At 36.3% G+C, this 144,179-nt stretch overlaps 9 protein-coding genes across 13 annotated transcripts in view; 1 reads left to right on the top strand and 8 right to left on the bottom strand.

Moving 5' to 3' along the window:
- Positions 1–6,780, bottom strand: part of LOC113117788 (adhesion G-protein coupled receptor G2-like) — a 12,817-nt gene extending 6,037 nt beyond the window's left edge. The window contains exons 1-11 of the mRNA XM_026286708.1: positions 6,718–6,780; positions 6,442–6,540; positions 6,204–6,347; positions 5,827–5,868; positions 4,653–4,727; positions 4,282–4,441; positions 4,053–4,215; positions 3,843–3,983; positions 578–691; positions 468–504; positions 251–354 (exon numbers count right to left, since the gene is read on the bottom strand). Coding sequence (XP_026142493.1) covers positions 251–354; positions 468–504; positions 578–691; positions 3,843–3,983; positions 4,053–4,215; positions 4,282–4,441; positions 4,653–4,727; positions 5,827–5,868; positions 6,204–6,347; positions 6,442–6,472 — 1,011 coding nt within the window. The 5' untranslated portion in view covers positions 6,473–6,540; positions 6,718–6,780. The remainder of the gene's footprint in view (positions 1–250; positions 355–467; positions 505–577; positions 692–3,842; positions 3,984–4,052; positions 4,216–4,281; positions 4,442–4,652; positions 4,728–5,826; positions 5,869–6,203; positions 6,348–6,441; positions 6,541–6,717) is intronic.
- A 4,000-nt stretch (positions 6,781–10,780) lies between these two features.
- On the bottom strand, positions 10,781–21,894 carry LOC113117785 (adhesion G-protein coupled receptor G2-like). The gene is made up of 17 exons (XM_026286705.1): positions 21,697–21,894; positions 19,471–19,551; positions 19,285–19,362; positions 19,063–19,197; positions 18,202–18,279; positions 17,993–18,118; positions 16,476–16,581; positions 16,243–16,402; positions 16,008–16,148; positions 15,518–15,631; positions 15,398–15,434; positions 15,223–15,320; positions 14,870–14,991; positions 14,516–14,781; positions 13,022–13,112; positions 11,186–11,469; positions 10,781–10,949 (listed from the first exon to the last, which is right to left on the bottom strand). The coding sequence occupies exons 1-17, from the start codon at positions 21,758–21,760 to the stop codon at positions 10,813–10,815; spliced, it is 2,118 nt and encodes a 705-aa protein (XP_026142490.1). The 5' UTR covers positions 21,761–21,894; the 3' UTR covers positions 10,781–10,812.
- A 12,056-nt stretch (positions 21,895–33,950) lies between these two features.
- Positions 33,951–43,923, bottom strand: LOC113117782 (adhesion G-protein coupled receptor G1-like). Its single transcript, XM_026286701.1, has 17 exons — positions 43,804–43,923; positions 43,540–43,617; positions 43,359–43,427; positions 43,123–43,260; positions 42,903–42,956; positions 41,795–41,869; positions 39,834–40,131; positions 39,582–39,750; positions 39,370–39,504; positions 39,153–39,266; positions 39,027–39,066; positions 38,842–38,945; positions 37,862–37,992; positions 37,330–37,595; positions 37,051–37,141; positions 36,695–36,963; positions 33,951–35,905 (listed from the first exon to the last, which is right to left on the bottom strand). The coding sequence occupies exons 1-17, from the start codon at positions 43,865–43,867 to the stop codon at positions 35,805–35,807; spliced, it is 2,196 nt and encodes a 731-aa protein (XP_026142486.1). The 5' UTR covers positions 43,868–43,923; the 3' UTR covers positions 33,951–35,804.
- An 11,018-nt stretch (positions 43,924–54,941) lies between these two features.
- LOC113117783 (adhesion G protein-coupled receptor G3-like) lies at positions 54,942–66,014 on the bottom strand. The gene is made up of 17 exons (XM_026286702.1): positions 65,896–66,014; positions 65,634–65,711; positions 65,453–65,521; positions 65,215–65,352; positions 65,000–65,053; positions 62,348–62,422; positions 60,573–60,870; positions 60,321–60,489; positions 60,109–60,243; positions 59,891–60,004; positions 59,765–59,804; positions 59,580–59,683; positions 58,600–58,730; positions 58,068–58,333; positions 57,789–57,879; positions 57,433–57,701; positions 54,942–56,640 (listed from the first exon to the last, which is right to left on the bottom strand). The coding sequence occupies exons 1-17, from the start codon at positions 65,957–65,959 to the stop codon at positions 56,540–56,542; spliced, it is 2,196 nt and encodes a 731-aa protein (XP_026142487.1). The 5' UTR covers positions 65,960–66,014; the 3' UTR covers positions 54,942–56,539.
- A 12,660-nt stretch (positions 66,015–78,674) lies between these two features.
- Positions 78,675–81,616, bottom strand: LOC113116914 (adhesion G-protein coupled receptor G2-like). Its single transcript, XM_026285213.1, has 6 exons — positions 81,608–81,616; positions 81,106–81,236; positions 80,624–80,889; positions 79,404–79,494; positions 79,042–79,325; positions 78,675–78,901 (listed from the first exon to the last, which is right to left on the bottom strand). Exons 1-6 carry the CDS (start codon positions 81,614–81,616, stop codon positions 78,810–78,812), a joined length of 873 nt encoding a protein of 290 aa, XP_026140998.1. The 3' UTR covers positions 78,675–78,809.
- Positions 81,617–84,146: 2,530 nt separating this feature from the next.
- On the bottom strand, positions 84,147–86,709 carry LOC113116913 (mucin-2-like). Its single transcript, XM_026285212.1, has 2 exons — positions 84,668–86,709; positions 84,147–84,380 (listed from the first exon to the last, which is right to left on the bottom strand). The coding sequence occupies exons 1-2, from the start codon at positions 86,693–86,695 to the stop codon at positions 84,147–84,149; spliced, it is 2,262 nt and encodes a 753-aa protein (XP_026140997.1). The 5' UTR covers positions 86,696–86,709.
- A 3,293-nt stretch (positions 86,710–90,002) lies between these two features.
- LOC113117777 (adhesion G-protein coupled receptor G1-like) lies at positions 90,003–99,613 on the bottom strand. Its single transcript, XM_026286694.1, has 17 exons — positions 99,421–99,613; positions 99,256–99,333; positions 99,068–99,154; positions 98,464–98,607; positions 97,948–98,097; positions 97,533–97,607; positions 96,460–97,225; positions 96,214–96,382; positions 96,004–96,135; positions 95,766–95,876; positions 95,654–95,690; positions 95,458–95,555; positions 94,175–94,290; positions 93,667–93,932; positions 91,580–91,670; positions 91,213–91,496; positions 90,003–91,080 (listed from the first exon to the last, which is right to left on the bottom strand). Exons 1-17 carry the CDS (start codon positions 99,482–99,484, stop codon positions 90,944–90,946), a joined length of 2,805 nt encoding a protein of 934 aa, XP_026142479.1. The 5' UTR covers positions 99,485–99,613; the 3' UTR covers positions 90,003–90,943.
- A 1,774-nt stretch (positions 99,614–101,387) lies between these two features.
- LOC113117780 (zonadhesin-like) lies at positions 101,388–106,223 on the bottom strand. Of its 2 annotated transcripts, none has more exons than XM_026286699.1 (7): positions 106,030–106,223; positions 105,028–105,521; positions 104,474–104,645; positions 102,602–104,371; positions 102,221–102,288; positions 102,029–102,072; positions 101,388–101,567 (listed from the first exon to the last, which is right to left on the bottom strand). In XM_026286699.1, exons 2-7 carry the CDS (start codon positions 105,226–105,228, stop codon positions 101,522–101,524), a joined length of 2,301 nt encoding a protein of 766 aa, XP_026142484.1. In that variant the 5' UTR covers positions 105,229–105,521; positions 106,030–106,223; the 3' UTR covers positions 101,388–101,521. The 2 variants fall into 2 exon arrangements, with proteins under 2 accessions (XP_026142484.1, XP_026142485.1); XM_026286700.1 differs by having other exon boundaries at positions 102,608–104,371; positions 106,030–106,222.
- Positions 106,224–135,011: 28,788 nt separating this feature from the next.
- The window catches only part of LOC113117824 (bcl-2-modifying factor), a 56,546-nt gene continuing 47,378 nt past the window's right edge, over positions 135,012–144,179 (top strand). The window contains exons 1-3 of one of the 4 annotated variants that reach the window (XM_026286754.1): positions 135,012–135,229; positions 138,630–138,805; positions 140,770–140,933. In XM_026286754.1, coding sequence (XP_026142539.1) covers positions 138,646–138,805; positions 140,770–140,933 — 324 coding nt within the window. In that variant the 5' untranslated portion in view covers positions 135,012–135,229; positions 138,630–138,645. The remainder of the gene's footprint in view (positions 135,230–138,629; positions 138,806–140,769; positions 140,934–144,179) is intronic. The other 3 variants (XM_026286756.1, XM_026286757.1, XM_026286755.1) reach the window with 3 other exon arrangements.

Here is a 144,179-nt window from a genome sequence, read left to right as displayed (position 1 = left end):
TAATTTGATCCCAGGTGTGTCTCATTCCTCCCCAATTATTCTGCCTTTAAAAGCCCTAGTCTAATCAGTCCTTGTTTGTCAGGTCTACCAGTGTACGTATGTATCTTGTATTTCTCTTGTTCCCTATGTTGGATTCACCCCTGTGTTTGATTAAGAAAGACTCTTGCGATTTATCCATGGTTCCGTGTTCCTTTCGGCAACATAACGTGTTAACATTGTTTTACTGGTGACTTGCTATCAGGGTTCTCACCATCAGCACTGCAAAGAACGTCAGATGTGAGCAGGAGCACTTAATGGTATTTGATTCTTTGATTATTTCTGTCTTACAGCCGGATGTCGTCCAATTAAGCTCTCCTTCAAAAAAAAAAAAAAAAAAAAAGGACAGTGATGAATAATACAAATTAGTTATATAAAATAAATTGGGTTTGTCTATAGGAACTTATCAGTACAGTCATAAATTAATTTACCTTTGCCATCCCAAGAAACGCAGGATGCATTACTGCCCTGTAAGAACATTATTTTTTAATTTTTCTTTCACTGTGTAATGTAATATATTTTGCAACAAATCCTTTATTACCTGATCACTTTGTGTAAAGAACATGTCAATAGTATCTGTAAGGTTGGAGATTTTGGCCTTCATCGTTATTCCATAAACCTCATTGTTCAAAATGGTGTAGTTTTGAGTTTCATTCTAAATCAAGAAACATATATGAATTGCAAAATCATTAATCAGATACAATTACAGATACAATAGATTGTGAAACATTTGTCAAAATAACAGTTGACCAAAAATGTCTTGTATGCTATTATGTTTTCACTAGAACATGTTCAAATCAAATTAATAATAAAACAATAATAACTAACAATTTGTACATTAATTTATTTTTAAAAGTTTGCTTTGTGTTCCACAAAATATAATGATGGCGGAATTTTATTTTTTGGGTGAACTATACTGCAAATGTTATTTAAAATGTTTAAAGTAGGGATGTCATGATACCAAAAATCTAATATTGGATGCAGTATCCACTAAAAGTACTCAATAACAAGTCGATAAAAAATAACAATAATACTTAAACATTAACTCCTTTATTTAAAATGACAAAAACATAACATTAGTGGCCGTTGGCTTTAGGAAATTTTGCTTCAGACTCTATTTAACAGACTAATTATGTAATTACAGTATTTATAGTCCTATTAAATTGTACATTAGGTATGTGGCGGTATAACATTTTCACAATAGTTGTTGAAGCTTTTGTTACAGTATTTGGTTTTATCACAAAATATAATTTAGTAAGTGAAAAAAGTATAAAAGTCCCCCTAACATGGTAAATGACTTTATGAAATTTATTTTACTAAAGAAAGAGTATTAAAAAACATACACAAAACTATAATGTAAACAAGTGTTTTAAGATTAGAGTGCAAAAGATAGGTAACACAGAAAGAACAATAGGTAACACTTTGGCCACATTTGTTAAAATAAATTAAAGTGGGTTACAAATGTGAAATATCTAAAAAATTAACATGAACTTAAATTAATAAATGTAGTCATTGTTATTCCATGTTAACTACTAATGTAGTTAACTAATGTTAATGAAACCTGTTAAGTGTTACCGAAGAACAATAACGAATCAGTAGATAGGCTATGTTTTTGGTTAGATTAAAAGAAAAATAAATGTTAAAGTTTGAAAATAAATAGCTCATTAAATCTTTAAGTATTAATGATTTGGTGCTATGGTGAAGACTAAAGCAAATATAAATATCTAAATAACTGAAATGCATGAAATCACAGGCAAATCGGTGCTCTTTTACGCAAGTGAAAGTGACATACAGCCAAGTATGGTGACCCATACTCAGAATTCGTGCTCTGCATTTAAGCCATCCAAAGTGCACACACACAGCAGTGAACCCACACACACTGTGAACACACACCCAGAGCAGTGGGCAGCCATTTATGCTGCGGCGCCCGGGGAGCAGCTGGGGGTTCAGTGCCTTGCTCAAGGGCATCTCAGTCTTGTTATTGCCAGCTCGAGACTCAAACCCACAACCCTAGGGTTAGGATTCAATCTCTCTAACCACTAGGCCACGACATGCTAAATATCTGGACCTGTCGGTGATTCTGATGCTGGCCAAAATAGTGAAAAGAACTACGTTTCAACTACGTTGAAAATCATGCAGTCTTGAAGAGAACACAGAAGAGCATGGTGTTATGGTGATGCGGTAGAGACACACTGAAACAAATTGTTGAATAAAGTCGCTATTTTTATTTTCTTTGCGTACAAAAAGGATCCTTGTCACTTCATAATGTTATGGTTAAACCACTGATGGCAGATGGACTAGTCTGATGATGTCTTTCATACTTACCTTGACAGTGTAATTTACTTGGCAGTCAATGGGATGATTCACAATTATATGATTCATATGTGTTTTATATGCAGCTCATGGTAGTTTTATAACAGTAAAGGATGTTTATGACAATAAGCAGTATGGCATTATTAAACATAGCCTACAAAGAGTGCATGTCTACCTTTTATGGAATAAAAATCAACTATAGATCACAATCAGAAGTTATTACAAACACTCAATGATGGTTTAAAGTGGGCTTTAAGGAAATACATTTATAATAACATTTTCAAATGTGGCTTGATGCTAAGTGTACTTCCATTTATATTTTAAGATGTTTTTTTGTAAGCATTATATAGCTTTTAGGGGTGGGATGGTACACAAAGTCATGGTTTGGTACCTACCTTGGTTTGGGGGTCACGGTGCAATATGATTTCGGTGCAACAAGAAAAAAATATTTTGAATAGACAGTAGTCTAGATGTAAAAATACTAAATATTATTACATTGTTATGTATATATATATATATATATATATATATATATATATATATATATATATATATAAACAAGGGAAAAAAAACACATAAAGTAACGTAACGACACATAACGTGGCCTTTATACGCTGAGATTCAGTAAGTTTTGTGTCACGCTTAATTTCTTCACAAAAAGGAAACCGAAATGGCAGAAAGAAACATCCTATTTGTTTTCTTTATTTTACAAAAGCACAAGGTTTTGTTTTCATTATGAGTGTACACAAATAAAAGAAAACCTTTATACAGGGATGTATTATTAATAAGACAACAACTGTTTAAAGTATATTCTGCTGGTATAAGGAAACAGTTTATAAGGAACATTGTGCCGGTGCACACACACACACACACACACACACACACACACACACAAAACACATCAGTTTCAGCAATGACAGCGCAGTTGGTACTTTATCAAAATAAAATACAGTGAACCAAACCCCGCCCGCCTCTGTGTCACCTTTGGAACGCAACTGAAGTACAACAAAGCCTATAATTTACATAATAAATAATAGGTAGGACATCTGACGAATGAGATAGGTAGGATACTCAAGCACAAAATGCATTTCGCAAACAGTAGAGTGCGCAAGAAAAAGTATATGTTACTCATTTGTCAGTCTATGATAGACGCGTTTAGAATCAGCACATGGTCACTGTCTAGTGGGCTTTGTTTTTCTGTTCGCTGTTATTTTGCTGGCGTGCGGTTATTAAACAGTATTACACTGCTGCAGGTGCCCCCTTCTGGATTTGGGGGTGAATTGCCTGTATTCGTTGTAAGGCCTCATGCACTGAACCGAGATTTGGTATGAATACATGTATCGTTCCATCCCTAATAAAGTGAAAAGTGGAGTGACATACAGCCAAGTATGGTGACCCATACTCAGAATTCGTGCTCTGCATTTAAGCCATCCAAAGTGCACACACACAGAGCAGTGAACACACAAAGATATAATTTTTAGCTTGAGTTGTACCTTATTTCTCATATCATAGAATTGCAGAATTCCAAGAAAGGCGCTTCCATTGTTTTCCTGTCGTGATTTATTAAAAGCCTCACTGGAAATCTTTACAGACCAGGAAAAACCTGCCTTCAGGTAACTTTCACAATCAACATCCTGTGAAAAAGAAGAATTAGCATGATAAATAAAGATTCATATCATGGTTTAATGTTTCTGAAGTCTTACGTTTATAATGTCCTCATCTGAAGAGTAGCATATGTCTTTGGTTTCTGTATTTTTGGCTTGCACATGAAGAAGACCAATAACATCCCCCATGACAATCCCTGCTTTGCTTGTCTTGTTTGTTTCAATCTCTTCAATCTTAGACTCCATTTTATTCATATAGTCTCTGCAAAAATGATTTAATTACTTTGTGTAATAGTCCATTCAAAGTCACAGATAATCACACACTTACGATGCTTCTGAGGGATCAATATATCCATCATAATCTTGAACAGAGATATTGTAAATGTCATCATGTGGTTGTGGAGTGACAGTGAGAGCACTGGTTGAACAGTTCACACACATCCATTCACTTTTGATGAAACGCAGAACGTAACTGCTTCTTTTGCTTTCTTCAACACAGAAATAAATTAGATTAAAGTGATGTTGCTTATTTATAAATCTACAAACAGAATTATAAACACATTGCATCACAGGTCACAAATTTATTTATTTTAAATTATTAGTTATTTATTAATGGTATACAACACAGACTAATAATTAGAGAAATGCTGTGTTGTGATGTGAATTTAACTGAAACAACTACTGAAAAGATAGACTTACCTTTGCAGATATTATCATCATATGTAGCCCCTCTACATTGCTTTCCAGGGTCAACAGAGGGGATTTCCAAACAACCTGAAGAGACCATGACACATAATTGAACATAAATATTCAATGTCTGATTTGAAATAAAGATTTCTGCATCTGTGCATAGAACAGCATGGAAGGTAATAAAGGACCAACAGGAATAAAACATTAAAGAGTTAAAACCTATTGTGAGATACCAATGTTTAATACAATTTACAATACCTGTCTGACCACAGATTGGTAATTTTTCAGAATATTTGTTTAAGTAGTTCCAGTCAGAGTAAAGCTAGCTGTGCTCCAGTTAAAATGTTCCTAGTGCTATTGACACATTTTTGTCTGAGATACTGTATTGATCTGAGAGCCATTTTCCCTGATACTATTTCAGCAATTGTCATGTGTTTTATATAAGATGTTTAGAATCAAAACTAGTGATTTACAAATTTATCACTATTGCAAATATAAAAATGGACATGTGGACGGGTGCGTGAAATTCGCCCAGAAGGGAATCATACCACCAACATTAACTTTAGGCTTTTATTGTAATAAACATACTTTGATGAAAGTGGTGTTGACTGAAATTTCATTGTTCGGTACAATTTATTCTTGTTCGTCTGAAAATCGAAAGAGAGGATAGATTTTTTTTCTATTGTCAGACAAATGTTCGTTGTTGTCCAACATTCGTTGCATCCCTATTATGTAATAGTTTTGTTGGCAAAACTGAGCAAAAACAGGCAATATCATGTAAAAATAAGCAATACTAATGAAATCAATATTACATGTTTGGGCAAAAACATCACTTGTGTGATATTGCTTAACTATATCTTATGATATAAATATGAGATAAAAGGGGAGTTTTTTTGCCCTAATATCCTGAATTTTATGAGTATATAACTGATTATATATAATCTTTAATCTATGTAATGCAGTGAGTTTTTGATCTGCATCATGTTTGTCACCAATCTATATATGTTCGTAGGTTGTTTTGTATAGGTTGTTTGGCTAGAAATGGTGCTGTACAGACCAATCAATGTTTTACATCCAAGTACCATGAGAGCTATAGAGAGCAGATGCCTCTGAATGCTTTCAAAACTCCTAAAAAACATAAAAAACACAAGATAAAACCAGGGAATTAAAAAGAATCTCTTACTTCCACCGTTTCCATTGCCCCGCTGATTCTGGCAAGTCAGAGCTGATGAAGGGAAGAGACAAAATTATTATAACACTCAAAAAATCTAATATAAAATAATTTTTTGTTGTATCATGATCTGCTTTTCCAAACTCAGGAACTTACTTACAAACACTGTGCAAATATATAATATATACTTTCATGCTTTAGGGTCTTTAAAAATCAAACAAACAAAAGTTTATGAAAAGTTTTTTATGTGTGTGTGTGTTGTGTGTGTGTGTGTGTGTGTGTGTTGTGTGTGTGTGTGTGTGTGTGTGTGTGTGTGTGATAAAAAAACCCCGGCAACAATACTTAATCTTTCAACACTAACACTGGGTCTGCTTTAGCAAAACACACACCTTTTGGATTCAAGGATTCTAATCGCTGACAATTATTTTCTTTTAGCAGAAATGACTGATCTATGTCTTTGACCATCTCTTTCAATCTGACTTCTTTTTTCTGCTCTTGAACTGTTAGTCTGAAACTGTATGTTTTGCATTGTCCTGAAAGCAGAGAAAACATTTTACATTAGATGATAATTTTTAAAGAGCTTTGAACACAATAAAGGGTTATAAGTTAAATATAAGCAGGTTTTACCTTGAGAAGAGAGGTTTAGTTTGACATCCATTATGTACAAATTATCTATGTTCGGTTTAGGGTTACGGTTATAATGTGATTGACACGTCAGTGCTATGACTGAAAGAAAAACAGAAATTAACTCGTTGAGTTTATCATTCATCACTTTCAGATAATAAGTGCTTTCAGATAATACATCTGCAGTATTCACACATGCACAGAAAACATTTCCACTCTGAAACTGCTGTTATATTTCACAGGTTATTACAAAGAAATTTTAAACGTAAAAAAAGTTACCTGGAAACGCTGGGTTCGAGAAACAATGATTGGTCACATCGATGCTGATTTTCAGTTTTTCTGAGCAGGCTGCACAAACACAACATTATTAGACTTTTATATAATGATGTAGGACATGATTTAACACTTTATATTACTTACAATCAATCTTTATCAAATTATTTTATCTTACAATTAAATTTTTCTAATGTTCACCTAACAGCATATTCTATAGCATATATTTCTCTTTGTTTATAAATGTATTTTTGAAGCAACATACTTATCTGGCACATTGAACAACAGACGAACATCAGCCACAGAAAATTCTGCTTTGGTTGAGACATAATTCCCAGAGACAGTGGCCTGATAGAGACACGTGTTTAAGTTTTCTTCAGATGGAGCTAATAAATCTTAAATAATCTTCTTACTGCATTCTTCAGATATAGTGCACAGTCCAAGAGTTGAGAGAGCTTGATGTGTCTTCAGATGAAGCTGTTTGATTATAAACCACAGCTCAGAGCCACTGGACACTGAGATACAGTTCATCTGAAAACATGCAAATCATGTTTATAAGGGCGTTAACTGAGAATTTCAGTATCTAGTTACAGTCAGATCTAGTTCATCAAGTAATCTTTGTTCACAGATAACAAAATAAATAAATATTAATAATATAAATTTTAAGATGCTATTTAAAAAGTAAATTATTGGATGTCTAATATGATGTAGATGCAGAAAATATCATGTGTCTTAAAACAATCAGTTTGTGTCCCTTACTGTAAAGCACTCCAGTTTCACGTTCATGTGGGTGGATATGAGTAAGCTTATCAAATAATCATGCAAATGTCTGAATCCACAGGTGTGGTACATTACTGTAATCCTGAAGATGTAAATATGTCTTCTAAATAAGATTGTGTTGTTTGAGTCTCTCTGACACGCACACAATCTCACATGGATGATTATAACACCCAACAAATCAAACAGCAGTAATACTAGATCATACCAGACATATACAGTTTAATTTGAATAAAATCCTTCTTCAAGTTTTTAGTAACAATCAACAGATATGTGTCATTTGTTTTGAGAGATTTCAATAAAAATGAGCCTTTTAGGGTCATAAAATAGGCTATATAAAATTATTTTAATCTGAAACCTTGTTTAATCCAAGGCCCCCTTCCTCTCACAATCTATAAATACTTAGCAAAAATGTCACTGCAGATATTCTTTATGGCTTAAAAATCACTTCTTAGAAGTACGTAAACATAATTATACAGCAACTTTAACAAATAAGTGCAAATAAATCTACTGTAGCAAACAAGACCACAGGGAGAGACGCCAAATGACTGCATACACTGATCAATGCAGAATAACTAAACACACCAAAATACAAATAAAAAATAAACCATTCTGAATGTGTGGAAACTCAGTTTGTCATCACTGAATAGCAAATAAGCGAATTTGAAGCATTTGATGCACAGGTGTATATAACTGATCCTCAGAAATTTCTCCAAAACACATTTCTACAGTGAGCATATGTTATTAAAACACTTGCTGATTTAACATTGGCACTGTACTTGTGACAATATTACAAAATAAAGAAAAAAAAAATTCTAATTTGTATGAACAGTTGTGTTATATATGATAGTGGAATATAATAGAGTGAGATCCAGGGATGTACTAGGATGGAGGTGGTAACAAATAAATATAAGGATATTGCATTGAATTGCAGAAGTGGGGAACATTAAACTGTTCACGAGGTAGATTGCCTGGGGAAGAAACTGTTCTCGTGCCTGACTGTCCTGGTATGGGCGGCTCTGAAGCGCCGGCCAGATGGCAAAAGTTCAATCAATCAATCAATCACCTTTATTTATATAGCGTTTTAAACAAAATAAATTGCGTCAAACAACTGAACAACATTCATTAGGAAAACAGTGTCTCAATAATGCAAAATGACAGTTAAAGGCAGTTCATCATTGAATTCAGTGATGTCATCTCTGTTCAGTTAAATAGTGTCTGTGCATTTATTTGCAATCAAGTCAATGATATATCGCTGTAGATGAAGTGACCCCAACTAAGCAAGCCAGAGGCAACAGCGACAAGGAACCGAAACTCCATCGGTGACAGAATGGAGAAAAAAAAAAAGATGGACTAACTTGGATGTGAGGGATTGGATCTGATCGGCTAGTTTTTTAAAAGCTGAGCTCATGTTTGCTTGTGGAGGAATGTAAACACAAAGAATGAATGCGTAAAACTCCCACGGCGAATAGAACAGACTAAACATTACTTTTAAAAAAGTATGCAAGAAAAACTACTCAATTACAGTAACGCGAGTAAATGTAATTTCTTTACTTTCCACCTCTGCGTATAAGCACAAGTTGGTAAACCCCTCATTTTCTGTAAAAATATTCTTACGCACACATCTATGCATACACACTGTTGATAAATGATGGCACAGGTGCCTGTTCTTTGATGTCACTTATTACATCCGAGATGAAATGTCCCATCCACGTTGATATCATCATGCTAATCAGGATCTGGCTAATTCAGTTCTTCAAACGCACCTGTTGTTGATGATTAGTTTGGCTGGATTGAGTTATCTGAGATAATTGTGTGTACATGGGTGCAATGCAGTGATTGGCTGGCAACAAGACAGCAACATAATGACATATAATTAAAAAAGTCACCTGACGAAAAACTTGACAAACTTCTGGACTTTTATTAGGAAACAGCCAAGCAAACCAAAATACATAAACAGATAAACAACAACAACAACAACAACAAAAACATTAATGAACTTTGTCAAGCCACTCCTGTCATTACTCAAATTAATTCACGACTCTACATTATCTGTATAGCTTGTGTGTAAGACTCTAATTAAATTATCAAATCATTATTTTATGTCTAATAAATTTTCAGTTAATAAAACTGGCTGTGTCTATTAAAAACTACTCAACATTATTATATTATCTTTAAATACATTTTTAAATGAATATTATTTGAAATTATTGCCCCTGGATCAGTAGGATAATCTTGTTATAAAGTAGCGTTCGTAGAGGACAAACTTTAAGTATTAATTCTGCTTAAAAATATACAATCTAATCTAATGTTTACATTAAATAAACCAAACAGGTTTAAGCTAACATACTTGACAGTAACTCCGGGATAGGCTTTAAAGAACCAACCAATTCAAGATCATGCCAAATCGTCAACAATCAAATCTGGTTAACTGAGTTAGCGACGTATGAAAAACAGGCACTAAGTGCCTTCCTCACCTCCAAACCAAAAAATCTGATATAGTATGTGGAGAGGACCACCCTGCCATCAAAAAAATATCCATCAATGATGTTCTCTCTAAACAGAGCCTGAGATGACATCATTCCTCTGGTAGAAAGAGCATGAGCACTCCTAGAGTCAAAGCTGACAAAGCTGCACGCCTCATAGGCAGCAGAGATACCATCAGTCACCTAATGAGACATCCTCTACTTTGTGACAACCCCCTTTCGGCCACCAAAAAAAACAATCAGCTGATTAGATTCATGCCATACAGTGAAAATAAGCCTTCAGCTGTCTCCATGGGCAGAGCATGTGAGGATGTGCATCTTTCTCAAACTCAAACCTAGGAGGGGAAAAAGCCTCTAACAGCAACTTGTGAGAACAAAATTATGTCAAAGCTACTTTAGGACTATACTTCGGACTATACTTCGGACTACGCTGTAAAAAAAGCTCCAGGCCAGGAGCAAAGTCCAAACAAGAAGGACTGACAGAGAGTGGCTGCAGGCTTCCTATCCACTTCAGAGAGTCTTGAGAGTGGCCTGAGCACACCGAAGTATATTTAGTAATAGAAGAAACATTTTGAAGATGCTAATGAAAAAGTAATTTCCTTAGTGGATGATTTTGATAGAGAAAATGTCATGTTTTCTACATAAGATTGTGTTGTTTGAGTTGCTCTGACACACATGGATGATTATTACACTCACTAAATCTAACAACGGTCATATGAGATCAAATCAGAGATTTGAAAGCACAGTTTAATCCTTCTAAAAGTTAATAATAAAAAATATAAAAATATACATTTTTTGAGTGATTTTACTAAAACTTTAGTCTTCAGTCTTAATCATGCTAGTTATAAATATTTTCCACAGCGTTAATGCTGGATTGAGTGATGGTTGTGTTGGAGTCAGTGTTTTCTGGATCATCAGAGAACTGACCCGCGACATCATTGTGAATGTGGTAGTAATACAGGAAGAGGAAGAAACCTAAAATAAAAATCAGAGACACTTATTTCATATTATTCAAATACATTTCAGATATGATTGGAGTCATTTTTGTAATATTTAAACAGTGAACTGTGACCAGAAATAGTCAAACTCCAATATCCCCTTATAATAAATTAAATTAAATTCATAAAAAAAAATATAAAACTAATTTGCTTTAGGTAAAATAGAAGCATTCTACTAAACCAAATGAAGTGATGCAAGTAATAGTTTCTCACCCTGAAACGAGTTCAGCACAGTGAATATGTAATATGAGGGAATGAGCATCGGTCCATAACTGAAGAACGCCACAGACCACGTCAGACCGAAGAGCAGGAACAAACTCAACACCATCATCAGATGCTTTCTGAACATCTTTCTCTTGTCTTCAGTCGATCTTATGATTCTGGACTGAATGATCTTAGTGACGATCATGATGAAGATTCCTGCCGTGAAGACGAAAACTAAAGCATAGTAGCCGATGTTCACTATGTAGTGAATGTAATGATCATTAATCCAGCACCTGTAATTAAAGAGAATGAAATACAGGTGTATCTCAATACATTAGAATGTAGTGGAAAAGTTTATTTATTTCAGTAATTCAACCCAAATTGTGAAACTCGTGTATTAAATAATTTCAGTGCGCACATTTTGGCTTACATTTAACAGAAACCCACCAATTCATTATCTCAACAAATGAGAATATGGTGACATGCCAATCAGCTAATCAACTCTCAACAAATTAGAATACAACATAAGACCAATAAAAATAAATTTTTTTGTGAATTGTTGGCCTTCTGTAAAGTATGTTCTCAACTCAGCGTGGCGTGGAGGTGATCAGTTTGTGGCACTGCTGAGGTGGTCTGGAAGCCCAGGTTTCTTTGACAGTGGCCTTCAGCTCATCTACATTGTTTGGTCTCTTGTTTCTCATCTTTCTCTTGACAATAGCCCTTAGACTCTCTCTGGGGTTCAGGTCTGGTGAGATTGCTGGCCAGTCAAGCACACCAACACCATGGTCATTTATCCAACTTTTGGTGCTTTTGGCAGTGTGGGCAGGTGCCAAATCCCGCTGTAAAATGAAATCAGCATCTTCAAAAAGCTGGTCAGTAGAAGGAAGCATGAAGCACTCCAAAATTTCTTGGTAAACGGGTGCAGTGACTTTGGTTTTCAAAAAACACAATGGACCAAATCATCACAGACTGTGGGAACTTAACACTGGTCTTCAAGCAACTTGTGCTATGAGCTTCTCCAGCCTTCCTCCAGACTCTAGGACCTTGGTTTCCAAATGAAACACGAAACTTGCTCTCATCTGAAAAGAGGACTTTGGACCACTGGGGAACAGTCCAGATCTTCTTCTCCTTGGCACAGGTAAGACGCCTCTGACGTTGTCTGTGGTTCAGTAAATTCCTCGACATGTCTGTGTGTGGTGGCTCTTGATGACTTGACTTCAGCTACAGTCTATTCCTTGTGAAGTTCACTCAAATTCTTGAAATGATTTTGCTTGACAATCCTCATAAGGCTGTGGTTCTCTCGGTTGGTTGTGCATCTTTTTATTCCACACTTTTTCCTTCCGCTCAACTTTCTGTTAACATGCTTGGATACAGCACTCTGTGAACATCCAGCTTCTTTGGCAATGAATGTGTGTGTCTTACCCTCCTTGTGAAGGGTGTCAATGATTGTCTTCTGGACAACTGTCAGATCAGCAGTCTTCCCCATGATTGTGTAGCCTAGTGAACCAAACTGAGAGACCATTCTGAAGACTCAGGAGATCTTTGCAGGTGTTTTGAGTTGATTAGCTGATTGGCATGTTACCATATTCTAATTTGGTGAGATAGCGAATTGGGGTTTTTTTGTTAAATGTGAGCCAAAATAATCACAATTAAAAGAACCAAAGACTTAAACTGCTTCAGTCTGTGTATTGAATTTATTTAATACACAAGTTTCACAATTTGAGTTGAATTACTGAAATTAACTTATCCACAACATTCTAATTTATTTAGATGCACCTGTATAATTAAGAATACAATCAGTAGACATTCATAAATGTACACATTTGTGACAACAGAACAGCTTACATTCGTGTGATTTTTCCAGATGTTGTGTTTAGGATCACTCCTTTATATCCTCCTACAGAAACGATAACTGTGACTACTGGAGCCGGACACACTGAAAACACAAAGACAATGGTTATATTAAAAACAAACAAACAAACAAACGTAAAACTATTTTAAAAAGTTACTAAAAAAGTAGTTTTACGACTAATATTATGTATATAAAAATACTAAATATTGCCCAAAGAATTACTAACATTTTTAATTAAAATTAAAAAAAAAAAAAACTAATTTAATTGATTTGATTTAAAATAAAAATAAAAGGTAGTAGTATCTAGATGATAATAAAATAAGTGTTTAGATGCTCTTAAAGAAACAGTTCAAGAAAAGGACAAAGACACCATAACCCCAAACAAACTTTCAAAAACAGCTTTAGTTAAAACCAAGCTGAAAAAATTATTTGGGGCCCGTTCTTCATATTTCGCTTATTACATCCGAGATGAAATTTCACATCCAAGATGATATCATCGCTCTAATCAGGATCTGTCTAATTCGGTTCTTCGAAAGCACCTGTTGTTGGTGATTACTATGGCTGGATTGAGTGCCATAGTACTATGGCTTCTCTGAGATAATGTGGTTGGGTTGGTTTAAAAGGGGTTATGTATGAATGTATTGAAACTGCGATCAGCAGCGCAGTGATTGGTTAGTGGCAAAATGGCAACATAATAACATCATATAATTTAAAAAGACACCTGATGAAAAACTAGACAAATTTAGACAAAATTACATAAATGTTACAATAGATAAATGACGAGTGCACTGTTATTACTTTTTTTTTAATGATTTCTAATTATTTAGATTTGCGATTTATAATATTTGCAGTCTTTAAATTTTTATTTCAATGTAGTAATTAGCTATTCATTTAATTTTATATTTGCACAGAGTTATTACATGAAAGCATTAATGAAAGTTTCTTAAGGGTCAAAATCATGCTATCTGCATCTCCTGCGCTCCATCAGTCCACTCCCATTAAAGCCTTCATCGCTCAAATTAATGCACGACTCTACATTATCTGAATTGCATGTGTGTAAGACTCTAATACAAATAAGAAGTAATAATTTTAAGATGAATAAATCAGTGGATATAGGAATAGTAGGAATAGAGGACATACTAGAGAGAGATGCAAACACAAGATTAACATAACTACAACAGCACAAGAAAGTTTGATGGTTTATGTAAAAGTCTTGGTAACATAAGTAGACCCCAGAGAAAATGATAAAATAATAGAAAAAATGCATTTCATGATCCCTTTAAACTTAAAAATGGCATGTCATGCCAAAAAGGTTGCAGACATCTGGATGAGATGGTTTAAAACAATTGTATTTTAGTTTACTTCCATACAGAATGGTATCTTATTTACCCTTAAAGGATGTATACAAGTATCTAAATGGTGCTTATGACCTTTTAAAAGAGTACTCCCCTGCTTTCATACCATTTTGTTCTGAGAGTATAACTCACCCCAGCCCAACACGGTGATCTTCCTCATGTAGTTTGTGATGGAGACGTTCTGTCTGATGAGCCATAAGTACATATGAAGAGCTTGAATGAAGAACCAGGTGAATGAGGCCAGCATGGAGTAATGCAGGAGCAGCGCTATGAAGACACACACAGCGTTGTCTCCTGTGTTAGCGACGCTCTCGTTTGACAAAAACGAGATATTTAGTAGACACAAAGCTACAAACATGTTCATCAGGATCTTCGTGGCCTGATTTGACTTGGCTTTCCTATTGAAACATTAAAAAACGAACTTAACTGATAAGCTAATACTCAAATAACAGCACTTACTATATGATATACTTTAGGATACTCTACCGTAACAGGAAATGCATGAATAAAGCAATAGACAGAAAAAATATGGAGATGCCACAGCCGGCAGAAGTGATATAAGTCAGTGATTCCAGATCCTTTGCTGTGATCTTTGCATCTGACTGAGACTGATGGATGTGAGAAAACACAACAAAACACACAGATCAGCAGAATAAAAGAAAAAAAGAAAACCATTTTTTCTTTGTTAGACAGCTCAGAATTTGCTTGTTTTGTCATATTTTACAAGTTCACTAGCATGTAGACATGGACTAAAATACTCTACTATTGATTTAATGGCATCATTAAATAAAACATGAATTCTGAAAGAGTAATTTCTTCTTCTCTGAGAAGCTTCTCACCATCAGCACTGCAAAGAACGTCAGATGTGAGCAGGAACACTTTATGGTGTTGTTGTTGATTTCTGTCTCACAGCCGAATGTCGTCCAATTAAGCTCTCCTTCAAAAGAAAAGATAAAATTATATCTTATAGTTTTCTTTAAAGGAACTGATCAGTACAGTAATAAATGAATGTACCTTTGCCATCCCAAGAAACACAGGATGCTTTACTGCCCTGTAAGAACACAGTTGATTTTTTTTTCTTCACATTATCTGTTCATTATACCAAAATAAGTTTTTCAACAAAACCATTATTACCTTATCATTACGTCCAAAGAGCATTTCAATATTGTTGGTAAGGTTGGAGATATTGGCCCTCATTGTTATTCCATAAACCTCATCATTCAAAACGCTTAGATTTTTAGTTTGTTTCTTAAATGAAAAAAAAAAAAAAGAATATAGCAATCAAAATCAAATTTAGCAATAAATGAAGAAGGCTGATCAAGAAACACTGACTAAAAGAACAGTTCATCCAAAATTGTCTCATGCTGCTTTCTTTTTCACAAAAGGAGAATATTGGAAGAGTCTTCAGCTCATTTTAAACTAAAAGCAATAGTAACAAAGATTATCATAACACCATATGAATACTAACAGATAAAAGAAATAACTTCATTTCAAACATCTGCTTATTGAATAATATTGAATATAACACAATATAATGATGACAGAATAGTTTGGGTAAACATTTCCTTAAACATTCCTTAAAATGCTCAAACAGGATTTTTACACTTTTATTGTACCTTAGTACCTTATTTCTCATATTTTTGAACTGTAGAACAGCAACAAACGCACATCCATTGTTTTCCTGTCGTGATTTATTCACAGCTTCCTTGGGAATCTTTACAGCCCATGAAAAGTTTGTATTTGGGATGCTTTGACAGTCAACAACCTGTGAAAAGAAATTTTTCATTTTCAATTTTTCATTTACATTGATTAATAAAGAATTCTAACTTGGACATGCTGTAATGTTTTTCAGTCCTTACGTTTATCATGTTCTGATTTGATGAGTAGCATGTGTCTTCGGTTGTTGTGTTCTCATCGTGTATTTGGAGAAGACCAATAGCCTTCCCGTTGATAATTTGTTTGCTTATATGTTTTTTATCCATCTCTTCCATCTTAGATTCCATTTTTCCCAAGTAGTTTCTTTAAAATTAATTGAATCACTTGGTATTCTCTAATAGAGTTACTGGAAAGTCACTAGTAATTGAACACTTACGATGCTTCTGGGGCTTCGACAACTTCATCAATATTGCTCTTATCATATGTCACACACATCCAGTCAATGTTATTTAAATGCAGAATGCATTTCCTTGATGCTGCTTCTACAACAAACAGAAATAAACAAGGAATGGATTTCATTTCTTTGTGCAATGATTTAATTAATCTCAAATGATTAAAGTAGCTTTACAACCTTCTATGCACACAAGTACACTCTTAACATCAGTCAGTCAAGTATTAAAATATGATATTAAAGTGAAAGTGACATGACATACTGTACAGCAAAGAATGGTAACCTATACTCAGAATTTGTGCTCAGCATCTTGGCTAAATTCACCCATCGGCCTCCGACCATCATTGTCTCCTAACAATCCCCATATCTGCTGATTGGCTTCATCACTCTGTCTCCTCTCCACCAGTAAGCTGGTGTGTGGTGGGCTTTCTGGTGCACTATGGCTGCCGTCGCATCATCCAGGTGGATGCTGCACACTGGTGGTGGATGAGGAGATACCCCCTGACTATCACTGCTTGATCCAGTGGAGGAGATTACTCATCTTAGATTTATTTTGTTATTGTTAAGTAACTTGTACACATTTTATATTGCATTGCATCAAGCTGTCTCACATTGCCAGCATGTATTTTAATGTTTTATAAAATACACTGAACAAAATTATAAATGAGACACTTTTGTTTTTGCCCGCATTTTTCATGAGCTGAATTAAAAAAACTAAGACTGTTTGTATGTACACAAAAGTCCTATTTCTCTCAAATATTGTTCACAAATCTGTCTAAATCTGTGTTTGTGAGCAATTCTCCTTTGCCGAGATAATTCATCCACCTCACAGGTGTGGCATATCAAGATGCTGATTAGACAGCATGATTATTGCACAGGTGTGCCTTAGGCTGGACACAATAAAAGGAGACTCAAAAATAAACACAGCACAATGCCACAGATGTCGTGTTGCTGTTCTAAGTTCCCATTAAAGATTCCTAAATGTGTCTACTTTCGGAAGACCAAATAAAGTTTTTTATTTTATTTTATTTAAACAAAAAAAAAATTAAGATTTATTTTTGGCTTATTCTTTCCCCTTTATTATGATAGGACAGTTTTAGATCTGACAGTAAGCTAAGTGGCAAATTTGGCTCAGAATGCATTTTGAAATTCACACAGCATTTTGCTACAAATACCTTGTGGTAGCATACCCCTAAGTCAAAATGCATTGAAGAAAAATGGCATTGAAATAATAATTTTGTGAATTATTATAAAATAAATATAATAATATACTTATAATGCGTTAAAATATGATTTAATTTACATATTAAAACTATTCTAAGAAATGGCAAATGCAAATTATATAATTGCATTTGAATTTGAATTTTGCACTAAACGTTGCACATATGTTTAGGGAAATGAACATTTAAATAAAGAAATGCAATGCCATATGCTTCCATACTATATACTATAACACTGTGTATACTGTAACACTGTGTCTAATTTAGGATGACATGCACCACCTTCTTCCAGCAGACAATCACCGTTCCGTAAAAACATGAGTTCTATGCCTTTAATATCCTCATTCATTCCGATTTCACAATTCTCCATCTGTTTTGTTATGGTAAAACTGTATGATCTACATTGTCCTGAAACCACATAAAACATTTACATTTGTTAAAAAGCTTTTAGCTCAACAATGGTTTATAAATAAAATATGCACAGGTTTTACCTCGAGAAGAGATGTTTAGTGTGAAATTCATCATGTGACATTTTTCTAGATCATATGATAGACATGTTTGTGTTTTAGCTGTAAGAAAACAGAAATGAACATAATGAGTTTGTCAGTCATCACAATTGCTTTCTGATGCTAAATATTCAGTATTCACACAGTCATGTTAGCAGTATATTTCACATCTATCTGAAACTGTTGAATTATTTTGGTTCCAGAAACATTTATCTGTAAAACTGACCTTGATTTGAATCAGATTTTCTGAGCATGTTTTATGAACTTTATGAACAGGCAAAATGGTGACAACAATATATTATTTTTATATGGATCTGGGGGCGACTTCTTGTACAAAAACTCGCTCCTGTTTATTCAAAGCCCCAAACAATTCTGCTTGTTTTATTCTACTCAACGAGACCTTTCAAATTATATTTTTGACTTATTAGAGTAAATGGCACAAAAAAACATATTTTGTAAATTATGAATTATAAATATATTGTTTTGCTACTTTATCAGCAAATAACTTGGAACCACTTTGGAGTTAATCAAAACTTTGACTCAGTCAGTGTTACTAGTGAAACTAGCTAGTTAATTTCCACAACAGTTTACGGTACTATGGTAGTGGTTAATCAGTTACGACGTTGTACGGTAAACACACCCCCGATCAGTTTTTCAACAGATTTGCTGAAACATCCAAAGATGTTTGTTGCTCCGTTTGATTCTTTTGGACAGTTCAGTCATGCACTGAATTGTTTATAGAGGTTTCTAATACCATGAATGGACATTTTACAATACAGGACAGAAAAGAAGGAAGGGATAGGCTATACACTAAAACTGTGTCTAATTTAGGATGACATGCACCACCTTCTTCCGGGGCTGATGGCAGACAATCATCATTACGTAAAAACCTGAGTTGAATGTCTTTAATCTCCTCATTCATTCTGATTTCATAATTCTCCTTCTGTTTTGCTATGGTGAAATTGTATGATCTACATCGTCCTGAAACCACATAAAACATTTACATTTGTTGAAAAAAGAGCTTTGAACTCAACAATGGTTTATAAATAAAATATACACAGGTTTTACCTCGAGAAGAGATGTTTAGAGTGACATTCATTGTGTGACATCTTTCTAGATCATATGATAGAGGTGTCTGAATTATATCTGGAAGAAAAACAGAAATTAACTTGAGTTTGTCAGTCATCTCAAGTGCTTTCAGATGATGAATATGCAGTATTCACACAGTCATGTTAGCAGTATATTCACATCTACCTGAATACGGTGAGCTACTTTGGTTCCAGAAACACTGATCTGTCAAATTGACCTTGATTTGGATCAGATTTTCTGAGCAGGCTGCACAAAAAAGACGTGTTTAATGTTATCATGTAACAATATATGACATGATATTAAAATGTATCTAGAATATATTGATAATATTTCTTTAAATTTCTAGTAATATTACTTCCTGTCTCAGACTCCTAAACGTAACGTCATACATAAATTGTTCTGATGTCACTAATTCATAAGATTTGTGCATAATCAATATTAGATGTCAAAATGTAGATGCCCACATACATATACTTATTATTTTATTACTTTATTTATACCATTATTTTTTATCACATTTGTTTTTTAACGTTCACCAAACATCTTAATTGGTATGCACTCACTCACATCAACAACACATCCTTCCACACTGGTATGGTGTTTTTCCCTCATCATTTAGACAGGCACGTATAACTCCACTACTTAAGAAACCCAACCTCAACCCATCTCTTTTAGAGAACTACAGACCAGTTTCCCTTCTTCCTTTCATTGCAAAAACACTCGAAGGAGCTCTGTTCAAACAAGTCTCTAGATTTCTCACACACAACAACCTCCTTGACAGCAACCAATCTGGCTTAAGAAGTGGACATTCAGCTGAGACGGCCTTGCTCTCAGTTGTTGAAGCTCTAAGACTGGCAAGAGCAGAATCCAAATCTTCAGTACTTGATCTGCTTGATCTGTCCACTGCTTTTGACACGGTTAATCACCAGATCCTCCTATCAACGCTACTGGCAAAAGGCATCTCAGGAACAACACTTCAATGGTTTGAGACTTACCTATCAGATAGGTCCTTCAAAGTATCTTGGAGAGGTGAGGTTTCCAAGTCACAACATCTAACTACTGGGGTGCCTCAGGGCTCAGTTCTTGGACCACTTCTCTTCTCTGTCTACAAGGCATCATTAGGTTCTGTCATTCAGAAACATGGCTTTTCATACCACTGCTATGCTGATGACACTCAACTATATCTCTCATTCCATCCTGATGATCTGACGGTAGCTGCTCGCATCTCAGCTTCAGTTCTTCCTTCACCTTTAACTCAACCTTGCCAAGACAGAACTGCTTGTGATTCCAGCAAACCCATCATTTCATCATAATTTCAGCATCAAGTTAGGCACAACAACCATAACTCCTTCAAAAACAGCTAAAAGCCTTGGAGTTATGATTGATGATCAGCTGACTTTCTCAGACCACATTGCTAAAACTGTCCGATCCTGCAGATTTGCTTTATTCAACATCAAGAAGATCAAGCCCTTTCTTTCGGAACGTGCTGCACAACTCCTTGTTCAAGCTCTTGTTCTGTCCAGGCTGGACTATTGCAATGCTCTCTTGGCAGGTCTTCCTGCCAATTCTATCAAACCTTTACAATTAATCCAAAACGCGGCAGCAAGATTGAATTTTAATGAGCCAAAAAAAAAAAAAAAAAAATACACGTCACACCTCTGTTTATCAATTTTCACTGGCTTCCAATAGCTGCTCGCATAAAATTCAAATACAAAACTATCTGCACCCATTTACCTAAATTCGTTACTTCAGACTTATGTGCCTCTAGAAGCTTGCGTTCTGCAAGTGAACGTTGCTTCATTGTTCATCCCAAAGAAGCACAAAGTCACTTTTACGGACTTTTAAATTAAATGTTCCCTCCTGGTGGAATGAACTCCCCAACTCAATCCGAGCAGCTGAGTCCTTAGCCATCTTCAAGAATCGGCTTAAAACACATCTCTTCCATCTTTATTTGACCCTCTAACTTTAACACTCACTATTCTAATCCTATTCTTTAAAAAAATCTAACTACCTTTCTAATCTTTTTGTATTCTATTTTCTTTTCAATTATTATGCAATTGTATGTGTGTGTGTGAAGACCTTTAACACTAGCTTGCTCTTTTTTTATTCTGTTTTCTTTTTATTTATTATATTGTTTAAAAGCCCATACTACGTGTACTGTGTTAATCTAACTGAGACTTGTTATAGCACTTATATATAAGTATATAAGTATATAAACATTGCTCTTTTTGTTGTTTTTGATTGCTTCCACTGTCCTCATTTGTATGTCGCTTTGGATAAAAGCGTCTGCTAAAAGAAATTATAAATGTAAATGTATGCACTTGTATTTAAGTTATTTTAAGCTTATGCATTTAAATGAAGTTAATAAATGAATTGTTTGAAGCAACATACTTATCTGGCACGCAGCACAACAGATGATCATCAGCCACAGCAAATTCTGCTTTTGTCCAGACATAATTCCCAGAGACAGAAGCCTGATAGAGACACACGTTTGTTTTAAATATAAATAATTAATCTTCGTCTTATTTCACTCTTGAGATTAAGTCAAAAGTACAGGAGTTGAGAGAGTTTGATGTGTCCACATATGAAGCTGTTTGATGATGAGCCACAGCTCAGCTGGACACTGACATACAGTTCATCTGAAAACATGCAAATCATGTTCATAAGGGCTTTATCTGTGAATCTCAGTAACTGGCTACATTCATACTCCACAGAGAACTATATGTAGCAAATATTTATATTTAATAAAGTAGATATTAAATTCCATTGAGAACATAAGCTTTAGTAGCTACTCAACAATATTTAGATTAATTTTCAATAATTACATTCATATTTCCATACTGAAAAGGCATTTTTGAACATGTTTGAACATGTTTCATAGAAACACACATACACACACACATACACGCGCTGATTTTGACAGTATATGTTTGTTGTGTTTCCTGTAACCAAATACATTTCCCATCCGTGTGTGGATTTTAAGCTGCTTTATGAAAGGACCATGCAAATGTGAACAACACTTTCATCACATCACATGAGTCGCTCTGACACGCACATGACCACACATGGATGATTGTAATTCTTAATAAATCTATCAACAGTAATATTAGATCATATCAGAGATTTAAAATCACTATTCAGTTCTACTAAAAAAAAAAACAAAAAAAAAAAAACAGACTGTTACAGTTACAATCAACACAATATATTTCCTCCTTTTTTAGTAAAATTGACCCTTTTGGGTCATAACTTCATGTTCATGCATCATTTTAAACAGGTCTGACTGTAATGAGTCCATGCCATCACCATCTCCTAGACTCCATTCCCCAAACTCCATACACCTGTACACTCATTTACTCATTACACTCACCCTCAGCTGTTCCCCATTGACACAGAATATATATTCTCTCTCACTCACCTCTATGTCTGGCTGAATTCATTGTTAAATGTTTTGGATACATGCACAGTGTTGCTGTTTAATCTATCCTGTTCCTGAACCTATTTTATTTTGCCTTGTTGTCCTTTTTGTTCATTAAAGATACGTTTAACCTGCAGTTGGACCCAGACCTTTCCTGCGGTGCTCTCTTACCAGACCGTGTCTTTTTCATAAGTGACTTTTATCTTTGTGTTGTTTTTGAGCTTCATTTTTGTTAGAATACATAGTTTCCCCTTAAACAATGACTGTACAGATCAATTAAAGAAATCAGTCTGAGACAAAGAAAGCCTTCTGTCTTAATTATGCTAGTTATAAATATTTTCCACAGTATTAATGCAGGATAAAATGGTTCTGGTGAAGTTGGTGCTTTCTGGATCATCAGGGAAGTTGCGTGAAATGTCATGGTAGTAAAACAAGAAGCGAGGAGGATGAGCGTCGGTCCATAACTGAAGAATGTCACAGACCACGTCAGACCGAAGAGCAGGAACAAACTTAACACCATCATCAGATGCTTTCTGAACGTCTTTCTCTTGTCTTCAGTCGATCTTATGATACTGGACTGAATAATCTTAATGACGATCATGATGAAGATTCCTGTCGTGAAGATGAAAACTAAAGTATAGTAGCCGATGTTCACTATGTAGTGAATGTAATGATTTGTAATCAAGCACCTGTTATTAGAAAAGAATGAAATATAATTAAGAAGACAATCATGGACATAACACATTTTTTAACAGTAGAACATTCGTGTGATTTTTGTTTTCCAGACACTTCCAGGTCACTGCTTTATATCCTGTAATAGAAACAATAAGTACAACTAAAAACATTTATGAAATTGGAAATGAATACTTTTTAACTGATATATATCGATATAAAATATAAATTAAATGTATTAATATTTTGTATTTATTGATATATTTTATATTATTATTCATTTAAATGATTTCAGGAACATTTCTCATTTTCATTTAGTTTAACTTGATGTACTAAAATTATGAAAATTAGTATACACCATTTAATAAAAAATAAAAAGGTAATTGTGAAGTCAAAATTGTACGGTGCCCCGCACATGACATGCAAGAAAAAATTTATAAATTGTGTGCACTATTTACTAATAGGTGCAAGGGAACGAATTAGTAAACTGTGCGCACTATTTAGTCCATAATTTTTTCCTGAATGTCATGTGTGGGGATGCGTAGAATTGTGAGATGTATATAAAAAAAGAAGTCAGTGATTTCATATTGCACAATTCTTACTATATTTATTGAACCTGTGTGTTTATATCACATAAGTTTGAGAAAAAAAAATCAGAATTGCAAAATGTAAACTGACAATTGTAAGAAAAAAATTGAGAACACACACACACACACACACACACACACATACCCATATATATTTTTTTCCACCCTTCCTCCAGACTCTAGGACCTTGGTTTCCAAATGAAATGCAAAACTTGCTCTCATCTGAAAAGATGACTTTGGACCACTGGGGAACAGTCCAGTTATTCTCCTTAGCTCAGGTAAGACGCCTCTGATGTTGTCTGTGGTTCAGGAGTGTCTTAACGAGAGTAATATGACAGCTGTAGCCAAATTTCTTGACACCTCTGTATGCCTTGAGCCCAGCCTCAGTCCACTCCTTGTGAAGTTCATTCAAATTCTTGAATCGATTTTGCCTGACAATCCTCATAAGGCTACGGTTCTCTCGGTTGGTTGTGCACCTTTTCCACACTTTTTCCTTCCACTCAACTCTCTGTTAACATGCTTGGATACAGCACTCTGTGAACAGTCAGCTTCTTTGGCAATGAATGTTTGTGTCTTACCCTCCTTGTGAAGAGTGTCAATCATTGTCTTCTGGACAACCGTCAGATCAGCAGTCTTCCCCATGATTGTGTAGCATAGTGAACCAAACTGAGACACCATTTTGAAGGCTCAGGAAACTTTTGCAGGTGTTTTGAGTTGATTAGCTGATTGGCATGTCACCATATTCTAATTTGTTGAGATGGCGAATTGGTGGGTTTTTGTTAAAGGGGGGGGTGAAATGCTATTTCATGCATACTGAGTTTTTTACACTGTTAAAGAGTTGGATTCCCATGCTAAACATGGACAAAGTTTCAAAAATTAAGTTGTACGTTTGAAGGAGTATTTTTGTTCAAAAAATACTCCTTCCAGATTGTCACAAGTTTCGGAAAGTTTTTTCGAGTATGGCTCTGTGTGACGTTAGATGGAGCAGAATTTCCTTATATGGGTCCTGAGGCACTTCTGCTGGAAGAGTGCGCTCCCGTATAGCAGAGCACTGAGAGCACAACAGACTTCACTGATCAGAGCCAGAGCGTCGCCAAATGTCACAAAAGGAGTGTGTTTTTGGTTGCCAGGGCAAGACAACCCTGCACAGATTACCAAAAAAAACAGCATTAAGGGACCAGTGGATGGAGTTTATTTTTACAGAGCATCAACGGAGTTGTGCAAGTGTTTTTGTTTGTTCCCTGCATTTCGAAGATGCTTGTTTTACAAACAAGGCCCAGTTTGACGCCGGATTTGCACATCGTTTATTTCTTAAGGATGATGCAATCCCAACAAAAAAGGGTCACGATCGTGTGTTGGAACTGCAGCCGGTGAGTAAAACTGCTTCAAATATCTCTGTGTTGTTAACTTAGCTATCGGCGCGTAAGCACATCAAGTAAACATGTGATGTTGTCATCAAACTGCACTTTCCACATGTACAGCTTAAAAAAAAAAAAAGACGACATAAAGTGGAACTTAGTCATTTTCCAAAACCGCTAAGCAAATATATACAGTTTCAGTACATACCACATAGAGACGTCGTTGCTGATGCTGCTCTTGTTCAGTTTCAGCCTCTGGATCTGATTCTGGATCATAAATATACTCTGAATCTGACTGTTAGCCATTGTTTGTTTTGGTTGGTTTTCCCTCACGGTAATGTCACAGCTTCCACATGCTCTCAACGCAAAAGCCTACTGGCGCTCCTGATTCTTTAGCTCCGCCCACACGTCACGCCTCCAGCCGGTCATGTTTTTCCGGGAAAAATCGGTACAGACTATCTTTCTCTTATGAATATAATAAAACTAAATACTTTTTGGAGTTATGAAGGATGCAGTACTACTCTATAGGTACTCAAGATTAACAGGATATTGAGTGAAAACGATCATTTCACCCCCCCTTTAAATGTGAGCCAAAATCATCACAATTAAAAGAACCAAAGACTTAAACTGCTTTAGTTTGTGTGCACTGAATTTATTTAATACGCAAGTTTAACAATTTAAGTTGAATTACTGAAATAAATGAACTTTTCCATGATATTCTAATTTATTGAGATGCACCTGTATAATTTTAAAATATATTATATAGTACCACAATTACATACATAAAAATATAAACCAAACCGGACTGAGCACAGAGCCCTGTGGGATCCCAGTTTTTAGTGTGGTGGTGCTGAAGATGCTGTTCCTGATCCAGATTTAATGAGGTCTCTTTGTCAAGAAGTCCAGGAGGGAGCTATTCAGGCCTATTAGGCTCAGCATTCCTATCAGTTGCTGTGGTGAGCTGAAGTCTGAACAGCATTCAAAGATATGTATCCTTATTGTCCAGATAAATGAGAGCCAGATGGAGTGTGTGGGAAATTATGTCTTCTGTGGAGCGGTTTGGACAATACACAAACTCCAGCGGGTCCAATGAGGGTGGCAGTATGGTCTTGATGTACCTCATAACAAACTGTTCAAAGCACTTTATGATGGTAGATGTAAGTACGAGGATAGTCATTGAGGCAGGACAAGGAAGACTTCTTTGGCATGGTGGTGGCCTTAACCATCAACCATCCTTCATATAGCAGCTCTTAGTTGGTCCTTCATGAACAAATTTGGGCAAAAACTTCTCAGGTGTGATCCCATTTTTTATTTTTTATTTTTTTATAAGTGTCATATCACTATCTTTGATAAAATAAAAACAATCAATTTATGCTTTTTTGTGACTTTTTGTGCTTGTTTATTAACTTTTAAAAGGACCATTCTTTTTATGAATATTTGTATGTTATATTTAGTATTTATTTTACTTACATTATTCCAGTAAGTTCAAGAGAGCCAAAACCTAAAAAGTTTCTGTTTTGGTGACATCTGGTGACATCTGGTGACATACAATGCCATAAAAATATTAAAATATTAAACATATTAGCTATTTTAAATGACTTACCTTGACACAATCATTTTTTTATAATATTTTTTCATAAAAACACCTGTCGATAATATCACCATCGTTGTCTTTTATTCTGTACATATGTGGGTTCTGAGGTATACAGACAGCTATAGTGAAAAACTCTTCTGTGTTATTCTGTTCATACCCCTTAGAAAACACATTTCACTTTTTCACTTTTTTTTATCTAACCTTAGACACTATAAAATTACGGCTGTTGAAAATCATTCAGAAGTTTACGGTTAAAACATTCAACCTTCGAAGATCAGCATAGATTTTAATAGTTAAATTTCGCAACCTCCAATTCTTCAGTGGGCGCACCCAAGTGTACTTACTGAAAATGTCTGAAAACATATATACTGTACATTCATTTTCATTTTCTTTACACTAAGCAGACATGTCAACAAGATCTGCTTGAAACTGTACATCTTTTCCAAACACTACCAAACTATTACGCTTGCGGTTCTGTGTAATGCATACGCATCCTGAACAGCTTACCAATCCACCACTTCTTGGTAAGCGTTTTATTATGTTATTCATGCCGGCGCTAATGATGTTCGACTTCGCCAGTCGGAGATCACTAAAAATAACTTTAAAGAGGTGTGTGAACTTGCAAGCACGATGTCAGACACTGTAATATGCTCTGGTCCCCTCCCTGCTTACCGTGGTGATGAGATGCATAGCAGATTGTCATCACTCAATGGCTGGATGTCTAAGTGGTGCCCACAGAATAACATAGGTTTCATAGACAATTGGACGAGCTTTTGGGGCAGACCTGACCTGTTTAAAAGAGATGGTCTTCATCCCTCCTGGGGTGGCGCCACTCTTCTGTCTAGAAATATGGCAAATAGTCTTAGTGTTTATACTTGACTAACTGGGGCCCAGGTCAGGAAGCAGACAGACTGGCTAAACCGACCGTCTGCTAGCTGCCTCCCGTCACAGAGGTCAGTTAATTCTCAGCACATAGAGACTCTTTCACCTAGATATCACACTATAGAGACTGTGTCTGTTCCCCGAACTAGAAAATACAAAAAACGTCCAAACCAAGTTAAGGTTAACAATTTAATTGAGGTTCAACAAATAAAAAACAAATGCAATATGGATAAACAAATGATAAAGATTGGCTTATTGAATATCAGATCCATTTCTACGAAAACACTTTTTGTAAATAATATGATAACTGATCATAATATAGATGTGCTCTGTTTGACAGAAACTTGGCTAAAACCTGATGATTACATTATTTTAAATGAGTCCACCCCCCAAGATTATTGTTATAAACACGAGCCGCGTCTAAAAGGCAAAGGGGGAGGAGTTGCTTCAATTTATAATAACGTTTTCAGGATTTCTCAGAGGGCAGGCTTCAAGTATAACTCGTTTGAAGTAATGGTGCTTCATATAACATTATCCAGAGAAACCAATGTTAATGATAAATCCCCTGTTATGTTTGTACTGGCTACTGTATACAGGCCACCAGGGCACCATACAGACTTTATTAAAGAGTTTGGTGATTTTACATCCGAGTTAGTTCTGGCTGCAGATAAAGTCTTAATAGTTGGTGATTTTAATATCCATGTCGATAATGAAAAAGATGCATTGGGATCAGCATTTATAGACATTCTGAACTCTATTGGTGTTAGACAACACGTTTCAGGACCTACTCATTGTCGAAATCATACTCTAGATTTAATACTGTCACATGGAATTGATGTTGATAGTGTTGAAATTATGCAGCCAAGTGATGATATCTCAGATCATTATTTAGTTCTGTGTAAACTTCATATAGCCAAAATTGTAAATTCTACTTCTTGTTACAAGTATCGAAGAACCATCACTTCTACCACAAAAGACTGCTTTTTAAGTTATCTTCCTGATGTATCCGAATTCCTTAGCATATCCAAAACCTCAGAACAACTTGATGATGTAACAGAAACTATGGACTCTCTCTTTTCTAGCACTTTAAATACAGTTGCTCCTTTACGCTTAAGAAAGGTTAAGGAAAACAGTTTGACACCATGGTATAATGAGCATACTCGCACCCTAAAGAGAGCAGCCCGAAAAATGGAGCGCAGCAGGAGGAAAACAAAACTAGAGGTATTTCGTATTGCTTGGCGGGAAAGTAGCATATCCTACAGAAAAGCATTAAAAACTGCTAGATCTGATTACTTTTCTTCTCTTTTAGAAGAAAACAAACATAACCCCAGGTATTTATTCAATACAGTGGCTAAATTAACGAAAAATAAAGCCTCAACAAGTGTTGACATTTCCCAACACCACAGCAGTAATGACTTTATGAACTACTTTACTTCTAAAATCGATACTATTAGAGATAAAATTGCAACCATTCAGCCGTCAGCTACAGTTTCGCATCAGACAGTACACTATAGACCCCCTGAGGAACAGTTCCACTCATTCTCTACTATAGGAGAGGAAGAATTGTATAAACTTGTTAAATCATCTAAACTTACAACATGTATGTTAGACCCTATACCATCTAAGCTCTTAAAAGAGGTGCTTCCAGAAGTCATAGGTCCTCTTCTGACTATTATTAATTCCTCATTGTCATTAGGATATGTCCCCAAAACCTTCAAACTGGCTGTTATTAAGCCTCTCATAAAAAAGCCACAACTTGACCCCAGAGAACTAGTTAATTATAGACCAATCTCGAATCTCCCTTTTCTGTCCAAGATACTAGAAAAGGTGGTATCCTCACAATTATATTCCTTCTTAGAGAAAAATGGTATATGTGAGGATTTCCAGTCAGGATTTAGACCGTATCATAGTACTGAAACTGCTCTCCTTAGAGTTACAAATGATCTGCTCTTATCATCTGATCGTGGGTGTATCTCTCTATTAGTGTTATTGGATCTTAGTGCTGCGTTTGACACAATTGACCACAACATTCTTTTGCATAGACTTGAACACTTTGTTGGCATCAGTGGAAGTGCATTAGCATGGTTTAAATCGTACTTATATGACCGCCATCAGTTCGTAGCAGTGAATGAAGATGTATCATATCGATCACAAGTGCAGTATGGAGTACCTCAAGGCTCAGTTCTAGGGCCGCTACTCTTCACGCTTTATATGTTACCCTTGGGAGATATCATCAGGAAACATGGTGTTAGCTTTCACTGTTATGCTGATGATACGCAGCTCTATATTTCCTCGCAGCCCGGTGAAACACACCAATTTGAAAAACTAATGGAATGCATAGTCGATATAAAAAATTGGATGACGATTTCATAGGGCGATTTTCATAGGGATGTTAATCATAGGGCCTAAAAACTCTACTTGTAATAACCTAGAACACTGTCTAAGACTTGATGGTTGCTCTGTCAATTCTTCGTCATCAGTTAGGAACCTAGGTGTGCTACTTGATCGCAATCTTTCCTTAGAAAGCCACGTTTCTAGCATTTGTAAAACTGCATTTTTCCATCTCAAAAATATATCTAAATTACGGCCTATGCTCTCAATGTCAAATGCAGAAATGTTAATCCATGCATTTATGACTTCAAGGTTAGACTATTGTAATGCTTTATTGGGTGGTTGTTCTGCACGCTTGGTAAACAAACTACAGCTAGTCCAAAATGCAGCAGCAAGAGTTCTTACTAGAACCAGGAAGTATGACCATATTAGCCCGGTCCTGTCCACACTGCACTGGCTCCCTATCAAACATCGTATAGATTTTAAAATATTGCTTATTACTTATAAAGCCCTGAATGGTTTAGCACCTCAGTATTTGAATGAGCTCCTTTTACATTATACTCCTCTACGTCCGCTACGTTCTCAAAACTCAGGCAATTTGATAATACCTAGAATATCAAAATCAACTGCGGGCGGCAGATCCTTTTCCTATTTGGCGCCTAAACTCTGGAATAACCTACCTAACATTGTTCGGGAGGCAGACACACTCTTGCAGTTTAAATCTAGATTAAAGACCCATCTCTTTAACCTGGCATACACATAACATACTAATATGCTTTTAATATCCAAATCCGTTAAAGGATTTTTAGGCTGCATTAATTAGGTAAACTGGAACCGGAACACTTCACATAACACCGTACTTTCTACATCATTAGAAGAATGGCATCTACGCTAATATTTGTCTGTTTCTCTCTTGTTCCGAGGTCACCGTGGCCGCCAGATCCAGTCTGTGTCCAGATCAGAGGGTCACTGCAGTCACCCGGATCCAGTACGTATCCAGACCAGATGGTGGATCAGCACCTAGAAAGGACCTCTACTGCCCTGAAAGACAGCGGAGACCAGGACAACTAGAGCCCAGATACAGATCCCCTGTAAAGACCTTGTCTCAGAGGAGCACCAGGACAAGACCACAGGAAACAGATGATTCTTCTGCACAATCTGACTTTGCTGCAGTCTGGAATTGAACTACTGGTTTCGTCTGGTCAGAGGAGAACTGGCCCCCCAACTGAGCCTGGTTTCTCCCAAGGTTTTTTTCTCCATTCTGTCACCGATGGAGTTTCGGTTCCTTGCCGCTGTCGCCTCTGGCTTGCTTAGTTGGGGTCACTTCATCTACAGCGATATCATTGACTTGATTGCAAATTAAAACGGACACTATTTAAACTGAACAGAGATGACATAACTGAATTCAATGATGAACTGCCTTTAACTATCATTTTGCATTATTGAGACACTGTTTTCCAAATGAATGTTGTTCAGTGCTTTGGCGCAATGTATTTTGTTTAAAGCACTATATAAATAAAGGTGATTGATTGATTGATTGACTTCTTTATACTTCAGAGTTACACCATATTCCTGTAACAGACCACATTTTAAGCAGTCTTTAGCACCAAAAGACCCAGGGATTGATGGGTTGTAGTACAATTTTCAGCATCACACACACGTCAGTTAGATATGTACAAAGACATAAAATGTTACCTATTTTAAGACTTTCTTCACATTAAGGCATGAGTTCAAGAATGTTTTTAACAATCATACAGGAATTAAACCCGTTTGCGTACTCATTCGCCACATCCCTCACAAAGATCATTAGATTTTTTAATTTCATTAAATGAAGTTTTATTAACAAGATTTGGGAGGATCGCGTCAAATACTTAGCCTAATCAACACAGGTGGACCATAATCAAGTAATCAATCCCATAGTATAAATATTGCTGACTTACCTCTATTCATTGACGGTTTATCAGCATCCCTCCTCCCCCCCATCTCCTCACTTCAAGTTCACTTTATAATAGACAGGGAAGGGGGGGTACTCTAGGTTCGGGCCATTCCCAAGCTCGGAACCCTTCCCCGGACAACACGCCAAATACGCATACCATACCTCAGCTAATTAAATGTAAGCGTGAACTTGTGAAACGTTTATTCAAAGGTGGGTAGAGTACCCAAAAAATTTACCCAAGTATATGTAGCTCGTTACTACCCACCTCTGCATTCATTATCCACATAACATTCACTCTCATCATCAATAATCCTATATGGAATAAATACATTATTTCCCCCTTAATTCGAAGGAAAAAAAAACTATTTTCTTAAAGGGTTAGTACAACAATACAGACCACAGTTCAGCAGACTTGTGTGCAATATATTTTCTTTTTTTGGGGGGTGAATTGGAGTTTACAACTGAAGGTGATTTTCATTGAAGCAGGATTAGTAATATGTGCTGAAAAGAGATGCTTCCAAGACTCTGAAACCTCTTGAGGGATGTCATGGAAGATAGACAGAGGCTTAAGAGGCTCAACAAAACTGCAGCTGGCCAGAAAATGATTATCCAGTTTTGACTTGGCCTGATTTTGGACCGTTTTTGTTTTGCCATTCTAACCTGAACTTATTAGTGGCAGTCGTGGCCTAGTGGTTAGAGAGTTTGACTCCTAACCCTAGGGTTGTGGGTTCGAATCTCGTGTCGGCAATACCATGACTTAGGTGCCCTTGAGCAAGGCATTGAACCCCCAACTGCTCCCTGGGCGCCACAGCATAAATGATGCCCACTGCTCCGGGTGTGTGCTCATGGTGTGTGTGTGTTCACTGCTCTGTGTGTGTGCACTTTGGATGGGTTAAATGCAGAGCACGAATTCTGAGTATGGGTCACCATACTTGGCTGAATGTCACGTCACACAGTGCGCCACCATGTCCAATAACTCATTATAGGACAAGGAAGTGCATTCCACTTGTCAGCTCTGAAAGAGAGATACACAAATCGCCCACAAGCTTCTCAGAGTCCGAGATCACTGTTAAAAACACTTCATCATCATCTGGGCCGCAGCCAAAAGAGTTTGAATTATGAGCTTCTGGAGTGTGACAGATCGTTATCAGTATAAACCACCGTACTCACAAAGTGCTCTTTCATTACACGCACACAGTCCGGGGAGAAAGAAGGGGAAAACCCTGTTTGTTCACTCTCCATAAGCTTGATTTTGTCATGATTGCTCCAAGCGCCCAGTCCATGCAGTCCATCTACAGCCACAGAGCTAGAGCAACCGGTGTCAGATCAACGGCCTTCTTTCTTCAGAAAAAAAGTGAGCCTGGAGTACAAAACGTTCAAATTCAACCATCAGAGTAGTGACAATAACAGAGGCCGTTAAACATTACCTGAGCACTTGAAAATGCTAATGAAAATCAACTTTCATAAGTGGAAATCCAACATGATTTAGATACAGAAAATGTTGTGTTTTTTAACACTTTGTTTGTGTGTTTGTGCACCTTTCTGTTAATTGACATTTAATATCTATTTCATAACCTAATGAATATGTCAAAGTGTGACTAAAGTGAATAAATGATTTTGGAGTCAGTCCATCATGATTAATAAAATTACATTTTATTTGCTCCATAAGAATCATCTGAGAAATACTGTAAAATATTACCGAGCTGCTTTATGAAATGACCATGCAAACATCTGAATCCATGGGTGTGTCAACATTACTGTCATCCTGTATTGTTTGAGTCTCTCTGACACACACATGATCACACATGGATGATTCTAATGGAACAGTTAAAAAAAAATAAATAAATAGACAGTTACAGTAAGGCAAGGGCAAGGGCAAGACAATTTATTTCTGAAGCACGATTAAAAACAAAAAGTTGACCAATGTGCTATACAGAATCTAAAAACATAAATAAGCAAACAACATATACACAAAAAACAAAAACGAAAACAAAAAACATTTCACAAATAACAACATTTCACTGAATAGCATTTTGCAAAAATGACACCAGTGTGAAGGCAGGTCTTATCTGTGAAGGCAAACTATTACAAAGCCTTGGGGCCACTACTGCAAAAGCACGGTCCCCACACTGTTTGCATCTCAACCTAGGAATAATCAAAAGTTTCTGGTCAGAAGACCTAAGAGATCTTGATGGAGTGTACGGTTGCAAGAGATCTGAAATATAAGATGGAGCAAGGCCATTTAAAGATTTAAAAACGAACAGCAAGATTTTAAAATAAATTCTGTAATGGACTGGCAACCAATGCAAAGATGATAAAATGTGAGTGATATGGTCCAGTTTCCGAGAACCAGTTAACAATCTTTCAGTGGCATTTTGGACAATCTGTAGTTGTGAAAGATTGGACTGACTAATCCCTACATACAGTCCAAACGGGAAGACACAAAAGCACGCATCACTCTTTCAAAATCACAAAAGGATAAAAATTGTTTAATCTTTCCCAGTGTTCTTAGTTGAAAAAACCCAGATCGAACAACACCATTGATCTGCTTGTCAAATCTCAAGGCATCATCATAAATTACACCTAAATTTCTTACCATGGATTTACCATAGATAGATAAAGAGCCTAGCTCCATATTAGTAGACCCAGATAGATGCATTGGAGGGTGCAAAAACAATAATTTTGGTTTTACTTTCATTTAAGTGCAGAAAATTCACAGCCAACCATGTTATCAATTTCTTTAAGCATGCAAGGAAATGTTCTAAAAGTTGCCTTTCTTCTTTACAGGTACATAGATCTGCATATCATCAGCGTAGCAGTGAAATGATATACCATGTTTACTAAAGATAGATCCAATTGGCAACATATACAATAAAAACAAAGGGGGTCCCAAAATGGATCCTTGTGGGATCCCACATGTAAGAGAGGCCGATGATGATGAAAATTTGCCCAGTGTAACCTAAAAGTTCCTATTTGTTAGATAGGACATAAACCAGTTTAAAACAGTACCTAGAATCCCTACCACCTGTTCAAGTTGAGCAATAAGAATTTCATGGTCTATGGTGTCGAAAGCTGCACTAAGGTCAATTAACACCAAAAGTGCAGTATCACCAGAGTCCACTACTATCAAAACATCATTGAGAACTTTCAAAGTGCAGACTCTGTACTATGATGCTCCCTAAACCCTGATTGGAAAACTTCAAATAATTAATGCTTATTCAAAAAAGACTGCAATTGAATAAGGACAGATTTCTCCAGCACCTTTGATAGAAAATGCAGTTTTGAAATAGGCCTGTAATTTGCATAATCCGTAAGATCCAATTTAGTATTTTTAATTAATGGTTGCACTACAGCATGCTTGAAAGATGCAAGAACAGTCCCTGATACAAGGGAGCTATTTAATATTGATAAAATGCTTGGCCCAAATACATTGAATGCTTGTTTGATTAGTCTTGATGGAACAACATCAAGAGGGGAATCCGATGGCTTCAACTGATCAACTATTCTAGCCAAGGTAGAAAACTGAAGAAGTTTGAACTGATAAAACACAGTAAGGCAACAAGAAGGAGCAGAGGGATCACCAGCTACAGGAGGAATTTTCCCCTGTACAAACAATGCCTGTAGAGATCAGTTAAAGAAACCAGTCTAAGAAAGTCTGAGACAAAGAAAGTCTTCTGTCGTAAGTATGATAGATATTAATATTTTCTGCAGTATTAATGCTAAATTAAGTGATGTTTCTAGTGGAGCTGGTGCTTTCTGGATGATTGGAGAAATGACCCTCAGCATCATTGCGGATGTGGTAGTAATACACGAAGAGGAAAATCCCTGAAAAAAAAACAACAACAACAAAAATATCAGAGAACCTTATTTCAACTAATTTAGATACATTTCAGATATAATATAATTGCATGACTTAAACTGTGACAAACATTTGGTCAAATTAATTGTCTGCATCCTTTTAAAATCCATTACAATCAATAAAATAATTGAATTAAAAAGATTTAATAATATTTTATAAAAAAAATAAAGTATACAAAAAATATATAGAACAATAAATTATGATAATTTAAAATAATATTTGTTTTATTTAAAATAATAATTAATTGATTAAAGGTACAGGTTGTAGGAGCTGCCACTAGAGGGCGCACTATCAAAACAATAACAATCACGTGGTTTGATGACGCTAAGGAAGAGCGTGGAATGATGGGATTTGTTGTCTTCTTCCCAACTGCTGACGGCCATCAATCAGACAGAAAGATAAATCATGGATTTAACGCGAGATTTGCGCGATTACATACAAAGTCAATGCAAAGAAACGATTAGACTATGGATCAGACGGGTCCTCGCAATGCCCCACGTTTGGCATGTATGCCCCATAATACTAATCTTGTTGATCGTTATAATAGTATACATTTTCTTTAATGATTTACATGATTTACAAGTAATTGAAAACATTAGAGATATTATTAATCAAAATATATAACACTAGTGGTTTTTGGATATTTTACTGCAAACATCTTACAAATTGTACCTTTAATTCAAATAATATAATTAAATCTATACAGGAGAAATAGAAGTATTCTAAAACAAGTTTTTTATTTATTTTTTTCTCACCCTGAAACAAGTTCAGCACAGTGAATATGTAATATAAGGTAATGAGCATCGGTCCATAACTGAAAAACGGCAAAGACCACGTCAGACCGAAGAGCAGGAACAAACTCAACACCATCATCAGCTGCTTTCTGACCGTCTTTCTCTTGTCTTTAGTCGCTTTTATTTTTCTGGTCTGAACAACCGCGATGATGATCATGATGAAGATGAAAACTAAAGCATAGAAGCTGATGTTCACTATATAGTGAATATAAAAATTGGAAATCCAGCACCTGTAATTATACATAATGAAACATTACGAGGAAGACAATCATTAGACGTTCATAACTTTATGCATTTGTGACAGCAGAACAACTTACATTCGTGTGATTTTCTCAGATGTTGTGTTTAGGATCACTGCTTTATATCCTCCTACAGAAACAATAACTGTGACTACTGGAGCCGGACACACTGAAAACACATAGATATATATTGTTTGTCACTGAAAAATTCTTGTTTCAGGTAGTTGCAAAAAAAAAAATCTATTTCAATATTTTTATTTAGATTAATTTCTAGTTTTATACCTAAAAAGAACATTTTGAAAGAGTACTGCCCCAGTGACAGCTTTTGTACCATTTTGTTCTGAGAGTGTAACTCACCCCAGCCCAACACGGTGATCTTCCTCATGTAGTTTGTGATGGAGACGTTCTGTCTGATGAGCCATAAGTACATATGAAGAGCTTGAATGAAGAACCAGGTGAATGAGGCCAGCATGGAGTAATGCAGGAGCAGCGCTATGAAGACACACGCAGCGTTGTCTCCTGTGTTAGCGACGCTCTCGTTTGACAAAAATGAGACGTTCAGTAGAAACAAAGCCACAAACATGTTCATCAGGATCTCCATGGCCTGATTTGACTTGGCTTTCCTATTAAAACAAAAAAATAACTTTTCTTGTAACATGAACTTTCATTATTTAGAGCTTTGAGCTTATCACTTGTAGCATGTTTTACATCAAAATACTGTTTCTTTAAAATTTCAAGTTTAATTCAATGGTAACTTGCTGTTTCTTTGTAATTATTTGTGAAATTTACATTTTTCATTTTTTGAGTAAAAATTGTTTCTTGGTGTAGTAGTAGTGATTATCGATTACTAAATAGCACAAACTATATAATATACTTTAAGTTACTCTACCGTAGCACGAAATGAATAAATAAAGCATCAGCCAGAAAAAGTATGGAGATTCCACAGCCGATAGAAGAGATGAAAGTCAGTGATTCCTGATGCGGTGCTTTGTCTTTTCCATCTGACTGAGGGTAAGGTTTCTGATAAAAGACAATGATATACACAGATCAGCAAGAGGTTTTAAAACCATTTGTTGATTGTAAGCAATCTTAGCGAGTTTTCAATGCATGCATTTGTCTTTTTTGTCATCTTTTACATGTTTATAAGCATCTAGACATGGACCAAAAGATTGATTTAATTAGAGTTGTGTATTGGTAAGAATCTGGCGATACGATAGGTATCAAGGATTGCGATACGGTATTTAGCGATTATATTGCGATACTGTAAGCAAGGCGATATATTATAAATTTCTTATTTTAGGAGAATGGCATGATTTTTGGAATGCTGCCATTAAGAACACACCACCATATGCAAACCTTAGCAATAAATAAATAATAAAAACCAAAACACAGTGGTATCTGCATTTGCAGTAATCATTCCCTGTAACATTTAATTTTATTGAACCACTTTTTGTGCAATACGAGTAAAGGGAGGAAAATAGTGCTTGCAGGATCCTTTATTCAAATTTATATGTGTTTTATAAAATGAACATATATCTTTTTTAGACCCTGCTTTGAAGGTTCACAGTTTACAACTGTAACATACAATGTCATAACATTTTGATCTGAACAAAATAATTAGATCTGTTTAATTTCAATAAAAATGAATTGCTTGCAGGATTCCTAAAGAAAACAAAATCATTTTAAAACAATAAAAGAAATGAAGATGTTGAATGTCCCCCCACATGAGAGAGAGTTTTTGAGAATCTACACAATTTCGGCAAACAAAATATCACAATGCGATACCTGTATACATGTGTATAGACCCCTAGATATAATGGGATCTTTAAATGAAACATGAATGATGAAAGTGTAAGTTCTTCTTCTCACCATCAGCACTGAAAAGAACGTCAGGTGTGAGCAGGAGCACTTTATGGTGTTGTTGTCAAATGTTTCTGTCTCACAGCCGAATGTTGTCCAATTAAGCTCTCCTTCTAAGAAAAGAGAAGTAATTATAATGATATAAATTAAACTGGGTTTGTCGAAAGCAACTGATCAGTCCTACATGAATTTACCTTTTTCATCCCAAGAAACGCAGGACGCATTACTGCCAACCTGTAAGAACACGCTTGATTTTTTATTTTATTTTCACATTGTCTGGAAATTATAACAAAGTAAGTGTTCAACAAAACCTTCATTACCGTGTTAGGTTTTTTAATGAATATGTCAATATTGTTGGTAAGGTTGGAGATTTTGGCCCCCATCGTTATTCCATAACTATCATTGTTTAAAACAATGGTAGGTTCAGTTTCATTCTAAACGAAAACCATATAATAATACAGCAGTCAAGCATAAATATTTGTGAACACAACAGATCAAGAAACGTGTTCAGAAGTAGAATTTTTGAAGATTGCAAACCTTGTTTGCCATGTTCATGAACCGTAGAACTCCTACAAATGCACTTCCATTGTTTTCCAGTCTTGATCTATTAAAGGCTTCACTGGGGATCTTTACACACCAGGGGAATTCTGTCTTCTGGTTGCTCTCAACAAGCTGTGAAAAGAACAAATGGCTTAATAAATGTAAATTCCTCCCAAGAGGGACATGTTTTAATGCTTCTCAGGCTTTACATTTATTGTGTTCTGATGTGTAGAGTAGCATATGTCCATGTCTTTGGTTTCTGTGCCCATGGGTTGTCTTAGAAGAACACCAATAACATCCCCAATGACAATCGCCGCATTGGTTTTATTGACTTGTTCCATCTTCTCCACCAGTGACTTAATTTTTTCCAAGTTTTGTCTGTAAAATGGATTGAATCACTTGGTGTTCTGTAATAAAGGTAAAGTTTAAGACTTGAAAACCACTGGTAACTGCATACTTACGAAGCCTTTGTAGGATCAGTATATCCAACCTTGCCGCTTTGATTGACTGCTTGTTGGTTTGTAAGATTGTAAGTTATCTCAGGTGGTTTGACAGTGAAAATTGGTTTGTCAATTGTCGTATGTGATGTGAAACTCGTAGTTGGATCTGGAGTTGTCATATGTGATGTGAAACTGGTAGTTAGATTGTAAGATATAGTGTTTGACGATGGACTAATGGTGGTTGATCTTCCATCATCGCAGGTCACACAAATCCATTCACTCTCATTTAAATGCAGAATGTATCTGTTTCCTTCTTTCCCTTCAATAGAAAAAGTAAATAATGAGCAAAATTTCTTGTAATTAATAACTGAACAATTATGAACAAAGATTAAAGTGCTTTAATGTATGTATGTTGGTTAACACTGTTCAAATATTTATTATTGACAGTCCAGTCATGTTGATTTTGTCATGCTTTCAATAACTGTTCATTTAAAGCACTAAACAGTTTCAACTTATCGTGAATGAATTAGTCAGAATGCTGTTCAAAGCAACAACATAATAGGGGCAATTAACAAATACATGTAAATGTGCCCCTATTATGGATTTGTGAAAATTACCTTTCATGAAGTGTGTAACACAGCTCTAAGTGAATGAAAACATCCTGTAAAATGTTAAATCTTAAAGTGCACCGTATATAATGTTATTACCTCTCAAAAGAAAGAGTTGACTCGGAGTCATTGAAACCAGTCGTTTCATGTTGACGTCAACATGAAACTTTAGCATAGTGCCGCACACTTGTTGTTCTTTTCGCGTTGGTTTGAAATGAAAATGCAAATTAATTCTTTTCCACTAGGTGCCGCTTTTGAAGCAGAAAAATTGCGGTTTCTCCCAGTAACGCTGTACACAGAGCAACACTGTGCTCACAAACGCTGCTTTATCAGGCATTACAGGCATAATGAAATGGAAATGAAATCGACCAATCACCACAGATTAGCAAAGGAGGGGATTGGAAAAATGAATCATTGAGCAAATAGTTTGGGTGTAGTTGAACAAGTAAGGTAAAAAATAAATGCATATTATAAGACCATGAATGTTTTTGACCTTGCATGCATGTCAAGCTGTTGTTGGGGATTCTCAAAAAATAAAATTTGAACCCTTCATTACCCATAATAGGGGCCTAATATTGTCACAATTCACTAGTAGGGAACAAGGAGCCACAATAATCACTATAATCTTTAATAATCCATAGAAACAGGGGACTGTGAGGACATTCAACAAGTATATCTGACAAATACAAACCAAAATGATTAAAAGCTTTTAAACACAGGGTGATTGGGAAGACACAGGTGTGAGAAATTACTAATTACCGTATTTTTCAGACTATAAGTCGCACCTGAGTATAAGTCGCGTCAGTCCAAAAATAGGTCATGATGAGGAAAAAAACATGTATAAATCGCACTGGACTATAAGTCGCATTTATTTAGAACCAAGAACCAAAAGAAAACATTACCATCTCCAGCCACGAGAGGGCGCTCTATGTGTTCAGTGTAGACTACAGGAGACCTGAGCAGCATAGAGCGGCTGTATACTGTAATGTTTTCTATTGGTTAATGTCTCTTACTTCATTTCTCTTGGTTCATGTCAAATTAATTTTGATAAATAAGTCGCACCTGACTATAAGTCGCAGGACCAGCCAAACTATGAAAAAAAGTGCGACTTACAGTCCGGAAAATACGGTAAAAGGGAACACGGCACACATGGGGAGGAAACACAACGAATGAGTCTAGGGGCTTGACAAATATTGCCCAATGTAGTGATTTTTCACTAAAGAAAAAAAAAACTGATTTTCAGTTCACTTTAAAATTTATGTTACTAAATGTATTTTGATTCTGAAATCAAACCTTGATGGGTGTAAAACAGGTAACTGAAAGAACTACTGAAAAGCAGTTTATAAATCTAGACGTAGTTTATAACAGACTTACCGCTGCATATATCATTGTTATATAGGGCGTTTGCACATTTCTCTTCAGGGTCAACAGGTTCAATATTCTGACATCCTCAAGAGATCAAAACACAAAATTCAACATAATTATGAAATCATGCATAAAAAAAGTTGTCCACTGAATAGTAATCAACTTTAAATCAACTGCTTCATAGACATGTATATATATATATATATATATATATATATATATATATATATATATATATATATTTATTATTTTTTAACAAAAATTTACACATGCCAAAGGGTTATGAGAATGCTTGTTTTTATTTTTGCTTGTTTTAAGCGTCTTGCTTGTTTAAAGTTTAAATTCTGAAGTAATGACTACGTTTGCATGTGCACCAATAATGTGATTATTCTTTATAAAAAAAAAGAAAAGAAAGAAAGTTAGGCTCAATGTTCTGTTGATCCGAAAAAGTTAACTTTTTGTAAAAATTAAGGCTCTTCCACGCCTTCCTAAAATGCCTTCTTTAGACACGCCCCCACATGTTTACATCAAGATGTGGGAAGATTCCAAATCTTCATGCAAAGAAAGAAGGCGTAACTTTATTGTTGCTGCCAACGCCACCGCCATGTTGTGAATACACTTTGTGTTTCATTGCAAAAGCGAAAATCCAAAAGAGGACACGACTAATAAGCAGTGGTTAAATTGTATTTACAACCCAAATATTCAAATGTGTATTTGTTTTTATGGAGAACTGTTTCCTGATCCTAAGAGAGAAGACTACAATATCTGCTGTTCTGACTCAAAGTCTGTAAGTACGTTTTCATATTTAAAGAATTTAACACTGACGCGAGTTTTGAGCAATGTAGAGTAGCGCTTGTTGTTTGACATTTTTCCGATCACAAATGCAGATATGGTTTTTCATGTTTATGTGGCGTGATGCAATGCAACACATAAAATCATAGTGTGAGTCATTATAATCCATAATTATGTCCACACTGGATGCAAGGAGAAAATTGTTAGCCTGAATAAAAGTCACTTTGGATAAAAGCGTCTACTAAATGCATATAATTAATTTAATTTTAATTTAATATATGTTATATTCTAAGTGTTACCAAACAGGGGATACATCTTATCTTACCAATTCTGGAGCTGATGCTCAATATACCATCCTGTGCCTGGCAAGCCTTAATTACTGTAAAAGAGAAGAGATGAAACAAGATTCACGTTCTTGAGATCTCTTTACAGAGTTTACAGGACAATTCATATTCAGACGCCAATTAAACAACTGTGCTGTGACTGTAGGGGATGTCCGGCAAACAACACACACACACACACACACACAAACACACAATATGCACCTGATGAATTCTGGACTGAAACCTGATAATTAGATCCATTTGGTAATATCCACAGTTTTATGCCTTGAATCATCTCATTCATTCTGATTTCATAATCCTTATCCTGTCTTATGCTGAGATTGTATGATCTGCATTCTCCTGAAACCACAGAGAACATGTACATTTTTAAAAAAAATACCTTTTAAAGAGCTTTGGATTCAAGAATGGTTTATGAATCAAATATAAGCCGCTTTTACCAAGAGTAGAGATATTTAGTTGAACAGTTCCTGTTCGTTTATCAGCTGTCAGACATGTGCATTTTATATCTGAAAGAAAATCAGAAATGAACTCAGTGAGTTTGTCAGTCATCTCAAGTGTGCTCAGATGATAAATATGTAATATTCACACAGTCATGTTAGCAGTATATTTCACATCTACCTGGAATTGTTGAGTTACTTTGGTTCCAGAAACACTGATCTGATGAATTGACTTGGATTATCAGTTCATCTGAGCAGGCTGCACAAACACAACATTATTCAACTATTAGGTAATAATGTATAACATGGTATAACACTCTATTAAATGTCAAAATCGATATTCCGACATTTACTTTCACACACATACTTATAATGTGCACCAAACAACATATTCATTGGCACATAATTATTTTTTAGCTATAAGTGAATTTTTAAAGCTACATACTTATCTGGCGTAAAACACAAGAGATGATCATCAGCCACAGCAAATTCTGCTTTTGTCCAGACATAATTCCCAAAGTGTTTATTTGATTAGATTTTTTTCTCAGAGTTTAGAGAGTTTGATGTGTCCACATATGAATCTGTTTGATTATGAACCTCAGCTAAGAGCCGCTGGACACTGACATTCAGTTAATCTGAAAACATGCAAATCATGTTTTTGTGGCATGTAACACAATTTCAGTATATGGTAATGTTCAGGTAACAAAATAAGTTTCACATCCGTGTTTGTGGATTTTAGTGGGATTCTTTATAAAATGACCATGCAAATGTCAGAATCCAAAGGCTTGTCGACATTCATCCTAATTTAAAGATGTATTTCCTATTTATTTTTTTAATAAGGTTCAGTGATGTTTGAGACACTTCTGTATCTGACACACGCATGATCACAAATGGATGATTATAATGCTAAACAAATCGAACAATAGCAATATCAGATCATATCAAATTTAAAAGCACAATTCTATCCTTCTACAAGTTTTAGTAATGATCAACAGATCCCACATAGCAAACGGACTTGGCCAAACAATATAAGGGACGATTATTGATGGGAGGAGTGTGATCCAGATCAGTCCAGTGATATGTGGCCCAAATCAGGCTAAGATCTGGCAGCATATTATGTGACCCATGATAAACAAGATAAATACAATATTGCATGATAATGGTTAAATGATCACATACATTTTAATGATAATGTAGTATTGTTAAAATGTAGTCTTTGACAACATTTGGCAAGTCAAAACAGAATGAAACATTATCATTTAAAATTTAAGCAAATCATTCAAGTGCATTAAACAAAATGTTATTATTATTGGTCCAAATAATCTTAGCATCCTTACATGAAAACAAAGAGAGAGAAAGTTTTTAACTGTTATCATGTAATCATGCACAAGCATTAAATAAAATGGTCATGAAAGTATTTTATTTGTTTTTAAATCATGTATCCATGTAAGGTTTGGTGTGAGGAACAGATCCAAACCCCATACATTGGCGATATGTATCTCCTTCCTCTGGAGCTATAGTAACTATTTAAAAATGTGCCGGTAAGAAGTTTTACAACAAGTTTTACGGCAGTGATATCAAACGCTCATTGGCTCTCATCGGTTTTATCAGAGATTGCGACATGCCATGTTTCCGGTGATGCATGTTTTGAATGAAAAACGTGTGCTTTGACGGAGTGGATCGGGAAGGTAATTTCAGCGTTTAACAATTTAAATTATGACCTGCTCCTCGTACTGTTATTATATTCTGCCAGAGTGGACTGCATCGTCATTTGGATTACTGTGGTACTGCTCTTTGACACATCTGTAATACATTCTTATGATTAAGTTACATGTGTTTATCTGTTATGTTTCTCTTATATACTGTATACTTTATACACTCACTCTTTATTGGTTGATTTGTTCTTTCTAAAAATAAATAGAAAAACCAATGCAATACGTTTTTTTTATAGCACACTTGCATGTGTGGGTTTTAAGTTTTAGTTTAATGTACTTTATTGGCATAGTTTGTGTCTACATTAGAGCATGTCACAAAATTAATAATTGCGATCATAGTAATATACAAGGTAATAATATGAAATATTAAAATTCCCAGATAGCAATATAGTGTTGGCCCAGATCCGGCCCACATCTGGCCCGCGTGAAATCCATTCTGGCCGGATCTGGGCTGACACTGCTTGCTGTCTGGGTTGGGTCTGGGCTATATAAGGCTCAGGTGTGGCTAAGATTTGGGGATTCTGGTTTACTTAAGGCTGAGGATTGGCAACAATAATAAAACCTGTTTTGGCCCAGATCAGGGCCAGCTAAGGCTGATTAACTGGCTGAGATTCGGGCCGGTTATGGCCCATGTGTGGCCCGAGTCTTTAATCCAGTTCTGGGCCACTTCCGGGCCGTCATTCTTTGTGGTACTTGGGCAGAGGGAAAAGTCATCATCTAAATAAAAATTATGCAAATAACTTAATCATATCTGGTATGTATTCAAATTAGTTTTTCTTACCTTTCTGGACATGGACAGTAGACCGTACACACAGCTTCAATGGAGGCACTGAGAGCTCTCAGACTAAATCTAAAATATCTTAAACTGTGTTCCAGTTAGGAACCAGTGAGTTATTAGCTATGAGGGTGAGTTATTAATAACATAATTTAGATTTTTGGCTGAACTAACCCTTTAAGGTTTGAGCTTATTGTTTGCAAACTACAATTGATTAACTCATTAAAAACAAAGCAGTTGATATGCTGTGTTGTTTTTGTTGTTTAGTAGCAGTAACATGCAGTTATTAGCCATGTCCACTGTTTTTTTTCTTGTTGGTTTTCATGAGACCCCCTGTGAAATTACCAGGTCTCCCCATTGCCCCCCCAATAAAAATTTTCCGGAGCCGCCACTGCCTACTCAGCATTCATTCTTTCACACATCTTTCTTGCGCTGATCACAACACATCACATTTACCATGCAAAGCGGGGCGCGAGCCCTGCCGGAGCCCACGTAAGGTGATATAAATTAAGCCCGAACCCATCGGGTCCCGTCGGGTTCAGGCAAAGATCTTCAGCTCTAGCTCGATAACATTACCTAAAACATGTAATGCAATGGATTACATTTCTAACTACAATTTTTTTTAATTTTATCTGGAATCAGTAACGGACTACAGTTTGTAAGTAATCTACCCAGCACTGAAAGTAAAATAATTCTGCCTCATTTTGTAAGAAGCCACATCAAATCACAAAAGGTTATTTAAATTATATAAGTGAGTTTAAAAATATGTTGTTAAATGTATATTCTGTTGGACAACAGGTTTCTAAATGCTGCTTATTACACTGCTATCAGCGAGAAGAGAAAGCACAGCTGGTACCAGTGCATCAATACTCCAAACAAGAGTCAGAAATATCTATATTTTTGACAACACTAACTCATGTGCAATATATTTTCTTTTGAAACTTTAAATTTGGCTAGATGATTTGAAACAGTTTTAGTTTCTTGATTTACTGTTTGTTGTCTTCCTAGTGGGGAAATGGGGAAGTCATGGATGCAGTAATGCAGGAGCAGCGCTATGAAGACACACGCAGCGTTGTCTCCTGTGTTAGCGACGCTCTCGTTTGACAAAAATGAGACGTTCAGTGGAAACAAAGCCACAAACATGTTCATCAGGATCTTCGTGGCCTGATTTGACTTGGCTTTCCTATTAAAACACAAAAATAACTGTTCTTAAAACCTAGGCAACCTTTTAAAGTAAACAAACCTAATACGTGAAATGATCTCTCCAGTGATGTGTGGTTTGTTCGGAGGACAATATTTGTCTGAGATACAACTATTTGAAAATCTGGAATCTGAGGGAGCAAAAAAACCCGAAATATTGAGAAAATAATCTTTAAAGTTGTCCAAATGAAGTTCTTAAAAATGCATAGTACTAATCAAAAAATAAGTTATGATATATTTATGGTAGTAAATGTACAACATTATGTTCATGGAACATGATATTTACTTAATATGCTAATTATTTTGGCATAAAATAAAAATAATAATTTCAACCAATGCAATGTAGTGTTGTCTATTGCTACAAATACACCTGTGCTACTGATGTCTGTTTTTGTGCTTCAGGGTCACATATTTGAAGATACTCTACTGAAACAGGAAATGCATAAATAAAGGGATGGACAGAAAAAAACATGGAGATGCCGCAGCTGATAGAAGTGATACAAGTCAATGATTGCAGATGCAGCACTGTTTTATTTGCATCTGACTGAAACTGAGGGATCTGGGAAAACAAAAGGAAACACAGATCAGCAGGAGTTTTAAAAACATTTGCTGTTTTTTTTTTTTTTTTTTTTTTTTTTAGCAAGAATCAGATCTTGTAAGTGTTCTACTTTTCTTCTACTTTTTAAGCACTCACTAACGTATAGACATGGACAAAAATACCAATATTGATTTAACAGAGTTTTTCAAATGAAATCTAAATTATGAATGATGCCCATCAGCACTGCAAAGAACGTCAGATGCACTTTATGGTGTTCGATTGTTTCTGTCTCTCATATGAACGTCGTCCAATTAAGTTTTCTTCAAAGAAAAGATCAAATTTAAATTTTAATTAATTAGTAAGAATTGTCTGGATGCACCCAGGGTCCATGGTGTCCGGGCGCCGGAGTGAAGAACATCTGGGATGATCACGTCCTGGGCCTGTGCAGAGAAACAAACAGAGTAGAAGTTGTGAGACTGTTAGCATACTAGTATACTTACCCCAACTTGTGAGCATCAGCCCGGAAGGTTTCCAGCATGGCTCTCCGCTCTCCCAGCTTGGCCTGCCTCACCTCCAGGTCACGAATCTGCTTCTCCAAGGCCTCCAGCTCGAGCAGCTTGAACGTGTCCTCACCTGCAATCAAAGGTAGACATAAATCCGACATTAAAGCAAGTGACAGTGAGTAAAGCAATGGCAATGGGTTTGACTAGAGTATTAGCAATGCAAGCGGGATTAGCGGCAACCACGCTGGCGATGCTAACAGGCTATAAGCTAAATAGCGAACTTGGGAAATCAACTCTGATTGTTTTTGTTGTAGAATACGATAGAGGATTTATTCACATGTTATAGAAACAAAAATTATGGTGTATCAAATAGACTTTTACGATAAAAAATAGTTGATAAAAAAATAACGTGATGGAGCTCAATCTCAAAACACACGGCAGCAACAAACAGTCCCAATAATATACTAAAACAGGTTTTTTTTACAGTCTCAATAATATTTTACTGATGAATGCTTGTCTGAAGTACCATGTAACGATATGAATTCTGTATATTATCAGGTTAATTTTGCCTGATAATATTTCATCAGTCATAACATGTTTCTGTCAGTAATTTAGATTTAAAACTAAACTTCATGAATGAATCACTATTGATCAGGGGTGTGTTTCCCAAAAGCATCATTAGCCAACTATGGTCACAAATTCCGTTGTTACCAACATAGTTCAACAATTCGGTGTTCCCTGAAACCACAGTTCAAATGAACATTTGCAATCAGTGTCACAAACTTGCATGGTTGGAACTAGAGTTGTTCCGATTCCGATACTAGTATCGGAAATATCTCCGATACCACAACAAATTCTGGCATCGGCATCGGCGAGTACATGAACCCATATACCGATCCGATACCATTTTCTTAAAAAAGACCTAGTTATGACCGCAAGCTTTGCCTAACCGCTGCACGGTTCTTCTTCGCTGCTCAAAATGCATTGAAAACACAGGAAGTTGTGCTGTGTTGCCACAAGCAACCCCTGTTTAGAGCAGCGAAGAAGAAATGAAAACGCGTTAGCAGCCCTTATCTATATATGACTGGATCACTCATCACATTCTAAACTGCCAAAAGACAGTGAAGCCGCTACTATATTATAGATCAGTGGTTAGCAGTATGTCTCTGTAGTACCGGTAGTTACAGACTCTCGAGTATATTCAGTACCGGCAACTGCGTTCAGTCGCTTCCGTGTAAGTCAAAACGCAGGGCTCCAGACAGTAGCCGAATATATACTAGTGTCTGTGAATATTAAACTGCAAAATACTATTTAAATATTACTCCCGCAAAATCTACATCTCTGTGGGTGACTGGCACAGATGCGCGAGAGCTCGCTGTTTTGTAGTCTCTGCTGTGTGTCATGAGGACACGAACGCATAAACCGTCACTTCATGAGAATTTACCGTTTCATTTGAGAATACTGTCATATCATAAACACAGACACTCAAAGATCTTCATGGCAGCCCATTAAAATAAATGTTTGGTTTACATGAGTAAATTGACAATATATAAAGCTACTGTTGTAGCCTACAGTAATAATAATACATCTCTATAATAATTATGCCTAGATGGTTGCTTGTTTTTTACTTGTTTTTTTACTTGTTAGAGATTATCTGATTAATAGATCTTTTTTTATATTCCTAGACTTATTTGTTGCAGTTTTTTTATACAGTTATATTGTAAAACTTAAATACCTTTTTTAGTTTGCGGTGTTAGATTTTTGGCTGCATTTGAAGTTCTTTTTTGCATAAGAAAATAAATAATACTGTCAAATTCATGTTAGATAATAAAAATACTGTAATAAATACAGTAGTTCACCATGTATTTGTTCATGTTTTATTGAGGGATCTGTCTGAAGCACACCATAAAAAAATTCTAGCAATTTACACAGGGCTAGTAGTATATACAGCTGTATATACAGATACACACCCAGGTATCGGATCAGTACTCGGTATCGGCCGATACCCTGAGCCCAGGTATCGGAATCGGTATCGGGAAGAGAAAAAGGGTATCGGAACATCTCTAGTTGGAACTACAGTTCCCAACATTTGGTGTTAATAAGACATATGGACTAAACCCTCATCCTCTCCTCACAATAGTGTAACAAAATTCTTCCCTTTATTCGACAATTCTATGATCAGATCAAAATGACCAAGGGAAGGATGTAGTTTTTTACACCCACTTAAAGTACAATGACTGTACAGATCAGTTTAAGAATCAGTCTAAGAAAGTCTGAGACAAAGAAAGTTTTCTTCTGTCTTAATTATGCTAGTTATAAATATTTTCCACAGCATTAATGCTGGATGAAATGGTTGTGGTTGAGTTGGTGCTTTCTGGATCATCAGAGAAATTTTGCATGGTAGTAAAACAGGAAGAGGAAAAACCCTGAAAAAAAAAGATAAATTCAAATAAATGTATAAATATAATAAGTTATTTGCATATTTGTAAAATTATAACAAATATGTGCGTGTGTGTGTGTGTGTTTGTGTGTGTTTTGGAAAAAAGACAAACACTTAATATAAAAAAAATACCAAAACTAATTAAACAAATAAAAGTATTGATTAAATTATACAATTATTATTAAATTATTAACTTAAACATTAAAAAAATAAACATATTTAAGAAAATTAATAAATTGAAAACAAAATATTAATAAAAACAACTAAAAATAACAGTCACAGGGAAAAATACATTTTTTTAGTGTTGGAACACTTTTAAAATAAAATGCTCTAGAAAAAATAAATAAATAAAATAAAATCATGACCTTATATAAAATACCTTTTTTATTTATTTAAATTGTCCATAAAGAAGCACTATAATAGGTGTTTTGGTGCTCTAACTTCCCTCAGCCCAACGTTGTTCAGGACGCAGACAAACTCTTGGAGTTTAAGAACTCTTTAACCTGGTCCAAATTGTGGATCAGCACCTAAAGATGACCTCTACAGCCCCAGCTCATCACTTAGACAGCCATTGGGACAAGACCATGATTATTTTAGGTTTGAATGGAGTGCCATCTGCTGTTCAGATCTAAGCTCAGATTTGATTGGAAAGAGAATCATGATGCATTCGGAAAATCTCAGAATCCATGCAGAATCATTCCTTCATTTGTGATGCATTTACTTATTTCCCCAGCCCTATATATACATGGCTTCCTTGGGAATCTTTACAGCCCATGAAACGTTTGTAATTGGGATACTTGAACAGTTAACAACCTGTGCAAAGAAATTTTACATTGACTACTGAAGCATCCTAGCCTAGATGGATGTGTTGTAATCCAGTGTGGGGAGTTACACATTACAAGTCACATAATCAGATTACTTTTTTTACACAATTAACTAGTGAAGTAATGTGTAAGATCCATAACCTGAATTTGTGTTTATTTTGTTTCAGTTTATTGAGCAAGAACATCCAATAAATGAAAACCTAAATCAATTATTTGCCCAAGAACAAGTAGAATTGTATTATTGCTACTACATAATGCATTACTTCTAAATTTACGAATAAATGAAATAAATGAGAACTGTTAAGAGCAAAAAGAAGAAAGAGAAGAAAAGCACCTAAACATTTGAAATATAGTTAGTAATCAATGGCTGCATACAAGATGAAATCTATTAAAGATTTTAACAAACTTAACGTCTTAAGTTTTAGATTTTATCATAAGTTATAAACTTTGAATTATATATTATCATTTCAATTCAAGTTTATTTGTATAGCGGTTTTTACAATACAAATCGTTACAACTTTACAGAAAATTAATTGTTGAATAAAGCTGTTCCCATAAGACCTTTGTTCATCTTCGGAATCCCAAACAAACATATTTTTGATGAAATCCGAGAGCTTTCTGACCCTAAATATAGAGCAACATACACACCACTTATGTGCATCTCTGTCTATATCAGACATCGAAATTTAGATGCCCACATTTATATACATATGCAAATACAGGTATTTTAAAATCATTTTTTTATTTTTTTATATTTATTTTTGTTTTGTTTTAGTGCTTACATTGCCTGATAGAGACACAAGTGTTGAATTTACTTTTCTTCAGACAGAGATAATAGATCCTTTTCTTTTTTTTACATTCTTGAGATTAAATCCACAGTCTAAAAATTGAGACAGTTTGATGCTTTCACATGTGAAGTCGTTTAATTATGAGCCGCAGTTCAGAGCAATGACATGAAAATGATATACAGTTAATTTGAAAACATGCAAACAATGTTTGTATAAGGTACTGTAGGCTCAGACTGAGTGGGATCCATGTGTGGTTTATTTGGAAACAACAAGCTCAATGAACAAACAGACGTGGGTTAAATAAAAATAATATTTATATTTCATTAAAAAAAAAAAACTGATAAAAATTATCTCCGAAGTACAAGTTAAACTCGAGGACGCAAGCGTTTGCCGCTGCGAAAGCCCGACGCGCACGCTTCTGAAATGTAGGTGAGTGAATGTGTGTATCAGCCAAGAAAAAATCGAAACCTCCAGTTTTGTGAGCTAAAGAGTTGTGTGCATATGTTTAGTTCATTCTGTACACTATCTATTAGCCTATAAAACAGAAATTATACGCAGCTGTTGCATTGTGTACTACCTTTTTCACCTTTTTGCAGAAGGTAAAAAAAAAAAACCTCTGAAAACATGCTTGCACGTTTTTATTTTAATGTAATTTCATAGTTTAAAAAAAATTGTTTACATGCATCTTAAGGATCCCTAATTGTGAATGTGAGGTGGGGGCGGCACGATCGTGCTCTGCCTAGAGCGGCATTTGAGCTTGCGCCGGCCCTGTACATAGTTTAGATATGTTTTGAAGATTTTTCTGTTTGATGTAGAATCACACCCTTGTTTCCATAATAATGTTTCTCATCATACCCCAGAATGTTTGGGGCAGTGTTAATAACAAATGCAGCATCCTCCTCAATAAATGTGTACCAGGAAGTCAAGTCAAATCAAGTCACCTTTATTTATAAAGTAACAAAGCAACTGAACAACAGTTATTAGGAAAACAGTGTGTCAATAATGCAAAATGATAGTTAAAGCCAGTTCATCACTGAATTCAATGATGTCATCATCCAGCTCATGTTCAGTTTAAAAGTATCTTTGCAATCATTTCCAATCAAATCAACAATATCACTGTAAATGAAGTGACCCCAACTAAGCAAGCCAAGGATCATTTGATTTTTTAATTTCATTTTACATTTATTATCCACATAACATTCACTCTCATCATAGATAATCCTATGCAATAAATGCATTATTTCCCCTTTAATTCGTTGTTTAAATATGAGTTTTGCCAGACAGGTTGTGTTGCAGAGTTTTGCCAATTCTTCCACTATGGACATCTCATCTCTGAGCTCACACAGAACACCACTGACAACAACCTGAATCCTTTGCAGGTGTGGTGTTAAACCGAACAGTTTCAAGGTTTAGACCAAAATGAGTTTAAGATCAGGTTTAGACACTTTATGCAACAGTTGTTCAAAACATCCCAGAAAATAGTATGCAGGTGCCTCATAGAGACAGGAACGCCATTTAGCTTGTTTATGAAAGCATTTGCAAACTTTTAGCAAATTCTGTTGTATTGCATGAGTTGCTTTCAAGACTCTGAAACCTCTTGAGGGATGTCATGGAATATAGACAGAGGCTTAAGAGGCTCAACAAAACTGCAGCTGGCCAGAAAATGGTCATCCAGTTTTGACTGGGTCTGATTTTGGACTGTTTTAGCTTTCCCATTATAACCTGAACTTATCCACAGCTCCCCACCACATCCAATAACTCATTTTAGGACAAGGAAGTGCATTCCACTTGTCAGCTCTGAAAGAGAGAGCAACACAAATCGCCCACAAGCTTCTCAGAGTCCGAGATCACTGTAAAAAGCACTTCATCATCATCTGGGCCGCAGCCAAAAGAGTTTGAATTACGAACTCCTGGAGTGTGACAGATCGTTATCAGTATAAACCACCGTACTCACAAAGTGCTCTTTCATTACACGCACACAGTCCGGGGAGAGAGAAGGGGAAAACCCTGTTTGTTCGCTCTCCATAAGCTTCATTTTGTCATGATTGCTCCAAGCGCCCAGTCCATGCAGTCCATCTGCAGCCACAGAGCTAGAGCAACAGGTGTCAGATCAATGGCCTTCTTTCTTCAGGAAGAAAGTGAGCCTGGAGTACAAAACTTTCAAATGCAAACCATCATAGTAGCGACAAAAAGACAGGCTGTTAAGTGTGACCTGAGGATTCAGGAGTTTATTTAGTAATAGCAGAAACATTTTGAAAATGCTAATGAAAAAGCAACTTTCATAAGTTGATATCCAACATGATTTAGATACAGAAAATTTCATGATTTTTTATGCTTTGTTGGTGTGTTTGTGCATCTTTTCTATGACATTTAGTTTGATAGTCTTTTTCATAACCTAATGAATTTGTATAAGTGTGACACAAGTGAATAAATGATTTTGGAGTCAGTCCATCATGATTAATAAAATTAAATATTAGTTGCTTCATTAGAATCATCTGAGAAATACTGTGAAATATTACTGACTCATAAGCACCATACTGTTGACAGATTCACTGATTCTGACCAGGTGTTTGTTTGTTTGTTTGTTTGTTGTGTTTCCAGTCACCAAATACAATGATTTTTTGTGAGCTGCTTTATGAATTGACCATGCAAACATCTGAATCCAAGTTGACCAATGTGCTGTACAGATTCTAAAAACATAAATAAGCAAACAACATACACACACACACACACACACAAACATTTCACAAATAACAACATTTCACTGAATAGCATTTTGCAAAAAAGACTGGGAGAAAAAATGAGATTTTAAAAGAGACTTAAATGACATCTCAACCTAGGAACAATCAAAAGTTTCTGGTCAGAAGACCTAAGAGATCTTGATGGAGTGATCTGAAATATAAGATGGAGCAAGGCCATTTAAAGATTTAAAAACAAACAGCAAGATTTTAAAATCAGTTCTATAATGGAAAGGCAACCAATGCAAAGATGATAAAATGTGAGTGATATGGTCCAGTTTCCGCGAACCAGTTAACAACCTTTCAGTGGCATTTTGGACAATCTGTAGTTGTGAAAGATTGGACTGACTAATCCCTACATACAGTCCAAACGGGAAGACACAAAAGCATGCATCACTCTTTCAAAATCACAAAAGGATAAAAACATTGTAATCTTTGCCAGTGTTCTTAGTTGAAAAAACCCAGATCGAACAACACCATTGATCTGCTTGTCAAATCTCAAGGCATCATCAAAAATTAAACATAAATTTCTTACCATGGATTTACCATAGATAGATAAAGGGCCAAAATCAATATTAGTAGACCCAGATGCATTGGAGAGTGCAAAAACAATAATTTCGGTTTTACTTTCATTTAAGTGCAGAAAGTTCACAGCCAACCATGTTATCAATTTCTTTAAGCATGCAAGGAAATGTTCTTAAAAGTTGCCTTTCTTCTTTACAGGTACATAGATCTGCATATCATCAGCGTAGCAGTGAAATGATATACCATGTTTACTAAAGATAGATCCAATTAGCAGCATATAAAATAAAAACAAAGGGGGTCCCAAAATGGATCCTTGTGGGATCCCACATGTAAGATAGGCCGATGATGATGAAAATTTGCCCAGTGTAACCTAAAAGTTCCTATTTGTTAGATAGGACATAAACCAGTTTAAAACAGTACCTACAATCCCTACCACCTGTTCAAGTTGAGCAATAAGAATTTCATGGTCTATGGTGTCGAAAGCTGCACTAAGGTCAATTAACACCAAAAGTGCAGTATCACCAGAGTCCACTACTGTCAGAACATCATTGAGAACTTTCAAAGTGCAGACTCTGTACCATGACGCTCCCTAAACCCTGATTGGAAAACTTCAAATAATGAATGCTTATTCAAAAAAGACTGCAATTAAATAAGGACAGATTTCTCCAGCACCTTTGATAGAAAAGGCAGTTTTGAAATAGGCCTGTAATTTGCATAATCCGTAAGATCCAATTTAGTATTTTTAATTAATGGTTGCACTACAGCATGCTTGAAAGATGCAGGAACAGTTCCTGATACAAGGGAGCTATTTAATATTGATAAAATGCTTGGCCCAAATACATTGAATGCTTGTTTGATTAGTCTTGATGGAACAACATCAAGAGGGGAATCCGATGGCTTCAACTGATCAACTATTCTAGCCAAGGTAGAAAACTGAAGAAGTTTGAATTGATAAAACACAGTATGGCAACAAGAAGGAGCAGAGGGATCACCAGCTACAGGAGGAATTTTCCCCTGTACAAACAATGCCTGTACAGATCAGTTAAAGAAATCAGTCTAAGAAAGTCTGAGACAAAGAAAGTCTTCTGTCGTAAGTATGATAGATATTAATATTTTCTGCAGTATTATTGCTAAATTAAGTGATGTTTCTAGTGGAGCTGGTGCTTTCTGGATGATTGGAGAAATGACCCTCAGCATCATTGCGGATGTGGTAGTAAAACACGAAGAGGAAAATCCCTGAAAACAACAACAACAACAAAAATATCAGAGAACCTTATTTCAACTAATTTAGATACATTTCAGATATAATATAATTGCATGACTTAAACTGTGACAAACATTTGGTCAAATTAATTGTCTGCATCCTTTTAAAATCCATTACAATCAATAAAATAATTGAATTAAAAAGATTTAATAATATTTTATAAAAAAAATAAAGTATACAAAAAATATATAGAACAATAAATTGTGATAATTTAAAATTATATTTGTTTTATTTAAAATAATAATTCATTGATTAAAGGTACAGGTTGTAGGAGCTGCCACTAGAGGGCGCACTATCAAAACAATAACAATCACGTGGTTTGATGACGCTAAGGAAGAGCATGGAATGATGGGATTTGTTGTCTTCTACCCAACTGCTGACGGCCATCAATCAGACAGAAAAATAAATCATGGATTTAACGCGAGATTTGCGCGATTACATACAAAGTCAATGCAAAGACGCGATTAGACTATGGATCAGACGGGTCCTCGCGATGCCCCACGTTTGGCATGTATGCCCCATAATACTAATCTTGTTGATCGTTATAATAGTATACATTTTCTTTAATGATTTACATGATTTACAAGTAATTGAAAACATTAGAGATATTGTTAAACAAAATATATAACACTAGCCTAGTGGTTTTTGGATATTTTACTGCAAACATCTTACAAATTGTACCTTTAATTCAAATAATATAATTAAATCTATACAGGAGAAATAGAAGTATTCTAAAACAAATTTTTTATTTATTTTTTTCTCACCCTGAAACAAGTTCAGCACAGTGAATATGTAATATAAGGTAATGAGCATTGGTCCATAACTGAAAAACGGCAAAGACCACGTCAGACCGAAGAGCAGGAACAAACTCAACACCATCATCAGCTGCTTTCTGACCGTCTTTCTCTTGTCTTTAGTCGCTTTTATGTTTCTGGTCTGAACAACCGCGATGATGATCATGATGAAGATGAAAACTAAAGCATAGAAGCTGATGTTCACTATATAGTGAATATAAAAATTGGAAATCCAGCACCTGCAATTATACATAATGAAACATTACGAGGAAGACAATCATTAGACGTTCATAACTTTATGCATTTGTGACAGCAGAACAACTTACATTCGTGTGATTTTCTCAGATGTTGTGTTTAGGATCACTGCTTTATATCCTCCTACAGAAACGATAACTGTGACTACTGGAGCCGGACACACTGAAAACACATAGATATATATTGTTTGTCACTGAAAAATTCTTGTTTCAGGTAGTAGCAAAAAAAAAAATCTATTTCAATATTTTTATTTAGATTAATTTCTAGTTTTATACCTAAAAAGAACATTTTGAAAGAGTACTGCCCCAGTTACAGCTTTTGTACCATTTTGTTCTGAGAGTGTAACTCACCCCAGCCCAATACGGTGATCTTCCTCATGTAGTTTGTGATGGAGACGTTCTGTCTGATGAGCCATAAGTACATATGAAGAGCTTGAATGAAGAACCAGGTGAATGAGGCCAGCATGGAGTAATGCAGGAGCAGCGCTATGAAGACACACGCAGCGTTGTCTCCTGTGTTAGCGACGCTCTCGTTTGACAAAAATGAGACATTCAGTAGAAACAAAGCCACAAACATGTTCATCAGGATCTTCGTGGCCTGATTTGACTTGGCTTTCCTATTAAAACACAAAAATAACTTTTCTTGTAACATGAACTTTCATTATTTAGAGCTTTGAGCTTATCACTTGTAGCATGTTTTACATCAAAATACTGTTTCTTTAAAATTTCAAGTTTAATTCAATGGTAACTTGCTGTTTCTTTGTAATTATTTGTGAAATTTACATTTTTCATTTTTTGAGTAAAAATTGTTTCTTGGTGTAGTAGTAGTGATTATCGATTACTAAATAGCACAAACTATATAATATACTTTAAGTTACTCTACCGTAGCACGAAATGAATAAATAAAGCATCAGCCAGAAAAAGTATGGAGATTCCACAGCCGATAGAAGAGATGAAAGTCAGTGATTCCTGATGCGGTGCTTTGTCTTTTCCATCTGACGGAGGGTAAGGTTTCTGATAAAAGACAATGATATACACAGATCAGCAAGAGGTTTTAAAACCATTTGTTGATTGTAAGCAATCTTAGCGAGTTTTCAATGCATGCATTTGTCTTTTTTGTCATCTTTTACATGTTTATAAGCATCTAGACATGGACCAAAAGATTGATTTAATTAGAGTTGTGTATTGGTAAGAATCTGGCGATACGATAGGTATCAAGGATTGCGATACGGTATTTAGCGATTATATTGCGATACTGTAAGCAAGGCGATATATTATATATTTCTTATTTTAGGAGAATGGCATGATTTTTGGAATGCTGCCATTAAGAACACACCACCATATGCAAACGTTAGCAATAAATAAATAATAAAAACCAAAACACAGTGGTATCTGCATTTGCAGTAATCATTCCCTGTAACATTTAATTTTATTGAACCACTTTTTGTGCAGTACGAGTAAAGGGAGGAAAATAGTGCTTGCAGGATCCTTTATTCAAATTTATATGTGTTTTATAAAATGAACATATATCTTTTTTAGACCCTGCTTTGAAGGTTCACAGTTTACAACTGTAACATACAATGTCATAACATTTTGATCTGAACAAAATAATTAGATCTGTTTAATTTCAATAAAAATGAATTGCTTGCAGGATTCCTAAAGAAAACAAAATCATTTTAAAACAATAAAAGAAATGAAGATGTTGAATGTCCCCCCACATGAGAGAGAGTTTTTGAGAATCTACACAATTTCGGCAAACAAAATATCACAATGCGATACCTGTATACATGTGTATAGACCCCTAGATATAATGGGATCTTTAAATGAAACATGAATGATGAAAGTGTAAGTTCTTCTTCTCACCATCAGCACTGAAAAGAACGTCAGGTGTGAGCAGGAGCACTTCATGGTGTTGTTGTCAAATGTTTCTGTCTCACAGCCGAATGTTGTCCAATTAAGCTCTCCTTCTAAGAAAAGAGAATTAATTATAATTATTTAAATTAAACTGGGTTTGTCGAAAGCAACTGATCAGTCCTACATGAATTTACCTTTTTCATTCCAAGAAACGCAGGACGCATTACTGCCAACCTGTAAGAACACGCTTGATTTTTTATTTTATTTTCACATTGTCTGGAAATTATAACAAAGTAAGTGTTCAACAAAACCTTCATTACCGTGTTAGGTTTTTTAATGAATATGTCAATATTGTTGGTAAGGTTGGAGATTTTGGCCCCCATCGTTATTCCATAACTATCATTGTTTAAAACAATGGTAGGTTCAGTTTCATTCTAAACAAGAAACCATATAATAATACAGCAGTCAAACATAAATATTTGTGAACACAACAGATCAAGAAACGTGTTCAGAAGTAGAATTTTTGAAGATTGCAAACCTTGTTTGCCATGTTTATGAACCGTAAAACTCCTACAAATGCACTTCCATTGTTTTCCAGTCTTGATCTATTAAAGGCTTCACTGGGGATCTTTACACACCAGGGGAATTCTGTCTTCTGGTTGCTCTCAACAAGCTGTGAAAAGAACAAATGGCTTAATAAATGTATATTCCTTCCAAGAGGGACATGTTTTAATGCTTCTCGGGCTTTACGTTTATTTTGTTCCAATGTGAAGAATAGCATATGTCCATGTCTTTGGTTTCTGTGCCCATTGGTTGTCTTAGAAGAACACCAATAACATCCCCAATGACAATCTCCGCATTGGTTTTATTATCAATTTCCATCTGCTTCATCTGTGCCTCAATTGTTTGCAAGTTTTTTCTGTAAAATAGATTGAATCACTTGGTGTTCTGTAATAAAGGTAAAGTTTAAGACTTGAAAACCACTGGTAACTGCATACTTACGAAGCCTTTGTAGGTTCAGTATATCCAACCTCGCCGCTTTGATTGACTGCTTGTTGGTTTGTAAGATTGTAAGTTATCTCAGGTGGTTTGACAGTGAAAATTGGTTTGTCAATTGTCGTATGTGATGTGAAACTCGTAGTTGGATCTGGAGTTGTCATATGTGATGTGAAACTGGTAGTTAGATTGTAAGATATAGTGTTTGACGATGGACTAATGGTGGTTGATCTTCCATCATCGCAGGTCACACAAATCCATTCACTCTCATTTAAATGCAGAATGTATCTGTTTCCTTCTTTCCCTTCAATAGAGAAAGTAAATAATGAGCAAAATTTCTTGTAATTGTTAACTGAAAAAATATTAAAGATTAAAGTGCTCAAATGAATGTATGTTGGTTAACACTGTTCAAATATTTATTATTGACAACACAGCTCTAAGTGAATGAAAACCTCCTGTAAAATTTTAAATCTTAAAGTGCACCGTATATAATGTTATTACCTCTCAAAAGAAAGAGTTGACTCTGAATCATTGAAACCAGTCGTTTCATGTTGACGTCAACATGAAACTTTAGCATAGTGCCGCACACTTGTTGTTCTTTTCGCGTTGGTTTGAAATGAAAATGCAAATTAATTCTTTTCCACTAGGTGCCGCTTTTGAAGCAGAAAAATTGCGGTTTCTCCCAGTAACGCTGTACACAGAGCAACACTGTGCTCACAAACGCTGCTTTATCAGGCATTACAGGCATAATGAAATGGAAATGAAATCCACCAATCACCACAGATTAGCGTCACGCAAAGGAGAGGATTGGTAAAATGAATCATTGAGCAAATAGTTTGGGTGTAGTTGAACAAGTAAGGTAAAAAATAAATGCATATTATAAGACCATGAATGTTTTTGACCTTGCATGCATGTCAAGCTGTTGTTGGGGATTCTCAAAAAAGAAAATTTGAACCCTTCATTACCCATAATAGGGGCCTAATATTGTCACAATTCATTAGTAGGGAACAAGGAGTCACAATAATCACTATAATCTTTAATAATCCATAGAAACAGGGGACTGTGAGGACATTCAACAAGTATATCTGACAAATACAAACCAAAATGATTAAAAGCTTTTAAACACAGGGTGATTGGGAAGACACAGGTGTGAGAAATTACTAATTACCGTATTTTTCGGACTATAAGTCGCACCTGAGTATAAGTCACGTCAGTCCAAAAATAGGTCATGATGAGGAAAAAAACATGTATAAATCGCACTGGACTATAAGTCGCATTTATTTAGAACCAAGAACCAAAAGAAAACATTACCATCTCCAGTCGCGAGAGGGCGCTCTATGTGTTCAGTGTAGACTACAGGAGACCTGAGCAGCATAGAGCGGCTGTATACTGTAATGTTTTCTATTGGTTAATGTCTCTTAGTTCATTTCTCTTGGTTCATGTCAAATTAATTTTGATAAATAAGTCGCACCTGACTATAAGTCGCAGGACCAGCCAAACTATGAAAAAAAGTGTGACTTACAGTCCGGAAAATACGGTAAAAGGGAACACGGCACACATGGGGAGGAAACACAACAAATGAGTCTAGGGACTTGACAAATATCGCCCAATTTAGTGATTTTTCACTAAAGAAAAAAAACTGATTTTAAGTTCACTTTTAAATTTATGTTACTAAATGTATTTTGATTCTGAAATCAAACCTTAATGGGTGTAAAACAGGTAACTGAAAGAACTACTGAAAAGCAGTTTATAAATCTAGACGTAGTTTATAACAGACTTACCGCTGCATATATCATTGTTATATAGGGCGTTTGCACATTTCTCTTCAGGGTCAACAGGTTCAATATTCTGACATCCTCAAGAGATCAAAACACAAAATTCAACATAATTATGAAATCATGCATAAAAAAGTTGTCCACCGAATAGTAATCTCCATTAAATCAATTGCTTCATAGAAATGTGTATATATATATATATATATTTATATATATATATATATATATATATATATATATATATATATATATATATATATATTAGTGCTGTCAAAATTAGCGCGTTAACGCATTCGATTAATTTGAAATATTTAACGCGTTAAAAAAAAATAACGCAATTAACGCGGTTGCAGTTTTTTTTATTTCCAGTTGTGGCCTATGTGTGTTCAACGTGCAAATAAATATGGATAAGACCAAGGAAGGACTTTTAGACGGAAAGTTTCAGTATAAAACTCTGCCGCTTTACTCTTCAGTCTGCCACAAGAAACGGCAACATTAAAATCATGAACTCAAATGTCATTGTTTAAAAAAACAACAACAATGACTGTTACAGTGCGTAAATCAGACATTTCTGTAACGCTAACGTTAATAAGCTTAAACGAAAAAACGAAATAATTGTGTAGCGGAGTATTTTTTGTACACAGTGCCGCGAACTGTCAATCACTCCTGTGCGCGTGCATCACTGTCCTCCTCGCAACTGCAGCAACTTGCGCTCTCTCTCTTCATCAAGCTTTAAAACAAAAAGGGGACAAAAAGATCATATTGTCTTTGTGCATAGGCTATAGATTAATTAGATAAATGAATATCTAAATTTGTGCCTTGCCGTCTACGGTATTTTTTTTAGAACTTAGAAAAAAGATGCTGCAGCCAATGAGCAGCCAGCGGGGGCTGCAGGACGACTCAACCTCCACAGACAGTTTTTAATGTTTATCAGACAATAAATACTCAAGATTTTGCTTTAGTATAACTCACAACGAGTTTCACACACCTTCTCCAGCCACGTTGAGTTGTTGACACTTAACAGTGGGAAAAGCGACACATGCGCTATTCACTTGTCTAACTTAAGGGTGAATGGGTAATGTAGTTTCTGCTCTGGGTGGGATGAATTAGGAAGCTTGCATTGTGAAGGGCGCTCTGAAAATCGGCAGTGCAGGTAAAAGATTAAAACCTCTATTAAAACAGATGTCCAAATGAGCGTACCGGTACGCTACAAGCACGTTCTGGGCGCACGGAGAGGTGGCGGTACGCTCAAGAGCTATATTTGGAAGTGGCGGTACTGAGTACTGGTGTGTACCGGCCCACTTAAAGCACTGGCAATGACCATACTTTGGAATTTTTTTGCAGTCCACTTAGAATTCAACATGGAAATCATTTTTGTTTTTTATTGGCATTGATTGTTTTGAAATTCAAATGGTACTTACATGCCTGTGTTTTTATTTCTGTAATAAATATGGCTTTCAAGCCAACAGTTAATTTGGAGGATATTGATGGTTTATGGCAGGTATGTTGTTTACATGAGAAAATCTGTGTTACAAGTTAAACAAAAATTCCAATAAACAATCATATTTTGAATTTAAATAGTTTCTTTGTCTTGAGTTTACATTAATTATTTACATTTTACATTTACATATCCAAAAAGTTTCAGTCTTTTAATTGCGATTAATCGCGATTAATCGCGATTAATTTTAAAAAATTGTGCGATTAATTAGTTAATTTTTTTTAATCGATTGACAGCACTAATATATATATATATATATATATATATATATATATATATATATATATATATATATATGGTTTTTTTTTTTACACAAGCCAAAGGGTTATGAGAATGCTTGTTTTTATTTTTGCTTGTTTTAAGCGTCTTGCTTGTTTAAAGTTTAAATTCTGAAGTAATGACTACATTTGGATGTGCACCAATAATGTGATTATTCTTTAAATAGAAAAAAAAGAAAGTTAGGCTCAATGTTCTGTTGAGCCTAAAAAGTTAACTTTTTGTAAACATGCCCTCCTAAAATAACTTCTTTAAACACGCCCCCACATGTTTACATCAAGATGTGGGAAAATTTACATAACACCATCCAAATCTTCAAGCAAAGAAAGAAGGCATAACTTTATTGTTGCTGCCAACGCCACCGCCATGTTGTGAATACACTCGGTGTTTCATTGCGAAAGCGAAAATCCAAAAGAGGACACGACTAATAAGCAGTGGTTAAATTGTATTTACAACCCAAATATTCAAATGTGTATTTGTTTTTATGGAGGACTGTTTCCTGATCCTAAGAGAGAAGACTACAATATCTGCTGTTCTGACTCAAAGTCTGTTAGTACGTTTTAATATTTAAAGAATTTAACACTGACGCGAGTTTTGAGCAATGTAGAGTAGCGCTTGTTGTTTGTCATTTTTCCGATCACAAATGCAGGTATGGTTTTTCATGTTTATGTGGCGTGATGCAATGCAACACATAAAATCATAGTGTAAGTCATTATAATCCTTAATTATGTCCACACTGGATGCAAGGAGAAAATTGTTAGCCTGAATGTGATGTAAGTCACTTTGGATAAAAGCGTCTACTAAATGCATATAATTAATTTAATTTTAATTTAATATATGTTATATTCTAAGTGTTACCAAACAGGGGATAAATCTTATCTTACCAATTCTGGAGCTGATGCTCAATATACCATCCTGTGCCTGGCAAGCCTTAATTACTGTAAAAGATAAGAGATGAAACAAGATTCACGTTCTTGAGATCTCTTTACAGAGTTTACAGGACAATTCATATTCAGACTCCAATTAAACAACTGTGCTGTGACTGTAGGGGATGTCCTGCAAACACACACACACACACACACAAACACACAATATGCACCTGATGAATTCTGGACTGAAAACTGATAATTAGATCCATTTGGTAATATCCACAGTTTTATGCCTTGAATCATCTCATTCATTCTGATTTCATAATTCTTATCCTGTTTTATGCTGAGATTGTATGATCTGCATTCTCCTGAAACCACAGAAAATAAACATACATTTGTTAAAAAAATACCTTTTAAAGAGCTTTGGATTCAAGAATGGTTTATGAATCAAATATAAGCGGGTTTTACCAAGAGTAGAGATATTTAGTTGAACAGTTCCTGTTCGTTTATCAGCAGTCAGACATGTCCATTTTATATCTGAAAGAAAATCAGAAATGAACTCAATGAGTTTGTCAGTCGTCTCGCGTGTTCTCAGATAATAAATAAGCAATATTCACACAGTCATGTTAGCAGTATATTTCACATCTACCTGGAATTGTTGAGTTACTTTGGTTCCAGAAACACTGATCTGATGAACTGACTTGGATTATCAGTTCATCTGAGCAGGCTGCACAAACACAACATTATTAAACTATTAAGTAATAATGTATAACATGGTATAACACTCTATTAAATGTCAAAATCGATATTCCGACATTTAAATTCACACATACTTATAATGTGCACCAAACAACATATTCATTGGCACATAAGTCTTTTTGAGCTATAAATGAATTTTTAAAGCTACATACTTATCTGGCGTAAAACACAAGAGATGATCATCAGCCACAGCAAATTCTGCTTTTGTCCAGACATAATTCCCAAAGTGTTTATTTGATTAGATTTTTTTCTCAGAGTTGAGAGTGTGATGTGTCCACATATGAATCTGTTTGATTATGAGCCGCAGCAAACTAACATAAAGTTCATCTGAAAACATGCAAATCATGTTTACATTTGGTCATTTGAGCATTTTATGTTTATTTGGAATTTAACAGAATGTGTGTGTGTGTGTGTGTGTGTATGTTTCCTCTAACCAAATATGTTTCACATCCGTGTTTGTGGATTTTAGTGGGATGCTTTATAAAATGACCATGCAAATGTCAGAATCCAAAGGCTTGTCGACATTCATCCTGATATTTCTTATTTTATTTTGTTTTTTTTAATAATTTTCAGTGTTGTTTGAGTCGCTCTGACACACACATGATCACATAAGGATGACTATAATGCTCAACAAATCAGATCATATCAGAGATTTGAAAGCACAATTCAATCCTTCTAATCCTTCTTAGTAATGATCAACAGATATTTGTCATTAGTTCTGAGTGACTTCAGTATAACTGACCCTTTTTAGAGTCATACTTTTTATGTACATACATCATTTTAATCTAAGAGAAAGAAGTCTGAGACAAAGAAAGGGTTCTGTCTTAAGTATGATAGATATTAATATTTTCTGCAGCGTTAATGCTGGATTGAGTGATGGTTGTGTTGGAGTCGGTGCTTTCTGGATCATCAGAGAACTGACCCGCGACATCATTGTGTTATGTGTAAGTAATACAGGAAGAGGAAGAAACCTGGGGGGAAAAAGGATCAAAGACACTTTTTTCAATTAATTTGAATACATATCAGATATGATTAAAGTTATTTGCATAATTTTTAAAATATGAACTGTGACCAGAAATAACCAAACTCCAATATTATAAGGGATAATACATAAAACAGAATTAGCTGAAATCTGTAGGACAAATAGAAGTGTTCTACTGAACCAGATGTAGTGATGCATATGATAGTTTCTCACCCTGAAACGAGTTCAGCACAGTGAATATATAATATGAGGGAATGAGCATCGGTCCATAACTGAAGAACGCCACAGACCACGTCAGACCGAAGAGCAGGAACAAACTCAACACCATCATCAGATGCTTTCTGAACGTCTTTCTCTTGTCTTCAGTCGATCTTATGATTCTGGACTGAATAATCTTAACGATGATCATGATGAAGATTCCTGTCGTGAAGATAAAAACTAAAGCGTAGTAGCCAATGTTCACTATGTGGATTATTATTCAAATGTGTGCACGCACACAGCTCTTTTGCCTTTTGTTAAGATTGATTCATTTATACATGTTGTAACAATTTATTCATGACTAACGTAGGCTATAGGCCATTTGGAAGTTGGAACAAAGAAATAAAATAAGTCCTCTGTAACATTGTAACATCTCAGCACTCTAAATAGGCATAGGCTCATTTAGCTTATAAACTAGCCAACACACCAATAAAAACAAGTCTTTCTTAACAAATAAATTTAAATAAATTCTAAATTAAGATGGGTATTTGACAATAACGAAATTAAGACAAAGTCACCGCCGGATTTGCTTCACCACTTGCAGCTGACGTTTAATAAAAGAATAATGCCAACATTAGCATAATATACTCTGTCTACATTATGCACTTAAGACTCAGTTCATATTTAGCTATCACTCACCAAGATTAAGCTAAGCCTACATGTTTTTGTGGAGGAAAATGATTGATAGTTTGTCAGTAGAGTCAGTAATGTAGCAGATTGAAAGGTTTAATGCTAGGTGATTTAATGCTATATTGTCCCCTACTTGGTGAGACGCAGTGCTATAAAATAAATAAACAGTGTCCTTATCTTTTACTCTCACAACTACATTAGTAGGCTCCTTTTATTTCCGCAATGCAGAAAACGCAGACAGAATTGTGAAATCCAGTCAAACATAAAAATGGTGGATAAATATTTTTTTTAAAACATGTATGTAACAAACAAATCTCCATATTCATCGGGAAGAAGGAGGCGGGAACCGGCGCACAATCAAAAAGCACTTTAATAATCAAAAAGTAAATACAAAACGGCGCACCAGCCCCTCACGGACGACTGGTGCGCATAAATAAAAGCCAAACACATAAACTAATGTCCCAGGCCTGGTCCTCTCTCGTCCTTCACGGTCGTCACTCCAGTTTTATATCCTTCCATCTCCTACGTGGGACTCGATACTAGCGGTGGGGCGCAGGTGTAGCTCATCTCCAATCACTACACCTGGCCTCACTCCTCGTTCCCACGCCTCTCGGCCCCGCCCCACTCGCCACATACCCCCATCGCCCCTCGCAGGCCGGGGGGTACTCCCGAGACTGCGCTCTACTCCCCCCCCCCCCTTCCCTCCGGGGGAGACCGCTCACGGGGACCTGCGGGAACCTGGGGGTAGGACAGACGAGGCGAGAGAAAAGGAGATGGAAGGAGGAGCGACAGGGACGAGAGAGGGGAGAGAGGGAAAAAAAAAAAAAAAAAAAAATCCGGTTCCCAGACGCACTGCTGCTCGGCCCTCCACCGGCTGGGTGATCTCCTCCGCGGTGCCCGGCGGTGGCACTGGACGGCCCTCGGCGGACGGCACGACACTCCTCCGCCGCCCGGTGGACGGCGACGGCTCCTCCGATTTTGGGCAGCGGCAGGAGTCCCCCGTTCCCTGCCCCTCCGGATTCCGTCACGGAGGCGGCAGGCTCCGGCCCCCTGGCGAACGGCGCCGACTCCTCCGCTCCCTCACGGACGGCAGCCGCCCCTCCTTGTCGTGGGCGGTCGGCAGCGAGCTCGCCCGTCCCCGGCAACTCGCTCCAGCCCACCGCCTCGAGCGTCCATGGCGGCACATACCTCGCCAGCTCGAGGGCACCGCGGATTCACCACAGCGGCGAGGGATCTTCAGCAGCGCGTCCCTCCTTCTCCCGGGTTTCGGCACCACTGTAACAAACAAATCTCCATATTCATCGGGAAGAAGGAGGCGGGAACCGGCGCACAATCAAAAAGCACTTTAATAATCAAAAAGTAAATACAAAACGGCGCACCAGCCCCTCACGGACGACTGGTGCGCATAAATAAAAGCCAAACACATAAACTAATGTCCCAGGCCTGGTCCTCTCTCGTCCTTCACGGTCGTCACTCCAGTTTTATATCCTTCCATCTCCTACGTGGGACTCGATACTAGCGGTGGGGCTCAGGTGTAGCTCATCTCCAATCACTACACCTGGCCTCACTCCTCGTTCCCACGCCTCTCGGCCCCGCCCCACTCGCCACAATGTAATTACGTTTGGAAAAGCTGTGCTGCATAAACATGTCCCTGTTGTATTGGCAATGGCTTGTCCTGCACAGATACCTGGATTATTTTCTTGAATCAAGTTATATATATTTTGTTCTATTTGTGTTTTAAAGTTGTTTATAATAAATGAAGTGAAGTTTACTGTTTAGTGCACTGATGTCTCATTTTGGATAATAAATAATAAAGTTTATTGTTAAGTTGTTAAATACCATGCCTCTGTTACATATCTTTGTCACATAATATTAAGTGTTTGATCACCACATTTGAGTGATCATTGCAAAAAAAAAAAAAAGTGTTTATGTACATATATTATGTTTATGTATATACTTTAAGAAAATATACACACAAAGAATATCGGCCGATATATCGGTATCTTTTACAACCTAATATCGGTATCGGTCCGCCAAAACCTTTTTCGGTCGGGCTCTACTCATAATCGCCCTTGTGTGGAAAATTACCTTCGAAGTTGTTTATACATTTTCTACCAGTGAGACAAAAAAAGTTAATAAAAAAATGAAAAAAACAACTACCCATCAAAACATACATGGACCAAACGAACGAGTTTGTTAGTGTGTGTGTGAAAGCTTTGCTAGTGTGTGAGAGACAGTATTGTGGTGTATAAGAGAAAGTTTGATAGTGTGTTTGAGAGAGTAAAGTTTTCCATCAACAAAATCATTGAGATCTTGTCTTGATTACAAGATGTTGTGTAGTAGTGCTGTTGTGTCATGTCACGAATCCATTTCACTTTCATGTCAGAATCAGTGTGAGTTTGGTAAACCATGATGTAATGTATAGTTTAATTCACTTCATGTTGTTAGTAGCAATGAATTGAATTATTTTATTTCTCTTAGTATATTTATAGCAATATGGTAGTGGTTTCTATTTAAATCAATGTGATAAATGAGTTAGGTCAAAAGTAATATAAAAGTAATCAAGGAGTCTGATTACATTACCTAAAACATGTAATGCATCCATCCATCCATCCATCATCTTCCGCTTATCCGGGGCCGGGTCGCGGGGGCAACAGTCTAAGCAGAGACGCCCAGACTTCCCTCTCCCTAGCCACTTCCTCCAGCTCTTCCGGGGGGACCCCGAGGCGTTCCCAGGTCAGCCGGGAGACATAGTCCCTCCAGCGTGTCCTAGGTCTTCCCCGGGGCCTCCTCCCACTGAGACGTGCCTGGAACACCTCCCTGGGAAGGCGTCCAGGAGGCATCCGAAATAGATGCCCGAGCCACCTCAGCTGGCTCCTCTCGATGTGGAGGAGCAACGGCTCTACTCTGAGCTCCTCCCGAGTGACCGAGCTTCTCACCCTATCTCTAAGGGAGCGCCCAGCCACCCGACGGAGAAAGCTCATTTCAGCCGCCTGTATCCAGGATCTTGTCCTTTCGGTCATGACCCACAGCTCATGACCATAGGTGAGAGTAGGAACGTAGATTGACCGGTAAATCGAAAGCTTTGCCTTACAGCTCAGCTCCTTCTTCACCACGACAGACCGGTACAGCGATCGCATTACTGCAGAAGCTGCACCGATCCGTCTGTCAATCTCACGTTCCATCCTTCCCTCACTCGTGAACAAGACTCCAAGATACCTGAACTCCGCCACTTGAGGCAGGAACTCTCCACCAACCTGAAGTGGGCAATCCACCCTTTTCCGACTGAGAACCATGGCCTCGGACTTGGAGGTGCTGATTCTCATCCCAGCCGATTCACACTCGGCTGCAAACCATCCCAATGCACACTGAAGGTCCTGGTCTGAGGATGCCAACACGACAACATCATCCGCAAAAAGCAGCGACGAAATCGTATGGTCCCCAAACCGGACACTCTCCGGCCCTTGGCTGCGCCTAGAAATTCTGTCCATAAAAATTATGAACAGAACCGGTGACAAAGGGCAGCCTGGCCGGAGTCCAACATGCACCGGGAACAGGTCTGACTTACTGCCGGCAATGCGAACCAAGCTCTTGCTCCGGTCGTACAGGGACAGAACAGCCCTAAGTAGGGAGCCGCCGACCCCATACTACCAGAGCACCCTCCACAGGATGTCGCGAGGAACACGGTCGAATGCCTTCTCCAAGTCCACAAAACACATGTGGACTGGTTGGGCAAACTCCCATGAACCCTCCAGCACCCTGGAAAGGGTATAGAGCTGGTCCAGTGTTCCACGACCGGGACGAAAACCACACTGTTCCTCCTGGATCCGAGGTTCCACTATTGGCCGAATTCTCCTCTTCATTACCCTGGCATAGACTTTCCCAGGGAGGCTGAGAAGTGTGATCCCCCTATAGTTGGAACACACTCTCCGGTCCCCCTTCTTGAAAAGAGGGACCACCACCCCGGTCTGCCAGTCCAGAGGTACTGTCCCCAACCGCCATGCGATGTTGCAGAGGCGTGTCAGCCAAGACAGCCCCACAACATCCAGAGACTTGAGGTACTCGGGCGGATCTCATCCACCCCCGGTGCCTTGCCACCGAGGAGCTTTTTAACTACCTCGATGACTTCAGCCCGGGTGATGGACGAGTGCTCCTCCGAGTCCCCAGCCACTGCTTCCTCAACGGAACACAAGTCGGTGGGATTGAGAAGATCCTCGAAGTATTCCTTCCACCGCCCGACGATATCCCCAGTTGAGGTCAACAGGTGCCCATCTCTACTGTAAACAGTGTTGGTAGGGCACTGCTTCCCCCTCCTGAGGCGTCGAACAGTTTGCCAGAATCTCTTCGAGGCCAACCGATAGTCCTTCTCCATGGCCTCACCGAACTCCTCCCAGGCCCGAGTTTTTGCCTCCACGACTACCCGGGCTGCAGTCCGCTTGGCCTGCCGGTACCTGTCAGCTGCCTCCGGAGTCCCACAAGCCATCCAGGCCCGATAGGACTCCTTCTTCAGCTTGACAGCATCCCTTACTTCCGGTGTCCACCACCGGGTTCGGGGATTGCCGCCTCGACAGGCACCGGAGACCTTACGGCCACAGCTCCGAGCAGCCGCAGCAACAATGGAGGTGGAGAACATGGTCCACTCGGACTCAATATCTCCAGACTCCCTCGGGATCCGGTCGAAGCTCTGCCGGAGGTGGGAGTTGAAGATCTCTCTGACAGGGGGCTCGGCCAAACGTTCCCAACAGACCCTCACAGTACGTTTGGGTCTGCCGAGTCTGTCCAGCTTCCTCCCCCGCCATCGGATCCAACTCACCACTAGGTGGTGATCAGTTGACAGCTCCGCCCCTCTCTTCACCCGAGTGTCCAAGACATATGGCCGAAGGTCTGATGACACAACCACAATGTCGATCATCGACCTCCGGCCAAGGGTGTCCTGGTGCCACGTGCACTGATGGACACCCTTATGCTTGAACATGGTGTTCGTTATGGACAAACCGTGGTTAGCACAGAAATCCAATAACAGAACACCGCTCGGGTTCAGGTCAGGGGGGCCGTTCCTCCCAATCACGCCCCTCCAGGTGTCACTGTCACTGCCCACGTGAGCGTTGAAGTCCCCCAGTAGAACGACGGAGTCTCCAGTCGGAGCACTTTCCAGCACCCCTCCCAGAGACTCCAAGAAGGCCGGGTAGTCCGCACTGCCGTTCGGCCCGTAGGCACAAACGACAGTGAGAGACCTATCCCCGACTCGAAGGCGCAGGGAAGCGACCGTCTCGTTCACCGGGGTAAACTCCAACACATGGCGGCTGAGCTGGGGGGCTATTAGCAAACCCACTCCAGCCCTCCGCCTCTCACCATGGGCAACTCCAGAGTGGTAGAGAGTCCAGCCTCTCTCAAGAAGTGTGGTTCCAGAGCCCAAGCTGTGCGTTGAGGTGAGCCCGACTATCTCTTGTCGGTACCTCTCGACCTCCCGCACAAGCTCAGGCTCCTTCCCCGCCAACGAGGTGACATTCCACGTCCCTAAAGCCAGATTCCGTGTCCAGAGATCGGGTCGTCGGGGGTCTCGCCTACGACTGTCGCCCGATCCACTATGCACCGGCCCCTTACGCTCCCTCCTGCAGGTGGTGAGCCCACAGGAGGGCGGCCCCACGTCACTCCTTCGGGCTAAGCCCGGCCGGACCCCATGGGGGAAGGCCCGGCCACCAGGCGCTCTCATACGAGCCCCAACCCCGGGCCTGGCTCCAGGGTGGGGCCCCGGCTGCGCCATGCCGGGCAATGTCACGGTCCTTGATTTTAATTTTGCCATAAGGGGTTTTATGAACTGTTCTTAGTCTGGCCCGTCACCAAGGACCTGTTTGCCTTGGGAGACCCTACCAGGAGCATATAGCCCCAGACAACATAGCTCCCAGGATCATTCGGGTACTCAAACCTCTCCACCACGATAAGGTGACAGTTCAAGGAGAGGACATGTAATGCAATGGATTACATTTCTAACTACAATTTTTGTAATTTTATCTGGAATCAGTAACGGACTACAGTTTGTAAGTAATCTACCCAGCACTGGAAGTAATATATTTCTGCCTCATTTTGTAAGATGCCACATCGAAGTTATTTGAGTTACATAAGTAAGTTTGGAGTGCATATTGCTAATCAAAAATTAAGTTTTGATTTATTTACGGTAGGAAATTTATTAATTTCATCAGTTAAGTTCTCCTTCAAAGATAAGAGCAAATTGTAATTATATGAAATAAACTGGGTTTGTTCACAGGAAATGATCAATTCAGTCATAAATGAATTTACTGTTTCCATCCCAAGAAAGGCAGGATGCCTTACTGACCTGCAAGGACATGTTTGATTTTTGATTTTATTTTAAAATTGTCTGTTCATTATAACAAATTAGTTTTGCAACAAAACCTTAATTACCGGATCTTTCTGTTTAAAGAACATTTCAATATTGTCAGTAAGGTTGGTGATATTGACCTTCATCGCTATTCCATAATAACCGCTATCCTCATTGTTCAACAAACTCAACACCATCATCAGATGCTTTTTGAATGTCATTCTCTTGTCTTCAGTCGCTTTTATGTTTCTGGACTGAATGATCTTAGTGACGATCATGATGAAGATGAAAACTAAAGCATTGTAGCTGATGTTGTTCACTATGTAGTGAATGTAAAGATCTGTAATCCAGCACCTGTGATATTTCCAGATGTCTCGTTTAGGATCACTGCTTTATATCCTCCTACAGAAACAATAACTGTGACTATCAGAGACGAACACACTGAGAACACAGAGACAAGGGTTATTATAGTAAAAAAAAAAAAAAAAAAAAAAAAAACACTAAACCTAAATCCATTTGAAGAAACATTAACTACTTAATTAGAAATTTCTTATTTCATTTCAGCTAGTTTCCGAAGCCACATTTCCATTTTTATTAAATTTGATTCTGATATGCTAATATCTAATATGCTAATGCTAATATATATATAAAACCAATACATATTTACAAAAAATATAATATTAAATACTTAAAAAAAAATAATAAAGTGATCCAAAAGATTAATAAAAACTAGCAGTGTCTCAGTGATACTAAAATCAGATGATCTTATAGTAACAGCTCAAGAAAAGTTCTTGGTTAGGAGACCTCCTGGGGAAACTATAGTTTGCTTTCGGATGAGACATTAAACCGAGGTCCTGACTCTCTGTGGTCATTAAGAATCCCAAGGCACTTGTTGTAAAGAGTTGGGGAGTATCCCCGGTGTCCTGGCCAAATTCCCTTCTCTGACCCTTGTCAGTCACAGCCTCCTAATAATCTCTCTCTCCTCTCCTCCTCCTGTAGCTGGTGTGAAGCTCTGGTGCTGGTGTATCATCAGGTGGATGCTGCTCTCTGGTGGTTGTTGAGGAGAGATCCCCTCATATGATTGAAAAATGCTTTGAGCGTACAGCAAGACACAATACAGTGTGAAAAGAAAGGAAAGGAAATAACATGTGCCAAACATTAAGGCAGAAGTGTTGGATATACTTATGGAAACGTATTAAAGGAGCAATGGTTGTTATAAGGCATATCATTTATGTATTTATATTTATGCCAAATGTATTTAGGCTACTGTTTTTCATGCAAATATTATAGAAACCAGATAGTTACATTGTAGTGAGGTGCTATGTGTGGTTTTACCTTTGCTTATCATGATCTAACTGTGCACTATACTCTATGATCAATGGTTAATTTTAACAGAATTCATTTAAATTTTACCCAATACATATGAGGCTTTTATAGATGTTAATGTATGACATGCCAAAACAAAGAAATTAATCAGGAGAAGACATCTGCCTTTCAATTTGAAAGAAACTATTGTTTGGCATTTATGGTGATAATTATCAATATTGACTGAGATGACAGATTGTGTTGTGATAATCGCTCATCACAAGAACTGCAGAACATGTTTATTTGTATTTTGTTTTCACAATGTCTGGTCATAGATAAATCATATCTTACTTTTCTGTGCAATTCTGGTACTGATGTTCATTATGTCATTATTTCTGTAAAAGGGAAGAGATGAAATGATTATAATAGATACTAAATTTAACTAATCTAATATAGACTGTTTGGACCTCAGGAATCATTACAGACTCTACAGGACAGTGAACATTCAGACTTCATTTAAAGAGCTTGTTTTGTAGATAATTGCATTCTTAAGTGTGTTACAAATAATTTTTGGTTTGCATTGAGAACAGTGATCAATCATTGCTGTGCACTAAAAAGAACATGTACATTTGTTGAAGTACGTATCAAAGAGCTTTGAACTTTATAAATAAAATATAAGCGGGTTTTACATGAGACATAATTCACAGAGACAGCGCCATATTAGACACACATGATATCTAGCTTTCTACAAGCTTTGGAAATACATTTTTAATACTTTTCTAAAATTCTTGTGCTAAATTCCAGAGTCCAAGGGTTGAGAGAGTTGGTTCCCATCAGATATGAAGCTGTTGGATAATGAGCCGCAGAATAAAATTGTGATATACAGTTCATTTGAAAACATGTTAATCATATGTATTTGGAATTTCAATTAATCTTGTTCCTAATTCCTGTTATCTCGTCAAATATTTATATTTAATGAAAGCAGAAACAGAATTCCAATGACAGCATACCCTTTATTAGACAATATTTGTATTAATTAGCAACATTTATCGGATTCTTATACAGAAAATGCCAAGTTTTAAAATTTTCATAGAAACAATGAATTAGTATGTTTCTTTACAATAAATGGAACTTGCTTTGTTATTGTGGCATCTAATGAGTAATATTCACACATTTACATGTTTTACTGAAGTTATTAAATAATTTTATGACAATCATTCAGAGATAACAGAGCATCTGTAGATGTAAAACATATTAAATAATGCAGAAAACATATTGTCACCTGATTCTGACAGTTTTTTTGTATTTTTGTATTTTATTTACACCCAATATGTACCATATTCATGTGTGTGGATTTGATTAAGATGCTTTATCAAATGAGCATACAAAAATATGAACACAAAGGCATGTGGACACTACTTTTATTCTTAAGATGTGAATTTGTTTAGTAAGAGAGGGTCAGTGTTGTTTGAGTTGCTCTTACATGCATGATAACTCATAGAAGACAGAATGATGATTATAATGCTCAATAAATTAAAGTTATATCAGGTCATTTCATAGTCAATCCTTATACAGTTATAGACAGTTTCAGTAACTTTTTTTTCGAGTTATCTAATTAAAATTTACCCTTTTAAGATAATAATTGTATTTGCATGGATCTTTTTTTTAATTCTTTTTCATAAGTGACTTATGTCTTTGTGTTGTTTTTGAGCTTGATTTTGGTGAGAATACACAGTTTCTCCTTAAACACTGACTCTACAGATCAGTTTAAGGAATCAGTCTCAGAAAGTTTGAGACAAAGAAAGCCTTCTGTCTTAAAGGGATAGTTCACCCAAAAATGAACATTTGATGTTTATCTGCCTCTATCCCCAGGGCATCCGAGATGAAGGTGACTTTGATTCTTCAGTAGAACACAAACAGGGATTTTTAATTCAAACTGTTGCTCAGTCTGTCAGTCGTATAATGTAAGTGGATGGAAATCAAGGCTTTTAGAGTCAAAAAACACCAAATTAAACCCTGCGGCTCGTGTCGATACATTGATGTGTAAAGACACAAAACGATCAGTTTGTGCAAGAAAGTGAAGAGTATTTATATTGTTTGTTTTTTTTTAACTCATAATGATTTTCAATATGACAATGTCCGAATTGTCTGTCATGAGGCGTCTTCTTCTTCTTCTTGATTTACGGCGGATAGTAGACTTTTAAGTTCATTACCGCCACCTATCTCTCAAATGAACCATTGACACTCTATCTACAATCTCAATTAGGAGTGTCAGTGTTGAAATATATAAATAAACATCACATACCTGGCATTTCCAAAGTGTATATTGTATATGGGCTCTGAAAAAAAAAAAAAAAGACTCATGGCAGTGTGTTCCTCGCTTGGACTTGGAAATTGTATTTGCAATTACGTTTTCAATTTGTTGAAACTGTGAGTGACATCACTTCCCATTGCAAACACGCCAAATAAAATGGCCCCACCCCTGTCACTTGATTGACAGGTTTCCGTGTAGACATTGGAAATTCAAATCCAAAAGGAATTGCGATTCCATTTGAGTTTTGGAAGTTTACATGCACAGTGCAGAGAGAGTGAAAAGACAATTGTGGTAATTAATATTGCTATTTAAATATGACAGGCTCATAGCTCGTAAGATATGGGAAACACAATTGCAAACGGACTTTGCATTACCATTTTAAATTTGGTAGACACTGTGCGTTCACTTAAACGAAAATGCAAACGGTAATGCATGAAATGCATTTGCGTTTGGATGAAGTCACATTTTATGCGTCCACAAATTTTAAAAGCAATTGCAAATACAATTTTTGAATAATGTCCGGAATATCTTTCCATAGCTGTGTTCCAGGTTCCTGAGTGCGCTGCTTATTTCCACTAGCTCGCTTTGCAACAAGTTAAAGACAAATTTCTAGCATGGTTGATGCAAACGTGATGAAAAAACTTATGTTTTATAAGCTTCATCACAATCACATGAGACACACTGAGATATGAGATATGTCTGTAGGTATAAATTATTAAATAATGCACAGATTACTAGCTGATTCTTATTTTTGTTTGTGTGTTGTGTTTCCAGTAACCATGTTTCACATCCATGCATGGATTTTTAAAACCCAGCGCGTGGGTCTTTATAAAATGACCATGCAAATTTCTGAATACAAAAGTACATTGACATTCCTACAGAAGATGTAAATTTGTTTTCTAAATAAGGTTCAGTGTTATTTGAGTCGCTCTGACGCACATGATTACCATGCTCAGTAAATCTAACAGTAATATCAGATCAGTCCACAAGAATACATTACTTTTACAGTTAATTTGAGTTATTTCACTAAAATTTTAAACAATTCTTTATTGCTCATAATTGACATTTGTCTTTGTGTGTTTTCAAGCTTTATTTCGGTTACACAGTTTCCCACTGAACAAAAACTGTACAGATCAGTTTAAGAAATCAGTCTAAGAAAGTCTGAGACAAAGAAGCCTTCTGTCCTAATTATGCACAACTTTACATTAACATTATTGTTTTCCAAAGCATAAACACTAAATTAAACAATGGATTCTGTGCTTTCTGGATCATCTGAGAAATTACCCGCAATGTCTTTGTGTATGTTGTAGTAATACAGGAAGAGAAAAAACCCTGAAAAAAGAATGAGAGAAGCTTATTTCAACTAATTAAAATACATTCCTGTTATAAGATAAAAAATAAAAATAACAAATATTGTAATATGTAGGACGAATAGAAGTGTTCTACTAAAGCTTGGTGTACTTGTTTCTCACCCTGAAACGAGTTCAGCACAGTGAATATGTAATATGAGGGAATGAGCATCGGTCCATAACTGAAGAACGCCACAGACCACGTCAGACCGAAGAGCAGGAACAAACTCAACACCATCATCAGATGCTTTCTGAACGTCTTTCTCTTGTCTTCAGTCGCTTTTATGATTCTGGACTGAATAATCTTAGTGACGATCATGATGAAGATTCCTGTCGTGAAGATGAAAACTAAAGCATAGTAGCCGATGTTCACTATGTAGTGAATGTAAGAGTTTGTAATCCAGCACCTGTTATTAAACAGAATAAAATAAGATAGTCTGTAGACGTTCAGAAATGTATTAATTTGTGACATCAGAAGAACTCACATTCGTGTAATTTTTCCAGACGTTGCGTTCAGGATCATCGTTTCATATCCTCCTACAGAAACGATAACTACGACTATTGGAGCCGGACACACTGAAAAACACACAGAAAACACAATAGTCATAGTTGTAGTTCCATTATAATTAGGGCCGGGACTCGATTAAAAAAATTAATCTAATTAATTAGAGGCTTTGTAATTAATTAATCGAAATTAATCGCATTTTAATCGCATATAAATATTTGACCTGAGAACAGTGAGAAGTAATTTTTTCACATGGATTTATAGTATACCATTGAATAATGACTGAATACATAAGCTTAAGCAACAAAATATTGTTTATTTTTGTTCAACCAAGTCTAGCAGACCAGTGCAATTTTTGCAATTAAGTGTAGCAATAGCATATTTAGAAACAATTTAGAAATAGTATATTTCAGAAATTCAGGAAGCTTATAAGTGCTGGAACCTTCTGTAAAGTGTTTTTTAAGTAAAACACAATACTGTCAATTACATTCAGAACATTGGAAACACTGACTATTAGAAAACATCTCTCTGTTGCTTCAGAGGACATAACATACTAAGTCCAACTCTCAATAACCTTGGCCAAAACAATAAAGAGTTCAACATAAACTGCCAGTTGCACCAACAAAATAATACATAGTTCACGTGCACGCTAGCTGCTATATGTTTTGCGTTGAGATGATACTTGAGGCTCGTCGATGTGCTGCAGTGATATGCGAACGCTAGTTGGTGCTTCAGTATAATCGGTCCGTCGAAACGCATCCAGTGAGAAACGTTCCGCGGTGCAAAAATACGTTATTAAAAATGCGGGAATTTTTTTTCTGTAATTAATTAATCTTAGTTAACGCGTTATTTTTTGTGTAATTAATTAATCTCAATTAACGCGTTAAAGTCCCGGCCCTAATTATAATAAATACTGTAACAAATTCTTTGTTCATCGTTAAAGGGACAGTTCACCCAAAAATGTAAATTTGATGTTCAGTTCAAATTCAATCAAAATCAGTTCAAAATCAGAGGTAAAAATCTATATAAATAATGTTCAGTTTCTTGCATAACCAATAGTTTGGTGTCTTAATACATCAATGTATCGCCACGATCCGCAGGGTTTAATTTGGTTTTGCTTGTGTATTTTTTTTTTTTTTTGACTCTCGTGTTTCCCATCCACTTACATTTTGTGACTGACAGACTGCAATCACAACTCACCCCAGCCCAACACGGTGATCTTCCTCATGTAGTTTGTGATGGAGACGTTCTGTCTGATGAGCCATAAGTACATATGAAGAGCTTGAATGAAGAACCAGGTGAATGAGGCCAGCATGGAGTAATGCAGGAGCAGCGCTATGAAGACACACGCAGCGTTGTCTCCTGTGTTAGCGACGCTCTCGTTTGACAAAAACGAGCCATTCAGTAAAAACAAAGCCGCAAACATATTCATCAGGATCTTCGTGGCCTGATTTGATTCTGCTTTCCTTTTAAAACACAAAAAATAACTGTTCTTATAACAAGAACTTTAATACTTTACAGCTTTGATCTCATCACTTTACTCATCACTTTAATTCAATGCATTGCTGTATCTTTGTAAATGCACTAGCAATTTCTGAGTGAAAACGGTTTCTTAGTGTAGTATTAGTGATTATTGTTTACTAAACAGCACTTATCATATGATATGTTTTAAGATACTCTACCGTAGCAGGAAATGCATGAACAAAGTGACTGCCATAAAAAACATGGAGATGCCGCAGCCGACAGAAGAAATTATAGTCAGCGATTCCAGATGCAGAGCTGTGATGTTTGCATCTGACTGAGACTGTGGTATCTAAGAAAACAGAATGGAACAGATCCACAGGATACGTTTTTTTAACCATTTTTTCTCATCGTTTACATGTTCTCGAGCAGGGACTAAAAGACTGATATTGATTTAATGGAATCTTTTAAACAAAACATGAATTACAAAAGCATAAGTTCTTCATCGCAAAGCTTCTCACCATCAGCACCGCAAAGAACGTCAGATGTGAGCAGGAGCACTTTATGGTGTCTTTGTTGATTTCTGTTTTACAGCCAAATGCTGTCCAATTAAGCTTTCCTTCAAAGAAAAGAGAGCAATGAATGAAATTGATCATTTAAAAAAAACTGAATGAACGGGGTTTGTTGATAGGAACTGATCAGTACAGCCATAAATTAATGTACCTTTGCCATCCCAAGAAACACAGGATGCCTTATCGGTCTGTAAAAACACATTCAGTTTAATTTTGATTTCACATTATCTGATTATTCTAACAAAAGTTCACCAACAAAAGCTTTATTACCAGATTTTTATATTTAAAGAATATGTCTATATTGTCGGTAAGGTTGGAGATTTTGGCCCTCATCGTTATTCCGTAAACCTCATTGTTCAGAACAGTGTAATTTTCAGTTTGATTCTAAATCAGAAACCAAGAGAGCAGTCATGAATCAGATATAAATGTGTGTGAACTGATCGAGAAACATTTGTACAAAAGTAGATTAAGAATATTTCCATAGAAGGCAAAAAAAATAGAAGCATGCAATACCATATTTCTCAAGTTTTGGAACCGTAGAACTCCAACAAATGCAGTTCCATTGTTTTCAAGACGTGATTTATCAAAAGCCTCCTTGGAAATTTTTATTGACCAGGAACAGTTAATAAGTGACAGGTCACTTTGACTCTCAACAAACTATGAAAAGAAGAATTTCCATTATAAATGATGAATCATACATTTAAATGCATCTTAGGTATTAGGTTTACCGTGACATCAGCTGAAGAGTAGCATATGTTCATGTCTTTGGTTTTTGTATTTTTGGCTTGTACATAATGAAAACCAACACCATTCTCCGTGACAATCATTGCATAGCTTTTATTGCTTTTTTCCAATTCTTCCATTTTATTATCCAGATTTTCTAAGTCTTCTCTGTAAAATGGATTGAATTACTTGGTATTCTGTAACAGAGTTTTAAACTTGATTTCCACTGGTAACTGCACACTTACGATGCCTTTGATGGGTCAGTGTATCCATGAGTTATTATATGTGACATGAATCCGGTAGTTCGATTAGGAGTTGTATTTGATGTGAAATTATTAGTTGGATTCTGAGTTGTCATATGTGACATGAAACTGGTAGTTGACTTGATAGTTGTTGTATGTAATGGGAAACTTTTAGTTGACTCGGAAGTTGTCTTATATGATGTAAAACTTGTAGTTTGATTGTAAGTTGTCCTATACAATGTAAACCAGGTAGTTAGATTGGGCGTTGCTGTATAGGATGTAAAACTGGTAGTTGGGTTGGGAGTTATCACATGTGATGTGAAATTAGTAGTTGGCTTGAGAATTGTTGTATGTAATGGGAAACTTGTAGTCTTATTGTGAGTTGATGTTTGTAATGTGACCCTGGTAGTTACATCAGGAGTTGCTGTATATGACGCGAAACTAGTAGTTAGCACGGGAGTTGACATACCTGCCACAAAACTGGTAGTTAAGTTGGGAGTTGCTTTATCTGGTGTGAAGCTGGTAGTTGGGTTGGGAGTTGTTGTATCTTGTGATAAATTGGTAGTTTGCTCAGGAGTTGTATTATCTGATGTGAAACTGGAAGTTGATTCGGGAGTTGTCGAATATGATGCAAAACTGGAAGTTGGCACAGGAGTAGTTGTATCTTGGGCAAAACTGGTAATTGGATCAGGAGTTGTCGTATATGGAACTAAAGTGGTAGTTGGCTCTGAAGATGTTTTATTTTGTGCGAACCTGGTAGTTGGGTTGGGAGTTGTTGTATCTGGTGCTAAACTGTTAGTTAGCTTGGGAGTTGTTTTATCTGATGCAAAGCTGGTTGTTGGGTTGGGAGTTGTCGTATCTGATGATAAACTAGTAGTTGACTCGGGAGTTGTATTATCTGATGATAAACTAGTAGTTGACTCGGGAGTTGTATTATCTGATGATAAAGTAGTAGTTGACTCAGGAGTTGTATTATCTGTTGCGAAACTGGAAGTTGATTTGGGAGTTGTTGTTTTTGGCACAAAACTGGTAGTTGGGTTTGGAGTTGTCGTATATGACGCAAAACTGGTAATTGTATCAGGAGTTGTCGTATATGGCACTAAAGTGGTAGTTGACTCTGAAGATGTTTTATTTTGTGGGAACCTGGTAGTTGGGTTTGGAGTTGTCGTATTTGATGCAAAATTGATTTGCTCAGGAGTTGTTTTATCTGTCCCAAAACTGGTAGTTGGGTTGGGAGTTGTCGTTTTTGGTGCTACACTGATAGTTGGCTCAGGAGTTGTTTTACCTGATGTGTAACTGCTTGATGGTTTGGAAGTTGCCATAAATGTTGCAAAACTGATGGTTGATTGAGGAGTTGTGGTATCTAATTTGAAATTAGCAGTTAGCACAGGAGCTGACATACCTGCCGAAAAACTAGTAGTTAAGCTGGGAGTTGCTTTATCTGTTGTGAAGCTTGTAGTTGGGTTAGGAGTTGTTGTATCTTGTGATAAATTGGTAGTTTGCTCAGGAGTTGTAATATTTGATACGAAACGGGAAGTTGATTTGGGAATTGTCGAATATGATGCAAAACTAAAAGTTGGCACAGGAGTAGTTGTATCTGGCGCAAAGCTGGTAGTTGGGTTTGTAGTTGCTGTATATGGCACTAAATTGGTAGTTTGCTCTGAAGATCTTTTATTTTGTGCAAAGCTGGTAGTTGCCTTGTGAGTTGTCGTATCTGGTGATAAACTAGTAGTTGGGTTGGGAGTTGTCGTATCTGGCGATAAACTGGTAGTTGGGTTGGGAGTTGTCGTATCTGGTGATAAACTGGTAGTTGGGTTGGGAGTTGTCGTATCTGGTGATAAACTGGTAGTTGGGTTGGGGGTTGTCGTATCTGGTGATAAACTGGTAGTTGGGTTGGGGGTTGTCGTGTCTGGTGATAAACTGGTAGTTGGATTGGGAGTTGTCGTGTCTGGTGATAAACTAGTAGTTGGGTTGGGAGTTGTCGTATCTGGTGATAAACTGGTAGTTGGGTTGGGAGTTGTCGTATCTGGTGATAAACTGGTAGTTGGGTTGGGAGTTGTCGTATCTGGTGATAAACTGGTAGTTGGGTTGGGAGTTGTCTTATTTGGTGATAAACTGGTAGTTGGGTTGGGAGTTGTCATATCTGGTGATAAACTGGTAGTTGGGTTGGGAGTTGTCGTATCTGGTGATAAACTGGTAGTTGGGTTGGGAGTTGTCGAAAATGATGCAAAACTAGAAGTTGGCACAGGAGTAGTTGTATCTGTTGCAAAGCTGGTAGTTGGGTTTGTAGTTGCTGTATATGGCATTAAATTGGTAGTTTGCTCTGAAGATGTTTCATCTTGTGCATAGCTGTTAGTTGGGTTGTGAGTTGTCGTATCTGGTGATAAACTGTTAGTTGGGTTGTGAGTTGTCGTATCTGGTGATAAACTGGTAGTTGGGTTGGGGGTTGTCATATCTGGTGATAAACTGGTAGTTGGGTTGGGGGTTGTCGTATCTGGTGATAAACTGGTAGTTGGGTTGGGGGTTGTCGTATCTGGTGATAAACTGGTAGTTGGTTTGGGAGTTGTCGTATCTGGTGATAAACTGGTAGTTGGGTTGGGAGTTGTCGTATCTGGTGAGAAACTGGTAGTTGGGTTGGGAGTTGACGTATCTGGTGATAAACTTGTAGTTGGATTGGGAGTTGTCGTATCTGGTGATAAACTGGTAGTTGGGTTGGGAGTTGTCGTATCTGGTGATAAACTGGTAGTTGGGTTGGGAGTTGTCGTATCTGGTGATAAACTGGTAGTTGGGTTGGGAGTTGTCGTATCTGGTGATAAACTGGTAGTTGGATTGGGAGTTGTCGTATCTGGTGATAAACTGGTAGTTGGATTGGGAGTTGTCGTATCTGGTGATAAACTGTTAGTTGGGTTGGGGGTTGTCGTATCTGGTGATAAACTGGTAGTTGGGTTGGGGGTTGTCGTATCTGGTGATAAACTGGTAGTTGGGTTGGGAGTTGTCGTATCTGGTGATAAACTGGTAGTTGGGTTGGGGGTTGTCGTATCTGGTGATAAACTGGTAGTTGGGTTGGGGGTTGTCGTATCTGGTGATAAACTGGTAGTTGGGTTGGGGGTTGTCGTATCTGGTGATAAACTGGTAGTTGGGTTGGGGGTTGTCGTATCTGGTGATAAACTGGTAGTTGGGTTGGGAGTTGTCGTATCTGGTGATAAACTGGTAGTTGGGTTGGGAGTTGTCGTATCTGGTGATAAACTGGTAGTTGGGTTGGGAGTTGACGTATCTGGTGATAAACTGGTAGTTGGGTTGGGAGTTGACGTATCTGGTGATAAACTGTTAGTTGGGTTGTGAGTTGTCGTATCTGGTGATAAACTGGTAGTTGGGTTGGGAGTTGTCGTATCTGGTGATAAACAAGTAGTTGGGTTGGGGGTTGTCGTATCTGGTGATAAACTGGTAGTTGGTTTGGGAGTTGTCGTATCTGGTGATAAACAAGTAGTTGGGTTGGGGGTTGTCGTATCTGGTGATAAACTGGTAGTTGGTTTGGGAGTTGTCGTATCTGGTGATAAACTGGTAGTTGGGTTGGGGGTTGTCGTATCTGGTGATAAACTGGTAGTTGGGTTGGGGGTTGTCGTATCTGGTGATAAACTGGTAATTGGGTTGGGAGTTGTCGTATCTGGTGATAAACTGGTAGTTGGATTGGGAGTTGTCGTATCTGGTGATAAACTGGTAGTTGGATTGGGAGTTGTCGTATCTGGTGATAAACTGTTAGTTGGGTTGGGGGTTGTCGTATCTGGTGATAAACTGGTAGTTGGGTTGGGGGTTGTCGTATCTGGTGATAAACTGGTAGTTGGGTTGGGAGTTGTCGTATCTGGTGATAAACTGGTAGTTGGGTTGGGAGTTGTCGTATCTGGTGATAAACTGGTAGTTGGGTTGGGGGTTGTCGTATCTGGTGATAAACTGGTAGTTGGGTTGGGGGTTGTCGTATCTGGTGATAAACTGGTAGTTGGGTTGGGGGTTGTCGTATCTGGTGATAAACTGGTAGTTGGGTTGGGAGTTGTCGTATCTGGTGATAAACTGGTAGTTGGGTTGGGAGTTGTCGTATCTGGTGATAAACTGGTAGTTGGGTTGGGAGTTGACGTATCTAGTGATAAACTGGTAGTTGGGTTGGGAGTTGTCATATCTGGTGATAAAATGGTAGTTGGCTCGGGAGTTGTTTTATCTGATGCGAAACTAGTAAATGGGTTGAAAGTTGTCATATATGATGCAAAACTGGTAGTTAACATGGGAGTTGTTGTAACTGCAGCAAAACTGGTAGTTAAGTTGAGAGTTTTTTTAACTGGAGCAAAGCTGGTAGTTGGATATTGAGTTGTTTTGTCTGGTGCTAAACTGATATTTGAGTCAGGAGTTGCCGTATAAGATGCAAAACTGGTAGTTGGATTGTTAGATGTAATGTGTGACAGTGGTGTAATGGTGGTTGATCTTCCAGCAGCACAGGTCACGCACATCCATTTGCCCTCTTTAAAAAGCAGAACATATTTGCTTCCTTCTTTCCCTTCAACAAAGAAATAAACAATGGATGAATTTTATAGCAGTTGTGCAATAATTTAAACTTATATGGTATGTTACATGATACATAATATATATGTTGATTATTTATCAACCAAGCAACATTGTAATTTCAACATTATAGATGCATGCTCATCAGTTCACACATTTATTATTGAGTCCAATCATATTATTGCCATAATTTAAAGCAATAAACAGTGTCAACTTATCATGAATGAATTATTCAGCTTGATTTTCAAAGGAAGTACAAGTTAAAAGCTTGAATTAACCCAACTTAGTGTTTTTTTTTTTATTAGAGAAAAAATATATTATGTGTTTACAGTGTACTTTATTTGATTAAACTTTAATTTGAATGAAACAGTCAATAGAAACAACTGAAAAGCTATTTATACAATTTAAAACGGACTTACCACTGCATGCACTTTTGTCATATACTGCGTTTCTACATATCTCTCCAGGATCAACAGGCTCAATGTTTAGTTCGACATTCATGCGAAAATTATATATGTTATTATCTGATTGACATGAAATTAACTAAATGAGTTTCAGTCATCACAAGTGCTCTCAGATAATCAATATGAAGTATTCACACAGCATGTTAGCAGTATATTTCACATCTACCTGGATATGGTGAGCTACTTCTGTTAAAAAAGTATACATCTGTCAAACTGACTTGGATGTTGATTTGGAGCATATTTTCTGAACTGTCTGCATAAACAAAAACAACATTTGACTTAATCATGTAGCAATGTATGACATTATATTAAGCTCTATGTCACAATTTAGATGCCCACAGCCACAATCAACTTTTTTCTTTCTTTTGTTTTTTTTCGCTGAAACTTTAATTTGTTTTCTAATTTTCACCAAACAACAAATTCATTAGCATATATTTGATGATGAATCCATTTTACATGGATGGTAACATACTTATCTGGCACGTAGAACAACAGAAAATCATAAACCACAGCAAATTCTTCTTTTGTCGAGACATAATTCCCAGAGACAGCAGCATGTTTGAGACACACACTAGCTATTTCATCCACAGGCTTTGCAAATAAATCTTTAATACATTTCTCATAACATTCTTAAGATAAAGTCCACAGTCCAAGTGTTGAGAGAGTTTGATCTGTCCATACATAAAGCTGTTTGATAATGAGCTTCAACATAGATGTGACACGCAGTTCATTTGAAAACATGCAAATTATGTTTATATAAGCTTTAACTGAGAATTGCAGTATCTGATTTCATTCAAGTCCAGTTTATCAAGTTGTTTTTGTTCACAGAGAACAATACAAATGTAGAAAATAAATACACTGAACAAAATGAGCTGAACTCAAAGTACACAAAATGCTTATTTCTCTCAAATATTGTTCACAAATCTGTCTAAATCTGTGTTTGTGAGCACTTCTCCTTTGCTGAGATAATTCATCCACATCACAGGTGTGGCATATCAAGATGCTGATTAGACAGCATGATTATAGCACAGGTGTGCCTTTGGCTGGCCACAATAAAAGGCCACTCTAAAATGAAGTTGTATCACACAACACAATGCTACAGATGTTGCAAGTTTTGAGTGAGAGTGCAATTGGCATGCTGACTGCAGGAATGTTCACCAGAGCGGTTGCTGGTGAATTGAAAGTTCATTTCTCTACCATAAGCCATCTCCAAAGGTGTTTCAGAGAATTTGGCAGTACATCCAACTGGCCTCATAAACGCAAAATACCAAAAACTTTTCGGACCCCCTAGTACAGTAAACTGCACATTTTAGAGTGGCCTTTTACTGTGGCAAGCCTAAGGCACACATGTACATTAATCAAGCTGTCTAATCAGCATCTTGTTATTATAACGTGGGAGCCGATGAGACATGAGACATGTGGGTCCATATGCAAGCTTTTATTAGACAGAGAAATGGTTGTAACAGGCATGGGTCAAACATTTATATAGAGAGCAAGACACAAGAATAATCCTAGGGCAAGCATGGGTCTTCGATGAGCAAACAATATCTAAGCAAGGGATAGGCAAGAGGGGTAATCCAGTATCCAAAGCAAACAGGTCAAAACATGAGTAACAGGGCAAGGCAAGAAAAAGACTAAACTATGAAAACTAGAAAGTGAAAGTGACATGACATTCAGCCAAGTATGGTACCCATACTCAGAATTTGTGCTCTGCATTTAACCCATCTGAAGTGCACACACACAGAGCAGTGAACACACACACACACTGTGAACACACACCCGGAGCAGTGGGCAGCCATTTATGCTGCAGCGCCCAGGGAGCAGTTGGGGGTTCAATGCCTTGCTCAAGGGCACCTAAGTCGTGGTATTGAAGGTGGAGAGAGAGCTGTTCATGCACTCCCCCCACCCACAATTCCTGCTGGCCCGGGACTTGAACTCACAACCTTCCGATTGGGAGTTCGACTCTCTAACCATTAGGCCACGACTTCCCAAAAACAGAAACAGAGACAAGACTAAGAAAACTATAAACTGAAAGACTATGAAAACAAACACGGAATGGCTTGATATCGCAGCTATCGCTAGGTGAGGGATATGTGCAGAACAATACTTGGCATTGTGTGAGGGGAAGTCCAATACTTATAAAGCGTGTCCGACGATTGTGCTGTGTGCATGTGATTGGTCTCAGGTGCATGGTGTGATTGTTATCAGGTGAATGTGATGTGTGCAATGGAGCATGGGAAATGTAGTCCAGTGTGTACTGTGTAGTGTGAGAGTCTGTGTTGTGGATGATGACCTCTGGTGGTGAATAGATGGAAGTTCAATGACCTGATCATGACAGATATGCCACACCTGTGAGGTGGATAGATTATCTCGGCAGAGGAGAAGTGCTCACTAACAGAGATTTAGACAGATTTGTGAACAATATTTGAGAGAAATAGGCCTTCTGTGTACATAGAAAAAGTCTTAAATCTTTGAGTTCAGCTCATGAAAAATGGGAGCAAAAACAAAAGTGTTGCATTTATAATTTTGTTCGGTGTACATATATATAAATGTAGAAACAGAATTTCAATAAAAGCTTGACCTTTATTAGAGGCAATTAGACCATGTTTAAATTAATTTGCAATATTTACATTCATATTCCCATACAGAAATTTTTGAACAAGTTTGAACTTTTTTCATAGAAACAATGAAGTGCAGTCCTTCACATATTTGAAGTACATTCACATATTTACAAGTTTGACTGAAGTGAATAAATAATTTTGGAGTATCGAAAGTCCATCATGATGAAGAATGATGAGATTTTATAGCTTAATGACAGTCATTCAGAGATAACAGCATCTGTAAATGTAAACCACATTAAATAATGCAGAAAACATTAGTTCAATCTGACAGTGTTTCATATGTTGTTTTCATTTACCAAATAGTAAAATTAAATAAATGTATGCATTTAGCAGATGCTTTTATCCAAAATAACTTAAAGTGCATTCAGCCTATCAATTTTTATCTATCAAGTGTTCCCGCGGAATCGAACCCCCAACCTTGCGCTTGATAACGCAATGCTCTACCAATTGAGCTATCTACGCAAGCTCCTATAGCTAATAAAGATCGAAGATGCAAATTTGTTTCGTAAAAGAAACTTAGTGTTGGTTGAGACTTTCTGAAATGCACATGATCACATATAGAGGACAGAATGATGATTATAACTATTTATTATATAACTATAATAAATTGAACATCAGGAATATCAGGTTATATCACATTTAATTCTTCTACAATAATAAAGTTTCATTAACAATTGTCAGTCAATTATTTTGAGTTTTTTCTCTAAAATTTATTATTTTAGGATGTGCATGCATCATTTTAAACTATTCTTCTTTTTCATAAGTTACTTTTGTCTTTGTATTGTTTGTGAGCTTGGTATTAGTGAGAATACACTGTTTTCCCTTAAACAATGACAAATCAGTTTAAGAAATCAATCTGATACAAAGAAGACCTTCTGTCCTAATTATACTAGTGATAAATATTTTCCACAGCAGTAATGCCGGATTGAGTGATGGTTGTGTTGGAGTCAGTGTTTTCTGGATCATCAGAGAACTGACCCGCGACATCATTGTGAATGTGGTAGTAATACAGGAAGAGGAAGAACCCTGGAAAAAAGATCGGAGAAATTAAATAATAAATCATTTAAAACATCCTTAGCTCTAATTATTTGCAAAAATCTGCAGGACAAAAAATAGAAGTGTTCTACTAAGCCTTTTAATGATGTGATTGTTTCTCACCCTGTAATGAGTTCAGCACAGTGAATATGTAATATGAGGGAATGAGCATCGGTCCATAACTGAAGAACGCCACAGACCACGTCAGACCGAAGAGCAGGAACAAACTCAACACCATCATCAGCTGCTTTCTGAACGTCTTTCTCTTGCCATCAACAGTTTTTATTTTTCTGGCCTGAAAGACCTTAGTGACGATCATGATGAAGATTCCTGCCGTGAAGACGAAAACTAAAGCATAGTAGCCGATGTTCACTATGTAGTGAATATAAGGATTTGTAGTCCAGCACCTGTAATTTGAAAATATTGAATTGAAGAAGGCAGTCTTTTAACATCAATAAATGCATGAATTTTTGACATAAAACCAACTTACATGTGTGCGATTTTTCCAGACGTACTGTTGAGGGTCACTACTTCATATTCTCCTCCAGAAGCAATACCTACGACTATCGGAGCGGCACACACTGAAAACACACAGAAATAAACTGGTTTATTTGAAGAAAAAAAGATTTTAAAAATGTCTCAGATTACGAATGTAACCATGGTTCCCTGAGTAGGGAACGAGACAATGCGTCCTCTAGGGGTCGATATGGGGAACAGATCTTCGTGACCCGTGTCTGAAGCATACATTGAAAAAAAACACCAACTTGTTGGCCGGTGACAGCCTCTGATGCTATGGGGAACAGTATGCCCACCCCGCCATGCTGAGGGGAGTGCAGGCCGGAATCATGGCGAACACTAAGTACCAACTCTACCATTTCCATGGGAGTTGTCTCTGGGACGTTAGATGGCTGTCAGTGACAGTACCCCTTATGGCCAAAAGCCTAAGATATATAACCAACTTAATGGGTAGAGCTGAAGGCTTGAAATCAGGAAAGATTCCTTTAAAGGGATACGGCTAAGAACCTAGCATTTTATATTAAGTCTTGCCTGTCTCACAGGGGCTACTGCTAGCTTTCGCAAAAGCTTGCTGAAGGAGCTGTCTCAACAGATCTCTAGTAGCAACACTCTGTTTAGATAGGATACAGTGGTGGAGTAGCGCCCAAGATGAACGGGGCTTTTACCAATTCAAGAAAGGGCATGAAGCAACCGCGCGAAGCCCTCACCATATAGTATTTTAGAAAGAACGCTGAATACTAGCGTGCGAACTTACCTCAGTCTGGATTTCAGAAAGCGTGCAAAGACTTCATGTGCACACTTACCATAGCATGGATTTACAAATACTGTTCTAAGGAGGGGCTCTCGTGGCACTCTGATAGAGCAGCTCATAGATGGAAGGGTGCATCTAAAAACAGTATGTTTGAGAGTCATCAACTCGATCTGTGGAAACAATACTGGAGCGCTCTGGGGAAAAAGCAGAGAACTCAGTCTCATTTGAGAGGAGAACTCCGAGCTCAGAGTAGCGCGCTCATAGGCAACCCTTCTTGGAAAAGGGGAGCACTGTTAAACTACCACGAGAATCGCCCAAATAGCCCCTCATGTTGAGGGAAGCGATGCTTGAAGTGTATAAACAAATACACACTGGCTGAATGGAGCCCAAGGAACCAAGGTCTAATCATCTCAAGAAAGGGAACGAAGTGGAGCACGTAACCCTTACCGTATGCCATATTTCAGAAAGTGTGCAGAGTCTTGCGTGCACAGTTACCATTTACGTGGATTTTAGAAAGTGCGCAAACTGTTCAAATTCACACTGACCACCATGTGGTTTTCAGAAAGTACACAGAGCTTAGTGTGTGTACCTACAGGTTCCTAGGCATCGCAGAGGCGCTGAACCGCACGGGAGAGGCAAGCTCAAATTTACAAACCTCTGGAGCATCACCTGAGGCAGCATATACAGGAAGACTTGTGTAACTGCCAACTCCACTTCCCACTGGAACTAAGCGGCCAGGAGACCCCTCGAGGTGACCTAGCCGGTCATCCATGAAATTCCCTGCAGTGCTGTGCCAGGCCTGATGATCAAGGAGGCTCCCGCAGAAGCCTGTGATCTCAGCCACCTAATACCGGAACATGAAGCCGGATGGCTGGTGCTGGCGAGTGTTTAGTGAACACTGTAACTGAGCACTGCAAAGGAAACTCACAGAGTTTATTAGTAGACACGTAACCACCAGCAATTTAATACACATAAGTGTATGCAGAAAGGGTTACATAGTCACCCACCCCTCCTGAGCTGGAGCCACCTCAATTAGTGAAATAAATCAACTTGTTGATGATATTCTAATTATATGACCAGCACCTGTTTTTACAGCTGTAGTGTCACTACAACTACAATTGGGATACAGAGTTGGGATTTACAGTTGGGAAGATGCAAGCTTTGTTTCTGAATCCCAAAGTAAATATATAGTGTCAAATTAATAAACTTTTGTAAACACAGCCAGTCTACATTTTCTACAATGAAAGTGTCCCTACTAAATCCAGCATACCTTAACCTCATGGCAATTTTATTTTCTTGCTCTAACTCACCCCAGCCCAACACGGTGATCTTCCTCATGTAGTTTGTGATGGAGACGTTCTGTCTGATGAGCCATAAGTACATATGAAGAGCTTGAATGAAGAACCAGGTGAATGAGGCCAGCATGGAGTAATGCAGGAGCAGCGCTATGAAGACACACGCAGCGTTGTCTCCTGTGTTAGCGACGCTCTCGTTTGACAAAAACGAGGCATTCAGTAGAAACAAAGCCACAAACATGTTCATCAGGATCTTTGTTGCCTGATTTGACTTGGCTTTCCTATTAAAACACAAAAATAACTGTTCTTATAGTCTGAACTTTAATACTTTAGAGCTTTGATCTCATCACTTGTATTACATTTCAGTCTTTACACATCAAAATTTCAAGTTTAATTCAATGCATTGCTGTTTCTTTGTAAATGCACTAGCAATTTCTGAGTGAAAATTATTTCTTAGTGTAGTATTAGTGCTTATTGATTACTTAACAGGACTAACTATATAATATTCTTTAGGATACTTTACCGTAGCAGGAAATGCATGAATAAACCGATGGACAGGAAAAAAATGGAGATGCCACAGCCGATAGAAGAAATTAAGGTCAATGATTCCAAATCCGAAGATGTTTTGGCTGGCAGAGACTGAAATATTGGAGAAAAGACATAGAAAAGCACAGATCAGCTGGAATATTTTTTTTTGCTGTAATTTTTACAACGCTATATGTCAAAAGGAAAAAGTACACTCAAACTTGAAAAGATTAAAAAGCACCAGAGATTTGTGACTGTTTCTCCTAGATATCAATGAGATTAAGTGCAAAGCAAATTAAGACTTTAGTGGAGATCTTCATTCATTTTATGGCTCTAGTCGGCATTAATGGAGAGCTGTCAGGTGATCATAACGTCAACATTTGGATGCACTGAATCATTTAAGCAAGTTTCTGTGTTTACATATACTTATTTTCATCAGTCTGAATTCAGTCTGATTTCATTTTCTGAAGGCTCTGTCCATATGAAGCCTAAACGTTGCAATCTGATTCACATTTTCATTTAAATGCACATTACATGTATTTCAAACAAAACTTCAATGCTTGCACAGTGCATCAGCTGATGCATATGTCATATGTTGACAAATATGTCAGAAGAGCTTTTTTAGCAAATATTTGGTAAATGTTTAATCTGATCCCATTACCATTTTGTAAAAAGTAAAATGTAGATTTCAAAACGCATTCTTACTTTGAATCCAATTGATAATTTTGAATTAAATTAGGAATTTTAGGTCTACACCACTTTCAATCCCATTTTTTTTATCAAGTTCAGTTGGATTGATTGAAGTGTTTGAAGGATTTTCCATCCTAATTGAGTCATCAAATTCAGGTACTAAGGGATTGGATTTTTTGGGTGCATGCAAACATAGCTACTGTATTTAATTGTTTATTATTATTATTATTATTATCGAGCATCGCGTTAGTTCAGTCAGGCCACGTTAGTCACACTTGCATCAGCTGACAGTCAGCTGTTCCTGACGTGTACCTATCCAGTGTTGCCCAGAACATAACCATACCACCAACACTAACTGTATGTAATTATAATTGTCATAAATATACTTGACGGAAGTGGTCCTGATTGAAATAACCTTTATATATCCAGGAAAAAGGAAAAATACAAGAGTGTCCTGACCGAGGATTTTGACATTGACCTTTGAGTTCACTAGCATATGGATGTGGACTAAAAGATTTTGATTTCAGGGGATCTTTAAATGAAATATGAATTATGATAGTGTAAGTTCTTCTTCATTGCGAATCTTCTCACCATCAGCACTGCAAAGAACGTCAGATGTGAGCAGGAGCACTTTATGGTGTTGTTTTCGATTATTGTCTCACAGCCGAACGTTGTCCATTTAAGCTCTCCTTCAAAGAGAAGAGAGAGATTAATTAAATTAATTATACATATACGTAAGTTATAGAAAATATACTGGGTTTGTTAATAGGATCATAAATGAATCTACCTTTGCCATCCCAAGAAACGCAGGACACATTTCCATCCTGTTAAGAACACATTTACTTTCATTTTGATTTCACGGTGTAAAATAATACGTTTTGCAACAAAACCTTTATTACCAGTTTATTGTTCTTTTGAATGGTCATGTCAATATTGTCTGTAAGGTTGGAGATGTTGGCACCCATCGTTATTCCATAGCTCTCATTGCCCAAAACAGTGTGAGTTTTATCCTAAATGAGAAACCATAACAGAGCAGTCAAATATAAATGTTTGTCAATACATCAGGTCAATAAATATTTGTCCAAGTATATTATCTGAAAAACAAGAGTGGGGGTAAAAAAAAACACAGATGCAAACCTTATTTTCCATGTTTTTAAATCGTAAAACTCCAACAAATGCACTTCCATTGTTTTCTTGACGTGATTTATTAAAGGCTTCTCTGGGAATCTTTACAGACCAGGGATAACCAGCCTGGTTGCTCTCAACAACCTGCGAAAAGAAGAAATGACATTGTTAAATGTAAATTCCTCTCCGGAGGGACATGTTTTTATTCCTCTCAAGCCTTACGTTTATCATGTTCTGGTTCGAAGAGTAGCATATGTTGATGTCTTTGGTTGGCTTGTCCCTGGGTTGTCTTTGGAGAACGCCAATAACATCCCCCATGACAATCGCCGCATTGGTTTTATTGTTTTTTTCCATTACCTCCACCAGTGACTCTACTTTTTCCAAGTTTTCTCTGTGAAATACATTTAATTACTTGTTATCCTGTAACTAACATTTAGATTTGAAATCAGCTGGTAACTGCACACTTACACTGCCTCTTGGGGGTCTTGAACTTGAACTGTGTTTGTCTGATTTGTTTTATTAGATAGAGTGAAAATTATCTCAGGTGGTGGGACAGTTGGCTCGGGAGTTGTCCAACCTGTCATGAAACTAGCATGTGATGGTGTACTAGTAGTTGGAGTTTTAGTTGAAGTATGTGATGTTGAACTAGTAGTTGGAGTGTTAATAGTATGCAATGTTGAACTAGTAGTTGGAGTGTTAGTTGTAGTATCTGATGTTGAACTAGTAGTTGGAGTGTTAATAGTATGCAATGTTGAACTAGTAGTTGGAGTGTTAGTTGTAGTATATGATGTTGAACTAGTAGTTGGAGTGTTAATAGTATGCAATGTTGAACTAGTAGTTGGAGTGTTAGTTGTAGTATCTGATGTTGAACTAGTAGTTGGAGTGTTAATAGTATGCAATGTTGAACTAGTAGTTGGAGTGTTAGTTGTAGTATCTGATGTTGAACTAGTAGTTGGAGTGTTAATAGTATGCAATGTTGAACTAGTAGTTGGAGTGTTAGTTGTAGTATCTGATGTTGAACTAGTAGTTGGAGTGTTAATAGTATGCAATGTTGAACTAGTAGTTGGAGTGTTAGTTGTAGTATCTGATGTTGAACTAGTAGTTGGAGTGTTAGTTGTAGTATATGATGTTGAACTAGTAGTTGGCTGGGGAGTTGTCGATCTTTCACCATCGCAGGTCACACACATCCATTCACTGCCATTTAAATACATTATGTATCTGCTTTTTTCGTTCCCTTAAACACAAATAAACAGTGGATGCATTTTATTGCAGTTTAAACAATATCTGATATCTGTTCATCAGTTCTCATATTTAATGGTCATATAGTCTAGTCATATTATTGCTATGATTTTGTCATGCTATTAACTTATAGCACTAAACGAATTAATGAATTTCTCAAACAAGTGCATTGTGTTTAAAAGGCACAACAAGTCATAATAGTATGCCTACAGCTATGCTGGAAATAAGAAGACTGTCAGTTCATATTGTAATATTTTTTGATTCTGAAATCAAACTTTAAAGATCTTAAGACTCAAACTTACCAGTGCATGTATCATTTCCATATGAGGCGTTTCTACATGTAATTTCAGGATTAACGGGAGGGGTTTTCAAACAACCTAAAGAGAACATGACACATAATTCAACATAACTGTGCATAATCTGTCTTCACGTAAATAAATGTTGATATTTATCCTAATATTTTGTATTCTACTGTATGTTATGTTGATTGAAAAAAGGCTGTAAAATGCACACTGGAATTTATTGGTATTTAGGACATAAGATATAAATCTTAAACCAGTCTAACCAGATGAGTACTGTATGTCATCACATGAAAGCCTACACTCAGACTGTTACAGATAGCATAGATAGCAGACATTGAACTCACAGTACGGGAAAATGCAATGCATCTGGCTGCAATGACAGCTGGTGGGATTATAGAAAAGTGTGAAATCTTACATGCATCTGGATAAATGTTATTGCAGGAGGTGTTGATGGGTGATCTGTTAGGGCAGCTGCTAGGGTTGTTAGTAATGGTGGAAATAGATTGGGTGGTGGTAGAGCTGCTTTGCTGTGTCTGGCAAGTCCCATAATTATTTGATGTGGATCCTGCAGAATGCAAGAGATTAAATTTCTACAACACAAACTACAAATAACTGTTCTGAAGTAGTCTAAATTAGTCTGCTCTTTCTCGGGAACTCATTACAGAGCTCGCAGGACAACGAACACACAGACTTCATTCAAATAGTTTGATTTGTATATACTCTCAAGTCAAGTCAACGCTTTAAACAATACGGTCTTTCAGTCTATTTTTGCCTTTCATTGATTAATGGAATGTTCAAAGTTCAAAATCTAACCAGCTATGACGTCATTGGCACTGACAGCAGAGAGCATGCATGCAAACACAAATGCATGGAAAGTACATGCATCCATATGCAGTTTTGCATGTGTGTTATACGATCCTAAGACATGTACCTGATGAATTCAGGACTTCTGATGGAAGACATCGAGATCCACTCGGTAAAAACCACATTATAATGTTTTTAACCATGTCATTCATTCTTACTTTATAATTCCCCCCATCGTTTGTTATGTTGAAACGGTATGAATTGCATTCTCCTGGAAACAAGAGAAAACATTTGAACATTTCACATTTATAATTAAAATACATGCAGGCACTGAAAAGGTTGTTGGTTTAACTTTACATAGTAAGAAGCTTGTTTGCTTTAAACTAAACTAAAAGTAAATACAAAGAAATAGATTGGTTCAATCATAAGAAATAAGTCAAAATATTGTTATATGAGTTGACTGGACAAAAGAAAAAAACAGCTAAAATATGTAATAAAACGTTTTATAAAACATAATATTTAATATGCCTTGTCAACTAACGGGGTATTAAAATTACTAAAACTGAAATAAAAATAAATTGAAGCTAAATAAAAAAACTCATAAAAATGACAAAATTACTAAAACTTAAATTAAAATTAAACAAAGCTGTAGATATAAAAATGAATGCTATTTCAAAATATCAATAAAGATTATATTCGTAAATGAATGCTACTAAAAACAAGACTGTTACCCAGGACCGATGTGTTTTGTTGGACATCCACTATGCAAAAGTTTCCTATCAGTATTTCATACCCTGGTGAACATGTCATGTTTATGGCTGGAAGGAAAGAAAAACATCGGCTCAATGAATTTGTTGTTCTTCATGAGCACTATCAGAAAGCAAATATTCACAGCCCATTGAGTATGTCTCTCATGTACCTGTAAAAGATGTGTTTGAACTGCTGAAGCTGCTCGAGTTTATGTCTGTCTCGCAAATTATCATCATCTTTGAACAGGCTGCACAAACAAAGACAACGCTTTACATCGATGTGCACCAATCAACATTCACTGGCATGATAAATGCATTTTTTGAAGGAAACATACTCATCTGACTCGTAACACAACAGATGATTATCAGCCACAGCAAATTCAGCATTTTCCAAAACATAATTCCTAGAGACAGCGACCTGATAGAGACACAAGTTAGTTTTGTTTTCCACAGGCATAGGAAATAAATCAGACGGCCTAAATAATTTTCTTGAGATAAATTCCACTATCCAAGATTTTGATGCGTTCAGATATGAAGCTGTTTGATTATGAGCAGCAGCTCAAGAGACGCTGGACTCTGATATGCAGTTCATTTGCAAACATGCAAATTTATGTATTTGGGCTTTAGCTGTGAATTTCAGTACACAGTTACATTCAGATCTTGTTTATCAAATCATGTTTGCTTTATTAAAATATCAAAATGAACAAAATGCAATTTGCACCTAATTTTTTTATTTTACAATAAATGACTTGCTTTGTTATTTTGTTGCTTAATAAATGACATTCACACATTAATAAGTTTAATAATAAGACTAGATGTTTACTGGAGCCACTGAAAGTCCATCATGATGAAGAATAGCATTCAGAATAACTCCGAATTCAGAGTGTTTTCAAATGACGTTCCTTGAAATGCCATTTCCAATATCTATGCAAAAATATCTGTATCCACATGTGTCTGACCTTCTGTAACATCCTGAAGATGCAAATTCCTTTGTAAATGAAGTTGATTGTATGAGTCTCTCTGGCACACACGTGATCACATCATTATACTCAGTAAATATAATAAATCAGTAACATGAGGTCAGATATCAGAAAGCACAATTCAGTTATTCAACTAACAGTTTCAGTAATGATCAACACAGATATATTCAGATATATCCCAAAAATGCATCAAGTATACTCTCTCAACTAGAAATTAAAGACACGAATTGAGCAGTTCATCAAAATTTTATGCAATTAAAGGCAAACAGTTAAATATAAAAATGTAAGTAATCATTCTTATTAATAAATGAAATATATTTTGGCTATAGAGAAACAAAGATGTGAATGGAACTATATAATGCTATTACATTTATATTGTGGAATGCAAAACAGACCGACAGTTCCTGTAAACTTACCTATACTAAAACTGTGGGTTAAACCTTAGAAAGCAACGTTTCTAGCATTTGTAAAACTGCATTTTTCCTTCTCAAAAATATATCTAAATTACGGCCTATGCTCTCAATGTCAAATGCAGAAATGTTAATCCATGCATTTATGACTTCAAGGTTAGACTATTGTTATGCTTTATTGGGTGGATGTTCTGCACGCTTAGTAAACAAACTACAGCTAGTCCAAAATGCAGCAGCAAGAGTTCTTACTAGAACCAGGAAGTATGACCATATTAGCCCGGTCCTGTCCACACTGCACTGGCTCCCTATCAGACATCATATAGATTTTAAAATATTGCTTATTACTTATAAAGCCCTGAATGGTTTAGCACCTCAGTATTTGAATGAGCTCCTTTTACATTATACTCCTCTACGTCCGCTACGTTCTCAAAACTCAGGCAATTTGATAATACCTAGAATATCAAAATCAACGGCGGGGGGCAGATCCTTTTCCTATTTGGCGCCTAAACTCTGGAATAACCTACCTAACATTGTTCGGGAGGCAGACACACTCTTGCAGTTTAAATCTAGATTCAAGACCCATCTCTTTAACCTGGCATACACATAACATACTAATATGCTTTTAATATCCAAATCCGTTAAAGGATTTTTAGGCATTGATTAGGTAAACACTTCCCATATCACCCGATGTACTTGCTACATCATTAGAAGAATGCCATCCATGCTAATATTAGTCTGTTTCTCTCTTATTCCGAGGTCACCATAGACATGGCTGCATGGACAGGTGTGTGGAGTCTTGCCCAGTTGCTTTGACGCAATGAATTTTATTTAAAGTGCTATGTAAAAAAAGGTGACTTGACAGGCAGTTCATGACAAATGCAGAAGGTGTAAAAAAAAAATAAAAAACTAAAAGAGGGTGCAAAAACTTTAATAAAGAACAGCAAGCAAAACAACAACAACAACAAACACTCAGAATTGAAGTGTGCTTGACGAGTCCAGGTGTTTATGGTGAGTGATGGAGATTGAAGAGACTCAGGCAAAACATGCTAGAACTCGCTGGCAGGCTCCCATGTGTCATCCCAAGTTCTGCCACTGTAAAGTGCACATATCATTAGAACACAGAACAAAAATCAGGATCACTGTTAGGTTTAATTTAGAGAGTACAATGACATTTATTGATATTTGATAAGGTGGCGTAAACCCTGGCTACTTAATCGTTTAAAAACACTCTTGGATGAGCTTGAAAGGGGCTATGGCTTGCAAAATAGTTAAAAAGTTTTACAATTTCAGCATGTTTTCATGTTGCACTCTAAGCATATCTGGCATTTCTACAGACTACGGACTCTCGGCCATGTCCTAGAAAACCTTGCATCAGCTTGCTACAGGCTACCTCGGAGGAGGATTTCACCTCTGTGACCAGAGAGCTTTCATTCGCCACAGGCATCAATAAAAGAGCCTCCATGCAGCTTCCAGCTTTGCATACATCATATTGGTCACAGAAGAGACTACTTAGCATCGCAATGGAATTAAATAGTTAATGAAACACGACTTACCACATAGTGCAAGGCAACCAGTGGACTTTCAATTCTGCTTTTCCCTACACACACACACACACACACACAAAGTATTAATTATTTAAACTGTTTATGCAATCACTGAACAGGGCATAACATACTGGTTTATTATTTTTACAGGCCAGAATCAGTCACTAAGACAAGCAAGCAGCATAATAAAATAAATTTTACCTTATGTATTCTTTCTCCAGTTATTTTATCAAATAGGAAGATCTTCTGCCTGCTACATTTTCGGCAACCTTAATGATCAAAAGATAAGGAAAGTTTATTAAGCAATGAGTGGCATGTTTTTTAGTTGAATCTCAAGTTGTCATGTTATCATTTCACTCGTGTGGTCATCTGTGGTCATGTCCACTTGTGTCCAAATGACTTTGCTTTTTGTTGATCAAGTAAAATGTACTAGGCTGGGTTTCCCAAAGCCATTTTAACTAGAGTCAGTGATTGACATTAAGCACAGCCCTTGGACTCTGGTCACTTTGACACTGCTAAGTAACATTGCCTGAAGTCAGATTTGTCTGAGAGCAAATGTATTAGAAGTGTGTATTACCATACCCTTACCCTTTCTTCTCTTCTTCACATATGGCCCCTCCTGACTCAAGGACTGGGAGATGGAGGAGGCAGCAGGTGGAGGACAAGACTGTGGGAGGGAGATATCTGTGGTGATGAGAGACGGAGGAGAGACAGAGGTGGCAGAATGTGCTGGTGAACAGATTGAGGGTTTTGACCTTTTCTTCCTCTGCCGCAAAGACTTAGAGCGTGGCACTGGAGGTGGAGAAGAGTGTGGAGGAAGAAAAGCTGTAAATGTAGTAGAAGATGTAGGAGAGAGAGAAGTTGGAGAGCATGGGGAAGAGAGAGGAACAAGGTTGAGAATAAATACAGTCTCAGACTTCTTTGGGAGACTCTCCAGCTGCTCTATAGTGGGGCTCTCTGGCTGGTCCACATTGAGGCTCTCCTGTTTTATTGTGAGGTTCTCCAACCGCTCCACGGTGAGGCTCTCCTGTTTCACAATGAGTCTCTCCGGCCGCTCCCAAGTGGGGCTCTCATGTTTTACGCAGAGGCTCTCCAGCCTCTCTACATTGAGGCTCTTCTGTTTTATGGTGAGGTTTTCTGGCTGCTCTACATCGAGGCTCTCCTGTTTTATGGTGAGGCTCTCTGGCTGCTCCACAATTAGGTTCTCTGGCCGCTCCACAGTGAGTCTCTCTGGCTGCTCCACAGTGAGGTTCTCCGGCTGCTCCACGGTGAGGCTCTCCAGCCACTTTAAAGTGGGTCTGTTCGGCTGTTCTACAGTGAGGCTCTCTAGCTGCTCCATGGTGAGGCTCTCCAGTTTTATGCTGAGGCTCTTCGGCCGCTCTACAGTGAGGCTCTCTGGCCGCTCCACAGTGAGGCTTTCCTGTTTTATGCTGAGGCTCTCCGGCCGCTCTACAGTGGGTCTCTCCGGCCGCTCTACAGTGAGGCTCTCTGGCCGCTCCACAGTGAGGCTTTCCTGTTTTATGCTGAGGCTCTCTGGCCGCTCTACAGTGGGTCTCTCCGGCCGCTCTACAGTGGGTCTCTCCGGCCGCTCTACAGTGGGTCTCTCCGGCCGCTCTACAGTGGGTCTCTCCGGCCGCTCTACAGTGGGTCTCTCCGGCCGCTCTACAGTGAGGCTCTCCGGCCGCTCTACAGTGGGTCTCTCCGGCCGCTCTACGGTGGGTCTCTCCGGCCGCTCTACGGCGGGTCTCCCCGGCCGCTCTACGGTGGGTCTCTCCGGCCGCTCTACGGTGGGTCTCTCCGGCCGCTCTACGGTGAGGCTCTCCGGCCGCTCTACGGTGGGTCTCTCCGGCCGCTCTACGGTGGGTCTCTCCGGCCGCTCTACGGTGGGTCTCTCCGGCCGCTCTACGGTGGGTCTCTCCGGCCGCTCTACGGTGGGTCTCTCCGGCCGCTCCACAGTGGGTCTCTCCGGCCGCTCTACGGTGGGTCTCTCCGGCCGCTCCACAGTGGGTCTCTCCGGCCGCTCCACAGTGGGTCTCTCCGGCCGCTCCACAGTGGGTCTCTCCGGCCGCTCCACAGTGGGTCTCTCCGGCCGCTCTACGGTGGGTCTCTCCGGCCGCTCCACGGTGAGGCTCTCCGGCCGCTCTACAGTGAGGCTCTCCGGCTGCTCCACGGTGAGGCTCTCCGGCTGCTCTACAGTGAGGCTCTCCAGCTGCTCCACGGTGAGGCTCTCCAGCTGCTCCACGGTGAGGCTCTCCAGGTCCAAAATGGAACCGTTGCACTGCTCCTGACTGCGACTGTTGTGCTGCTCTGCTACGAGAATGTCTTTGTCCAGTTGTTTACCCATGGAGGTTCCTTTAATACAAGTTTGAATTCATTTCAAACCTGTACATATTAACAAAGAATAATACATGTATTTGAAATAATATTTTTTCTGAACCAAAATCTTACTCTTACCTTTAGTAAGGATAAATTCATAAGCCCTTTGCATCTTCTCCAAACAACTTCTTGTGACAGGAGTGGGCTGCAGATGGGTAATTATGTCTGCAACCCACTTATTTGAAGCCTTTTTATTTTGTTTGCCAATAAATAAAATGGGCTTGTAACCCACTGCCTCAAGCTTACATACCTGAAATAACCAAAAGCAGTTACTACACATTAGTTAAACCCACTGAATTATTAGATACATTAGTACTGTATAAAGCAATTTCATTTTAAGGTAATTTAATGGAGTGCAATGCAAGAAACCGAGCCTTGATCTGATTCATAAAGATTATTATTTGAGAAAAAACATTAATGCATCTTCTATTTCATAAGATCAAAGTTAAATTTCACTGAATCATTATTTGACAACTTATTGTTTCTCTTTAACACAATTTAAAAATGAAGAGTCTTCATTGTATAAACTAAGACTATGTTTATAAAGGCCACACTATACTGCTACTAGTCTAAACATGAGCTTTCAGTTACACTTCAAATAATATTTATGAAAAATTAGCATTTTTACTTACTGCAATACGGGCAGAATCAACGATACGTGCAGCATTTCTGCTGTTCACCACAGATTGCCCCCACCGGCTGTCCAGAGACACCACTCTGTCTTTTATTCTTTGTTTAATGTACAGACTTCCAAAGCAGACATGACAAGTGTTCCTGCTTGCCTGATTGGGAGTCTGGCAATACGGACAGGGCCTGAATTTGGGTCGTGTCATAACTTGACAGGAAATATACAGCAGAAATACAAAACACAAAAACAGAGAGACAACGTGCTAGAAATAAAGAAAGTTTTTGTAGGAGGACCTCTTAAGAGAAACAGAAAGATGGACAGATACAGATGTAAACACAGAGAGAGAGAGAGAGTGAGCGAGCTACAGAGAGACAAGTACAGGTTAACAACACAGATGTGGCTTTTAAAAGTGCCTTTGGTGTATGTGTGTGTGTGTGTGTGTGTGTGGAGGGTGGTTAAAATAACGGAGAATGTTGGAAGCTGGCAAATTTGAAGAACCTGATAAAACAAAGCAAAAATGAAAACATTCAGAATTAAACTTGTACATCTTTACCAGTATTTTCTTCATTGGTGTTGGCAGATTGGGTTTTGGGTTGTATGACATGGAATAAAATGGGCTTGCACAGGTGGGATTTCGATATTTCAGTTGTTCCCTTTTATTACTGATATAATTCAAATCAATGACAGACATGGAAAATAGTTTACAGTGTAGCCACAACGTAACCTTCTTTAGAGAATTAGACTTTATTTGCTTTATAATGACATATTGAAAAAATGTGATGAGCCACAATACAGTTGTAGTTATGAATTAATTTGTATTCTTTATAATTGGTAAGATTTGTGTGATTATTAAAAAATATTATTTTGTGTGGCTTTTGAACAATTCGTGGCAAAGCTTGTGAGCTTCTGTAATAACTAAAAACACATCAGAACTGATATTACCTTGCAGGAGTATATGTGAAAACAAACAAACATTGTTTACATCTGTATTAACTGTTCTACTTACCGAGTGGAAAATCTCAGTGAATCGTGGGATCGCGTCATGCAATGACGTCAGCGCCGCTGACTGATTTATTAATAAACAAATATAAATAAATAATCAATCAATAGATATAGGGAACCCACCAAGCGTCCGTATGTTACGATTTAGGAGTGAGATTCTTTAGCAACACGTGTAAGCAGAGCGGGATCTGATCACGCTGTTATTGGCTGATTCATCTAGACCCGCCCACTCCTCCCCCTGCACCAATGAGAGAAGCCGATGCCTGCTCAGCCAGATGATACAATGTTTCTCTGAATGTTTGTCTCTCTGTCGGTTCTCTCTTTCGAGTTTTTGTTTTGTGAATATATATCTGAGTTCCTTTAGAGAGTGTTACTTACACATGTAAGTAGAAGCCTTTAGTGTTTGAAATTAGGAAATGATATTGTACTCCCGACACGTTTTTACATCCACGTGAACCACAGCTGCGTATGGTATTAAAGCTTGTTTTCAGAGCTTTTATCATGAATACATAGACTAATTCCCCCCACACTTCACCTCTTTAAACGAGTGAAGATGCATATCTGCCAGTACAACATAGGCCTAAATGTTTCATTTAATTCATTATTTCTTCGCAGTGATGTCAGATCCTGAGACATCAGGCTCTTTATGACATCAACATTCACATCTCAGTCAATCTCGAGATGAATCTAGAAGCTTCGAATGCAAACACACTGTAACATGAAGAAGCTCTCAATGTAAAGAGTAAATGGAGAAATAGCGCCCTCTTGTGTCACTGTAACTGTAACGCACCCTATATTTGACCCTATATTTATCTGAACTCACTGGCTAGAATAGTAAAGATGGAAATCATCTCCAGGTGCATTTTATTTTTCTCACCGAAGTGTTTGAAACAAAGTGTGTTTTCTTGGAAATGCGTTGATTAAACACTTTATAGGTAGGTGTTCCCCCTGTATATTCAACAGCAATTTCCATTCTTTTGAAATTGAATATCTTTTCAATCCTTTGTTTGAAAAAAAAAAAAAAAAGGAATTATGTTTGTTGCTTTGTCTCTGTAACTGTAAAACATACCTTTAATCAAATCACACGAATCAGTTTAAACATTATTTTACCAGATATTGAAATATGATCTTCGGCATGATGTCCAGCATGAGAGTCCACTGTCAGTCCCAATGACTCAATTCAGCTCTATAATATTATATATATATATATATATATATATAATTTTTATTTTGTTTAAGCTTAATTTCTTTATTTATAGGTTCTAAAGCTTGAACACATGCTGTTAAATGTTTGTAATCACATTCGAGGATCTGAACAGAAAAGCATCCTGACAGATATTAATGCCAGGCTTTGGTTGTAAAGCCAGATTTCACATTAAACAACGGATCGATCAGTGTTTTTATTGACTGAACACACACTGATTGATCCAGCAGCGTCTGACCATGTTGTCACTGCTCTCATTAATGGGCTGCTGTCTGTTATTCACTAATTAACGTTTGTCCCATAAAGCTAACATGGGCCATCATTTCATTGTAAGCTTTAAAATATATATATATATATATATTGCATGCATCTAGTTATTTATTTGTTTAATGCATGCATTTACTTAATGCTTTCATTTATTTTCTTATTTAATGCATACGTTTTTAAATGCATTTATTTAATTAATCCATTCCCTAATATGTTGCATGCATTCATTTATTCACTGCAAGCAATCATTTATTGCATACATTCAAAAGCCTTTATGTTCAGTATAATGAAGGTTATTAAAGGGTAAAATGCATTGCAATTATTCATAATTTTCATTGTAATACATTATATCTTGTCGTAAATAATTCTAACTGAATTTAAAATGCATTGCGTAACAATGAATTGCTAAGTGTTATAATGTATTAAATGTGGTTACACATATTCATGAGATTGCACAATTCATTATAAGGTGCTCTACAAGGCATAAGCAATGCATTAAAACTACTTTATAATGCATTAAGGCTTTAAGTGTTTTATTATTTTCCTTTTCTTTCTTTTTTATGTGTTGTTTTTCTGGCCTGTCTCTGTCTGTTGTGCTGTGTCTGATACTGAAAGAAGGTTTGAACATGCCCTCGATCAGAGGAGCAGCTGTGTGTGTGAACGAGGTCAGAGCTGACAAAACACATTCACCAGTTGTGTAGCGCGTGAGTGTGAGAATCTGTTCATTAGAGTATGATAATGGACAGACAGCTGACTAGACTAAAGAAACCAGCAGGACCATCCTGAAGGGTTTATTTGCAATAATGATACACATGAAACCTTGAGACTGTAATATGTTCAGTGTGTGAAAGAAGTCTCTTCTGCTCACCTGGGCTGCATTCAATTTAATTAAAAATATACTTTTTTTTTTCCGATTCAAGACTGCATGAGCTGTATTCTGTAATTAGTCCAGTTATCTAACTAACCAGCTCTTTTATTGACAATCAGGTTTAGTATGAGCCGCTCAATCACAGTGACACTGAATCATTCAGGACTGAATATAACTCTGGTCTGATTTACAGTACAAGCAGCGGAGAGCCGTATTTCAGTCGATGCTAAAGACATCAGTGTGAACTGTTAGTGGATGAAGACACAGAGATGCACGGATTGAATGATGTTCTGCTACAGAGCTGGAACCCTTGTGTTATAGTTCACCTGATCAACAGGAAGAATATACCAAAGAAACATATCAGTGTCTTTTTACAGGTTAAGGATAATTAAACCAGGGGAAAGTTAATCTTTTTTTTTTTCCTTTTTTTTTTTTTGTTTAATTCATTCATTTATTAATTTATTATATCAAATTTATTTGTTTGTTTATTGCATTGATTTATTCATTTATATTTCATGCATGCATTTATGTATTTAATGTGTGTATTTCTTTATTGCACACATTACTTAAAGCATGCATTTGTTTATTCATAAGTTTATTTTTAATGCATGCATTTATTTACATATTTATTTATTTATTTGTTTTTAAATGCATCCATTACTTTTATTTATTTATTTGTCTGTTTGTTTGTTTTCTATGTAATTTAGTTATTTATTTTTTTGTATTTTATTGTTTGTTTATTTATTCATTCATTTATTTATTAAATGGATACATTATTTAATGCATGCATTTATATACTTAATGCTTACATTCCTATTTTTCTTTTTTTATTGCATGCATTTCCTTTTTTATTTTAGGGATACATTATTTAATGTATGCATTTATTATTACTATTTTTTATTATTATAAATTTTTTTTATTTATTTGATACTTGCATTTTTTTATTTATCCAATGCATGCATTATCCATTAATTTGCATTGTTAGTCAATCTCTACATAACTACAGGAAAGCTCAAACCTCATTCTCTCAGCGTCCAAGAGATCCAGAGAAAATGAGTAAACATAATTTATGACCCCAGGATCTTTAAAATGGCCAAAACAAAGCAGCGCTCATGTTTCTGCCATTAATAATTAATTGGTTTTCTTTTACAAGGTTAAAGGGAGGCACTTAACACTGGACATCAGCCACAAACAAACAGCCAGAAGAAATGACCGTTAGCTCCGTGTTCATCTGCACTGAGATGATGAAGACTCACGGTCCACTCGCAAAATGATTACAACTTTAACTAAAACTATTTGTGTGTGTGTGTGTGTGTGTGTGTGTGTGTGTGTGTGTGTGTGTGCGTGTGTGTGTGTGTGTTTGAACTCAGGGCAGAATGTTGTAAAGTGAGAACAGAGGCTTCCCAGTGGGACGGCAGATGATGATGTCATCGCAGGTGTTCAGAGATCAGCAGCTCAGCTGTGTTAGTGTTTGAATGAAGCAGTGATCAGAGGTCAGAGGTCACGGACATTCACTCGCTGCACTCATGTGACTCGACGTGCTGGAATAGAGATGTGTGTCTATAATCAGCTCCCAGACAAAAATGTACAAACACTTCAGAGTCTTTCTTACTTCAGTTAATGAATGAAGGAGAGGAAAACTTCAAGAGTTAAAGACAGACAACAATCAGACGAACCTTCTACTCTTATATTCCTTAGAAGTCCATTTTTCTTCAAGTGTTTATCTTGGCAGCTGTTTCTGAGTGTATTTCCTAAAGAAATGTATAGGACAAATGAAATCAACAGAATAATATATTTTAAATAAAATGCAAGAGTTAACGTTTTAAAAAATGAAGCCAACATTGAAAAAAAAAATATTGTGTGTGAGACAATATTCATTTGGAAATTGATTGTAAATTACACAATGATTACAAAGCTATATATATATATATATATATATATAATTTATGCTATTAAAGTATATATTATTTTGAATAAGATTTAAAATATATATTTTGTTTTACTTTTATTTGAAAATCTATTAATTTTGTTAGGTGCTTTTGTTATTTTATTAGATTTCATTTGAGCTTTAATTAAAAAAAAATTCATAAACTGTACAAAACGTTAAATAATTATGGAAGTACAGTTATAAAAACTTAGCAGAAAAAGAAAGTAATTTATTTTAGTGTATCTACAGTTTTACTATAAGGATTTATATATGTATATTTATATATATATATATATATTTCAATTCACTATATTTTTCATATAATTGGGTTTTTCATTTAATATTTATTTTGTGTCAGCTTCATTTTACTAAACAAAGTAACTGTAATAATTATCTATTACACCATTACACACACACACACACACACACATAAGTGGAGTTAGAAGAACAAAAATTGATCCAAAGAAAGTTTTCATCTGAAGCACTTTGGAGTAAACAAGGCAGTCTGCAGGTGGAGAGTATTGAGTGTTTGGGGAGATGAGGGGAGATCGTCTCTTTATGCTTTATTCTGTGAGGACGCTCTCTTTCTCTCAGCTCATATTTGCAGTTGCACATAAATCAATATTGCTGCTTTCATCCGCCTCCTCAGGACTCTGCAAACACACACACAGAGCTGGAGGAGTCCAGCTCAGAGATCAAGGCATTCATCTCTCACACGTCTCGCATGATTTCGTTTCTCCAGCGATTTCTCTTCTCTGATGGAGTGTGTCAGAATGCCATTAGAGGCCACACATGTAATATTAATATATGTCAGAAGTTTCCAGCTGAAGTGTTATTGCTGTTCATGCTGTTCGAGATATTCTTCTGGAAACTGCCCGCGGCTTCAGCAACTGATAAAATCCCCGAAAACAAAAGATGAAACCTCATTAAGATCAAAGGAGCATCAGGTATTGATTGAGCTGATGGAGGCCGAGCGGGTCAGCAGAGTCCTCCTGAAGATCCCTCATCAGCGTGTGTGGAGATGCTGGACATGGTCTTCTAGTTCTGGACATCAGAGGAGATCACAGAACGCCAGCTGAGTTCAGATGAAAGACGCCAGCAGAGCCGCGACTCTCCAAACAGAACATTCAATGAAGAAACTCTGCGTTTGACTGTGAAAAACCCACCGCACTCACGCTGGAGTCACGCGGCTGCCGAGGGGTTGCTATACAGGCGCTGAGAGGGTTTGAGTGGTTTCCAAGCTGTTGCTGTGTAGTCACTTTCATGGTTTGGGTTGTTATCTGGCCATCACTACAGTGTTTTGAGTGGTTACTACGGTGTTGCTATGTGGTTATTTGAGTGGTTTATAGGGTGTCGCTATGTGGTTGTTTTGGTGTTTTGAGTGGTTACTATGGTGTTGCTATGTGGTTATTTGAGTGGTTTCTAGGGTGTCGCTATGTGGTTGTTTTGGTGTTTTGAGTGGTTACCAGGGTGTAGCTATGTGGTTGCTTTGAATGGTATCTAGGGTGTTGCTATGTGGTTGTTTTTGGTGTTTTGAGTGGTTACCAGGGTGTAGCTATGTGGTTGCTTTGAATGGTATCTAGGGTGTTGCTATGTGGTTGTTTTTGGTGTTTTGAGTGGTTACCAGGGTGTAGCTATGTGGTTGCTTTGAATGGTATCTAGGGTGTTGCTATGTAGTTGTTTTGGTGTTTTGAGTGGTTACCAGGGTGTAGCTATGTGGTTGCTTTGAATGGTATCTAGGGTGTTGCTATGTAGTTGTTTTGGTGTTTTGAGTGGTTACCAGGGTGTAGCTATGTGGTTGCTTTGAATGGTATCTAGGGTGTTGCTATGTAGTTGTTTTGGTGTTTTGAGTGGTGTGGCGGGGGAGGTGTGGTTCAGTGAGGTCTGGGATGGGAGAGAGAGTGGACAGACGAGCGGCGGGAAGTGAGTCAAGTGTCAAAGTACACCTGGGTCTCGTTGCAATAATGGGCGTGGGAAGATGGTATATAAGCCAGTCTGACTCCGGCAAGGAGAGAGAGAGCTGAGGACTCGTGAGGGACAGAAAGCGTAAACCGGAAGTCAGAGCAACATTGCAAGATAGCGATTGAGAGTGTGCGCACGTGGCGCGCTTGTTTTGTTTTGTTTATAATTAAAGTCCTCACGAGCCTCAGACAGCCAACCCTGGTCTCCTTCCTTCCCACACACACACCAGAACAAGAGAAAAACACTACAAGTGGTTACTAGGGTGTTGCTATATGGTTGCTTTGAATGGTATTTAGGGTGTTGCTATGTAGTTGTTTTGTATTTTGAGTGGTTACTAAGGTGTTGTTTTGGTGACTATGTAGTTGTTTTGGTGACTTGAGTGGTTTCTAGGGTGTTGCTATGTGGTTGATTTGAGTGGTTTCTATGGTGTTGCTATGTATTTGTTTTGGTGTTTTGAGTGAATACTAGGGTGTTGCTATGTGGTTGATTTAAGTGGTTACTATGGTGTTGCTATGTAGTTGTTTTGGTGTTCTGTGTTGTTACTAGGGTGTTGCTATGTGGTTTATTTGAGTGGTTTCTAGTGTATTGCTATGTAGTTGTTTGGGTGTTTTGAGTGGTTACTAGGGTATTGCTATGTGGTTGATTTAAGTGTTACTAGGGTGTTGCTATGTGGTTGTTCTTCTGTTTTAAGTGGTTACTAGGGTATTGCTATGTGGTTGATTTAAGTGTTACTAGGGTGTTGCTATGTGGTTGTTCTTCTGTTTTGAGCGGTTACTTGGACGTTGCTATGTGTGTTTGCTATGGTATTTTGAGTGGTTACTAGGGTGTTGTTATGCAGTTGTTATAGTGTTTGTGTTTTTTCTCTCAAAAGAGAGGAGCTTTTTTACTCTGTCTCATATGAATCATCAATACCAAATATGAAAAATAGAAGATTAAAACACCACTGAATATTTTGAAAGTGTGTGTGTGTGTGTGTGTGTGTGTCAGTTCCATTATTTGATTTAAATGGACTTCAAAGCATTAGTCTAGTTCTTAATTTATTAACCTTGTAGCATAGTTAGATTTCTTTAGAGCCGGCAGCATGAATCCCTCAACTGTGTTTATCTGTCCAGATTCACTTTCTAATGGCTGAACGATTTAATGTGTTTTAAGACTGGGCTGTTCCGTGTGTTGAATGTGATGTGTCCTGAGGTGTCAATTAACGAGCGAATCATGTGGATGTGTGTTTGCACACTGATGCGCTTTGATGTTGGGTTTATTTGCCATCAGTATGTCTATTGATCGGCTGTTAGATAGTGCAGCTCACATCAAAGACTAGTTAACAGCGTCACCTCATCACCCGAGAGTGAGGTGAAACGCTGGTCAACGCTCATGATGTCACACACATAAACCACTGTTTCACTAAACATATTGACTTTGTGTGTGTTGTAAAATTAACGGCTTACTGTTGAGAAGACTCTTGCTGAAATATCTGGCTTCTGAGATGTTTCAAAAGAGAAATGGTATTAAAAAATATCGTTTTCCTTAGTTATATTCTTATGTTTTTGTATAAATGACAATGTTTAAGCTCAATCTGTGACCATGTTGTTTACTATTCTTATAATATTGCATTCGTTTTGTAGTTTTGAGCAATAATTGTTTTTTTGTTTTTTTTACGTGTTTCTAAATTTTTATTTCAAGCTTAGTTTTATGATCATTCACCGCAATACTTTTGGTGGAAAATTGATCAAATAAGATCTCAGCAATGTCTCATTATGAACTCAAACATTTCTCATCAAATTATCTGCTCTCTGTATTATTATTATTATTATTATTTTAGATATTTATAGATATTTATTGACTCATTTATGTCTCCGCAAAAAAAAAATATATATTTTTTTTTTTTTTCAGGTAACCTTAAAAACATTTGAATATTATTAAATAAACGCGGCTACATTAGAATATACACATGCAAGTTATTTTTCAAGTTTCAGATTTAAAAAATAAAATAGATAAAAACTTTAAATATTTTCATAATTTTGTTGTTTTTGTCTAGACTTAGAATAACTTACTTATTTGAAGGAATAATCACTACAAACTATTTTTTACTCAATATTTTTGTTCTGTTTTCCAGTGTAGACACATTTACTTGAGAAGCAAAATTATTTATTTTCTGAAAACGGTTTAAACTTTAGTGAGTTTTTGTTTAAAACAAGAACAAATATCTATCAATGGGACCAGATGAATAATCATAATAAAAACTGCTATTTTTCTTTCCCCATTGAAATGTTTTCTTGTTTTAAACAAAATCTCACTTAAAATTCAAATCAAAAATACTAAGTAAGAAAATAATTTCTGGTGAGCAACACATCTGTGCTCTCGATCAGTTCCTAACCTCTATTTCACACACTGAGACACCGAACCACAGTGTGATTTTCCAGATGAGCTTGTGTTTGGTTGCACACACTTTACTGCTCAACATCATCCTGCCTAAAAACACGGTATTTCCCCTCACACACACTCCTCCAGTGTTTGTGGTTGAAGTCAAACCTGCACAGATCTGTTCACTTCAGTCGCTCGTCTGTAGATTCATCAGATCAAGTGTCTGAAGTCCAATGCTACATTTCTACAAACCCGATGAAGAAACAAACTCATCCTGAGCTTGGCCAAAGGTGAACACCTTTTCTTGTTTGGTTGATCTATTTCTTTAAATGTCTTGGTTTACTCTGTCTGAATGGAGCTCGTCTGAGTTGATAATGGTCTGTCTAGCCGCAGCTGATTGACAATACTTTTGTTTTCCACATCTGAAAGAATCTGACATCATTCCTCTGCTCAGTCTACAGGTCACTGCGAACCACTGACCCTTCAATAACATCTGTCTGATCAACACGTCCTCGCTATGAAAAACCACTGCTCTGGAGATCCCGAAGAGTCTCTCAGCTCCTGGTTTTAATAATGAATACATATACATTAAGAGACCTTCAGCGATTGACGCTCGGCGTGAATCTCCGCCTGATATGGCTAATACTTCACTGACTCCTGATTGATTTTCCCTCTCTGTCTTTATTATTGACAGTCGTTTGCAGATGAATAATTCAGCGTTATATCGCCCAACACCTCCATCATATTCATTACAGTAACTCAAGCATGTTTTTTATCATTAGAGCATGATAATATGAGCATTATTTGAAACTGAGCGAACTGAATAAGTGAACGGTCTAAGATCATCATCGCAGATAGGTGTGTGTGTGTGTGTGTGTGTGTGTGTGTGTGTCTGGCAGGCCGAGTGACTTTCTCTCTCTCGTCGTCTCGTGCTGGTTTTACTGCGGTGAAATGAGAAGCATCTTTACTGAGGTCAGTCTCTGATTACCTGTTCCCTCCTCGGATCACATGACACTTAAATGTGTTGATTACACTTCTACCTCATCTGACTCGGGTCTGAGCCCAAACGTCTCACACACACACATCCATCTGATCCAGGCGTAAACGTGATGAAGTTATAAATATCTTTATAATTTCATCTGTTCGCTGTTTTAATAACAAGCATGTTCTGTGAAGCTGCTTTGAGACGATGCAGTGCTCTACAGATAAATGTGGCTCGAACTGTAAACAATGATTTATGAAGTCGTATTAAAACAAAGATTGTTGAGTACATTTTTGCATGAAAATACCTGCACTTTAACATTTCACATTGAGTTTAATGAAGGGTTATATTAATAAAACTTAAAACCAGTTTCTCATTACTTAATAAAATAAAAATGAACTAAATATTTATTTCTAATTTAGTTTAGTTTAAGTTGAAATACTAAAATTAGTATTTCTGAAATGTATGTATATATATATATATATATATATATATATATATATATATATATATATATATATATATATAATTTATTAATAAAAACTATATACATGTTAATAAACACATACAACTAAAATAAAATTCAAATAAAAATACAAATAATATTAATAAATAAAATCTCATATAAATGAGAGAATGTATCAATAATACTACACTGTAAAAAATAAATAAAAAGATTATTAGTGCACATTTTACCGAAAAATGCCATTCTTTCCACACAATGATTAGAATTTTTTTTTAAATAAAACGAAGATTATTGGGATGCTTTACAATAAAATACTATTTCAGCATTTCTACATCAAAATTTCACATTTCAAAGCATTCACCGTATCACTTGCCTTTTCTTAGTGAAAGCTGTTACTACATTACAGTTTTTTTTCTTTCGTTCATTCATCTTTCCAAAATTTTACGTGCAATTCAATGTTGCTTGGCATTTCTGTAGTATTTGAAATTTGCTTGCGATTTCTGAGTGAAAATCATTTCAAAGTATGTTTTTCTCAGTGTAAAGGGAAATTTCCTTGTAGTTATTGTTATTAAGTTTGAATGCAATTGACTTTATGTAAAGCTCATGTACAGTTATATACATGGGTAGAATTATTAAATTAAATTAAATTATACTTTATTAAAGAGTTTGGTGATTTTACATCCGAGTTAGTTCTGGCTGCAGATAAAGTCTTAATAGTTGGTGATTTTAATATCCATGTCGATAATGAAAAAGATGTATTGGGATCAGCATTTATAGACATTCTGAACTCTATTGGTGTTAGACAACACGTTTCAGGACCTACTCATTGTCGAAATCATACTCTAGATTTAATACTGTCACATGGAATTGATGTTTATAGTGTTGAAATTATTCAGCCAAGTGATGATATCTCAGATCATTATTTAGTTCTGTGTAAACTTCATATAGCCAAAATTGTAAATTCTACTTCTTGTTACAAGTATCGAAGAACCATCACTTCTACCACAAAAGACAGCTTTTTAAGTTATCTTCCTGATGTATCCGAATTCCTTAGCATATCCAAAACCTCAGAACAACTTGATGATGTAACAGAAACTATGGACTCTCTCTTTTCTAGCACTTTAAATACAGTTGCTCCTTTAAGGTTAAGGAAGGTTAAGGAAAACAGTTTGACACCATGGTATAATGAGCACACTCGCACCCTAAAGAGAGCAGCCCGAAAAATGGAGCGCAGCTGGAGGAAAACAAAACTAGAGGTATTTCGTATTGCTTGGCGGGAAAGTAGCATATCCTACCGAAAAGCATTAAAAACTGCTAGATCTGATTACTTTTCTTCTCTTTTAGAAGAAAACAAACATAACCCCAGGTATTTATTCAATACAGTGGCTAAATTAACGAAAAATAAAGCCTCAACAAGTGTTGACATTTCCCAACACCACAACAGTAATGACTTTATGAACTACTTTACTTCTAAAATCGATACTATTAGAGATAAAATTGCAACCATTCAGCCGTCAGCTACAGTTTCGCATCAGACAGTGCACTATAGACCCCCTGAGGAACAGTTCCACTCATTCTCTACTATAGGAGAGGAAGAATTGTATAAACTTGTTAAATCATCTAAACTTACAACATGTATGTTAGACCCTATACCATCTAAGCTCTTAAAAGAGGTGCTTCCAGAAGTCATAGGTCCTCTTCTGACTATTATTAATTCCTCATTGTTATTAGGACATGTCCCCAAAACCTTCAAACTGGCTGTTATTAAGCCTCTCATAAAAAAACCACAACTTGACCCCAGAGAACTAGTTAATTATAGACCAATCTCGAATCTCCCTTTTCTGTCCAAGATACTAGAAAAGGTGGTATCCTCACAATTATATTCCTTCTTAGAGAAAAATGGTATATGTGAGGATTTCCAGTCAGGATTTAGACCGTATCATAGTACTGAGACTGCTCTCCTTAGAGTTACAAATGATCTGCTCTTATCATCTGATCGTGGGTGTATCTCTCTATTAGTTTTATTGGATCTTAGTGCTGCGTTTGACACAATTGACCACAACATTCTTTTGCATAGACTTGAACACTTTGTTGGCATCAGTGGAAGTGCATTAGCATGGTTTAAATCGTACTTATATGACCGCCATCAGTTCGTAGCAGTGAATGAAGATGTATCATATCGATCACAAGTGCAGTATGGAGTACCTCAAGGCTCAGTTCTAGGGCCGCTACTCTTCACGCTTTATATGTTACCCTTGGGAGATATCATCAGGAAACATGGTGTTAGCTTTCACTGTTATGCTGATGATACGCAGCTCTATATTTCCTCGCAGCCCGGTGAAACACACCAATTTGAAAAACTAATGGAATGCATAGTCGATATAAAAAATTGGATGACGAGTAATTTCTTACTGCTAAATTCAGAAAAAACAGAGGTGTTAATCATAGGGCCTAAAAACTCTACTTGTAATAACCTCGAACACTGTCTAAGACTTGATGGTTGCTCTGTCAATTCTTCGTCATCAGTTAGGAACCTAGGTGTGCTATTTGATCGCAATCTTTCCTTAGAAAGCCACGTTTCTAGCATTTGTAAAACTGCATTTTTCCATCTCAAAAATATATCTAAATTACGGCCTATGCTCTCAATGTCAAATGCAGAAATGTTAATCCATGCATTTATGACTTCAAGGTTAGATTATTGTAATGCTTTATTGGGTGGTTGTTCTGCACGCTTAGTAAACAAACTACAGCTAGTCCAAAATGCAGCAGCAAGAGTTCTTACAGGAACCAGGAAGTATGACCATATTAGCCCGGTCCTGTCCACACTGCACTGGCTCCCTATCAAACATCGTATAGATTTTAAAATATTGCTTATTACTTATAAAGCCCTGAATGGTTTAGCACCTCAGTATTTGAATGAGCTCCTTTTAAATTATACTCCTCTACGTCCGCTACGTTCTCAAAACTCAGGCAATTTGATAATACCTAGAATATCAAAATCAACTGCGGGCGGCAGATCCTTTTCCTATTTGGCGCCTAAACTCTGGAATAACCTACCTAACATTGTTCGGGAGGCAGACACACTCTTGCAGTTTAAATGTAGATTAAAGACCCATCTCTTTAACCTGGCTTACACATAACATACTAATATGCTTTTAATATCCAAATCCGTTAAAGGATTTTTAGGCTGCATTAATTAGGTAAACTGGAACCGGAACACTTCACATAACACCGTACTTTCTACATCATTAGAAGAATGGCATCTACGCTAATATTTGTCTGTTTCTCTCTTGTTCCGAGGACACTGTAGACACCAGATCCAGTCTGTGTCCAGATCAGAGGGTCACTGCAGTCACCCGGATCCAGTACGTATCCAGACCAGATGGTGGATCAGCACCTAGAAAGGACCTCTACTGCCCTGAAAGACAGCGGAGACCAGGACAACTAGAGCCCAGATACAGATCCGCTGTAAAGACCTTGTCTCAGAGGACCACCAGGACAAGACCACAGGAAACAGATGATTCTTCTGCACAATCTGACTTTGCTGCAGTCTGGAATTGAACTACTGGTTTCGTCTGGTCAGAGGAGAACTGACCCCCAACTGAGCCTGGTTTCTCCCAAGGTTTTTTTCTCCATTCTGTCACCGATGGAGTTTCGGTTCCTTGCCGCTGTCGCCTCTGGCTTGCTTAGTTGGGGTCACTTCATCTACAGCGATATCATTGACTTGATTGCAAATTAAAACAGACACTATTTCAACTGAACAGAGATGACATCAATGAATTCAATGATGAACTGCCTTTAACTATCATTTTGCATTATTGAGACACTGTTTTCCAAATGAATGTTGTTCAGTGCTTTGGCGCAATGTATTTTGTTTAAAGCACTATATAAATAAAGGTGATTGATTGATTGATTGAATTAGAATTATTTTTTTTTTTTTACAAATTTGTGGTTTAAGTTCATGCAACTGGCCCAAACACTTACTTTCTGTTGTCCAACATCACGTATGACATGTAAGATATTAAAATATTGACATGGAATTCTCAGGGGAGTGTTGTCACGTTTAACTTTAGCTCTCTGCAGAGGAAATGACATCATGAGTCATCACCCACACACACACATGACCTCATGTTGAATATATGACATCTGCGTATGATAATCATATATGATATGTTTTCATAGGAGAGACAACAACATGATGCTCTTGTCTTTTCACACATCTTATGACTTAGACATCTTTTGATTTTACGGTGAGTTAATGACATCCTAGAACATTCCTGCATCTCATTCCTATTCCATTATCATTTATAGCACAATTGTTTATACACTGTGTTGTTGTCTCTGTGTACTGGAAGCTTATGTCACTAAAACAAATTCCTTGTATGCGTAAACACACTTGGCAATAAAGCTCTTTCTGATTCTGAATTGAAATGAAATAATTTTATTATAATATTTTATTTTCTTCTTTTTGTTGTTGTTGTTGCTTAGTTTGAGTTGAAGAGTAGCTTAAACAATAGCTAAAAATAAACAGCTAATAATAACATTTAAATAATTAAAACTGACGTGAAATCAGTAAAGAAAGACTGATGTACATATAAAACAATACAATTCACACAAAAAATGACTAAACTAAAATTAAAATTAAAACAAATAATTCAATATTTTATCAAAAACTATATGAGTATATCACGGATACTTTAATAACATGTCATTATTATGTAATTAATGTAATTATTTATAAATTGTGTAATATGACTTCAGAAGACGTGTTTTAATTTATAATATGTACAGTATATATATATATAGTACATATTATAAATATTATTTTATATTTTATTTTAATTTACATATTATTTAGCTAGATGCTTAAAAGCAGAAAAAAATATCAAATATTAATTTCATTTGAGCTGAGATATGAAAATAACTAAAACGTAAATATAATTAATTTAAACTAATTACATTGTAGTTAAAAAATATATATTTTCAAAAATAATTAATAAAACATTTTTTAACTAAGCAAGTTGAACTTAAATGGAAATGAAAAGACATTTTTTATTCTAAATATTAATAAAATAAATGAAATACAAAAATATAAAACAAAATTGATTTTAAGATTAAGTATATTAGCAACAGCTGTAATAGTATATCAGTGATGCTACAGTAACACGGGTTACTCGCCGTCTCTTTGAATTTATTTGTGAATTGTGTGATATTTGTAGTTTTTTTTTTTTTTTTTTTTTTTTTTTTTTTTGAGCTTGGCATCTCATTGAAATGTGATTTCATGAGGAAAAGTTGCAGTGTGAACATTTAGCTAAAAATCAGCTCTTTAGTTTTTTACAGAAAAAGGAAAGTCCTACAAATTTGGAATGATGTGATGGTGACCGGTTTTTTTTATTTTATTTTTTTATTTTATTTTTTTATTTTGGGAGTCTTATCCCTTCTTGCATACGAGGAGGAGAGCTATCTACGGCATACTACTGGGAAATTCCCAAACCAGACACAAGGAGAATATTTGGAGAGCTGCACTGATCTGCTGTTCACCACACAGTGACTCATCAGATGCCTTTAGCCTGTGAATACACCGCTGACCGCTGCCTCTGGTTTACACACACACACACGCACACACACACACACACACACACACACACACACACACAGGTGGTAAACACCCCTGCTGACTCACAGTTAGAAAGGAGATATAGAGAGCTGTTTTGTCGGCTCTGAGTTACAGCTGACCGAGGAAAGCTGGAGAATTATTCTCACGGCTGTAAGTACAAACTGAGGTTTTAAAAGTCCATATTTAAACATGCAACACGCTTCAACACTCAAATAAAGCTTGAGATGTGAAATAATAGTCATATAAATCTGTTAGACTTCATACGGACAGTTTGTCTGGACAGCAAGAGATGATGGATTGAGAGAATCTACTAATTAATAAAAAAAGTCAATATTATTCCACACTAAGTGAATGTAAGATACAAATTCTGAGGTAAATTGTGGCTTATTTTTGAGATAACAGAATTTTGTCAAAAATCTGTGAGAAAAAAAGTAAGAAACATCCCTTTTTAAATCTAAATATGTTTAAATGCCGCAGATGTGTAGTTCCCGAGGGTCATGTGATTAACTATAAAACTAGGAAGAATTTGAAAGGTTAAAGGTGAGTTTGGCGGCTCTATAAAGTGTCCGGACAACAGCTGTGGTGTGGATGTGTCTCTAATTGTTTTATTGTTCTCTGGAATGAAGATAATTCACATCCTCCTCTGCTTTTACGACAGGACTCGGATTTAACATTTTACATCAAGTGGCAACCAACACCTAAATTTTGCATGAAACACCAATTTTTTTATATATTTAATTGTAAAAAAAAATTCATTAAAATATTATTCAATCATAACTAACCGCTGTGTTTTTCAAAACTGTATTTATCGTAGTCTGGTTTGTTTTACATTTCTTTGTAATTATTGTGAAATGAGTAAAAAATTTTCTGTGTTGTTTCTAATCTACAAAAAACATCCGTCTTATTTCACTCACTTCTATTAGCGACCGACATGTTCGCATTAAATTTTTATTTTTGGTTTGATAATTGCACAATTAATGAAACGTAATATTTGCCCATCTTTCCTGCTCTCACAGCAGTTTCAAATCATCTAAAGCTATGTTTGCATGACTTTCCTCTTTAATGCCTCATGTGATACATTGCTTTGTTATTCTGTTAGTTGCCACATATTTACAAAAGTGTAGTTTTTCTCATTTTTATTTATTTATTTATTTTGTTTTGTTTGCACACTTGAATTGTTATTCCTTTAAATTCATATTTTAGTATACAGATGTTTAAAGTTCTGATCGAGTATAATACGTATTGGTAATAAAACATTTACAGATTTTCATGCACATAAAAATGTAGGTACTTGTACTTTTACAAAAAATATTTTTAGTCATTGAGATACTATATTATGGTTTTGTTAATGTTTTGAATTAAATTTTATTTTTATAGTTCCTTTTAAGTAAAAATTTATAAAAAGTATTTTTGACTATTTTTTTAATGCATGCTATTATTGTATTTTTTTTATTATTATTTTGTTTTTTTTTTCCAGTTAGCATTTTGTGTGTGTGTGTGTTTGTGTGTGTGTTTGTGTGCATACGCGTGTGCGTGTGTGTGTGTGTGTGTGTGTGTGTGTGTGGAGGAAGTGTTATTCTGGATTATAGACTCTATGTGTTTGAGTTAAAATCATCTTAATGCTGGATGTGTTTCAGGTTTTGTCTTCTCCAGATGTTCACTGATGGACTGGAGTGCTGTGGATTATTGGGATGTTTTTATCAGACTCTCATTCTGACGGCACCCATTCACTGCAGAGCATCCATTGATGAGACACTGATGCAGTGCTACATTTCTACAAACCTGATGAAGATACACACACTTCAACTTACATCTTGAGGAAATTCTCAGCACATTTTTTATTTTTGGCTGAACTATTTGTACACAATATTTCTTTAATATAATAAGGATTAGTAAAGCATTAGTTTTCTGCTGTATTGTTGAGTTTGTTTAACTCGCTCGTGATGGACCGTCCTCTCAACACTTTTCATCTGCACACAATACACTCAAAAGTGTCTTTTTGGTGGAGGTCGATGGGTCAATACACACACACACACACACACACACACACCTCACTGTGCATCGGATCTTTTTAACTCTTCAGGCATCAAAGCATCACACTTTCCTCAGTGCTTTGCTGCTGAATATTAGCAGCATGGGATAAACTTAAAGAACGGTGTGGAAACTGTTAGGTGTTTCCAGAATACATGACAAAGAAATGACAATTTATTCAAAATGGAAGTGTTCTGCAAATCAATGGTTGTCTGTGAGGATTTGGGAAGATTAAAGTGGGAAAGGCTGGAAATCAGGAGGATTTAAACCTGTAAGTCCAGTCCTGAGTCTCTGAGTAACAAAGAAACGAACGATGGGAGTCTGAATCAGAATCAGTCTGAAGTCCGACTGAAGACTGAATAACAAACACATTAAAGTCAGATTCTGACCTTTGACCTGCAGCTGCTTAAACACAAACGCAAACACTGGTTTCAGGAGGAGCTGCTTCAGTGTCGCTCCAGTGGATACAAGTGCACTTTTTGTTAATATTTTAATAATTAGATTTTACATTTATATATATTTTTGTTTTTACTTTAATTTGTTGTGTGTGTGTGTGTGTGTGTGTGTGTCATTTTGTGTTGCTTTTAGTGTGTTTTAGTTTTTATGTTTGTAGTTTTAATTTATTTATTTGTAATTATTTTAGTACTTTAAAATAAAAGTTGAAGTTGAAAATATATATAATTTTCAAATAAAACAATCTACAAAAAATGACAAAAATTATTTTATTTCTGATAGACTTAAGTTATTTATGTCTGTTTGACCTGCATTTTTTCTTTCTTTTTTTTTCTCTTTTATTTTTGAAAAATCCACACACTTTATACCATGATTAAATTTTTTCTTCTTTTTTTTCAATTATTAAATTTTTGTTATAAAAAAAAAATGTTTTGGTATTTATTTCATTTTTTGCTTCATGTTTAATTTTTTTTACTGTCATTTGTTTATTTTTTTGCATTGCTTTGTATTTATTTTGTTTTGTTTTGCTTTGAATTACCTAAAACAATGGCATTTTTGACCTGAATTTTGAATTATGCATTGCATTGCACTGCACTCTGATGTGTTCAAGATTTATTGGAGATTTGTGTCCAATAAACTCAACAGATGAAGTCCTGGCAGAAAAGGAGCAGTGCATGAATCCAGACAGAATCATTCCAGATGTGATCATAAGGTGAAGTGATTTGGTGGGAGCACCTGAGATCAGTGTCTCTGTTACCTGCACAGATCAGGTGTCATTGCTTTAATAAGAGAGAGACGGACAGATCCCTCCTCTCGCTCGCTTCAATAATTCACACACTTCACCTGAGAGGACTGACTGATGACGGCTGGGTTTATGTGTGACCGCTTCCAGTGTTATTTTAGTGTTAAATTTAAATATACCTTCAAATTTATATTTCATATTTTGAATTAGGTTACTCATTATTTATTTATATAAGTTTTGATTAGTTTTTAGCCCCTTTGTTATGTGCTTTTGCAATTTTTATAATTATATTGTTTTTAATATTACTGTTTAGGTTTAACTTAAATTTCTTTTTTTTTCTGTTTAATTTCCATTCTTTAACCTTTTAGTTATTTGCCAAGACAACATTTCTATTTATTTATTTATTTGTTTTATTAGTATGTTATTATTTTGTGCATTTGTGGTTTTTATTTTTCATTTATTTCATTTAATTTCAAAAATTAAAATTAGTAAAAAAAAATTTGCTTATTTTTTTATAATTTTTTAGCAATTTTGTTATCTATTTTTGTGATTTGTATTATTTGATGAAGTATTACTATTTAGCTTTATATTATTTTTCCATTTTATTTTAGATTTATTTCAGTTATCATTTTCTTTCATTAATAATTTTATGTTTTCAGCTTGCCAAGGCAAAACAACTCTATTTATTTTTTTTATTTTTTTATTTATTCATTTTCAGCTTTATTTGGATAAGAAAACAAATGTGTTTAATAGCTTTAGTTTTAGTTTTCTTTAATAACCCTGATTTCATTCATCGTCATATTAAATGATTGGCCAAGAATTGCACAGAAGTTATGTTTCTATTCATTTTGTTACAGTCATCAGTGCTTTTCTTTCTGGTTTCGAAATGTTGACAATGTCTAGTAATGCAACTAATATTAATATTTAATAATAAAATGTACTTATATGAAACAAAAATAGGCAATTCGATTTGGTTTTCTGAAGAAAAGATTAATGGTGGGTGCATGTGTTAAAATGTAAATATGCATTTACATAATTAATATTCATTAATATGTTATATAAAATGTAATTATGTAAAATGCATAATTCATATCAATGATGTAATAATTCCAGCATGCTGAAGGCTAATACATCTAAAGACATCTTTAAATGAGCAAACACACCAGATCTGTTTAATATTACATATTCAGCCACAGGCCAGATGTGTGTGTGTGTGTGTGTGTGTGTGTGTGTGTGTGTGTGTGTGTGTGTGTGTGTGTGTGTGTGTGTGTGTGTGTGTGTGAGTGTGTGTGTGTGTGTGAGTGTGTGTGTGTGTGTGTGAGTGTGTGTGTGTGTGTGTGTGTGTGTGTGTGTGTGTGTGTGTGTGTGTGTGTGTGTGTGTGTGTGTGTGTGAGTGTGTCTCTGCTCTTCTGCTTCGCCTGATGCTGGATGTGCTCCTGCGGTTGTTATGGAGCTCGTCCAATCAGAGCAGCCGAAAACCCCTCGACTGGTCTCCAGGCAGGATTCATGTGCTCTGTGTTTTGGTGGAAGCTGAAGAACTGTGTGTGTGGCAAGACAACCACTATAAAACTTTTTACTTCACTTGACTTCATTTATTTAGTTAGTTAGTTAGTTAGTATTTTATTGCATTGCATTTGGTTGCATTTTATTTTATTTTATTGTACTGCATTGTGTTTTAAATTTCTTTTTTCTATTGTTTTTTTTTTTTACAATTATTTGATTTTTTTTATATTACCAGTATCAAAATTTTTATTTTATATTTTTTGCTATTCATTGCATTTTTTTTAAATTACATTACATTGCTTTGATTTGATTTGTTTTGATTTTATTTAATTTTGTTGAATTTTATTGCATTGTTTTTACTTTAATTTTTTACATTTATTTTATTTATAAAATAAATGTAATATTTTTTTTTTAATATTTGTATTTTATTTTATTAGTATTTGATTACATTACATTTCTTTCCAATTTATTTTGTAATATTTTATTGCATTGCATTGCTTTGCAATTATTTTTTATTCTGTTTTGTTACTTTGGTTTATTTTATTTTATTTTTTTCTTATGATTTTTCACTGTAAAGTCATTAAAACACTTTATATCAAACTCAGAGTTCAAAGGGTGCACAAGCAGTAGAGGAAGTGGAGCATGTGATTGTGTGGCATGTGTGTGTGTGTGTGTGTTCTCTCTTTCTCTCTGTGGGTTCTGATGCAATCATGAATAATGTGTATCTCCTCATCTGACAGTGCGACCCATGTTTACACACACTGGACCAATGATGGAGCTGTTGCCATCAGACGGCTTTATTTGGCCTGCTGTTGCCATAGTAACCGAGTTTGAGTTTGAGTGAAAAAGGCCCATGAATGATTTAGCTTAGTTTCAGCTCAACACTTAAAAGTCAAACATAATAATGACATTCAGCGGGTCACAACCAGCATCACATCAAATCCTGCATTCACGATCTTCCACAGCAATCTTTATTATTCATGTATGTTTACATTGACTGACAGTGTTTGGCCGAGCAAGCTTCATAGTCTGTTTCTAAATGCAGTACATTTTCTTAATCACATGGCATTGCATCACATTTTTATTTATTATTTTATTTAATTTTTTTGCATGCATTTTACTTTATTCCATTTATTTTATTATTGAATGTATGTAGAGGTTGGCACGTTATTTCTAACATTATTTCTATGTTGAATTTATTTTATTTTTATTATTTTTATTTTATTTCCTTAATTTTTTCTTTCTTTTTTCTTTTTTTTTTTACTGATTTGATCACATTTGAAAATGCATCGCATTATATTTTTGCATTTTAGTTTATTGCATTGCATTTTATTTTTCCATTTTATTAATTAATTTTTATTTTATTATTTATATAGAGGTGTGTTATTTCTAACATTTTTTCTGGTTTTATTTGATGATTTTATTATTTTTTATTTGTTGCATTTTATTTATTTAGTATTTTTATATTTTATCACATTTTGTCACATTTTAAAATGCTTTGCTTTGCATTGCATTTTATTTTATTTTATTTTATTTTATAAAATATAAATGTGTGCATGTAATTCAAACATATATTTAATGTTACTAATGATATGTCTAATGTTATTTTTAAAGTTACTAATGTTAACCTTATAATTTTATATAATGTTATTTTAACCTGGATCCATGTACTGATATGTCAAAAAAAAAAAAAATTAATCATTTTATTTCATAGTCTTGAATGTGGTTCATTTGTTGTATCTAATCTTAAGAAAGTAACTCCTCTATCATCTTTATTTGATTTGTCTGCCTCTATAGTGTGTAAAAGCCTCATTTAACATCCTAATGTCTCCCTATCTCATACTACAGTGTCTCTCATGATGGGATCTCAGACTCTGGCTGATGCTGTTTAATGATTTGCACGGTGAAGAGCCCATCAGGATCTGGTGTAAACACTAAGCTGATATCGAGGAGTCAGTCTGTGTTTGTTCAGCTGTCTGCTGCTGTGCTGCTATTTCATCTGATGCTTATGAATTCATGACTGTGAAGAGCCAGATAAGACGTCCGTAATAGACTGTTTCTCTTCTACAGCCCCACATTAGCAATCGCAGTGATAAACGACTGAATGTAGTCACATTAGTGTTACAGTAAAGACTCGAGCCTGGCCTACAGACCAGAATATTCTGAGATGTGAGGATGGACTTTGGTTTGAAGTGAGAAACACGCTGGAAATCACCTGGAACATGCTGACATTATGACCGACGCTTCTCAATAAACAAACCCAGAAGATGTTCTACACAAAATGTCGAAATCTAGTTTTAACCGTGATTCTGATGATTGAGCAAGAATTACTGAGAACCTGTTTTTACTTTCTGTATGTGTTTGCGCGCGCTTGTGTATGTGTGTGCGTGTGTGTACGTACTTAACTACATTTTTAACACACTCTTTTATCTTAGATAATTTAGAAGTTTCATCTGGTCTCATTGAGATATATAGCTGAGTATCATCAGCATAACAGTGGAAACTAATTCCGTATTTCTAATAATATTACCAAGGGGCAACATGTATATTGAAAATAGAAGGGGACCTAGGACGGATCCTTGTGGCACTCCATATTTTACTGGGGATAAATGAGATGACTCTCCATGTGTGTGTGTGTGTGTGTGTGTGTGTGTAAGTGTGTGTGTGTGTGTGTGTGTGTGTGTGTGTGTGTGTAAGTGTGTGTGTTCTATAGAGATCAGTATCTGTGTCCCAGGCATGAACTTGATCACAGCCCGATGTTTTGGCAGGACTACAGCAAACTCCATATGAACTCTGGAGTCAAACCGGCATCTCTGGTTCAGGAGGGAAAGCAACAGGAAGAATGAACAAAAGGAGTTTTCACTGTGTGTGTGTGTGTGTGTGTGAGCTGGTCCTACTTAACCATATTTTGGGGACAAATTTGTACCCAAAAGTGAGCTTAACCTGACAAAATCTCAAAAACTTCTCTTTGGGGATGTCCTCATTTGTAAAACTGGTTTAAAAATAAAGTAAACAAAATTTTTTTTTTTTTTTGTTTGTTTGTTTGTTTTTTTAAGTAAAAATGCAGAAAGTATTCTGTAAGCGTTAGGGTTGGTGAAGGGCAATATAATATACAGTCTGTACAGTATAAAAACGTATTCCATACTACTATGGAATGTCCCCATTTAGATATCTAAGTAAACGTGTGTGTGGGTGTGTGGGTGTGTGGGTGTATGTGGGTGTGTGTGTGTGTGTAGAAAAGAGGTTATGTTGTCATATGTCTCTTGCACAAATTGAATTTTAGTTCTTTAAATAGCATCAGAGAGTTTGTCATGTGTAACGATGAGTTCTGCTTAGTCATGAATGCTTACTCAGAACACAGCCCAAGAATAACCATTGCATACTATGTAAAACACAATTTACATGTATTCATTTATATCATTTAAATAAGAATTATATGAGCATAAATTATAAATAAATAATATGAATTTATTTATATTTGTTAATATATTTTTTCAAATTTGGGATTAAACACATAAGACGTTTTCACCTTCAAACTGTTGCCTCCAGCTAAAATCCATATTGAATAATATGAATAATTTGTAATTCACTTCCTCCTGTGAAAAAGAACATCTGCTGTTGTCTCTCACAGATTTGTTTAGATCTGTTTAAACGCTGCTTGATCTGTGCAGATTTCTCTCCTGATTCAGACCAGAACACTTTTTCACTGGAGGAAGTGTTATTCTGGATTATAAACTCTATGTGTTTGAGATAAAATCATCTTAATGCTGGATGTGTTTCAGGTTTTGTCTTCTCCAGATGTTCACTGATGGACTGGAGTGCTGTGGATTATTGTGATGTTTTTATCAGACTCTCATTCTGACGGCACCCATTCACTGCAGAGCATCCACTGATGAGACACTGATGCAGTGCTACATTTCTACAAACCTGATGAAGATACAAACTCATCCTAATCTTGGCTGGCCTGATGGTTTGCACATTTTCAGCATATCTTCATTTTTGAAAGAACCGTTGCTTTAATGGCTCTCTGTATCTGAGCTCAGAGTAATAAAACTGTCCTCCGGCTGCTCTGTGAGTTTGTATTTGGTCTGTTCAAACACAGCTGATGCAGTGGTTTGTCCCGGCCGGTTCGGGGCACTGTAATGATCTGCCCTTCTCCACCCTCCGGGGTTTTGGACTGATCAATAAACACTTGTACAGCTGGGTCACACAATGACCTCACATTCCCTCACAGACGGCAGAGCATTACCGCCGAAACTCGGCAGCGCAACGATTCACGACCCAATGAATATTTCATACTCAGTATGTGTTCAGAAAGAGATGTTGACAGATCGAGAGTTTGCACAGTGTTTGTTATCAGAATCAAGATTACATTCGTCTGGCCAGATAGAAAACCAAACAAACGTGGCTTAACAACCACCAACACAAACACTCATCTGCTTGACATGGTTTACACAGGTCAAACTGTGCAATCGCTCAAATATATGAAGTTACATTTACCTGCACTTACACGAGTGATGTGTTTTAGCAACAAAGTAACTCTGGCATCATGTGTTTTACACATGGATTTCACGCTGTCTTAGGAGTTACGTTTTAACCATTTGTGACTTTAGGCCTAAATTTAGGATTCATGTATTTGAATTGTATCTAAAACTCCCATGCATTTGGATTAGACCGTTTTAACATAAACAAACTAATAAACTTAATGTGATGCATATTTGTCAGATAAATGAAAAGGGTCAATTTTCTGTAATTGTGTAAATGAATATGTTTTAAATGCACAATAACCAGTTTTATATATTTCGCATCCAGTTGGTTTCATTTGCATGTATTTAAATGTTTTAATATTGTTATTTCAACAGCTAGTCATATTTTAACCACGTTTATACATTTGAACTGAATACATTTTATTTGTTTTCGCACTGAGCAGATTTATGCTGATTCTAAGCTGTTTGAATAAATGCATATTGCTAATATATGGTTTAAAAAGTAATCAGCAACAAATAACACAGTATATACAAGTTTACATCATAACACAAAACACAAATCAAAGGATACTTATAAACTTATAAACTATAAACTTACAACATATTAAATTTGTGGAACTTTAGAATTTGAAAAAATCATTCAACTAGTTTTATCTGTGTTTAAAACCAGCTTAAGCTGACATAAACGGAACAATATCAAACGCTGTCCGTAAATAGTGAAGTGCTTGAGAAGCTGATGGAGCACAGCAGTAAATACCAGTGTCATTTGCATACAGATGGAACTTTACTTTTGGAATATTATTGCTTAAATGTAATATACAAGGAAAATAAAATCGGTCCTAGAACAGACCCCTGAGGAACACCTTTGGAAAGTGACAAAATAGATGAAGTACAGTCTTTTAAAATCACACATTGTGTTCACCCTGAAAAATAGTTGGCAAACCATAGAGAGTGTATTTAGGAGTATGCCATGATCAACTGTGTCAAAAGCCTTTAACAAGTCAAGAAAAAGAGCTGAACAATCTAACAATCTTTTTTAATCTAAGGCATCAATAATGTCATTAAACGCTTTTAAATCAGCAGTGACAGGTTTATTCTGTGTTCTAAATCCAGATTGAGAAGGAGAAAAAATATTATTTATTTCCAGAAAAAAAAAAAAGATTTGGTCATAATTGGATAAAACACATAGTTTAGATATCGGTCTATAATAGTTCAATTGCAATGGGTCCCCACCTTTAAAAAGGTTAGAAACTAAACCAGATCTTCAAATCTTAGGGATTTCACAATGGGTAATAGAAAGATTAAATAAATAAGTCAATGGTTCAGTAATAAAACCAGACGCTAACTTAAAACAGTTCCATCTTATCAGGCCCCACTGGCTTCTGTGGGCCCAAAAAACTCAAAGCTTTAAGAACCCCAGAGACAGTGAGCTGGTTAAAATAAAATTTTTGTGGAATTAATTTACATGGAATATCAGTTGAAGGAACAATAAGAGAATTTACTATTTTGTGAATAATTGAGAGAATAAACTATTTTGTGACTGAGCTTCAAATAAGAGTGCCAGAGGATATAAATGTTTATTTAAACTATCCGAAATAACTGACTTCTCTGTAGTCAAATTATTGTTTTTAATAATAATTTTAGAAATCTCCCATATTATCGGCTTGAAACACTTAAATACGAAATATTTTCTGTCTCTTGTATTTTTCCTAATTTCCAGAATTAGTACGTTTGGTATTCCTGGTATTATTAGTGTACTTTTTAGTATTTATTTCTTTATTTATTTTATAAATATATGGCTGAAAATAATAATATTTAAATAATATTTTTTATAAACAAATATTAATAAATATTATGTCAATAAATGCATAAATACATAAACTTTAAACTTAAATGAGGGTCATTCTTTTAGCACATTTTGGATGAACTATTCCATTAAAACTCTTGCTAAAATCTTTAATAAAATCACAGAAACATGGAAATATTTTGAGCTTTATTTCAGGTACTGAACCAAAAACCCATTGACTTCAGGACGATGAAACTGAAAGTGCTAAAATGTAACTTGTTCCCTGGTATTTTTATTATACATGTGTAAATATGAGTAAATGTAATACATGTGTAAATGAGATTTAAACATCATCTGAAAACTGAATAAATGACCTTTCCATTGATTATTAAACATTTAAAAAAATAAATATACTAAGAAAATCATCTTTAAAGCTGTCCGAATGAAGTTCTTAGCAATGCATATTACTAATCAAAAATTAAGTTTTGATATATTTACGGTATGAAATTTACAAAATATCTTCATGAAACATGATCTTCACTTAATATCCTAATGATTTTTACCATAAAATAAAAATGTATAATTTTGACCCATACAATGTATTGTTTGTTATTGCTACAAATACACCCCAGTGATCTGTGGTCAAGGGTCACATTTGTAAATTTTCTTACACAAGAGAAACACATGTTAAACTATTTCCTGCGAAAAAGACACATTGATTAGAAACCTTTCACAAGACACTTACATGACCTTTAAAGACATAACGTAATACTTTAGAATCATTATTTGTCTTATGATGGGAAATGAAAGCTGACTAAAAATGGCACTTTGACATTTATCTACATACTGCTCTTTATACAAATACCGTCAAAACATCTACAACAAAAACATTGCATTTCCTCCCATAGCAAAGCTGCATTTCCTCTGTATGACGTGAAATCACCAGCTCTCGTATGAAGTCTTTGTGTCATATGATGAATTCACAGCAGAGAAACCACAACCACTACAGCGGTGGGAATTTCCCATCCACGTGTGTGTGTGTGTGTGTGTGTGTGTGTGTGTGTGTGTGTGTGTGTGTGTGTGAATACAGCACAGCAGGGCGGGACCAAAACAAACGCCCTGATTGGCCACAAGTCACATGATTGACAGTAATCTTCTTGAATGATACAACACAGTATGCCAGGAATGCATATATTCTCAGTAAATGTGCATTGCTCAATGCAACTATTTGTGCAGTTCATCTACGATTGCTTTCTAAGATCTACTGAACTTATAGCAAAAAACAAATCCTTAGACTTTTAGGAACTGAAGTTATAAAAGCTTCTGTCGGTAAAGTAATTAACTGGGCCATTTGTGAAAAGCATATGACAATAGAGCTGCACACAAAAGCACAGCAGGACGGCAATGTCTTACAAAGACATCAATTAAGTGTGTATTTTAATGCTTTTTGTATAAAATAACATCTTTGTGTCAGGGGTTAAGCAATGCTCCAATTCATAAGCAAATTAACTTGCTTATCTGCGTTATTTTGTTCATCATTGTGCTTGTATTTCTATATTAATTTATGTCTGTATATGTCTAAAGAAGAGAAAATTTTCGATGCTTAAAGTCTTGTTGAACATTTCCACATTAAATTCCTAATTCAGATATTTTTGTATAATTACTCTAAAGTGTATAATCGATCTCACATAATAAATCCTTTACACTCAAATAAATTTTTCCTGTACTTCTATTTGTTTAATTTCATGTTGTATTTATTTATTTATTTTTGCATGCACTAGTGCAGTAGATATATAAATAAATAAGACAATACATTTCAGGGTGGAAAATAAAAATAATAATAACAACAACAACAATAATAATAATAATAATAATAACAATAATAAAATACAAAGAAAAAAATAGTTACCCTGATCACTCTCAATAATTATGATAAAGACTGGCAAACTATACATTTAACCCTTGTTTAATTTATTTTTTTTATTTTTGTTAAGTATCAGTGAAATAAATAAATAATAAATATAAATTAATTAATTAATTAATAATAAAAGGAAATGGAAAAATCGTTTCACTATTATTAATATTTTATATGATAAAGTCTGGCAAATTTATACTATTTAATTTGACTTTGTATTTTTTCATCAATAATGTATTTATTTATTTATTTATTTATTATCAGGGACTATACAAATTATTTATTTACTTGTGCCTTATTCATCTAAAATTGCTTTTGTATTGATATTTTGGCAATGTTGTGTGTAAAACAATTATGTCATTATAACCTCTTCGTTAAAATGCGCCTGTCTCGCCTGTCTAGAGTGTGTGTGTGTGTGTGTGTGTGTGAAAGAGAGAGCGAGAGAGAAAAAGAGAGTGACGTCAGTGCGAGGGCGGAGCCTCACCGTTGGAAAACGAGAGCGCGCTCGACGCAGACAGAATGAAGTGCGCAGAAGAGGGACGCGCAGCGAGCGAGTAGCTGCTGATTCTGCTCTTCACGCGATTGCTTTTACTTAAACATTTCTACTGAGCTGGAACAGAGACAAAGACAAAGGTAAGTCGCGTTTAGTCACCATGTAGTTCGTCAAAAGCTGGCAAGGCGAGGGAAACACCTTGGTTTTTGTTGTGCTATTGTTAGCCCGAGTAAATGCGGTTTTGTGTTCTGTTGTTGAATGTGTTTATGTAGACACTCGTGTTTATCGAGAATATTTACTGTGATTTATCATATAAAGTGTATGTATTATTGAAACAAAGCTTAATTTAGCTATAAAATATAATAAAATCAGTGAAGCTGTTGTTGTGCAAACCGGTACTTTGGCGGTGTTTCAAATCCTAGTGAGCTGCCTTCATAGACAGCATCGTGTTTAGCTCACTAAAGTCTAGGAGCTTCTTACTTTAAAACACACAGCCTTCGCGGAACAAAACTGCTGCTGTCTAGTGAGACACACACTAGGATTTGAGACACAGCCCTGTGATTCTCACATCTCAGATCTGATTTAGTCTAAAGTGCTGCACACAAGTGTCATGAGTACTTTATTATGCCTGTCAGTGTGTTTTAGTGGTATTCCATGTCTAATGTCTGACTAACAGGCTTGATGATAAGATAACAGTTTCATGATGACATAATGGTGCTGTTGAACTACTGTAATGTCATTAAGATACGGAGATGAGAAGTTTAATAACTAGAGAGCAGTGAATGTGGAGAACTAAGTGTCTAAAGAACTGATTATAGTCTCTCTTTTTCTATTATTGAAGTTTAGTTTGTTTTCATCATGATGTTATGCAGTTATTGAATCAGGACAGTTTATAGCCGAGCTGTGCTGGATAGTGTGGGCGTGTTTTTAGTGTGTGTGTGTGTGTGTGTGTGTTTCCTCACTGGGTCAGTAGTGCTACAGAAGCTCTCTGAGAGACGTCAGTCTCTGACTACTAAACCACTCACCGCTGCTGCTGTTACACGACTTGAAGTCGAAGTTTACTGGCAAAGATTGATTGCTCTTTTGAAAATGTGTCTTAAATGCACCATACAGTACACTACAGAGAAAACACAGCTTGCAAAACAATAGTAGCATCCATCTGGTTAATCCTGCATTGAAGACACTCAATAACTAAAAGTGCTATAATGGTATTTTGTTACTATTTTCCATATATTAGATTTTTATGTGACTATGTATTAATTTATTCATGCATGCATTTATTGTTACTTTTATGCATGCATTTATTGTTACTTTTATACATGCATTTATTGTTACTTTTATACATGCATTTATTGTTACTTTTATGCATGCATTTATTGTTACTTTTACGCATGCATTTATTGTTACTTTTATGCATGCATTTATTGTTACTTTTATACATGCATTTATTGTTACTTGCATTTATTTAAGCTTTTATGCACGCATGTATTTGTTTTATGCATGCATTTATGATTTCTTGCATGCATTGGATAATTGGTATATTTATACCATGGCGTTTACATTATAAAAAATTAGAAAGCATTTAAGTTATAGCTTTTAATCGAGTCCAGAAGTGCTCTGTGGATTGTATTAGTGGCTGTAGATGTGAAACGGGTTTATTGTTGAGAGGCTCTTGTGGGTTAGTTTTGGTAACGTTGTTGAAGCAGTTTTTTTGAAGAGGTCAGATGGAGTTGGGTTAGTAGGGCCGTGGTGATTCTGCACATGAATGGATTGTCGTCCGTGTGTGTGTCTGCAGCGGTAGAGGGAGCTGTGTGTTGCTTTGCTTTTTGCTGTGTCATTTTTACACTCATTGAGGAAATCAGATGCCATAGTTTGTGGTGAGTGACACGTGTTTCTGAACTTTTACACACACATGCGACACAGGACGTTCACACGCACCTCTGAGCGCCACACTTCTGATGGAGGAGATACTGTACGGCCTGAGAAAATGCTACATGAAGGGGTTTATTAGAAACTTTTTTAAAGCTTTACAGGAAGAGTTTGCACTAAGGTGACCCGGGTTGGTAGAAATAAACAGGAAATATGTTTGCATGAACTTTGAAGCCTCTTTTTAGGCCCATTTCTCTCTCTTTTTTGTGCATTTATAATGTTTAAAATGATAATTGATGCAGAGTTATCAAAGTGAGGTGAAACATAAGTGTTTATAATAATCCAGTGATCTGCGGCTTGGTGTATTTCCAGTGTCCCTCCCTAAAGTGGCTTTAACAGTGAATAAACACTCATCATGAGCTCCTGACTCTCAGAACTGAGCCCAGAGCTTCACCACACAACATGGAAAGAGTAGGCGAGACGCTTTCTGTCTCTGCCTCGCCAAACCAGGTTAAATATAGCAGAGCAGTCGTCTAACCGCAGCCGAGCGCGAGGTTTCATCGCTGCTATTTATATAAATCAGTTCAGCCAGTGACCACGAGAGACACTAATCTGGAGTCTAATTATCCTGCTGTTAACGGGCCGTAAACGAGAGGCTGGCTGGGCCCAAACACCCCGTTATTACTCTGAGATCTGGTTTGTGTGAGTGCTTGTGAGTTTGAGTGTGTACAAGCAAGTCTTCACACATCTTTAGTGGTTTACTGAATGAGTTTTGAGGCTCTTAACCACGGGTTTATTTCAGATTGTACGTTGAACATCGAGTGTTGACAGACAAGAGTCCTACAGTTTATTTCTGTCACCATGAACTACATAAGTACATAATCGTCTGTGTTTAACGTCTTACAGGTTTTAACATAAACAAAAAAAGAGTAGATTATCAACTGGGTGAAAAGGTTGACCGTTTTTTTTTTTTCATTAACAATAAAGCCTATTTTAGGAACATTTTATTTATTTATTCCCATTTTATTTATAATATATAAATTTCCCCTGAAAATAATGCAAAAACAAATCCAGGAATTCAAAAGTTAAATAAGCATAAATTTATAAATGTATGAAAATTTTTATTAAAAACTAAGTAATGTATAAATGCATTTTTAAATTATTAAAATTAATATTTATACGAGTGATATATAATGCATTAATGAATATAATATAAAATGTAAATAATTTCAAATAAAAAATTTGTAAATATATATTCATTTATTTTTTCAATTGTAATTATCAATCTATTTATCATTTACATATTTTATTGTGAAATTGTTTTATATTTAAAATTTACTGTACTTTTTTTTGTAGTTGCAAATTAACATTTTAAATTGTATTTATGTATAAAAATATTTTTTTATATAAATTATATAATTTTTTATCATTTTCATTTTATGTTCCTTATATATATATATATATATATATATATTTTTTTATATATATATATATTTATTTATATTTTTTAATTATAATTACACATTTATAAATGTAAATTTGTGTGTATTTATGTATAAAAGTTTTTTATGTATTTAGTATACATTGGTCACTAGTACAGTTTGTAGAGTCCGTGTTGTTGTTGTTGTTGTTGTTGTTTGTGTAACGTGTTTGCTCTGCTCTTGTGTCCAGGTGAAGAGCTCGGCTGATGGATGAGGATGAGGATGATCTGCACAGGAAGGGTCTTCATCACTGGCCTTCCTCTCACGTCCAGATAAAGCCGAGCGAGACCGCAGGGAGACCCCCTGCATCACCCAGCGTAATGCTGCCCTGCCCAGTGCATGTGGAGCACAGACGCTTTCTCTACGGTAAGCCGTGTGTGTGTGTGTGTGTGTGTGTTCCTGACCTCAGCGGCTTCAGGAGCTGTGTGTGTAACCAGTCACTTTGCAATGCAAACCACACCTGCGTTCACATGCTCTCACACACAGCATCTCTTGTTTGATCAGATGAAGAATCAGTGCTGTATGACGCTTGCAACACCTATATATATATATATATATTTTACATGTTGAAATCACACTGACTTTTGAAAAAAAAAATCAAAGGTGAAAGTGCAATATTAAACACAATTTTTTATACCTTTTAATATTTTTATAAATTGTCACATTGTTATTTTTCAATCTCAGAGCATCGATTTAAAGCATTATAAAGTGTATGGTATATACACAGAAATGTCACTGATCAAACCCAGACGTCAATCATGCAAAACAATCTATTTTTGTAGAGAATGTGTGTCATGTATTTATTTATTTTTTGCATGTGTCGAAACTTCAGAAAGCGCTTTGTTAAAGTTCCCAGACGCTGCAGCTTCCTGTTTGACTTCTGTGCACATCGACGTCACGACTTCATGACTCATGGCTCTCAGACCGCAGAGGCCTTTTCTCTCTCCGCTGGTTATTTTTACACGTCTCTGGTTCTCTATTGCTTGTGCCAAATCATAGCGGACGTCTTTGAGGGAGGTTGAAAGGTACACGATGAAAACACAGCCGAGCTTGAGCGTCTGCTTTCTTTGAGCTGCTGTGATGATCTAGAGATGCACAGCTTTATATGAGCCGAACGGACTGATCTCTTCATCAGGGAAGTGTTGTTGGCAGTTATGAGTTCATTATCAGCGCTGATGTAGCGTGATGTTGAGATGCTGTTTCTGGAGTCTGTTCAGAGTCAGTCGTTGGCTTCCTGAAGAGTCAAACACTGCCAGCGATGCACCGAAAAACTAAATAAAGATATTTAATAATCAAGTACACAATCCGATTTATTTAATGAACAACACTGAAAAAACAATGCAAAAAAAAGTGCAATTTAGGATTAAAAAATATATATTTTGCAGACTAAAATTAAATGTACGGTTTAAAAAAATAATATGCATTGTTTTTTTGTTGCTACATTTATTTTACAATTACTAAAGTCAGTTTTTTTTTTTTTTTTTTGGACGACTTTTTAAATAATTTTTTTTTTTCTTAAATATGAAAGGTAAATTGTGTCACACAGACGACTACAAAACAGCACCTCGCATGAAACTAAAATAATACAATAAACTTTCATTTAACAACATTAAAATCTTAATGTACATAACTGATAAGAAAAATTGTAAATTTCAATAAAAAAATGTGAGCTGTCACACACAGATTTCTGGGAATGTCATATATAGGGAATGGGAATTTTATACAAAAATAAAACACACACACACACACACACACAGACATATACGTGTGTGTGTGTGTGTGTATGTTTTATTTTTTTTGTATCAAATTCCCATTACCTATATATTTCCACTTTAAATTGGAAAAGTTATTTTATATATATATATATATATATATATAATTTTACGATATTTTACTGTAAAAGTATGTGAAATGTCCCTTTAGAGCTATTACAGGTTTCCACCATATAATAGTAAGTTAATTTACTGTTAATCATTTCACAGTAATTTTTTACAGTATTTTACTATTAAAATTCTTTTTTTTTTACCATAATGCAAACATTCAAATTGCACATACATGCTGAATTTTAAGAATCAGTATCGGCCCTCCCCAAAACCATTCTAGCAAAAAAAAAAAAAAACGGAAAATGATTATTTATTTATTTATTTTTATTATTATTTATTTTTCTGCTGTTTCATGTTTTGTAAGTGTGTCTGCCGTCTCACTGATCGTGCCTCTTTCATAACATGAGTCTTGTTTGAGCGACTCAGCACGTGTGGATGTCTGCGGCTCTGTTTGGTGTTTGTTCAGTGAATGGCTCAGAGTTAGTGTGATGCTGTTTCTCTGAACAGGTAACGCAGGCCTGCTGCTGCTAGCGTCGCTCGGCCGCTCTCGGCCTCCAGACGTGGTTCTCCAGCAGAACCTGCGCGTGATGGACCCGGCGGAGAGCGTGGAGACCCTCATCGGGCAGAAGCTCCAGCTGATCGGGGATCAGTTCTATCAGGAGCACATGATGGTGAGCCACACCTGTGAACGTGTCTGCTTCAGCGCTCCTTTACACAAACGTGTTTTCCGTGTGTGGTGTTTGTTTCCTGACTGTGTTCGAGTTGTTTGGCCCCAAAGACACGGTAGTGACCCCTCGCTCTCACTTCCCGTTTACTGCACTCTTGACCTCCTCTGTGTGTGTGTGTGTGTGTGCGTGTGCGCGTGTGTGTGTGTGTCAGTGTATTCTACTATCACTGAGATGTTATCATGCAAGAATGTTATTCTTATTTAGATTTTATTTATTATATAATAAAATTGTATCATTTGTTAAATAATTGAAAAATATTTAACCGATTTATGTTTAATGCTATAAAAATATAAAACCGAAACAAATAGAATAGAAAATAATTAATGTAATTGGCAAAAAAAAATTGTGTGGAGATTTTTAGACATGATACATTTTTTTTATTTGCTTTTATCTTTATATTTTTTGTCGCTTGTCTTATTTATATGACTGTAAGTATTTTTAATTATTTAACCATTTCATATTTCAATTTAGTAAATTAATAATACCGGTTTGGGTCAGTGTTAGTTTCATATTATTTACATAATATTATATTTAAAATTGGCTTTGGCTGGATATATAAATATTAGGGCTTGCATAGACTAGTCAAGTGATTGTCTACTTCAACCACTAGTTGGCGCTGTTGAAAACTATCGACTACTCGAGCATGCATTAACATAATGCGTATAAAGGGTTTGCAAGTACGACGTGAATTTTAGGATTACAATATTGCATGTAGCGGTTACTTTCTATGAACTTATCTATGTTGCATGTAAAATTTAAATATTTAATGTAAAAATTAGGGGTGTGCCTGAAGTCGAATTCCTAATTCGGGATGGCACTCATAACGGCTTCAAAAACGAATCACAGACAAATATATTCAGAATAATTCTGCCTGAATACTCGGCTGAAGCTGGCACAGTCTGGTGTTTGCTAGATAACCGTTGAGTCAGGGGATCAGTGCAATATTATACACAGACCTCTAAAGTCACGAGTGTAAGTAAATCAATGTAAACTTTACGAATGAAAAGAGCGCAAATCAAACATCATTGCTGTTGCCTCTCTATGCATCTTTCAGAGATCAGAGCTTTGCAAGAGTAATATCACCTATAATAATACATCATACACATTATATTATTTGTAAATGTTTAAAAGGCAATGATTTAAACCTCCGATATGATACGAATTAATGGAACAAGCAAAGCGCTCTCACCAATCAAACAGCTGCGCTGCGCGCCTCAGTCTCTCAAAAACCAAACCAGTCCTAGCAGGCTAATAATCAGCTTCGATACAGGTACATTTTCTACTTGTCCTACATGTTTGCATCTTTATCTTTTGCTGGTTTGCGCGGCACACACACATTTGTTTAGTGAAGTTCACTATTATCAACATTAAGACTCCCTTAAAGAGTTCTGCGTAATGAAAATGTGCGCATTGAATTGATTCAGTCGTGTTCAGATGATCACTAAACGTTTGTCATGATATCTCTCTGCTTGCATTATAAATGTTATTTTAGAAATTAATAATTATTTTAGTTTAAAACGACATAAAAAGTGATAAAGACAAAAAGATAACGGTCTTATCATTTATTTTTTCACATTTGCATTTAGTTTAACTTGATTTACTAAAATACCTAAAACTAAAAATGAACGAATAAAAACTATTTAAAAAGTAATGAAAATTATAAAAACGTAATTACAAACACTAATTCAAAAATAGTATTAAAAATATAATCATACGATTTTATACTCTGCTAAAATAAAACCATTTAAAAACATAGTTGAAATAAGATAAATGTTAACTGAAATTATATATTTTTTAAAAGTTATTTCAGCTAGTTACCAAGACAACCTTTCTCAATTTCATTCAGTTGAACTTAAGGTATTAAAATAAATAAAACTAAAATGGGAATACAATATATATTGTAATTGATAAAACAGAAATTAATAAATATTACAAAAAAAATTCCAAAAGAAAAAAAAAGTGTTCTAAATATTATTAGAAATATAGTAGTGACAAAATATTATTTTAAACTAAAACATACGTTTTTTTAAATAAAAAATGAATAAAAATATTAACATTTCATTTCAGCAAAACATATCCAAAGCAAATGTAATTAAAAAACAAAAATATAATTAAATAAAAATTAATAAAAACGTAAAATATTATAAAAAATATTATAGTTCCACAATATTATAGGTTAACTAAAACAAAAGCATTTTAAATAAAAAATGTTATCCAAAGCAAATTTATTTAAAAAAACTAAAATTAAATTAAATAAAAATTAATATAAACTTACCATTTTATTTTTTATAATATTTTATCACAATATTATAGTTAACTAAAACAAAAGCATAACAATTTATTTATTTATTTATTTATTATAAATCAGCAAATCTTATCCAAAACAAATTTATTTAAGAGAAAATACAATAAAAATAATTAAAAACCCATACAGACCCATCATGACAATGACAATGTAAAAAAAAAAATAAAAAAAACACCAATATTAATAAAACTTTAATTTATCTAAAATATGAAACCAAATACTAATGAAAAGTATTAATATCTGAATGATGGTAGACAGCAGAGTTTACTCTGTGATTTGACAGTGTTTATCGGTTCACGTCTCGATGCAGTGGTGTGTTGTGAAGCGATCAGCTGTGTTTCCAGTGTTGATGTTGATCAGGAGACGCTCAAATGCTTGCGATTGTGAGCAGGTAACACACCATTATCTCTTCTTTATTCGGTCTTTCGCTTTATCATGTTGTCTCTCTTCCTCCTTGATTTATTTCTTGTCTCGGTTGTGTAACTTCAGCTGGAGTTCAGCCTCAGTCGGCGCAGCTGTAGACGAGCGTCTGGTTATTTTAGGATTTCATGTTGCTAATTATGTTATTTTCAGGCTGTAAAGCGTCTTTATGTGTTGAATAAGGTACAAAACGGCTCCGTTCCAAACCCTAGTGAGCCTGCTTGCGGTCTAAGGCAATGAAACCTCGTAAGCCGGTGATTTTTAACGTTCAAAACAGATGCAGTCTGTTCACAACAAGACTCACAATTGATTCCAGATTGATATAAACATGCTGCAAAGAAAAACACAAATACTGGGTTATATACTCAATTTTAGCAACTATATATATTTGTTTTTCAGCATCATTTATTACAGTGTGTGTGTATAAATACATACACATACAGTATATATAAAAAAAATATTTA

This window comes from Carassius auratus, chromosome 17, assembly GCF_003368295.1.
Source record: "Carassius auratus strain Wakin chromosome 17, ASM336829v1, whole genome shotgun sequence".
NCBI lineage: Eukaryota > Metazoa > Chordata > Actinopteri > Cypriniformes > Cyprinidae > Carassius > Carassius auratus.
The sequence above is the reverse complement of the archived record's forward strand: the minus strand, read 5'-3'. Positions and strand labels throughout refer to the sequence as shown.

Coding starts and splice junctions, on each gene's coding strand:
- LOC113117783 (XM_026286702.1), bottom strand. CDS start 65,959: ATGTCTGGACAAAAGCAGAATTTGCTGTGGCTGATGATCATCTCTTGT. Junction 65,522..65,633: donor AAGTAACTCAACAATTCCAG/GTAGATGTGAAA, acceptor ATTTTCTTTCAG/ATATAAAATGGACATGTCTG. Junction 60,005..60,108: donor TCATAAACATGGCAAACAAG/GTTTGCAATCTT, acceptor TTTCTTGTTTAG/AATGAAACTGAACCTACCAT.
- LOC113117782 (XM_026286701.1), bottom strand. CDS start 43,867: ATGTCTGGACAAAAGCAGAATTTGCTGTGGCTGATGATCATCTCTTGT. Junction 43,618..43,803: donor TTGTGTTTTACGCCAGATAA/GTATGTAGCTTT, acceptor GTGTTTGTGCAG/CCTGCTCAGATGAACTGATA. Junction 35,906..36,694: donor TGTGCTGAACTTGTTTCAGG/GTGAGAAAAAAA, acceptor TTTTTTTTTCAG/GGATTTTCCTCTTCGTGTAT.
- LOC113117777 (XM_026286694.1), bottom strand. CDS start 99,484: ATGTTTTGGAAAATGCTGAATTTGCTGTGGCTGATAATCATCTGTTGT. Junction 98,608..99,067: donor ACAAAACACATCGGTCCTGG/GTAACAGTCTTG, acceptor TCTTGTTTCCAG/GAGAATGCAATTCATACCGT. Junction 96,136..96,213: donor CGAACCAGAACATGATAAAC/GTAAGGCTTGAG, acceptor TTCTTTTCGCAG/GTTGTTGAGAGCAACCAGGC.
- LOC113116914 (XM_026285213.1), bottom strand. Junction 80,890..81,105: donor TTCATGCATTTCCTGCTACG/GTAGAGTATCTT, acceptor GTGTTTTAAAAG/GAAAGCAGAATCAAATCAGG. Junction 78,902..79,041: donor TGTGCTGAACTCGTTTCAGG/GTGAGAAACAAG, acceptor TTCTTTTTTCAG/GGTTTTTTCTCTTCCTGTAT.
- LOC113117785 (XM_026286705.1), bottom strand. CDS start 21,760: ATGTCTGGACAAAAGCAGAATTTGCTGTGGCTGATGATCATCTGTTGT. Junction 15,321..15,397: donor TGTTTCTTGGGATGGCAAAG/GTACATTCATTT, acceptor TTTCTTTTGAAG/GAGAGCTTAATTGGACGACA. Junction 13,113..14,515: donor GATCACCGTGTTGGGCTGGG/GTGAGTTATACT, acceptor TTGTGTTTTCAG/TGTGTCCGGCTCCAGTAGTC.
- LOC113116913 (XM_026285212.1), bottom strand. CDS start 86,695: ATGTTAACTACCAGTTTTGCATCATATATGACAACTTTCAACCCATTT. Junction 84,381..84,667: donor CAACAGATACAACTACTCCT/GTGCCAACTTCT, acceptor CCCAACTACTAG/TTTATCACCAGACACGACAA.
- LOC113117780 (XM_026286699.1), bottom strand. CDS start 105,228: ATGACACGACCCAAATTCAGGCCCTGTCCGTATTGCCAGACTCCCAAT. Junction 104,646..105,027: donor TTGATTCTGCCCGTATTGCA/GTAAGTAAAAAT, acceptor TGGTTATTTCAG/GTATGTAAGCTTGAGGCAGT. Junction 104,372..104,473: donor TGAATTTATCCTTACTAAAG/GTAAGAGTAAGA, acceptor CTTGTATTAAAG/GAACCTCCATGGGTAAACAA.